The sequence below is a fragment of the Coloeus monedula genome (genome assembly GCF_965178545.1).
Source record: "Coloeus monedula genome assembly, chromosome: 9".
Classification (NCBI taxonomy): domain Eukaryota; kingdom Metazoa; phylum Chordata; class Aves; order Passeriformes; family Corvidae; genus Coloeus; species Coloeus monedula.
In genome coordinates, this window is record NC_138789.1 from 4,444,517 (window position 1) to 4,556,769 (window position 112,253).

Sequence of the window (112,253 nt, forward strand, 5' to 3'; positions counted from 1 at the left end):
AAGCATTCAGCAGTTTTTCTTATACTTCTGAACTTTTTTTCTCTCTGCTGTAGTTACTGGCAGGTTCCAACTACTTGTGGATTCAAGTTCAAAAGCTGATGTAATTCCGACAACAATAGACCACACCTTTCAAAGGTTTCTAAGAAAGGTGTGGTCTAGAAAGTTTCTAAGGTGTGGTAACTATTAGTGTGTCTTGTGCTCGGAGGGATGGGTAAAGGGGTGAAAGGCAGCTATTATATAATCCACCCAGCTTGAGCATCAATTATACAGTAATGCAGTTATTTTTTTGTTTTCTTAAAGCTCCTCTGAGTAAGCTTTTTTTTCTGCTGTTAAATCAACATGGGCTCTAAATGTTAGAATTTTCCTTTAACACTGTTCAGCAACTGGTTTCCATTTCCTGGTAATTAGTAAGTGCTGGCCTAGATATGCCAGAGCTACAGCAGAACAAAGGAGAGAGAATCCTTGGATGAAGCCAGAGGGGAGCGGGGACTGGGTCTTGTAGTCTAACTCGACAGCTTGTTCATGGTGCTCCCCTCTTTGCAGTTTCTAAGTGGGATTTAGGGCTCATATTTTTGGTTTTAACGACTTGATTTTCCCTAAATGCAGACGATCAGGCAATGATATCCCGTTCACAGGCAGCTGCTGCTGAGCTCTCCATGCTCACTGCAGGTGTAAGACTGCACAGAAAGCCCGGGTGACCCAGACATCTGAAGTAGAGGGAAATCCAGGGAGAGGTGGGGTGGGCGGGGTCAGATCTGATACAGTGACATTTGCATCCTCCTTTATTACTCACGCACTGACTGCCTAGAACTCCTTTGTAACTGGGATAATTATACTGCTCTTCAGCTCCGGTGTTTTCATTTTGATGCTCCTATGTCTTGCTCACCTCCATTTACTGAGATTACACTGTTTTTTTAGGAAGGGAAGTTAAAAAGCTGTCACAGAAACTGAAGCTGAGGCACCCAGGAAAGTCTGGGATATTCCCTCCCCGAAAAACACGAAGCAGAATAAAAATGAACAGATCTTGCAGCACAGTTTGTATTTCCCATTATTATTATTATTTGCACTCTCTGCATGTTGGATATTGCAAGGGAAAATAAAGAGCTCTGAAACCTCTCTTCATTGCTCCTGAACAGTCTAGTTGGTCCATGTATCCAAATCTCTCATTAGTCAGCCAGACACTCTGACTATTTTCACCTCCTTGCTTTGTTTACCCATGATATCATGATTGAATACATTTCTCCCTTACCACGCAAGTAGGTGTTATGATTTATGCTTTGTTTTCTTAAATAACCTCCTACAACGGACTCCTTCCTCTTCAAAACACCATCTCAAAACACTGCACTTCTATTTTTTCACAGGCACCAGCTGAGGTACCATTCACATTGTCATTGCTGTAACCCCTGAAGTCTAATCCCAACACAAGAAGGATGTGGACCCATTGGAATGAGTCCAAAGGAGGCCACAAAGTTGATCCCAGAGTTGGAGCCCCTCTGCTCTGGAGCCAGGCTGGGAGAGCTGGGGGTGTTCACCTGGAGAAGAGAAGGCTCTGGGGAAAACTTAAAGCCTGTTCCAGTGCCTAAAGGGGCTCCAGGAGAGCTGGAGAGGGACTTGGGACAAGGCATGGAGGGACAGGACACGGGGAAATGGCTTCCCACTGCCAGAGGGCAGGGTTAGATGGGATATTGGGAAGGAATTGTTCCCTGAGGGAGTGGGGAAGCCCTGGCACAGGGTGCCCAGAGAAGCTGTGGCTGCCTCACCTGAGGAAGAATCCAAAGCCAGTTTGGACAGGGCTTGGAGCAAGCTGGGCTAGTGGAAGGTGTCCCTGCCCATGGCAGGGGATGGGACTCGATGGGCTTTGAAGTCCCTTCCACCCAAACCATCTTGTGATTCTGTGATTCTACAAGTGAGGCGGCCTGGCTAGAACTGGGCAGGACTTTCTCAGGACTCACCGAGAGCTGCCTGTCAGCCACAACCTGGATGTAAGAAGCAGACTGACGGGCTGTGGGGAGAGAGGAAGAGTTCAGTCTTCAAACCTCTTCAATCCTTGTCCTTTTTATTGAAACTTTTGGGAGAAGAAATCCTTGTATGTCTGGAATAGAACAGAAATCACATTTCTATCTGCCAGCCCAAATTGTACAATTTTTAGCCCATTGCAAAACTGAGTGTGCACTGACAAGTTTATAGATGACAGTAATAAAATGTCATCCTTCAAACCAGTGATTCTTTACCACTGAATGTTACATAGGATTAAATCATTGTGTTCTGTATGTGTCTGCCCACAGCAACTTCAGGTTGTAGCGCTAGTGCTGATCTGTGATTCTACTGTTTTACAAGTCAAAATTACAAAAATCTTCATGATGCAGTACAAGAATTTCCAAACCAGCTAAAAATTATGGACCTTTGTAGAAGAAAAAATGTTACTTCAGAAAAAAATTTACTTACTTGACAATTACTGCTGAATAAAGCAAATAGAGGAGGACTAGTACACTGTACTCACTATTGGATACACGCTTCTGAATCAGATCTGCTCTTCCCCAAATACATGGATAGTATTTACATTACAGATTAACTATCCTTGGAGTGAAAACATTATGAAACCTTGTCACTAGGTAAGTATCTTTAAGCTAAATGTTCAAGTTAAATTTCGAACTCCTTTGTCCAGTTCATTACATCCTACTGGGCAATGTTTTTCTGTTAAATATCGTTCTGAATTGGTTTTGCTCCAGTTCACGATTCCTAAACAATCTCTTGAAGAAGTCCACAGGGTAAAGGCTTATCATGTCTTTCTAGATACAAATGCTTCTCTTAAACTGTGCTGTCATAACAGTCATGAGGTCTCCCAGCCCTGTTAGTGTGCATGTGGTGAGAAACAAGAAAAATATTGTACTTACAAGTTTTGGAAACTGATCACAGCTGATCAGAGGCTCTCTTAATTCATTACCCCACACAGCCTGCCTAGAAAAGAGCTGCTCTGCTACAGGGAAGTGCAGAGACCTATGTCAGAAGCAGGCATAAAGTACCTTTAGTTCCCTTCATCTTCAGGTGGAGTCACCTGACCTCCTAAAGAGGCCACTTAATACTCCTTGTGTATAAAATATGCTCAGGTTTACCCAGAGTTTGCTGTCTTGTAACGTAACCTCCTCAAAGCATTCAAAGAATGATAAGAAAACATTGCAGTAATAAGGCAGAATCCTTTTTCTCTGATAGGAAGACCCAGCAAGTTTCTATTTCTTCATCAATATAAGATAGCTTGGACTCAACTGAAACTTTTGTAACCCAATCTACTTTCATGGGGTTTGTTTGTCCTGCAACTGACCACTTCAGCCTGTCACAGATCTGTTTTATCAACACAAAATGCCATTAATAATTAGATACCTTGGTCCTCTGACCATGGGAACTAAATTACGTGTACCACACAACATCCTTCTTGCTTTTCATCTCTGTGTTAGTTATCTTTTCATCACTGTCATTATAAAAATGGATATGGACTTGAAAATGGGTCATGCAAAAATAAAATATTCCAGAAATGAAACCCCCAAGACATAATCAAAACCCTTAAATCTTTATATTTCACTGGGTTCAGTGGAGCTATAGTGGCTTAAGTAATTCTTTTTATGGTAGTCAGTGATCAGAAAATACTTCTGCACACTCAGTAATGCTTCATCAATCATTCTTTACACACTATAGTAGTTTATTTTTCAATTTATATTTACAAGTTTGGTCTCAGGAGGTTAGTGGCACTTTCACATATTCATGTAAGCTCTCAGTTTCATAAATGTAGTGTCATGAATAATTGTCATCAGCCAAGAGGGATGTAAAACCTACCAAGTTGGTTTTTTTTAAATTTGAATAACCCTTATCTCACACCAGGGATTTCTTGGTTTTAAGTGTCTCAAATTAATTACTGCTGCCTCGTAGATTCATAAGCTATCCGATATTTCCTGGAGAGATGTAGAGGCACATCCAGAAAATATGACTTGCTCACTAAAGAGAATGCTCCCACTGACTGTGCTAACAGCTAAGGTTTCTTACATCTTCAACAGCTACAGTCTTGAAAATACTTACAACTTTTTTATCTTCCCTTTTTTCCCCCCTTTCCCATGGTGTCATATGAGATCTGACTGTGTATCATTAACTTTTTGAAATGTCCTGGATATCATTTGGAGCTGGGCTGTTCTCATGTGAAATCATTTTAATGGAATTTAAGTAAGAAGCTCTTACTCCGTCTACTAAATCTGGTTTGGTTTAGCTTCACCTTTCAAACTGCCCAAATGCATGACCTCTCTGAAAATTTACAATGTATATACTATGAGGTGATACCCAACTTAGTTTGTGCTATGAAAGTCTGATCAGTTCCCATAGAAATAAATTTAAAACATTGTGTTGACTTAATGAAAACTGAATTTGACCCTAGAAGAGTGAGACTCTGCTTATATGAACAGAGAGAATATGGTATTTCTTTCACTGTTTAAAGAGAGAATGAAAATTCAGGAATCTCTTATTAGAGAGGAGAGAGATAAAGACGTAATTCCAGTGAATTCAGCAGAGATAAACTGATAAAACTGCTTTCAGATTAATTCTGACGAATTATGCAAAGCCAGAGTAGCTGTTACAGCCTCTGGTTAAAACCAAGACACAAAATATAGATGTTTCACAAGATAGAGACACTGCTGTGTTTATGAACATAAGGGCATATATTCAGCTCAGCATTTTCATCTTTTTCCTTTCATATTTGCATTTATGATCTCATCTGTGTTTTCTGCCCTTGATTTCTTAGCAGTCATAACCTGCAGTATTCTGAGCTTAGGGACTCTGTGAGCTGCTCTGGATTCTGCTTGGAGAGAACATATTTCAGCACCTGTGGGGCACTGCAGCAGCACAGTCACCTGGACTTTTTAAACTCTCATGCTACAACTTTTGTATTTTGCAAACCATACTTCATGTATGGCTAAAGAATTCCCTGAAAAACAGGCTTGCCCACCTCAAGGTCTTCCTGTGCTCTGCATAATCTTCCTGAAGTTTCTGGCATGCTTTGGCTCCCTTGGATCTTCCAGAGGGAAGGACAGCAGATAAAAAAGATGAATTAGTCTGTGTGTGACTGGGCATTTTGGGGTTCCTTCAATCAGCTCTGAAACCCTTTCTGGAGGCTTCCACACAGCAGGGACCAGGCTGAAGCTGTTACACCTGTTGGTTGTGAAGTGAAGGGGCACCCACTGGTTCCCACCTTGTCTAAAACTTGGCAGCCTTCATCTCTAGTAGGATAATTCATGTGTATCTACACCAACCCTAGAACAGAGCTTGGCCTTCGGATGGGAACAATCATCGCTGATGAAATGCTGAAGCAGCATTTCTAAAGCTTTAAATTCTTTTATACTTAAAAAAAGAGCTGTAAACTCACGCAGAATCTGGATTTTTGGAAAATTGTAGAGTCACAGAGTGGTTTGTGTTGGAAGGTCATGTCATTCCACCCCCTGCCGTGGGCAGGGACATCTTCCACTAGCCCAGGTCGCTCCAAGCCCCATCCAACCAGGCCTTGGACACTTCCAGGGATCCAGGGGCAGCCACAGCTTCTCTGGGCACCCTGTAATTGTGCTTAAAGGTGAGTAACCTCCACTACAGAAAATAAAGTTGCTGGGCCTCCAGCCAGGTTAAATGCTTTGTCTGTTTAATTGTATTGGGTTGACCCTGAGTTGATGGACATTGGTCTTTGAGACCAATGACGCTTCTCACAATTTACATATTTAAACCGCACAGAAAGGCTGGACTTGCCCTTTTGTTGGAGCCTGCCTGCTGGAAAGTGGGGGGGCTCCGAGCCTCCCGGCCCCGCCGGGCCGGGGCCACTGCCCCTTTCCCCCTTTCCCAACACTGTGGCACGGACCCTGGGTCGCTGGGGGGGACTGTCCCAGAGCCGCAGGCAGCTAAAACCAGCCATGGACTGCCACAGCTAAACCCATCCAGCGCGGCTTCTGGGGACCGGCGGGTCCCTCTCCTCTCCATGCGGAGCCGGCGGAGTCAGCGGGAGCCGGCAGAGCCTCCTGTCTGCAGCCAGCACACTTCGTGCTGAACTGAAGAAGACACCACGCAGCCAGCAGCACAAAGGGAGCGAGGCTTTCCCCACCGTAAAGGCTGAACAAGAACACCCTTCAACATGGCGGCGTCAGAGTCAGAGAGAAAGAGAAGTGAGTCCCGTGGGACGGAGCTGGAAATGGCGACGGGAGAAAAGAGGGCGGTGCCGCGATTCTGGCGGGCAGCTTAAAAGAAACCTTCTTGCATGCCGTGGTAAGAAACTGTAATACCACAAACTGTTTGTCTCTTTAATCCATTTGAAGAACATGGGGGGATGGAGAATCCTCGTGTGGCCTGTGAAGATTGTGAAGAATGCCTATGCCAGGCTATACAGAAGTAGTAAGAGGCTGTTCGAGACTTGTGGCGAAGAAAAGCCTTTGTGTGCAGGCCCAAATAACTTATCCTTAAAAAGATGAATAACCCCATGTGATGGCCCATGTTTTGCAGTGTGAAGGAACTGTGAGATTTTTCATGGGAGAGATGTTCTACACACAGCAGACTGATTGTTTCCGGGCAGGTCTGCTGTTAGTGGCAGTTTGGGAACCACTGCAACTGAAGGAAAACCCTTTTTTCCTTAAGCATAAGAGAGAGACTATTTCAAGAACTGGAACACTGACTAACATCCCATGTTCTGTCAGTCTTGTGTGAGCTGGGTAAAAGGAGAGAAGTACTGGAGGGGGGGGGGATTTGCTTTAATTTTGTTTTGTTATTTTCTCTTTACTTTTAATTCTATTAGTAATAAAGCTCTTTCATTGTACTGCAACTGTTTAAGGTTTGTGCCTGCTTTGCTCTTCTCCTAATTCTTATCTCACAGAAGGAAAATAAGTAAGTAATGAATATTTTGAACCAAAACCACTACTTTAATTGGTGTTTCTGCCCGGTTTCGAACTCAACCCGCTACATTAATTGATCTGGTTTTGCAGGTGAAAAAGTGTTGTTAAAGCCCAGCTGCTTTGGTGGGACAGTTCCCGTAACTGGGAACTACAAAGAGAGAAAAAAAATCCCACGTTCATTTCAACACTGAGGTTCTTAATTAAAACAAAAAATACATTAAACATGGAATATAAATATGAATTTTAGAAGAAAGAGCAAATAAGGCAGTGTTGGTAAAGGCAGTGAGTAAGGAAACATAACAGATGAATTTGATTAATACATTAGGAATGACAAAATAACCCAAGTAATGTTCAGTTTCCCAGCATTAAGTAACCTTAATTACATTCTACTTCTCTGATAAGTGTTCGCCACAGGGCATCTATCCACCATGTTGAACAGTAAATTTTTGTATTTCTTTTTGTAACTCTGAGTATCAGTAGCCTCTTTTAAAAAGCAAAGTTAAGGTCATGGAATGTTCTATATTTACAGTCTACAGCCCACTGGAGCCAGATTCAGTCTCCCACTGAATCCCCAGCACCAGCCTGAGCCTGGTGAATGTGAGATTTTTTTACCCTGGGGAGAGTAATTGCTGTCTGATCTGTCTGCCACCCACTAAAATAGTGCATTTACCACTTGCTCTAGGTGAGAAAGTGAGTACCAAAATTATGACTCAAGGTCTCTACCAGGTTTTACAGATGTATGCATTTTTATATATGAACATCTATCTGCATTTTCCAGGGGCAGGTAGTGATAGAATGAGGGATAATGACTTTAAACTGAACGAGGTAGGTTTAGATTGGATATTAGGAAGGAATTCTTCCCTGTGAGTTTGGTGAGGCCCTGGCACAGGGTGCCCAGAGAAGCTGTGGCTGCCCCTGGATCCCTGGAAGTGTCCCAGGCCAGCTCAGATGGGGCTTGGAGCAACCTGGGCTAGTGGAAGGTGTCCCTCCCCATGGCAGGGGTGGGACTCGATGGGCTCCTCCAACCCAAACCATTCTGGGATTCTATGACATTGCCGGGAGGCTGTGGAGAGCAGCAGTGACGAGGGAAGATGTGCTGCTGCCCAACCCTGATCAGCCCAATCTCAGCCAAACCTGAAGCAAGGGCAAAGTGCTCTGAATTCTCCCCCTTACCTATGGCTGGCAATGATTCTTGTGCCCGTGGATGTCATGTGTGGAGGAGCCAAGGGCTGCACTGGTGCTCCCCAGCTGTGCTGTGTCTTTTCCCCCTTCCCAGGAGAAGCCAAACACTGCTGTCAGAGCTTCTGCTGTGGCTCTTTAGACACAGCCTGCTGCCAGGTGACCAAAGACCCCAAATGAACTGTGAAAGGATAAAGAGGGACAAAGAAAGAGTTAACATGAAACATCTGAAACCACATTCCCCTATTTGCAAATTCTCCATATATTTTTCTCAGTGGAAATGATCTGTGGAGGGAAAGAGAGAATGGCTGTTTATAGAACTGCCACTATTTGTTATCACTGTGAAATAAGAGTAAATCCTGAAAAAAGTAAAATTATCTAAATTATGAGAGAGGTAGTTAAAACCTCACAGTGGTGACATTTCAAACTGTAAATATTGGAATGAAGCAAGCAAGTGAATAATCCCTTTCTATAAAGCATTGCTCATAATAGCTGACATTTTCAGGCCCTGTTTTAGCACCTTGCTGTATGTCAAAATACTACTGCCACATTAAAATATAAACTTCAACTTTGAAATGTTACAGAAATAACTCCTCACTAACCTGGGAAAGAGGTGACTGTCAAATTAAACCAAACTAATTCACCAGCATAAACCAGCTTGTCTTCTGGTATGGATGGATGGCAAAGAAGTAAGATGGTAGTTGTACCGAGACAAACAGAATTGAAGTAGGGGACCAGAGTACCTTTCTGGAGGAAGCTGATGGATTATTATTCTACATTACATTTTGTCTGTGTTTTATTGAGTCCATCAGCTGTTGTGCATCCAGTTTTGGGCAGGGAACATTTGAGTTTTATTCATCAGAAGCACTTTTAATATTTACTCTGCTACAACCAAAAGCAGTTTTGCATTTCAAAGGGATTCCTTGTATTTATTCCCTCATTAAACAACCTATTTTTCAGCTGGAGACAGGTTTCATATACTGAAGTGTTAATATTTAAAACTAGCATCTTCTCATGTTGAGGATGTTATCTACTGATTAAACCAGGGATTCAGCTCAGCTGGGCAAGTTACTTCACATCTCTCTGAGGTGTCAGCACTCATGGGATCAGATTGATACCTGTCTCCTCTGCAAAGATGGGACAAGGTTTATTAGCTGTTTGTAAAGTTTAAATGATGGATATTGATCCTGAGATGTGAGGAAGATCTTGCTCTTCCTCCCAACCCAGCATAAAATTCAGGTTTCACAGTCTGAGTCTGGGGTGGCTGGGCTGTGGTCTATTGACCCACTGATAAGCAGCATGTAGGTGAGCAATTAAACATCAAAGTCCTGGCTGGGAAGGGGGAGCTGATCCAGGTTAAGCAGCTTCCATGAAGTTTAGCTTTTGGGCTGCATAATGCCCCTCACACATGAGGCAGAGCAGCTCAGCTGGAGTTTGGTGATCAAGGATGGCTCCTCTTGGTCTGTCACCACACTGAAGGTCAAGGTGCTGCTACTCTGATGCTTTCGGGGTTAGGAGAATATTTTGTCTTTACATTTGTTCTCATTAAGTATTTGCACAAGAGTTTTTGAGCACTGAAGTGTACAAGAAATGACTGAATGTGGCACTCAGTGCTCTGGGCTGGGTGACTTGGTGGGGATCTGTCACAGATGAGACTCAATTATTTTGGAGGCCTTTTCCAACCTGAATGATTCTGAGATTCTGTGTTGTTTTCCACAGAGGAAGCGTGTGAGTTTATTCTCACATTGCTTTTGAACCTAGGAGACCTTTTCCTTCTTGCCAGTTATACCTGAGCTACATTCCCACTCCAAAGCTCAAGCAGAACAAGCTAATTGCTAAGAGACTTGCTGTACATAGAGCTACTAATTGCAATTAGAATATAACACACAAGAAGGCTGACATTAAATTTTGCTATTTGGCCTTCATCAGCTCACATGGACTGGGGTTGTACACTTCATTTCCCACCACATGACTTCCCAGTGTTCCATGGCAGTCAGCATTGAAAGACAGCTATATAATCTACAAGCCCCATTAAATTTTCATAAATATTCAACTTTGGTGGTGATTTTTCTGAACACTCTGTACTTGATGATGTCTTTCACCAGGGAATAATTTCCCTTGATAAACATTGATGAAAATGCAGCCAAAGTTAATTGATACAATTTCTATTTTTCACTCTGAGCATAGTTACTCTTGGGTTTGCTCTGTTTGCACATGCCAAGGATCAGTTGTCTTAGAGAAGGACTTACTGTGCCTGACTGCTTACAGCATCTTCCCACAGGCACTTGTTTGACAGTCACCTCCAGTCAGCCAGAAGTCTTTTGCCAGCCATTTTCAGACTCAAGTAAGACATCAATCTCGTGGTGGGAAACCTTATGGAACTGAAAGCTGCTGTCACTGTCAGCAATCCAGACACCCTCCCTCCCTTTCACACAACAGTGTGATTTCTCCCCGAAGAGATGTTTCCCAGAAAACAGATGTTTCTGTTTGAACCAGAATTATTTTTAAAAGGTACTTTTTAGAAGTTTAGTTAATCTTTTAAGGGCAGTGGTATCAGGAGCATCATGGTGAAGTCTGGCAGTGTTCCATGTCTCCTAAAATGAACTGATAGCACTGAACTGCCTCTAATCAAAGCCCACTTGATATTTAGTGACAAAACCATCCTAACTTGTGTTGTGATCCGGTTTAAACTCAGAAGAGCAAAGAAAACTAAGTCTCTATGTACAAAATGGAAAGAACTTTGAAGATTCAAAACACCCAAAAATGAGATTAAAGCCAAACGAGGTTAGATGTTGGTGCCAAAAATTTGATATGATTTATTTAATAGTAAAAGAGACAAAGAGGAAAAAAAGAGAAAAGAAAGAAAGACAGAAATAGAAAAGAAGTGTTCATGGGGGGTGGGGGGATAGGGAGAGAGTGACAGGGGTTAGGTGTGTGAAAAACGAGGTTCACTCTCCTGTTAGAATTTAAAGAGTTTAATATAACGACAATAAGAGACACATAAAATAAAGCAAAGGGATAATGGCCGGGTGCCTTGGCGCTCTGCCAAGAGCACACCTGATGCTCGAGGTGAGTCCTTTTTATACCATTTTTACTGTCTGTTCTTTATTCATATTAAAACTTTTCCAAGAATTGATCTGCATGGCCACTCCTTGGGTCCGCCTTTTTAGAGCATGCGTAGTCTTCTGCCTTGTGGTTTTATTTCTTTTGATTCTTGGGGTTGGGCTCGCTAGGTAAGAGTAGATGGTAGGGTGGATCTCTTAATTCTCCAGACAGTCAGGGCTGGTTGCAGCTTTGGGCCTCTTTGCCCCCCGGGCAGAGCGGTGATAGCAGCTCTCGGACCCTCCTGGCTGCCCATTCCCCGGGCGGAGTAGCCTTTGGGCCCTTTTGTTCTCTGGACAAAGTGTTGATTAGCAGCTCCTTGGGCCTCATCCTCTGCTCGCTTGGAGGTTATCTTACTTGCTCACACTTGCTAACATTCTTGCTAAAACGAGAGAAAACTACATCCACACAGCAAAAAGCATTTCTAACATTATATAATATCTACTTTAATACTTTGCAAGAAGCCAATACTATAATATATGTTTATAACAGGTGGAAGCATATCACCCTTCCAGGGGTCCCAAAGACATCTCGTTGCTCCCCTCCATCTGGGTCTGTTGGTGGTGAGGGTCCCCCGCTGCCATGCCACGCCACGCCACGCCGAAGAGTGTAGAATCCAGTGGATTAATACATGCTTTGGGCAGGTGGGAATGCCCACGTGCCTCCCTTGCAGGGGGCCAGTTTGACATTGTCCCTTGCAACATTGAGGATTTGTTGCATCATTTCTGGTGCAGGGTCTGGGGACCCCTTTGGGGGGGGCCTTTGATGGGCCATGTCACCCCCTCTGTCCTTCACGTGGATGCAGCTTCTCCCCAGATGGAGGGGCCCCTGGCTGGGCTCCTTTGCACAGTGGAGCAGGAGCCTCTCTCACCAGAGGCTTTGCCAACACACACCCAAAGCCTCTCTCCCTCCACCATTTGGTGTGAGGGTCTGTTCGAGCCTGGCAACTTATAGCCCTGGGGCTGTGGCCTCCACCCTGAAGGTGCTAAGTTCGTCCCCTCTGAATGGATTCTTCTTCCCCAGCCCAGACCTGAGTCACTTTATCTTATCTTCATCAGCGAGCGGTGTGTAGGGCCTCACTCCGAAGGCCTATGCAGGGTGAGGTAGTCTTCTCTGCAGCTTTTGTAATACAGTTTTGCTAGAAGTTCTTCATGAAAATGTTTAAGCCATAAACTGTAATATTTCAGTCTCTGACAACTTGCTTAAAAGTAACAGCACAAATTCATCAAGGCTTTTTCAACATTTGATAGTATGAGTTCAAAACAGGAAGATAAACAGCAAATAAAGATGTGTTTTTGTATTGCTTATTGCTTCTGATGGCATCATGGCCACAGACTGCTTTCTGCAGCCTCCATCTTACAGATCATTTCCTTGCTCAAAGCCCTCCAAAGATTAGTGACTATGTCAACATGGGTTTGTACAAGAGCAGCCCTCAGGGCCAGAGCAGGACAGTTGCAAGGTTGGAAATTCTACAGCTTGGAGCAACCTGGGATAGTGGAAGGTGTCCCTGCACACAGCAGGGGAGTTGGGTGAGGTGATCTTCAAGATCCCCTCCAACCCAAACCAGTCTGGGATTCTGTGATTCTCTTGATGGGGTTTTCAAAGAAAAGCCAGAATTTTGGCATCCAAAGTTGATTTATTTACAATTAAATCCTTAATACCAGGTGTTTGGAAGTATTTAAGCCTTGAACAAAAGGAAAAGCTTCAGGTGCTTATGAAAGGGCTCTATTTTTCACAAGTTATCCATCAGTCTTTTTTGTTGGAAAAGGCATGGAGTTCAGTCTCTTTGCCCTACAATTTCCAGATCAGGATATGCAAATAGTGAGACTTGGCTGTCTTGTTCATCATTAGGGGAGAATCTATGCTACTTTACATGGATACTGGGCCATGATGACGTGTATTGCGCTCAAAAAATATAGAAAGGTGCATAGAGAGAGATCAGTTCCTAGGGAATTACTCTACAGACAGACTGCGATGTCAGTTAGATGCCTAATGGGATTTTTAGACGTACTTTCATACATTAAGCACCCAGTTGCCCTGAGATTTAGGCACCTCTTTTTCTTTTCATTAGATTTTCTTTTGAAAATGTGATGTCTGAGTGCCAACTGCATTTCTAGGGATATAACGATCTCTGGAAATGGGGCTTTAAGCAATTTGCCAGCAGCACAGGGTATGTCAGTGAGCAAGTGCAAGAGCTCTCCAGGCTGCTGGCTGTGGCTCTGTTTGAAGCTCATCCTTAGGCATTAATGACATTTCAGTACATGAGAACATCTGACTGACATGAACAAAAATACCTGTAAATAAAGATACTGAATATACCTTTATAGAGATGTATTATGAAATAAATGTATCTATATAATAGAGATATATTGAAAAAGATATCCTTGGCCTCTCCATTCCACATTAAGTTTTATGGAAGAAAGAACACATATTTGTAATTTCATCCATGGAGGAAAAAAAGGAAAATTTTAAATCAAATTTAATTGTGGCTCTAAAAGACTGAATTAAATTATTTTTATCTCCTCTGCAGGTCTTTTTTATTTCCCATAGTGGCTGAAGTCTTCCTGTGCATCATATTATTTCCTATTAATTTCTTTTTAAATCCCTCCTTTAGGGCTCTGCATCCTACACTCCCTCTTATTTTTCATGGAAATTTTTATCATGAAAAAAGAGGAGCAGACAGAGTTAGGGTAAAGAATACTTAACTTGGCCTCTGCCTGGACCTACATATTTAAGATTTGCAAGGTTTCTGCTTTCATCCAGGCAGAAAATAGCTGCTAAGCAGCAGCATTGTTTTATAAAAGGCAGAGCCACAGCTTGAACCTGCCCTGACTTGTGCTTGTGGCTACTCCCAGGGTTATCCCCAAGGGAGGGAATTTGGATATACCTCCCACCTATGCACTAATCTATGTCTCTGTACAGCTCACGGTGTCCTGGCTTGGGCTTGGATAGAATTTTGACACATGGGTATCTATGTGTAAAAAAAAAAAAAAATTATATATATATACACACACACATATATACATATACATATATATACAGAGATAAAAAGAAATTATATTTGTGTTCTTGCATGTATTTCTGGGTGCACTGGTACAAATCGACTTAAAACTTGGTGTCTGCCTTCTTAAATGCATAAATTTACCTAAACTGTGATGGTGGTATGAAGCTGGTCCACTGATTTTTCCCTCAGAAAAATCCATCTTAAAAACCTTGCACCAGATTTTTGAGTTTCTTGCCAGGTTTCAAACACAAAAGTGAAAAGCTTTCAAACAAAGCAGAGAGGTTTGTAATATATACAAAAACTGTCAAGTCATGTCTCAGCCTTTCTTGCATTGTCATGCCTCTGCCATTATTTTTACTAAAACCAACTCTTTTGTTGAAATTTATGCAATTGTGTGAGGGGCATAAAACTCTAGAAATGTTTGGAGGTTCCGTTCATTAACCCTCACTATATTTTTATATTTGATCTTGGACACAGCAGCCACCAGGATGCTTGTTGCTTCTGAGCTCATAAAGCAGACCAAAAGCCTTAGAGGAGATGAGTGCAAATATATAGAGTTCATAAATTTACCATACAAATGTAATAGGATATGAAATGTGTATATCATCTAATCAGTGATGTGACTTCAGCAAATCCAATCTAAACTACTGTAAGGCCACCACCCTACACAGACCCAGAACTTAGACTCTCAGAATCCTTCAGGCTGGAAAATCCCTCTAAGATCGTCAAGTCCAACCATTCCCCCAGCACAAGGCCACCACTAACCCGTGTCCCCAAGTGCCACATTCACACATTTTGAACTCTCCCAGGGACAGTGACTCCACCACTTCCCTGGGCAGCCTGTTCCAATGCTTGACCAGCCTTTCCCTGAAGGAATTTTTCCTAAACTGGGGTGTTCTTACTTTTCAGAGTGCTTTATATACATTACCTGACTCCCAGTATGGCTCCTGAGACAAGTCCAGTACCTGGGTGCCAGAACCACATGTGGAAAGCCACTCAAAGCTCTGCAGTGGCTTCTTTAAATCAGTAAGAGCGAGTTGGACTGAGGAGAGGTGCCATAAATTCCTCACTTGATAAGCCTGACGGTAAATAGGGCGGACTTCAACCCCTAAAACTAACTCCTGAAATTCCCCAGGCATGGCACGGATTGCCAGGTGACTTGGGGCAATTGGCAGGGGTTCTCCACACTCCGTGCGTAATGCAGAGGTATGGCTCGGCTGGGAGATGCTGTGATCACGAATGGCACAACACACACATGCCCAACCGCTCCTTCTTGGGGTCATGGCAGAGACCAGGAGAGGAACAAGAGGACATTACCTCAGGAGAGCAGAGAGTTCCCTTTGGAGGCACAGCCAGCCCAGAGTAGATCCCTGGCACAGAAGTCAGAGCAAAACAAAACAAGGTTCAAAAGCAAGTACACGGAGACCAGGTTGTTACAGTTCTGAAACACCACAGAGAGGCTGAGGAAAAGCTGGGTTTTGTCATCAGTGTTGTTTTGCTGGTCCAGCTGGAATTACACAAGGTACTTCAATGAGAATTTCAGTTGCACCCTGTACCCATGTTTATTATTTTTTCGGCTTACCCACTTTCACAGGCCTTAATATTTAATTGACTGTAAGTGAACACAATTCCAAAGAAGTGAAAGTGTAGTCTGTGTTTCTCAATTTTCCCACTGCTGCTAACATTAATTTGTTTCACTACTGCTTAAATAGGACAATTCTAGTACTGTCAATGTGAATTTTAGATGTATATAATCAGATATACATCTCCCATATTCAATAACATCACGTCAATACCAGAGTTTAGCACAACTTCTCAGCACAACCTTCTTAGCATATGAAGACTTAATGTTTTGCCCAAATCTCCAGTTCTCAGGAAAACTTACTGCTTTTTCTCTTTGGTGTTGAAAAGCAAAACTGATTGGAAGTGTATTTTTAAAAAGCCAGTGGGAAGTTAAAAAGAGAAGTCACACACATGACTCATGGTCCTGGAAACAGCTGTGCTGCTTTTGGTGACAAAGGGCTGGGCTTAGGCCTTATATAACTCCAGGAAAATCAATATGCAGCAAACATACTAAGCCAGAAAGGAATCTGAACCCAAATTTTAAAAATCATACAGGCTGTCTCCTGTCATATGGGGGTTTACATGGGGGTTCTTTGTCCCCCAAGTACTTTATTTGTTGTCATGATTGATGTGTTGGCAGTAGATTGGGTCACTTGTAGGTGACAGGTACAACAATAATCACTGCTGTATCTTGAGTGCTTCACAAAATGAGGAGTGCGTTGATCCATAAAAAATTGCCCAAATCCAAGCTGTGCCCAGCCTAACTGCAGGCATCCTCAGAATAGATGAAAAGGGTTGCATGGAACAGCTGTACCATTCCCCTGGAAAGTCAGTCTCCAGAGATCTCCACAAGTCCTCACAAAACTGCTCCTTTCCACACCTTGAAAATACCCAGGAAACCAGAGCAGGAATTCTGGGTGTCTCTTTAAGGCACAAATTCTATTTGATACCAAAAAGGCTGAACCTTGAAAGAGTAAACTCCTCCTCAATATGTACTTGAAATGGATATTGTTGTGCCTGGCTGTTTGTTTCCTAATATTCCTGACAATGTTTTATCTGGTGTTTATGCTCACAGTAGTTCACAGATTATTAGGTACTTACTACTCAAAAGTAAATCCAGTATCTGGGATACATATTTAGCAACCCCAGGCCTATTTATATAGTGCCCTTAGGGCACTGGTCCGTCTCACAGACAAATGAGAACAGAAAATGCTGTCTCAGGCAAGCCCATGAGACACTTCCTGTGGTCTCTCCTAATGCCCCGAGTGAGAGGATACATCTCTGACTTCCCTGTATAGTTCTTCATGTACCTGGCATCCATGAAATTGTGTAATCCCATTTCAAATCAGCCTCCATTGCCTCCTCTGGAAATAAATTCCAGAGGAATTACATTTGCGTTATTTAAAGAAGTGCTTTCTTCAATTAAAAGTTTTAAATCTACCTCTTAATTGTTTCCACATCTGTGCCTTATTACTGAGGGATTTAGTGAACAACAAGTTTGCCATGCACTCAACCCCCTTCATCCAAGGCCAGGTGGCACAGGGCTTGGAGCAGCCTTGTCTGATGGAAGGTGTCTCTACCCGTAGCAGGGGGTGGAATGAGAGGAGCTTAAGGTTCCTCCCAACCCAAACCATTCTGTGATTCTATGATTCATTACTTTGTACTTATTTTGCCCTACTGATAATGAAATAACTACAAGTAGCCACTCTATGATACTCTCCTGGTCTTGAACACCAAGCCAGCCTCATCCAGGGACACACTGCACATAGCACTGCAATCCCCACCCCATAGCCCATTCTGTGGGCTGTAGTAGAAAAAGTAGGTGCAAGGATCACCAGCCCCTGCCCATTCCCATGCAAAATCAACCTGCTGAGTGATTCGGGTTGATTTTGCAAGAAAAACTCCTCAGAAAGTTGATTCCTAGGTTGAGGTGATTTCATTGTGCATTACAGCGTCCCAGCACATAAGTGCAGCGGTGTGCGGGGTGATAAAAAGCATGGTGGGGCTCTAGGGGTTGCTCTTCCCAACCCTTTGTTTCTTCAGCTGGATTTGCAGAACTACAGAAACATATTGTAGCAATGTCTGTCACATTTCTATTTTCATAGAAACAGATCTAGATCCTTCTGAAAAAACTCTCTCTTTGTTATAACCAGAATTACAAGCAACTGTAGAATACATCCCCTTTTCTCCCTTTTAACTCTAATTTGCAGAACCCTGTAAATCTGTGTCTAACTGAGGTGTGTGTTGAAGTGCTTGTCCCATCAACCTTGCAAAGTTACTGCAGGTTTTGGGGTTTTTTTCTCTGGTTTGGCTTGGCTTTTTAATTCTGAAGTTCAAAATCCTGGAAAGCTTGAGAATGTTTCCTTCTTTCATTTGCTTCACCAAACTTTTCACTATGACCATGTCATTACCCATTCTTTCCCCAAATATACAGTTTCCCAGTCCCAACATTTAATCTTTCAAAGATTAAAGAGGTAGCTAGGAAATACAGGAAGGTACCTGCACAGCAATACCTGCAGCCAGCCACTTATTTTTGCCATCAGCCTCTACTGAGGCTTTAAAAAAAGCTCAAGTTTTTAATCTTATCTAAATGATAATAATCCCTCTGGATTTTTCCTCCCTAAGATTATACAGTAGATCATATGGTTATCCATATTCATAAGGTGGTCCTCTTCTAAATGGTCATACAGAAAAGACATGTTACATGCATGAGTCATATTGTTCTTCACAACAACAACAGCTTTAGGGTGAAAGTGTTAATACAGGACTTGGGTGATCTAACTTTAACTCACAGTTTTGCTCCACTCTTCCTTTGTAACTTGAACCAATAATGTGGCCTTTTTGAGCCTCAGCTTCTTAAGATGTAAAATGAGGCCTATAAATCTCTCCAAGTTGCTGCAAGACTACAATCATTCATCTTGGTGATGGAATCAGAGATTACAGTGGGGAAAACTTAAAGTAAAATAACCATAGTAGAATTGCAAATAACAACAGGGCATAATCCTGATTCACTCATAAAAAGGAAGTGACCACAAAACCAAGAGGGATTCAGGTTTCACTTACAGATTTTAAACTGGAGTTCATAAATGGTGCTGCTATTTCCCCTTTCCCATCAAACACATTCAGATCCCCTTCATGTATATGCAAAAGGAAAGATAAGGCATCCCACAAAAGCACCACAAGGTAAAGTCACTGGAGATTGTTCTCTCTACTGAAGAGTTGGTAATTTATCACCTTGGGTTTTGCCAAAGTGGCATAAAAGCAGGCAATGGAAATTACTGAAGAAAGGACATTAAGAAGACAAGACATAAATGAACAAGAGGCAAAATTTCAAGAGATTAATTTTTCATGTGTTGAATTTTCTCTCTTCATCTGCAAGAGATGAAGAGAGATTATCAGTTTTGGGGAAAAGCAAGACAACATTCTCAGTTTCTTTTCAGAACTTTGGGCCTCAGCAATACAAAGCAGACTGATATAAAATGAACATCTGCTTTGTTTGGTCTGGTACCTACGGGAACTGACAAAAGCTGAATACATACTCTATTTTTTTGAGTGGCTGTGTGACTTTTTGGGTCTGTGTGCATTATCTGAACATAGCTGGCAGAAAACCACTAATGCCTTTTTCTCTTTCCCCTAAATACGTATCATTCCTAGTACTGGAGACCTGCATGGTACTTAAGATTGTAAAACTGTAAGTAAAATGTGCTGCAATTAACATGAGTAATTTGGTTCAAATCAACTCAGAGATGAGTGAAGTAAATGCTCCTACGGTCAATTATTTCCCTCAGCCCCACACAGGGCCAGTTCTTGTTCCAACCAAGTTCAAAGGTAAACATGCTTTTAACTCTGACAGGAGTAGGAATTTGCTGTTGACTGGTAGGGATGGATGGTTGCAGAGTTTTGAAGCTGGAACAAAACACCCATGGCTATCACACACCAGCAATTGTCTTGGCACCACAAACATTTACATATCAGCATGTTACACACTCTTCATTTTATGTGTGACAATAGAATAACCGAGACCCATGTGAGCATCAACATAGAGTATTTCATCTTAGTAAAAACAGAGTTTATTGTTTAACTTCCTGACTATCCTGGTATGTACAACATATAAGAACGGCACTGTGAAATGCACAGATGCAATATATATGTAAAGAAATAAACTGGGCATTTCCCCACAGTGTTTGGGCAGCTAACAGTGCTATTAATACTCCAGTGTAACACAAGGCAGCCTGTCGTGGTTCTCCCTCTCTGTGCTAAAAGGATAGAGCCAGAAAGTGAGATGCATGACCTTATGGTGGAATTTGCAGTCCTCAGGAGAGCAGATTACACTGCATGTGCGCCAAATACTCTTGTTGCCAATCTAGTCCATCCTGATTGGCAGCCATCATGCTGGAATTTTAAATGTCTCCAGCCTTTTAGTCCTCTCTCAAGGCTGGGCAGTAATTCAGATTCCGGAAGGGACATTGGTGCTGTAGGAAAAATACATCCCACTCCAAATGTGTTCCTTTGCACTTTCCCCCTGTGCTGCTCTACCTTCCGTAACCCTTCCAGTGCTTGTCCTGTTTGCACTCATGTGCATGTTTTCGAAGTGCACTGCATTTTCGTTATGCAGATGTTCTGTGACTGCGTTACAAAGTGTTGCAGCTTGAGGTTGCTTCTGTGCAATTACTGATTCCTGATTATTACTGCTATCCTAGGGTATTTTACCGTGTCCCACAGCCATAGGGAGGAGGAGAGAAGATCCAGCAGGCAGGAATTGTGCAGCAAAATTGATTTATTTAATTATTTTACAAACTCTTTATAGACTTTTTTCATCATAGTCTATTTGGACAAAGGATCAGCCACCCCTTGGGGTGATTGGCTAAAATCCTAAAACATCCATTGTCAAAATATTTTCTACTGTACCATAAATAAGACTTTTCAAGGCTGCAGGTGTTTGGTTGTTTACATAACTCTGCTGCCTCTTGTGAGAGAAAAGTCTCTCACGGACTTAGAAAATAGCAAGAAAATCCTTGCTAGCAGCATTTTTGTATCTATACCTGATGATACAAAAATATGCACTGACTAGCTCAAAAATAAGACCACTTTGTTCCTGTTTACTTGTATTTAAATTGAATATTCTTGTTAAGGAGAAACTTGCAGTTACTCATGTGCTTTTATTTTAATGATGATGATTTCCTTAGTATAAACAGGTAATACTATAGATATTATACATGAACCTCTCCCACTTAAATTGTCAGAGATTTGCTCAAATTAGCATTGCAACCAGAAGCTCCCAGCAGAATATGAAACAGGAGCTGGAAGCAGTGACGTGCTCTGGTTTCAAAGGCAGCATGCACACACAGCGGCCTCAGCTGCCCTGGCTCTCCTTTTACCCACCATTAAAGCGAATCCCACTGCAATAGGGAGTAAAATAAAGTCCTTCTCGCATTCCTTACACAGCCCCTGTCCCCCATATCCCTTCTGGCAAGACCCAGCCTCTTCCAGGCTCCAAGGAGAGCAGGCACAGGCAGTTAACTCCCTGCACTGCAGGGGAGAGATAGGCACTGAAGATCCAGCCCCCACACAGATCCCGTGAGGGAGCACTTGGGTTGAAGCAGTTCAGCTAAAAATCACAGGTATTTCTCAAACGTGCCCTTAAATAGCATTCCCATTATCTGTTTTCTGCTGCAGCTCCCTCTCATTACTCCCTCACAGGTATCGTGGATTATCCCACGCATCAGACACACACCATATGCTGCACTTGCAGAAGTCCCCCAAAAATTCTGATGAGTGCAGACTGCCCTGATCTTCCTTTCACCGTATTGTCTGTAGATTCAAGAGCTGGGAAACTTCATTTCTGTCAGCAATGCCAGTCCTTGCACTTCAGTGATGTCGGTCAGGTCAGACAGCTCTCTCCATGCAGTCCACTGAGCTGTGGAAACAAACACCACTGAAAAGTGAAACATAAATATGAAATAGTTATCTTCTCCTATGCATTTCTATGCTGCAGAATTAATTTACATATAGCTCTGAAGTCTTCAAACAGAAAGTGCTACATAAATGCAATGTATTGTGAGTTACGTGAAAGAAACGATTTCAACACAAACTCTACCTTCAGTTCAAAGATCTCATTTCCATGGAAGCTTTCCTCAGCCCTCTCAAAACCTACAACCCACAACAGGCTGGGTGTGGCAGTCACCAATGCTTTTGGAAACAAATCACATCAATAAAAGACACGTGTCCCAAATGTTAAACCCCCCCCAGTGCTGAATGTCCTCCTGACATTTGTGAAATCAAAGAGGATCCACGTATCAGGTTATTTTCTCAAGCACTGTCAAGCTGCAGCATAATACAAAGTGAGAACACAGTTACAATAAATTTCTATGTTCTTTGGAATAAATTATGAGGTTGAAGATTAATTCATTGCTCTTGATCAAGAAACAGCACAGTTCATCTTTGGCTTGTTCCTGTGCTCATTGTAAAACCAACCCTCAAGGCGGGGTTCTCATTAACCTTCTGCCTTTGTGCTGGCAGGGATATACAGTGGGAACAGCTTTCCTTTCATGGGACATAAAGGTTCTTCTACATTTTTCTTCTCTTTTTAAAGTTAAATTACTCATAGCATTACTATGGCTGGAACATATAAGCAGAGTTAAAGTGACATCAGAAATCTATTCTTCTGCTTGTGCAGACATTACAAATGCACAGTCCAACTCTTAAATAATTTTGTCCTCATACCTTATGATGTTAGTATTAATTAAAAAACCAAAACTGAAGGATGCTGGGTTCTTCAGTAAAAGCTGAAATAAGAGTTTTGCTTGGAAAAAAAAAGCCCCGCCACAGGAGCTATGGACCTCTCAGTATAAATTTTCAGTCATTTTCTGGAACACTTTCTGAGCTGATGATAGAACAGGATGCTTCATTCTCTTTTAAATTCCCAGCAGAGCAGCTAAATCCCTACCTGGTCACCCACCCTTTATGTTATTTTAAAAGCTCACCTGTCTGGCAGCAGGAAGGACAGGCAGCATATCCCTCACAGCCACGGGATGTGTGGGAGCAGACCAGACCCCCCAGGCTGTTGGTGCCCTGGCCCTGCTGCCGACGCTGTGTTCTGGTGTTCCTAATTACAGCCATCCCTTAATAATCACAGCAGGGATGCAGGAGGCTGAAGAACACACCACTGGCAAGGAGCGGCCTCTTACAACTGTGGTGGCCTAACAGCAGTCCCTGATGCTTCATCACGAGAGGCTGGGATTTACACATCTCCCTTTCCTTCTCTGGCATGACCCAACACAGCTCTTCTTTGGGATAGAGGCAATCAGGTCTCTGTTCATTTGTTTTCCAGAGATTCCCCACTGTTACCATTCTTAATTAACATTCTGATTTTTCACCAGGACCATGAGTGAAACTAATGATGCAACTCCAGAGGGAGAAAACTAAAAAGAAGGAAAAGCAAACTGGGAGCTACCAGGCTCCAGTACAGCCAGCAAACACTTAGTGAATGCAGCCCCAAGAACAAATAGTACAAAGCTTTTACTTGCGTGCACAGTCAGAAGCTGGCAGAAAGCTGAGGGGTCAGGAAGGCAAACAATTCAAGTGCAAAGTGTTTTATTGTAACCCTCTGAACAGGATGTTTCAGCCAAAGAAACTATTGTCCTTACGGAAGCAAGATGTACAGGTGTATGGAATGAGGCAGCGTTTTTGTAATGTACAACCAGAATATATTTGCAAATATCACTGCCCAGCAACCATAAGTTAATGTAGTTGAAAAGCCTTTAATTTTAACTAGGCTTCCAGTCCTAAGGAACCAATAACAAAATTTCAAGTTCTATAGGAAAGCCACAAACTAGGGATTTTTTTTTAAAGGCTTATTTCTGATCAGAACCTCTTGAGCACGTGTGCAAAGTCAAAAGGATCAGACTTTAGACCAGCCTCCTTAAAATCAGAGAATCTCAGAATGGCTTGGGTTGGAAGGGACCTTAAACCTCATCTTGTTCCACCCACCGCCATGGGCAGGGACACCTTCCACTATCCCAGGTTGCTCCAAGCCCCATCCAACCTGACCTTGGACACTTCCAGGGATGAAGCATTCACAAATGTGCCACCACAAATGTTTGGAATCAAGTCTGAATATCAACTTTGGATTTTTTTGCTCCAAGAATGATGATGGGACAGGTACTGTTTTGTGAACACATCCCTACTTCCGAACTGATGTTACATCTGGGTTAAATACTGTCCCAGGCCAAGGAAAAATAACTTGTAATATAAATAAAGGTAGTATCTCCATGCCCAGAATGGATCTGCTGACAGTTGCCTGGGGAGAATTGTCTTGAAAGAGTTATAAAAGCCATAATTTTTTCTAAAATTGTAGCTATTTTCTCTGTGCAAGATGTATCTGCAGCTGGGAGCTCACATGAGGCTTCATCCCAAAGGCTGTGTCTTTGAGATGGAAGAATTGATCCTTCAAGGACGAAAGAAGTGTTTTTTTTAAAGACATTAACTAGTGGCTCTATCAGAATCCTCTGAATGTCTCCTATTGAGTTCATCCAATGGAATTAATTAAGGAGACTTCTGTTTGCTTAATGGAAATGAGACAAGACATAATTTATAGCCTTGGTGTGGCAGTCTCTAGCTTTCTGTCCAACACAAATCAAGGAAGGTGACTGTGGTGGAAGAATGGTGTCTCCTGAAATGAAGGAGGGAAGTTGTTTATATTGTTCAAGAAAGATGAACAGAGATTTGATGAATAGAGAACCTGCCATTAAAATGTGAGGCCATGGCTATTAAACCTGTGTCTTTGGATACTCCTTCATAGTGCTTATAAATTTCCTACATTCTTTGCTCCTATGTAGAGAATTTATCCAAGACTATCACTGCTTTGCTATGGGGAAGGAAAGGAGATGAACTGCCCTGCTCAGAGTAGCTCTTATCAGCCAGCCAGATGGCAAACGACGTGCCAGAATTTACAGGGAAGAGTTCAGTGTGGACCATTAACCCCAACCCAGCCCAAAGAGCATTAAAATGTCACTGCTAAGGACTCTGAGAGCCAAGGCACTGGCAAAATGTGTTCCACACAAGTACTTTTGCAACCAGAATGAATTATCGAAAACCCTTCCAAAGTGCAGCAAGGAAAAGTTATGGAATGAGTAGATTGGTGTGACAATTACACAGAACCCAAGTAAATTTCAATTGCAATACATATCTCTCTATATATATTTCAAAAATATACATGATAAAGGGTATTTAACTAAATTGTATTCATTTTCACAAAGCATTTTGCTCATTCATAAAAACAATTTTCTATTTAAAACAAGAGCAGGGACTGGATTCCCTGGCTGGTGGTGCTGCACTGCACTGAGCTGTGCTAGTCTGTGTCCACAGAGAAACACTACGTGACTCTGGATTTAAAGACATTTTGTAGAGCAGCTCATGAGGAAAAAAAAAGCCCTTATTCCCACTTCTAGGAGTAATATATTTTTTCTACACTTCCTCCAATTTTACAGCAGCAATCCAAGCCACATATTTTGCTCTAACCAAATACAATATTTTCCCCTCTTGGGTGGTTTTCATGACAAAGTTCAATAAGAAGCAGAGTCCGATGTTGTAACATCAAGCCTTGCAATACCCAGAGACATCAGATCTTTGGATGAGATGTGGTGGAGACCAACAGAAGAGCCATCAGGGACACCTACAGACACCTGACTTACGGGAAACGTGCCATTTGGATGACAAGCAAGAGGACTTTCCATGCATTAGACTGTATTTTCCATGGCAGGAGACAACAGGTATGCAGAACATCCAGAGCCTCCACAAGCATAACAATCAGTTCTTCTGGTTCAGCTCCCGGTAACTCCATCTCTTGGTATCAACTCAGTCCACCGGTCCCTTTCCATAATGTGTTCTTCTTTAGAAACAATTAATATTTAGCACAAGTTTCATTGGGAAGGGTTGCAAAGCTTCTAGCCATTTGAAACAAAGATATTTGCGTGTTATAGAAGTACCTTCCATCATCATAGTATCTCATCCAGAGTAAGGGTGCTTTAATGATTTAAAATAATTTCATGTTGATTGCAAAGCAAAGACCGGAGGAAAAAACCCCTTTTTTTTTTCAGTGGGAGTGAATTTGGGTGATCAGAATGCAATTGGCCCAAAGGAGAGCTGAGCTCCTGGCCTAGCCCTGCTCTGCAAAACCCCAAAAGTGTTCCCCTGTCACGGGGGTCTATATGAAAATAACTGGGAACACTCATCTGCTAACTGTGCTGTGGGGAAGCTGCTGCTCCTGCTCTCTGACGTCACAAGTGGTGGCTGACAATGAAAATTGATGGTGATTCATAAAGGCATCTCCATCCCTAAGAAAACCGGAACAGCAGCTTGTGTAATCCAGAGATTTACTTAATTAAGGAACATCCCAGCACCGTTCTATTTGATCATCATTCCTTTACCTCCCTCTCCCTCCCAGCTTTGCCTTTGATTAGCAGAGCCCTGATAAGAGACTTCATTCAAAAGAAAGCAGAGAGTGGGAAGGTGATTTAAAGGTGAAGTGTGGCTGGTGATTTAAAAACTGAAAAGAGGCAGTGGGAATGTCTCAGAGAGGCTGGAAGCTGGGATTATCCTGTTTGCTACGGGCAAGGTGAGAAGCTGGAGAGGGCTCATCTGCAGCTGAGATATATGTGCAGGTGAGGAATATACCTACAGCTTAATGCCTCTGCCTGCTTCTGATGAGACAAGATCATTATTTGCAGTATTTTAAAGCCCCTTCTGTGTGAAACCTCAGAATGGCCCAACTTCAGCGTTTTACATGCTTCTCCACTGAGATTCTTGAAGAGTGTTAGAGAAATGGATAAATATTATAATATATGACAATATCATGTACATTGCACAGCAGAGACACTGAAGCTGTAGCTAATGTAATCTACAGGCTTCCTATTTCTTGATCAAGGCGGCCTCTGAATCTGGAGGAAGCACTCAGGGAAATTGCACGGGAAAGTGTATGCTGCCTTCCAAGTGACCTTGGCACTTTAAATCAGGAAGCAAATATGGATCCTCAGACTTCACCCAGCCGATAGTTTATTTATGATGCTCTTGCAGCAGCTCTCAGGCCCAGCCATGAATCAGGAGCTTGCAAACACATAACAAACAGACAGGGCTTCAAATACCCCTCATTTATCAGCAGGGATGTTTAAAAATTAATTTCCCTGGAAAGATAGAATTTATCCTGAAGAGTGTGTGGGTATATTTCTCATCCAGCTGGGAAAATGCCGTTCCCAGAGGGATTCCAGGGAGATGGAGTAAGGTGGGATGAAGCTGGCATGGCCTCACACAGGGGGCAAGCTGCCACGGAGAGTTCCAAACATTAAACACGGTATTTTTTTGGTCAAATAGGTATGATGCCTTGAACTACAGCCCAGACTGATGAAGAGTCATGGTTGAGGGAGTGCTATAGCTGAGGGGGTAACATGGCTGAGGGGGTGTTACAGTTGGAGTGTTGTGGCTGACGGGGAATCATGGCTGAGGGGGTTCATAACTGAGAGGGATCCACGGCCGAGGGGGAGCAATGACAGAGGGGGAGTAATAGCTGAGGAGGTGAAACGGATGAGGGAAAGTCGTGGCTGAGGGGGTGTTATGGCTGAAAGGGAGCGATGGCTGAAGGGTGAAACGACTGAGGGAGTGTTACGGCAGAGGAGGAGTAGTAACCGAAGTAGAGCTGTAGCTGAGGAACTGACATGGCTGAAGGAGAGTCACGACTGAGGGAGTGTCACGGCAGCGCGGGTCTCACGGCTGAGGGGGTGTCGTGCCTGAGAACAGGCAGCGCCAGGTTTGAAAAATAAAGGTTACTGAACCAGTTGTCCTCGTGGCTGAGCACTGCAGGCAACGCTGCAGGCGGCAGCCAGTACCGGCAGAAAGGAGCACGGCGGTTCAGCCCCAAACACCTCCTCCGCCTCACCCTCCACGGGGCACGGCGCCTCTTCCCGCCGGCCCTCAGCCGGGGGGGGGGGGAAGGAGGCCGCGGCTAGAGCGCCCTCGGGCGCGGAGGGCGGGAGGCCGGATCGTTTCGTAGCCGAGCGGGGCCGCCCCAGCACCGCCTCCTCCCCTCCCCGCTCTCCTCCCGCCCCGCGGAGGCGGAGGGTCCGGGGCGCAGTGTCGTGCGTGTGCCCGTAGCTCTCGTGGCCGCGCTTCTTCGCTCCGCTCTCCTCCCGCAGCCTTCCCTCGGTAGCGCCGCGCCCTCCGCTCTCTTCGCTCCCTCCGCTCTCTCCTCTCCTCTCCTCTTCCTCCGTTCCTCCGCTGCCCCTTCCTGGCCGGCCCGGGCTGCGCCTGCGAGTCTTCTTCCCCCGCAGTCCGGAGGCCCCCAATATGTTCAGCGCCGTCCGCGCTCAGAGGCACCAGGTACGGCGGGCGGGGGCTGGCCAGGGACCGTGCTGGCCGCGCTTTGTTCGGCGCTGGGGAGCGGGTGGAGGCGGCGGCCCGGGCGACCGCCTCGCACTCGGGGAACCGGTGCCCCTGCGGACCCGCCGCGCTTTGTTGCTTGTTCGGGGCCCGTTTTCTTGGGCCTCGGAGTTGTCCGCATGGCCTGAAGGGCGTGAGGCCGCTCCCTCCGTGCCGGGGGAACGGGCGGGCCCCGGCGGCCGCCGGGTGCGGTGTTTCCCCCGGCCGGGAACTCCCGGGTTCCCCGTGCGTTCGGGTGCGGTGCCAAGGTCAGGCGCTGCCTCTCCAAGCGCCACGCTGCAGCCGCGGAGTAGCACCTTCCTAAACCCTTAGCGGGGGGGGATGGGGGGGTAAGAGAATCGCGGGAATCCTGGACTTTGAAGGAAGTAGCCGCTCCGGGATGAGCAACGTGTGCTGACAGCTGGTTGCCAATGTCATGACGCTCCTTGTCATCTATACCAGTTCTAGGAAGTGGGGGATAATGAAGCAAAAACAGTGGCTGTCAGCCCACGTTAGTGCTTCTGGGAAAAGCTGGTGAGGGTGAATGACCAGAGCCGTTTGGTTTTGGTTTTTGGGGGTGTCTGGGGAGTGTACAGTATTTTCTGCCTGCATGCACCAGTTCCCAGAGCTTTTTAGATTTTTTTAGAGGCACTTCAAGGTAGAAAATGCATTTGCATTGGCACTTTTGCTTTTCCTTTACCCAGCATTCCCACAGACAATAAAACCTGAATTGGTTATAATTTCATACAGGGTAGAAAAATGCTGACAGTGAGAGGCAAAGCGTCCGAGTTATTTCCTAAGGAGATGAGTGGTGATAGACTAATGGAAATACAGTCTCATGTCTCTCCTTATTTGTGTGCTTTGTGAAGGGAGGACTTTTTTTGTTGTTTGCAGTGATGAGTGTGTAGACACCACATTTATTCTCTTCTGTCAGCAAGCTTAAATAAAAGAAAGCAAGCAGGATGTGGTGCTTTGATGGTGAGATTGGTGTAATTTTAGAAAGCGGATTTTGTAGCCACAAGCCTGACTCCTGGAGCACAGGATACGACAGTCAGGGAATACTTTCCAGTTAGGAAGCTGTGTGTTAGCTGCTGTAATTAGGTCTAATTTTGTCTTCCTCAGCTTGAGTTCTTAAGGAGTAGGAGATGGTAAGAAAGTCAAAAACTGCCCAGAATGGGGGTGGAACACAAGGAGGGCATACAAACAAGAATCACTGGTTACGTGACATGTTTGGAGAACTGTGGGAAGTGTGCATTAGTAGAAAAAATAAACCCAGGGGGTGGGGAAAGGGGAGGAAAGAACTCAGATTTTAGTAGAGTGCATGTGAGGCAGAAGGTTGAAAAAGAGATGTAGATAAAGACTGTGACAACAACAGCAAAAGTACAAGGTGGGAAAGGAGAGGAAAGGCAGAACCAGTGTGAAAAGGGAACTAATGACCAGAGCTAGGGCTCTGAAGTCTGGGAGGCCAGTCCTGGAAACCAGTGCTGAATGGGCAGCCAGGGTGTTACAGCTGAGGGTTGTCGCTGGAACAGCAATAACATTCAAGCATGAAGCCTGCTGCTTATAAATTTTTAAAGTCTGCATGCATAAATGTGTTTGGAAGCACTCTTTATAGAGGACAGTCCAAGCATTACATCTTCCAGGGCTGCATGTAAGAGATTTTGAAAAATGTCCACAGTACTCTGTCCTTCCCCTTTCAGTTCCTAACCAGTGATAGCAAATATTCCCTCTTCTCTCCCTCTCTCCTCATTGTTGGCATGGGAGCACGACTGAGGTTGATGTGCAGGTGAAATAGAACAGTTTTGTCTACAAGTCATAGTTATCAGTGAGACTAAATCTTTAGTGGAAAGCAGCTGAAAAGTGAATAAGCAAAGCAAAATTGTTGTAAATTCCGAGTCTTACTTCAGATTACTGGTATAAAGAGATTGAGCCTATTTAGTGGTGTAAAGTATGTTGGTAAGTGTCTTGGTCTGTGGTGTTTTGCCCAAATGCAGGCTCAGACATGAATAGATGGTGCGTTTTTACCATAAATAAATGCTAATGTATGAAAAAAATATTTTGAGGATGTTTGGTTTTATCTTCTGATATAGGTAATGGACTGTGAGCAGTCGTAGGTGTGACCTACATTTCTTCTGAGCTGGGCTGTCAGAAGCCAGAAAGCACTGACTGGGTGTTAAGTTCCATTTTTGTTTCACAAGTGTCAATCAAGTGTCTGTCATTATATCAGCAAGTATTGACTTTAGGTCAAAAGATTAACAAGTATCTCTCCCAAAGTAGTGCTTTACCTGTGAATTGAAGAAGTAATACCTTAATTTGACTAAAAGGTTTGTGCAGAATTGGCACAGAGCAAATACTGCACATGGAAAACGGGCTGTATTAAAGATGAGAGGTAAAATAGATGGTCCCTGTGTTGTTAGGTCATGGGCAAGGTGACTTCTGCCTCTGGGGCTTGTTGTCTCGGTGGTCACCTGAGAGCACAGCTCCTGCAAGAAACTCTGCGGGAGAGAGGCCTAGGGCAGCACTGAGGATCGCTGTGTCTGAGTATCATTGCTATTTAGGTGAGTCTTCTTGAATGTACCTTTAAATGGGCATACAGTGAAATAGAGGAGTTTAAAAGGAGGGAATCTCCCTTCTGGAAGTTCAGGTGTGCAGCCAGTTTATCTCTGAGTGCGTTATGAGCTGTCACTTGCTCATGGTCCAGTGGTACACATACATGGCAAAGGAAAATCTCAGTCTGTGCACAACATGAGGTGGTCAAGAAACACAGTTACTACAACAAGGTTGTGTTTAAAATTGAGCAGCTGGGCAGACATTTGAGTCCTGGCATTGCTGTGCTTGGGAACAGCCAGGGTGCTGGAACACACCAAGGGGATGTCCCATGGCTTCAGGCCTGCCTGAGCCCAGCGTGATTGGCCCTTGATCCAAGGGGGTCTCCAGCCCCAACACCAGTACCAGTCCTTACTGTTCAAACTACAACAAAAATCCAGAGTTTATGGATTACTCTTATTTTTTTTGCATCATTTTAAAAGTAAGTGCGAGGAATAGCTGCTCTCAAGTAGGAGTTTTCTCCAATGGAATGTGTTGGTCCCATCTGGGATGATAATTCTGTAGTTTTAATGTGTTTAGAGAAGTGCATTTGGATGGAGCTTGAACAGTCATCGTGTCAGAAGCACCAGGCTTTACCTGGCTGACAGTCATCTGGGAACATCTCACTTGGCTTAAAAAAATTCAAAATCCTGGATAATTATAAAAAATGCCACATAGTTCTTGATGTGCTGAGCTAAAAGGGAATATAGGCAAGGGAGGGAAGGTAACAGCAAAGTGATTTTGAGTTTTAAAAATAATTTAAGGGAATGAGTTTGTTTGCAGTACCTGTTTATAACCTTTAATGCAGAATAGGCAGCGTTCTTGACTTTGCAGTGAATTTTGGCTGATAGTTTGGGTTGTGTTCTAGCAGAAGTACTCCAAACCAAAATATGGAAAGTTGTGAATCTGCTTGTGCAGATTTAATGCTGTTTTGAGTAATAATGTTAGCCATGACACACACAACAGCATTGAAACTCTGTGGCAGCAATTAAGATGTTCAAGTTCCTAGATATTCAGATTGGACAATACCATTAGGGGCATAAGTGCATCTGCATGGGATTGGTGTCTTGCACAAAGGAGGACTTTAAAAGAAAAATCTCCTGTTTCAATCCAGAACTATTTTGGATGACCTTCTTAGGTCTTCAAGGTCCCAAGCAAGTACATGTGGAAGAGTTAGAACACTGGAAATAAAACAGATGTGTTACAGCAGAATGTGACAAAACATGCCCAGAGATGTAAACAGAGCGAGGCTGATTGTGGGATTTAGTTGGAATTGTTTGACTAGCTGTCCTGTGACTCGGAATGTTTTGTTGCGTTGAGTCTTTGGGGAAGGTGTGGACATCAGGCTGTTGGGTTCTGTGTTTGAGAAGTTTGCTTGCTTTAAAAGTTGCAGTGATTATGCCAATTGTACCAACGGGGGAAGCGATGACTGCCAAATGCCTAATTAAATAATATTTGTTAAGTAGAGCTTGGTGTCAGCTTCATAACTTGCCTGTAGGATTACAAAAATAATATACCTTTATTGCTTTAGATTTCTTTTCCCAGCAAAGCTCACTGGCATCGCAGTGTGTTTCAGGAAGTTGTGTCCCGGGGTGCTGCTCCTGCAGTGCCCCAGCATTCCGGAGTGCTGCGTTCCCGGCGGACGCTGCTGTGCTCGGGAGCAGGTGTTCCCTTCTCCCGGCTGTGTGGCTGTGCCTGCTCCAGCAGCCAAGCTCAGCGAGTGTTGGTTCTGCCTGCGCAGCTCTCTGCCGGCTGGAATATTCTGCGTGCCCAGCTGTGGGGATGGGGGCAGTGTCCTGTGGAGCTGGTCCGTGGTGGGATAATGCCCCCTGCCGCTGCCGGGAATCAGCCTCCTGCTGGAGCTGCCAGGCTGCCTGGGCACCAGGCAGGTACTGCTCCTGCCACAGTCACCCCTGGCCTGAGCCCTGGCCATGCACCAGGGTCACAAGGTTCTCTTCTCTGCAATGGAGGGCACTTTCAGTTTTTGACAAGGAGAAATGAGCTGCACCTATTTTTAGGAAACCCAGTTCCCAATGTGGCATTTATTCTGTAGGTACAAATATAGTGTTGGAACTGAAGTGATTGATGTTTTCCTGAGGTGGTACCAGGGTCATGGAAAGTTCCAGAATGAGTGTTGCCTGTTCCCTCCCTGTTGCTGCTGCTCCTCCTCCTCTTCTTCCCTCCCCAAAAAATCCCTGCATAAAGAGCCCACCAGCATGTGGATTCCCAGCGAAGCCACCCTGATCTGCACTGCTGGTGCAGAGCTCAACCAGAACCCAACAGATTCTGTTCCCAGCGTGGCAGAGAGACTTTTTACCAAGGAAGGCTGTCATACAGATAGTGATTCCTGACTTTATAAATCTTTCTGGAAGTAGCAGAGACTGGAGACATGCCCAGTCATTTCAGACATGTCCTTAATCCATCTTCAGACAATTTTAGGCATTCGGTAGAAGAAGGCTATAAGTAGATGAGCACAAGAAGAGCCAAAGGTAGGAGGCTTGTGGATTGTGTGCTTTTAGAAAATGGAGTCATTTTTGTTGGCTTTACGTGTGAGTTACCTACTTGTGCAGGCAGTAATGATAATAGGACGTGCTGAAGGGCAGAGTAGGTAAGGGATTGGCTAAAAATGGGATTCAGCTCTTCCAGCTTTTTCTGTAAGTACTAGTTTAGCCCTTTTCTTGTCTCCGGGGGTATAATGGTGATGTGGTTGATCTCTTATTAGGCATGAGGACATATTGGTGTCAATATGGAATTTTTCAGGCTGTTTGCTTTTTGTGGAATAAAACCCACCTTTTTTTGTGAAGAAAAACTTGTTTATTTGGGTCAGGAACATACATCAAGTTTTATATGAAATATGTGGCGGCACTAACTGTTTTCCTTACTTGATACCTTCTCCTTTATTGCAGGTTATGATGCATGATTATCACAGAAGAAATTCATGTCTATAGCTCATAAGGACTTCATTACATCATCTTCAAGCCTGATAGTTTTGGAATCCATATTGCAGCTGCAAACACACGTCTGCTTTTGCATTTCCACAAACATCTTCCTTGTCAGGACATCCTGAAACTCAAGTGCTCTGTTCTAACACAGTGATACCATTGGGCTATTTTAAATTTACAGTCATATATTTGCTGGTAAGTTGTACCATTAATTGTGTATACAGTAGTCAGTACTTCTGCTGAAATGATGCAAATTTAAAATCTTGGTGTCCTTTCTTTAATAAAACATGACAAATGGATATTTGTAAGAAAGATTATTGTTGCCAGTTTAGAGTTGAATACTCACAGTAGTAAGTGAATTTAAAATAGGTAGATTAACACTAGAAGTATTTTATGGGAGCCTTGCTATTTTCATTACTGATTTTTGCAATCCACTTTTTCTGGTTTGGAGTTTTCTTATTTAGTGTGATCTTCAAAATTTTCTTAAACTTGAGATGGAAATACAAATTGTTGTTGGTAACATTAATAGAATTCCACATATGCTTTCCTCTAAGATCTTTAAGGTAACTGTACTTCTGTGTATGTTAGCAGCTCAAACTTACAAATCTGATTTTTTTTTTTTTTTTTTAATAATTACTATTTCAAATTCATTAGGTCACCTCAGGGTAATAGTTTAGTATTCTTAATTAGCTTCCTATTTGGAAAGTGGTTAACTAAAAAAGAATCAATTAAAGGAGCTATAAAATAGCTTCCAGATAAAAAAGTTAAGTTTCCTGGTGTTATTTTTCCGGTCTTGGACTGGTTTCCCTGAGGTGGTATGTTTGTATATGGCCGAGGTCTTCCGAGGAAGATGTTCTAGCTTTGAAATGGCTTAAAATGCATTATTGTTTTTCAGAATTTATTAAATTCTGTCTGTTTTGTTGGTCATAATGTTCTTTCATGACTCCCAGCTGCTCTAAAGTACTGAGTCATTACTCATAAAATCAAACAGAAAATGTTTATCTATTCTACTTCACTAGCTACTTTAAATTCTCAGTTCTTATTTTTCAGTGTAGCTGGGTTTTGCATCTGGAAAAAATGCAGCTGGACCAGGGTGATAGGGAGCAGAAAGTGGTGATGAATAATGATAGCTGGGGATGGATCTACCAAAAAAGATCTTTAGAGAGGGGAATCCGTGTAATCCAGTGGCTCCCAGCTTGCTCCCACAGAGCTGGCACAGGTTCTGCCTGTGGTTTGAACCCACTACCTGCTGAAGTGATGTGGATGCATTAAAAGTTGTAGCCTCAATCCCTGAAAATCACAAATCCATTAATTCCCCTGCATGTTTGTTTGCAAACAGTGTGTTGCCAGTACTGCTGTACTGAAGCAAGATGCTGTGTGTGTAACCTTTACCCATTGTGTGTGTGCAGCCTGACCAACACCAAAATGATTCCCAACGGATATTTGATGTTTGAGGATGAGAACTTCATCGAGTCGTCTGTTGCCAAACTCAACGCCTTACGGAAGAGCGGTCAGTTCTGCGACGTCCGCCTCCAGGTAGCTGTGCCCTGCCCCAGTGGGGTGCCTGGGGGGGTGTGGGGGTTGCACCACATGAAGCTGTTGCTTCAGTGACTGGGAGATGTGAGATTTTAGAAGCCTGTTTTTCTGAAAAATGCATACTAAAAACCACCAAAATGGGGTGCACTTTGAGAGAAGTGATGCTTACTTTTAGCTGGAGACTGTTGATTGGAAAAATGGGTTTGAACTATGGCACTCACTTGAGTAGGCCTTCATACTGTGAAAATACAAAGGTAGTTACAAAAAATCCTCACCAGCACATGGGCTTCTTGTTTGTGTTTGACATAAAGGTGTGTGGACACGAGATGCTGGCGCACCGAGCTGTGCTGGCGTGCTGCAGTCCCTACCTGTTTGAAATCTTCAACACTGACAGTGACTGTCATGGGGTTTCCCATGTGAAATTCGATGATCTCAACCCAGAAGCTGTTGAAGTTCTGTTGAATTATGCCTATACTGCTCAGTAAGTAGTTCTCAGAGTAACTAGAGAGGGGGTAGACTTCTGTTTGAAAAATCAGAATAATAGAGGCAAATTCTATCTTTAATAGGTTAAAAGCTGATAAAGAACTGGTGAAAGATGTATACTCTGCAGCAAAGAAGTTGAAGATGGAGAGGGTTAAGCAGGTACGGTTCTCAGCTCTTCTGGAAGTCCATTCTGCCTTCTCAGGCTGACAGCATCGCACCTTTTGGTGTTAGTGAGCCAAAACCTGATGATTCTGTGGAAGAAGAGTTCAGCACAAAGCTCCTGTAGATGTTCCTTAGCATGGTATTGATTTGGCGCCAGCTGGATGTGTTGTTTCAACTTGAGCTGTCTTGGTGCCAGAGTGTTCTCTGAAGTTACATTTTGTATTTGTGCACCTGTGTAAAAAATCCAGCTTTGAATCTTGGCTCATTCCTTACCTTCAGGTCTGTGGCAGCAGTGCTGTGCGTGGTTGTGTTGGGAGCATGAACAAACCTGTAAATCTGTCAGAAAAAGAATAATCCACACACTCCTGAACATAAATTTGGTAGTGCTTGACTTTGGAAATACCCTTGGCTGCAGATAGGGGTACTCTTTACAAGGGAATTGGGATTATTAGCTCACCTGAGAAATAGTTTTGGATAGGTGTTCAGTAGAAAAGCGTGGGGTCAATGTAGATGTCCGTAGCTTCCAAATGTGTCTTTTTCATTTAAGATGTGCATATTCCTGTGGAAGGCAACATTCCCTCTACAGCACTGGCATGGGGATGACAGCAGACAGTCACTGTGCTGCAGTTAGAAAACAGCTGCTGCTGTATGTTGGGGTAGATAATTTAAATGTATAAAAACTTCTCTGCTTGTACACTAAGCCGCAGCTCTTTCCTTGCCAGGTTTGTGGTGACTATTTGCTCTCCAAGATGGACGTGCAGAGCTGCATCTCATACCGGAACTTTGCCAGCTGCATGGGAGACTCTCGGTTGTTGAACAAGATCGATGGCTACATTCAGGAACACCTTGTAGAGATTTCAGAACAGGAGGAATTTCTCAAGCTCCCACGGTTAAAGGTTAGCTTAAGTTTGTAGAATTCCTTCTGGTACAGGATTTCCAAAACGCAACCTGAGAAGCAACTAGGATTTCCTTTCCCTTTTGGGGGAAGGAAAGCTTGGTCTACTGACTGCTGCCAACAGTGTGACAGTTCTGGATCTGTGTCCTGTTCTTACTGCTGTGAACCTTAACTGTAGAGAACACGTGCTGTCATCCTTTCCAGGTGTAAAAGGTGATTGTGTTTAAATGTGCTTCCTAGTTCCATAGGCTGAAAGCATCTTGTGGTGTTTTCTGGCTCTGTGGTAAAGTGAGAGTTGTGCTCACTGTGTAAAGTACAGCATGCTACAGGGTAATTCCTAGAGAGTAAATCATCTTTTCTCTTCTCCCTCAAGCTTGAAATAATGCTGGAAGACAATGTTGGCCTACCCAGCAATGGCAAATTGTACACAAAGGTAATCAACTGGGTACAGCGCAGCATCTGGGAAAATGGAGGCAGCCTGGAAGATCTAATGGAAGAGGTTAGTCTTTAAGAAAATGGGATTATGGGATTAAACATTAAAAAAAAACCAAAAAAAACAAGGAAAAAACCAATATGAAGGATGATCCCATTTTACTTTTTTTTTTTTTTTTTTCACTTTTTTAACTATGACCCTAAAGAATTTAAATTTTGCTGTAGGTACCCCTAAGCTGAGAAACTGGGGGGGTGTTCAGGTGAGCTGAATGCACTGTTCAGTCTGGTCTTCACTTTCCTTTTTGCTCCCTGTTGCTGTATAGTAGCCTCAGAGTGGCCTTTATCTTCTTTAGTTTGGGGAGGTGGTACTGAGACTTGCCATAGATTGGTGATGTTTTCCTTTGCAGGTTTTGCTTGTAAATGCACAGTAGGTAAAAGCTTCTAATGGTTGTTCCTCCCCGTTGGTTTATCTCCCCATAGGTTTATTAACAAAACTAGGATACCAAGGCTGAAGAACCAAGAAGAGCCTCAAGTGTATTGACACGTACAGAAGCAGCAGTCCTGCCCCAGTGCTCCTAAGAAAATCCGCTGTGGGCAGAGAACGATCATGATGATTTAATGGTGTTTACTTACTCCTTTACAGGATGCATTATTATGAAACTTGTGTGTTGTTAAATGGCTTTATTCATGAATACTAATGGTAGATGTCGCCTGGGCAGTGTTTAATGGCAAAATTAGCGGGGAGACAAAATTCTCAATTGGCTCCAGCAAATGGACTTTACCAAATCTCATGAAACATCGGGATTTTCCAAGTCTGTTATTACAAGCACGAAAGATCCCCAGAAACACTTGTCTAGGCAAAAGTATATGTTGATGCTATCATATAATCTGAAGTGTGTATTTCCTCTTGGAGAAACTCATTTAAAAGCTTGATCATGTTGAAATTAAGATGCATTTCATTGAAACAGCTGCATCTGATTTCAGTGGTGGACAACAGTTTCTTCCAGAACTTAAATCTGTGTTGTCTTCACTCATTCCCATACCTTTCTTTTAGAGCCCACTGTTGGCTTCTCTTGGCCTTTTTTGATGGAGATAAATATGTGTATTTTTCAGAGCAGAAAACTTGTGTGCAGGGATAAGGAAAATGCTTGCATGAGACTGTGAATTTGTGTAACTTTGCAAATTAATGTGCCTTTTGCTTGTCTAATGTTTCTGTGCTGGGAAAACAGTAGAAGCCCATGGAAAATGAAGATTTCTCTCAAGCTGAGAAAGGAAGGAACCTTTACCCCCTGTTTGAAGATTGCCACCATGACATCTGCTTCCTTTTAGTTTTGCCACTGTGCAAGCTTGAGATGAGCTGACGAGCAGTGTGGTGTCTGGGGTAATGTGCCTGTAGCTGAGGAGCACGGAGACAGCAGCCACATGGGTGTTCTGTTGTTGTTTTTGCAGGTGCAAACGCTGTACTACTCAGCTGATCACAAGCTGCTTGATGGAAATCTGCTAGATGGACAGGCTGAGGTGTATGGCAGTGATGATGACCACATTCAGTTTGTGCAGGTACAAATTGCAGACAGTCTCAGGTAACCCCAGGTAGACTGGAGCAGTTTACAGCACACCTGAAGTCCTGTGTTCTGCTGGCAGAGAAGGCAGCAGGTGCTGTAGTGGAGAAGTGCACCATGAGAAGGTGTCTGGCAGGAAGCTGCTGCAGGCCATGATGTGCTCTCAGCTTCTGTCTCTTTGGCAGGCTGGGCTGACTCTTGGCCCTTGCTAAACAGAGTGCTCTGACTTCAAAATCAATCCTGGCTGTTAGAAGAAAGAAGAGGCAGACAAGAACTCAGCGGTAGGAAGTCAGCTGAGACCTTGTAGAGATCCCAGAGACTGTAGAGAAACACAGACTGCTTGGCTTGCAGTGGGGAATGTATCTGTTAAATTTGGCCCAGAAAAAGGTTCCAGATCCAAGTTCTAATCCTTGAGCTGCCAGCGTCCGCTTCTTTTGTTCAGCTGCACTGGCGGTGTAGCTGCCAGATCTCTCTGATGCTTTGACAGTGCAAATCACTCCTGTGCTTTTTGAGAGGTCTTTCTAAATGGCTTTTATTTTTATTTCTAACCAGGTGTAATCCTTGAACTCCAGAAAAACCACATGGCTCAGTACAACGCAGGCTAAGATAGAAACAGTAAAAAAGGACTAGCAGTTGTAAATTATCAGTTGCTTTATACAAATGAACTTGGTTTAAATTTATGATTTTGAAGCAAATACACTGTAATATTTATAACAGTGAAACAGGTTCACACAAAAAGTTTCCTTCTTGAAATTTTTAGCTATTGTGTACGTAAAACACTGTCCATCCCAGAATGTGGATTTTAGAAATGAAATGAGAGGAAAAGGAAAAGCCAGCTAATTTTCCAGTTTCTTAATTGTTTTTAGGAAGCCTTCACAGAGTTCTCCACTTCTGCATACCACTTGTAATGCTTACAAGCAGAGAGGTGAATGTTCAGAAAGTTCATTTTCAGAAATAAGACCAGGACTTCTCAACAGTTTTCTACAAATCCTTTCTGATAAGAAAAACCAACTTCAGACATCCTAAACAATTGAGAGATTGTTTATTGATATTGATTTTTGTATCGATTATTAGTGGTATGATTTATTATTATTATTATATATTACTAGTATCAATTGATTATTGATACTAAGAAAACCGTGGATGCCAGTTCTGGAAAAAGTGTAACTTCTACATTTTTAAATTACAAAACTTTGTATTTTCTGTTGCTGTCGAGGCAATTTTAAGATAAGATCATAAGTGGTTAATTGGATGAAGGTTCAGAAATAACAAAAATGTTCTCCACAAGTGCACTGGTTGGCACGGTGAGCTGAGCTTAGCAATCCAGCTCCTCAGTGTGAGATTATCTGAGTTAGGTGATGTGTTTCAGAAGTCTTGTGACAGTTTCCATGGAGATCAGGCTCCAGGGAACTGTGCAAGCATCGCAGACTTGGGACTGTGGTCATAAACTCTGCTGCTTGAACAGAATAGACAGCGTGGTAACTTCCTGTGCTTCAGGAAGAGCCTCAACAACCCAGCCAACTGTGCTGAAACTGGAAATTTTGCGGTTTCTCTTAATTGAGCAAAATCATGTAAGCTACAGTATAAATTTAATTGGAAATGAAATGAAAGCAGAAATCTGTTAGTGGAAAGTATCAAGGGAGTAAAATCCAAGAAACAGCTTATCTGAGCACAGAGGGGAACTGAGGCGAAATTAATTTGTCTTCAGGGAATGAAGAGAATAGTTAATTCACTTCCAAATAGCATTATATAATTAACTCAAGTTCCAGAAGCAGAGCTTGGGAATGAGGCTCCTAGGTGGTAGCTCAGTTCTCTGCAGCTGCATGTAGCTCTTTCATTACATTTGTAAATCCTGCTAGGAATGCACGCTCACTTCCAGGGATTTGCAGTCCAGCACCAGCAGTAGAAAGTTGCAGTCGCAGGATGAAGTGAGTCCCAGGAGAAAAGTGTAGGGTGGTTTTTGGCCACTGTTGCTGGGCAGGCAAGATGTTCTGCTGAAAATACAGGTGTGCTATAAATGCTGCTCTGCGGAGGTGGTAGACAAGTCTGCTCTGGAGTGGCTACGTAGTATCTCAGAGAAGCACAGGTAGAAGAAGCTGTAGTCTCTGGCTAGGTTTCTGTAGCTGCCTTTTGATTTTGCAGAAGAGGCCACCACGTGAGAATGATCACAAGCAGATCAGTAGCAGCTCCTCTGGAAGTCTTTCTCCAAATGCTACTGTTCAGAGTCCTAAACACGAGTGGAAAATCATTGCTTCAGAGAAGACTTCGAGTGAGTAACAGGGGCAGGGGTTGTCTAACAGATGTGTCTGGTCTTGGGTACCTGCCACCTCCTGCTCCCTGGGGATTTCCTTCACATCTCTGAGGAATGCTGAGGTGTCTTTTCTTACTGATGATACAAGTCAAGTAATTTGTAGGGTGCTTCTGATGTACCTGGGCCAAACTGGGATTACATACATCTCAGTTCCTTATCAACCAAATCTATGGTGTGTATCATTTTCCCAGAAAATCCTAAGGAGATAGGCAGTCCACAGTTAATTAACAGAGCTGTTTGGTCTGTGTGTGCGAGGAGACTCCCAGCAAATCTTTAAGTTGCTGTCATATGTCCTTCGAGCACTCTTTTAGTATCTAAAGCATAGTTGTTGATAATTAACACTTTTTCTAACGCTTGGAACCAGTAACCTGAAAAAATGAAGTTTCCATGCTGTCAAGGGGAGTGGCACAGCCAGCAGAGCCCACTTGGCACCCAGCTCAGTCCCCCTTCACATGGCGCCCTGCTGACGGTGGCGGTGTGCTGTCCCTGCAGGTAACACGTACCTGTGCCTGGCTGTGCTGGACGGGGTGCTGTGCGTCATCTTCCTGCACGGCCGCAACAGCCCCCAGAGCTCCCCCTCGAGCACCCCGCGGCTGCTGAAGAGCCTGAGCTTTGAGCTGCAGCCCAGCGACCTCATCGAGAGGCCCATGTGCCCCATGCAGTACGCGCGCTCGGGGCTGGGCACGGCCGAGCTGCACGGCAAGCTCATCGCTGCGGGTGAGCCAGGGTGGGGGCACTGGGCTGGGGGGTGGGCTGGTGCCTCTGAACGTGGGGCCAGTAACCTCTCGCTTGCAGGGGGCTACAACAGGGAGGAGTGCCTGCGCACCGTGGAGTGCTACGACCCCGAGAAGGACACGTGGACATTCATCGCACCCATGAGGACACCGAGGGCCCGGTTCCAGATGGCGGTGCTGATGGTGTGTGGGGTGGGGAGCAGGCCTGTGGGACACTGTCCTGCCTGGGCTGAGCTGAACGGGACACACTGAATAGGATGGCTCTAGAAGTTGTTTCTCTGTAGTCCACGGTTACCCGAGTGCTCAGGAGCTGAGTGTGGTGTGCTGAGAGGTGACGGGTGTTGGTTTGTTCCTCTCAGGGGCAGCTGTACGTCGTGGGTGGATCAAATGGCCACTCGGATGACTTGAGCTGTGGAGAGATGTACGAGCCCGAGATTGATGACTGGATGCCTGTCCCAGAGCTGCGGACCAACCGCTGCAATGCAGGTGAGGCCTGTGCAGCACCCGGACTGCAGGGTGGAAACTCAGCCAGTTATGACTCATGTCCCATGCTTTCCTGTATCAACAGGAGTGTGTGCCCTGAACGGAAAGCTGTACATTGTGGGTGGTTCTGATCCCTATGGCCAGAAGGGACTGAAGAACTGCGATGTGTTTGATCCTGTAACAAAGGCTTGGACGAGCTGTGCTCCCCTTAACATCCGTAAGTTTGTTGGGGAGCTGGGGAAGGAAGACGAGAAAAGGGCAATTGCAGAACTGCACCAAACGAAAATCTACACCAAAGCAAAGCCCCTTGGAGTTGCTGCTGCTGCGGGCTGTTGCTGGTGGCTGACTGTGCTGGCTTTGGTTGCAGGGAGGCACCAGTCGGCCGTGTGTGAGCTGGGGGGGTACCTGTACATAATCGGCGGGGCCGAGTCGTGGAACTGCCTCAACAGTGTGGAGCGCTACAACCCCGAGAACAACACCTGGACCCTGATGGCGCCCATGAATGTGGCACGGCGCGGCGCTGGCGTGGCTGTCCGTGATGGTAGGACTGGGACTGCTTTTGCTGCTGCTGCCTCAGGGCTTTTCATCTTTGCTCTGATGCGAGTAGAATACAAAGCTGTGCTCCTTTTTGGGCAGGAATCCAGTAGGAGCCTGGCTAAACTGCCAGTTTTAATTAAAAAACAAAAACCACTTGGTTGTGGGGCATTCACCCCACCTCTTCTCAGATTTGTCACTGTGCAGCTTCTAGAGCTGCACCTGCTTGAATCTGGACTTTGCCCCTACTCTGACTCAAGTTCCTGTCAGCTGTCATGGGCAGGAGACCCAAAGCAGGTCACTCCTGTAATTGCAGACCTTCACCAGGTTGAGGTCTGTGACAACAGCTGGGGTCCCTTTGGGCTTTGTCCAGCCTTCTGGTGGGAACACAGGGCCAGCTGGTGCTGAGCAGTGAGCGTGGCTCCTTTTCTTCACACAGGAAAGCTTTTTGTGGCTGGAGGCTTTGATGGCACGCACGCAGTGAACTGCGTGGAGATGTACGACCCTGCCAGGAACGAGTGGAAGATGATGGGCAGCATGACCACGCCCAGGAGCAACGCTGGCATCACCACCGTGGCCAACACCATTTATGCAGTGGGGGGCTTTGATGGCAATGAGTTCTTGAACACACTCGAGGTCTACAATCCAGAGTCAAATGAGTGGAGCCCCTACACCAAAATTTACAAGTTTTAAGTGAATTAAATTCCCTTTTCAAACTAACAGGCTTAGTGATGTAATTGTGTTTCAGTAGAGGTACACCTGTGAATAGGGGTGGGGAGGGCATAGACGTTGCCAACAGCAACACAGAGCTTTTGCATATTGCATATTAATGTGCTGTATATATTTGTTTTGGAAAGAATATTGAGATGAAGGGTTTTTTGTGTATTTTAGAACTTCAAGGTTTTGGGTTTAAGATTTTGATGATAATGCAAGAGAAACTAGACTGGGCATACCACTTCAGGAGCTTCCCCCAGTGTTCATCACTTTGCACATTGGATGACTTCCTGGAGGAGTGTTCTTGGGGCAGGAAGGGTAATGTTTGTGGGGGATAATGTTTTTTCTTTCATCAGGCCTTGGTTTCCTTCAGTAACTGGAACAATCTGTAACAAGAAGCCTTATTTAAACAGATATAATGGCTATTTTTTTTATTAAAAAAAGCTGACATGCCTCTGCTAATACCTTATCTTTTACAATTGCCTTTTTATAACAGTTTTTATATACTCAGCAGAGTATTTTGTCTGTTGAAATGCAAATGGCAGATAAATGGCTATTGAAACAAAGAGACAGCCTTGGAGTTCCTAGAGCCCGAGTGGGACAGTGGATTGCCCCTGCAGGTGAGCTGCTGCCTCTGCTGCAATGGTGCGAGTTAATGTGTGCCACCTTCCTTAGAGCTGCACAGGGTTTCTGGACATGACACAGCCAAGACTCTCTAGGGTGGGGAAAGGATTCTGGCTCCAGGTACTTGGAGGAGAATGCAGAGTGCGCTTTCTGTACAGCAGTTTTGTTATTCCGGGTGAGCTGATCTTTGTACAACAACAACTTGGGGAGGGGGGTTCTCATGGGTTTTAAACTCTTGCCAGCTGGCAAAGAAAATGTGTTGTAGTACCTGTCTTAAGTTTATTTTTCTAATATTACCAGCTGGAAGTGTGATAGAACATGAATAACTTGATTTTGTATGTGCTCATAGTGCTGTTTTAGTTCACTTTCTCTATTCCTCTAGATCAAATGTTGGGGTGGGATGACTTGGTGTCTAATGTGTAGTGCTGCACATCTAACTCTGGGTGCCAAAACTAGCACTGACTGCTTGCTGCTGCTGCAAACACATTAAAGGTACCGTTTGGGAAACCCTCGCACCACAGGCGTGCCCTGACCTGGCTCCGTGTCCTTTTCTTCAAGGAGGCGGTCTCCAAAGAGGAGTCTGTGATACTAAAGTGGCTGTAGGCACAGGACAGGGGTAGGGGCTGGAGTGTCCCATGTCCCTTGTGCCTGCAGGAGAGAGTCAGGCTTGCTGCTGGAGGGACCAGGGCTTGGAGCACCACAACCCCTGGGGTGTGTCTGCTCAGGGGCTGTGTAACAGAAACCTCTCTGCAGAGTTGGGTAGTGCCCTGCAGGGCAGGGGGTGCAAAGCTGCACCTGGAGCTACTGCTTCCCCTGGGCAGCTTTAGGGATCAGCTACACCAGTGATGGCACTAGGCCAGGTCCTGTGCAGTGGGGCAGGCAGGAGCTGGCTGCTCCAGCTTCCCACAGGAGTGGGAAAACACACCAGGCCCAGGAACTTCACTGGCCCCTGCAGGCTGTGAAGCTGGTCCAGCTAAGCAGGGAGAGCCAGGAGAGTGGGGAACAAAGCACTTCTCCTCCACAACAGCCCCTCCCAGCCAGTTGCCCACAGAGCACAGCCAGCATGTGCTACAGCTGGGCCAGGGTTGGGACACAAGCTGTCCCCATCAGCACCTTGGAGCCAAGGTCCCCACCCCGTTTCCAGGGCTGGAGAACCCCCATGGAAACAGCCCCGCACAGCAACTGTGCTTCAACAGACTCCTCCAAACCCCCTGGCCCAGGGGCCTGGGCAGGACTGTGCTACACTTGCATTCACAGGGACTGGACAGAGCCACTCAGAATCAAACACTGTTTAATGTAACAATAAATTACATTTTTACAATCAAGAGTTTACAAATACATCCAAAAGTTAATATCAAAATAGACACTCTGGAACTTTGCCAGTCAGCTCATCTCTGTACAAATACATACACAGAAGAGGTAGTGTTAAAGGCCTTAGAAAATGGCTTTTGCAAAGTTTCACGACTTAAAGCAGTTCTGGAAAGCAACCAATAGTGCAGCCAGAGTGGGATGTCACCTGGAGAGCAGGGAGGACCAGGCCCACCTTGCAGGAGGATGTGGCAAGAGCAGGATGAGGAGCTCCCCCAAGAGCACTGCTAGCAGGTTTCCACTGTACGAAGATAAAGTGCCTGCTTAAACAAAGGAGAAAACACCTTTTTCCTCTGAAAAGGGGTCTGGGACAAACACCTGCATCAGGGTCGGGGGGGTCTGTTTTGTCTTTAAGGAAAAATGAGCATCAGTCTGTTCCTTTGCTCATTCTACGTCCTCTCTTAAGCCCTCACAGACACGTTGTGTCTGTGGGTCAGTCCTTCATTTCCACCCTTGCACTGCACTACTTCCTGCCCTCCCGAGCTTCCGGCTGACACAACAGATTCCTTTCTCTCACTTGTCACTTGTAAAGTACCAGCAACACAAACACAGGGGTTTTCCTCTACAACCATTACCAGCTCAGCTCCTCACAGCAACGCTGGATGCTCAGAGCAGCCCAGCACAGCTGCTGCATCCCGAACCAGCACTGCTTCTCCTGGTTATCCATGGCTATCCAGCAGCACCCTCACTGAAGACAGAACATTCTAGAAGTGAACAGAATTCTCAGCAGAAATCCCGACATTTAATGTCCACGTGGAACTGTGTTTTTCCCTTCAACTCCAACCCAAACCAGCACCGCTGAGGAAGAAAACGCAGCAGTTTTGGCTCCTCCAGCACCTCCCTCTCCTCCCCCTGAGGAGGTGGAGCTCACACAGCTGAGCCCGGGTCAGAGCCAGCCCCTGCTCTTGGCCTCCCTGTGCACAGAGGCCTGGCACTGCTCCAGCATCTGCTCCAGCTGTGCCAGCTGGCAGCAGCCCACTTCCAGCCTCTCCCTGGGAGACAGGAGAGAAAGGTTAGCAGGACACAGCAGAATAGAAATCTTTACAAATACTCCCTACATTTTCAAGGACGTTTCCATCAAACTCAAGCAGCAGCAGTGACTTTTGCACTACAGCTGCTAAACCTGAGGATTTCACATGAGTTCCTTGCAACACCCAACCCACAGCTGCCACAGGCAGAGCTCCTGTTCCCTTCTGGGGCAGGTGAAGTGGAACAATCGGCAGGAGAGGTCACTGACATCCACTTTCTGGAGAGATTTGGGATTCTGGAAGGTTCAGTTCAAACTATCCTTCATACACTGACATACCCTGTACTCACACTCAAAATAAGGATCTGGATACACCCCCTTATGACTTTCAAAAGAGGAATCTCAACCTGATCACATATAAACATGCCCTAACTTTGGTTTCCAAAAGATTCTTTCACAAAAGACCATTTAAAAGCTGCTCCTCAAAAAAGGAAGAAAACCCCCATCACTGAGTTCCCCGACCACAGGCTGAGGGCTGCCACAGCAGTCTGCAAAATACTTGTTTTACTCTGCTGAGCACAAATTTCCACACACAAGTTTTCTTTCTGCCTGTATCAATACAGGTCTAGAGCCATCAACTCATGTGGAGTGAAGCTTTTAAACTGTTTTTTATTGCTGATTAAAATACTGAATGTCTCCCTCTGCATAACTTTGTGCCCTGATCTTGCAATCTGCACTCTGAACTTCACGGAGGATTCAGGGACCCAGAATCAGTCCAGGCAAAGGGAAGCTTTTTAGAGTAATTCGCCACCCAGCCTTTCACTCAGCTGATCCTGGCCAGTGACAGCTCATTCATATTCACACAACAGCAAAAACCAGTTACCTGTCCTTTATTAGGCAGCTCAGAATTATTAAAAACCCACGATAACATTTTAGAAACCTCCCAGAGCCTGGATTCACAAACCCTCAGTGACACAAATTCATAAAGAAATGAGCCAGAAACCACTGGCATAGGAAAGAGGGCCCAACACCTCACCTCCAACAGCTGAAAATCACCATGTAGGCACTGATGCCTCATCTGCAATATAATTTCTGTCCTCTCCTGCTCTGTGTTAATTGGGCATTAAAATTAAAAAGGGAATTTAAAAAATCCCCCATTCATTTTTCCTACACTGTTCCTACAAAGGGGGATTTTTTATTGACCCGGATGATTCCTCTCATGGTACCTTGGTTAATACATGTGAAAAAGCTGCCTCAACCCCCCCAATGGGGTCAGTAACTGGCTCACCTGTACAGCTCCTGTGAAACACACTCATACAGCTCCTCAGCAGTGAATTTCAGACTGTTATTGATCTAACACAAAGAAGAAAGAATTCATATAGTCATTTATCAAGTATCACGTCTGCTACAATTATACAGTAGGAATAGCAGATACAGCTCATGTATTCCCTAACAGGCTCTCAAGTTGAGACAGTACATTAAAAAAGACATCCTGTATCTTATAATAAAATCTAATATTACAAATTCCAGCTCCATTTTCTAACCACTTCTGCACAAATCTAAAAGACCTTCAATAATTCTTCCTCCCCTCTCAAGTTAACCAATAGTTTTATTTATATATACACATATATAAGTACATATAGATGTGTGTATCTACCTCAAATGAAATAGGCTCTGACTTGCATCAATTCCAAAAATGCATGTGAAGGCCCAAACCCCAAATATATTTCCCTGCACAGCAGAGCACTGCAAGCCTGAAATATGTAATGTATTAAATAGAGAAATATTCTACTAAAACCATTCATTTCAAGGCTTTTTACTCTCAACAGCAAATCATTCACACCAAGTGAGCACTCAGCAAATCACACAGGCAACTCAAATACCTGCTGAAATCCAACCAAAATCTATCTTTATGTTCAACAGCTAATAAATAAGAGTGAAGAATCTAAATTCTTAGTGGAAATACAGTGATGAGACATGACCTCAGAGCTACTTGAAATAAAAGCTGTAAGTGAAGTGACCAAACACCAAAGAAAATATCATACCTCATGCCTTCTGAGGAAGTTATAGAGGGTCCAAATATCTTGGAAACTGCTGGATGGGGTCAAAATTCTGAAAAAGAAAAGTTTGGGGATGCTTTTAAGCAAGTAGAAAAGGAGTCTATGAAAGAGTTTAAAAAATAAGCCAGAAATCCTCAAGGGAAAAAAAAATTACTTGAACAAAAAGGAAATTATGAAGTTTGAAGAATTTTCCCTTCCACTCCTCTAACAGAATTAAAGAGCTTATTATTTCTGTGAGGACTTTTCTGGAGGCTTTTCCTAATTAAAAATTCCCTCCATGTTTTTGTGACCCACTTCTGTATGAGGAGGGAGGAAGCCCAGCAGTAATTGAAAGCCCTTTGGTGCCCACCAGCAAGGCCCATGGGCTCACGTGGAACCACAGCAAAGCTTCCCAGGATATACAACATTCCCACCCCAGCTTTAACTCGCTCCCTCCAGATTCCCATGTGCAGCCCAAATGCTGCAATTCACTTCCCATTTTTGCTACTTCTAATAACCACCACCTAAAACTGCCAAGGGCCAGCGGGATGTGGCAGCTGAAGAGAGGTGGCTTTAATGAAGCACCTCGATGGACACCCTTTTCCACAAGGCTCCAAACCTCATCCCGTAAGGAAGTTGGTTTTTAACAAAATTAAATATCCTTATCTATTTAGGCAGATACAATTTAGTTCCACCTCAGTGCAACTTTATTTGCATTCACCAGGAAAAGAAGAACCCTCCTAAATGCTGTATAATGTACCTTAAAATCAACATTAAAACACAAGTAACACCTTATAAATATTAAGAAATATTGATAAAATTCTGGTTTTTAAGTCTTACATAGTTAAATAATGATTAAGATAATGACTGGACTTGGAAAAAGAAAAAATCTTTTGGGGAAAGCTCTATTTACTTTCCCATGGGAAAGTGCCCAAATTCTCCTCTCCCTCCTCTTGCAAACTCTAAGCTTCATTTATAAATGAATTAATTAGGAGTTGAAAAAATCAGGAAAGTAACAGAATAAGCTAAAAAATCCCAGTTAAAGGACCCTGTATTTGAAGCAGGCTGGAAGACCATGACACAGCACAGGATTTACTGTGACTGGAGTGTCCACTTCTTTCTCTCATCATTTTTGGTAGGAATTATCACCAAAAATTAGTCACGCATTCTTCCCCCCCTTCCTAAGAAGGGGTACCCAAAATGTTTGCGTTAAACCTGCCAACTATGAGTCAGGAAGGGAACCAACTGGCTGCTCTGCCTAAAAACACCTCGGAGCCTTCCGCGGCCACCTCAGCGACAGTCAGCTTTGACAGCGGAAAACCCCGGCAGGGAGAAGCTGCCAGCAACCCTCCTTGGAAATGCTGGGAATCCCGGCAGCTGGAACTGCACAGCAGCTCCCACTCCCCTGGCAGCTCTCATTGCCCCCCAGCAGCTCCCATGCCCCCCAGCAGCTCCCATGCCCACCTGGCGGCTCCCATGCCCCCAGCAGCTCCCATGCCCACCTGGCGGCTCCCCTTCCCCCATAGCAGCTCCCATGCCCACCTGGCGGCTCCCATTCCCGCAGCAGCTCCCATTCCCACCTGGCAGCTCCCATTCCCACCTGGCAGCTCCCCTTCCCCCATAGCAGCTCCCATGCCCACCTGGCAGCTCCCATTCCCGCAGCAGCTCCCATTCCCACCTGGCAGCTCCCATGCCCCCTCGGCAGCTTCAGGCAGTGCCAGCTCTGCCTATCACACCCAGCACCTGCAGCAGTGGCAGCAGAGCATCCCGAGCCTGGGAGAGGCTGATTCCTCATGGAATCATTCCCTCCAGTCCAGTCAGAAACTGCCCGACTGCTGGCATCAGCCTGGATGCACAAGTGGCCACAACACAAAAGGTGTTATGAACAACCTCACCCCAAGGCCATCACAAAATGCTGAGGCAAGGTCTGTCCATCAGTATTTTTCCTGCTGTGCCAAGGACACACATGGATAAATGATGGAGCTGCCATGGAACCTCTCCAAAGGAAGGATGGAGGGAACATATCAGGTGTATCCCTGCAAGGCGTGTATCCCTGCAAGACCTCAGGTAGATGGACAAACCCACTGTGCCTCCAGTTCTTTGGGAAAAAAAACCAAATTGTGTAAATAATCATCCAAGTAACTTAATGTTAAATCCTGTACCTCATTTTATGGCCTTTGCTTGGATGATGCCAGTGGTTTCTGGGTTTGTACCACGGAATGAGAAGTCTGACATTTGGCTCCAACTTTTACAGCAGCTCCAAATAAAAGAGATTTGTTGATTTGAGGGGAGAGCCCTTGCTCCACACAGAGCTCTGGGAAGCTGCTGAGGAAGATCCTGCACCGTAACTTCCCCCACAGATTCCCAACAGGTCAGCATTCATGAAACAGCCTGGTGGTGTCTGCAGCTAAATAGGGGCTGCAATACCAGCTCCAGTCTGGGAATATATTCTTCTGTACAAAACTGACACATTCCTGTCTGCAGAGCAATGATTTCACAGCACCACTGCTCTCTGCTGCTTTCAACCACTTCATGCTCCTTTCATCTCCTGTAGCCACCACCTTGTGCTATGGAAAATGGACATTTTAAGGGAAGGTGCACACTGGGAAATCTGGACCTGTATGAGCACTGACTCTGCCTCTATTACTTCATTAAATCAAGTTGCCCTCGTTTCCATGGAAGTTTCTCAGTGATAAAAAGTCTGCCTCAACTACAGAAATGTCTAGAGAACATCCTCTAAATCTGTAATCCATGAAGCAAAGGGCTTTTACATCAAACTGTTCTAAGGAGCCATGTGAACCTCAGTATTGTGACCATTACAACATTAACCACTGCTGCTTCTTTCTCCACACTGGTTCAAAAGCAGAGGGTGGAAATCCATGGCATCACTTGGCCTTGCAGAACCACACTACAACACTCCCCATTCTGTACTTGAGCTTCAGCCTAAGAACTCCAGTGTGATTCTACAGAGTTTTCTGGAAATACTGAGCATGTGAGGTAGAGAAGATAATGTCATGGAAAGACCCGAGAAATGACTGTGGATACCTGCCACCAGTCGCAGGTTAAATGCTGTCCTGTGGGCAGGAGAGAGAAAGGAGACAGTCAGACTTGGTGATTTTATCTCAAGAGCTTCCCAAACCACTCCCAACATTTCTTTATCTCCCATTCTGTCACTCATCTGATGCCAAACACAAGGTGTAAGATACAATAATAAACAGAAATGGATAGGAAATAGCTCAGGATGTGGTTCCTCACTTGCGCACAGAGAAGATCTGGGAGAAAGCAAAGCCTATTTGGAAAGAACCAGAAAATGAACTTATCAAACAGAAGTGAAAAAGTCCAACCCACAACCCAAATGGCAGTGAAAGCAGCTCAGCCTTCCAGCTGCTCCAAGACCCCACGAGGGCAGGGACAAGGGAGGTCTGGTGGGATGGTGTGGAATCCCGTGTCACACCCAGGGGAAGTTCTGCCCCCAAGGCCTGTCCCACTCAGCTGTCCCTCTGTCACTGCTCAGGCTGGCAGGGCTGGCACAGAGCACTAATCAGTTAACAAATCCAGGGCTCCATCTAAAAGGCTGGGATCTGATGGGAGAAAACGCAGCCTCATGCATTAACAGCCCCTTTTAACCTCACAGCCCGAATATCAAGGAAGCAAAGGAGATGGGAAATGGAAACACCGAAGTTCAAGGAAGCAAAAGAGATGGGAAATGGAAACACCAAAGTTCAAGGAAGCAAAGGAGATGGGAAATGGAAACACCGAAGTTCAAGGAAGCAAAGGAGATGGGAAATGGAAACACCGAAGTTCCCTGTGGCTCATTACCAATTCCTCACTGCACTGCACCGCACCGAGGGGCTCCAGTGGAGTTACAGCCACCAACATAGGCCAGGGTTGCTTCCACAGCAGCCAGCTGGGAAATTCAGGGGACTTCTCCCTGCACCAAAGCCAAGCTCGTGATTTCCATCGCTGTGGAAGTGTCTCAGCTGTTACCCCCTGCTGGCACCTCTGGCTTTACAGGCTCAAGGCACCGTGTCTTTTACAACCCCGTGTTTGAAACCCTTCTGCTTTTCAGAGCACTCTAAAGGCACCACGGTGTGAGCAGCTGCACAGCACCACCTCTGCCCTGCCCCTTGGGGAGCACTGCCCAGTTCCAGCTCTAGAAGAGCTTTATTTCGTAGAGTTGTCAATAAAATGGACACAACAGAACATTTCAGTGGGTAAAGGACAAATTTGGGCCTGGCAGCAGAGAAGGCTGCAGATAAGTTCAGTTTCAGGTTTCACCTAAATGCATAAAACCATAAAGATCCAACAAGTAGTGATTGGAATGTCTGATATTTTGAACTGAAAGCTAATCTCCATTTTACTTCCAGAAGGAGACTGTGTGCAGAGCAAGATCAAAGGCAGAGCTCTTCATCTAGAGACTTTATTGGAACTTTGTGGCAGAAAATATTAACTGCCACAGGAGCCTGAGGGAATGAAGAAAATTCTCTAATGAGACACCAAGGAAAAGAAATCTCAATTCCTCCAGTGACCAGCTGAAAAAATAAAAAGGGCACAATTTCTCTACATCTGTGGAATTCTGTACTAAAATTAGTAAAACTGCAGAATTGTTTTTAAATTATTTCGATTCAGCGATCAGTTCTGATATGGTAATGCTCTCCTGCACTACTAAAATCTTAAGAAATTACACTTTTAATTTACAAATGTTTATGAAGCCCTTGACTAACCCGCATTTTTCCAAACCACTGGGAGTGTGAGAGAAATTCCATTTAGATAAAAGATTAGAAAATCAGAATTCAGGCTCCTTATGCAGTCAGTAACAGACAAATATTTTTACAGGTGACAGCATATTAGTACAAATATTTAGGAGGCCTGTATCTAAGTGTATATGCTATAAACTGTTAGTGATTTTAAAGGTGGCATATGAACAAAAAAATTCTTTCTTAGCCAACAGATGAAAAGAAAAAAATCCAACAAGAAATAACTGTATCAATTCACCAAAGACTAAATTTTCTTTCTTTTCTATGAACAAGGATTTCTTATCTAAAAGAAACTTGGCAGGAAACATGAAGACAATGTCCAGTTCTTTAGGAGTGCATATAAAAGCTTGGAATCACAAGTTCTATTCAGCTGAGGGTAAACGTCAGCTCATCTAAACCCCTATTTTATTTTAAAGAGTTCATTTAAGAGACCTTACATGAGGTGCCCCAATTAACTGGTTCCAAATAATACCCAACCCAAATACAAATATAAACCACCAGCGAGAACACTCAGAAAACTTCAATCCAAAATTATTTAAAATCATGTCATGGGTTCACAATTTTACTGGATGCTTGAATTTCAGAGGCTTAACAACTCTCGCTCATTACCAGTAGTAATATAGTTAGAATATGCTAACCATAATGATTATTCTTAATTCCAGAGCTGAAGGCTGTAACCCATCTCTAGCACACAAAATTGTGCAATATAAACACCACTCTGCTACCAATGCTGCTAGAGGAAAAAGCCAAGATAAAATGAAAAACCTGCATGGTGTGACAAAAGCTACCAGGACAGGGTAAGGTGCCAAAAGCTGGTACTGAGACATCTTCAATGAAACAGCTTTTTTTTTTTTCTTTTCCACATCTGTATTTGTCATTAACATGTTCTGGCCATCAAGCCTGTATAGCTGGGGTAGTGCCACCGGTGCAGTATTTTTTTTATGATTAAGGGTATCACTACATTTATCTCAAAAAGTATCATCATGTTTTCTGATTGCTTTTAACAATCTGAAAATCCAAACTTTTAATGCAGTTGAACTTTCAATACGATTTATTGGTAAAGCTTCCAAACTTTCACAAGATGTTTTCTCTCTTCTTTGTTCTGAACAGCAGGGACCAGAAGGTACCACAGAACCAGTTGTGTTTGATCACTAAAGCTGTGTTACCCCCAAATATTCAAGACAGAACTTCCTCACTATTTTTTCTCCAGTGCCTCCTTTTCTGCACTCATGCCATTAGATTAAGTCACTGAAAGATATTTTTTCAAAAATCATGAGAAATAAATACACTGCAAGGTCAGTTTTAGAGCAAAATGAAAGTGAAGTGTCCCTGCCCATGGCAGGGGGTGGAACAACATGAGCTTTAAGGTCCCTTCCAACCCCAGCCATTCTGATTCTATGAAAACTTCTGAATTTTTGCTTTGATACTCTGAAATATTCATAAAACTGCAATGAGACATCAACCTGGCTCCTGACTCTTGGGAAAAGTTCCTCAGAAGTCTCAAACTCCCTTAAATCCCTCCATTCAAGGCCAAAGCAGCGAAAGCGTGGTGCAAATTCTCCCCATCTCCTGCTCCACAACGCCACCTACTGCAAACCTGCACATCAGAGCAGGCATTTCCAAAGTGTCCAGGAAAACTACTCCATTCCAACAGTCAGCCTGTGTATTTCAGGATTTCTTATTTTTACAGAGCTCTCCCATAAGAAGAACACCAGCAGTTTTTAATGAAACACCTCTGCAACACAAAAATAACCATCCTGAATATTCCATATTCCCATTAAATGTCACCCACCACATCTATAAACTGATACCACAGGATCTGTTGCAAAAACGTTAGGACTGGAATGAAGAGAGCAAAGTTTAGCAGTAACCTGCTTTATTGAAACAATTTCCTTAGAGGGAAAAAACCCACCAGCAATAAATTGAATCCATCAGCACTCAGCTGCTCAAGCTCACATTTCTACCCATATTTTTCTGCTTCTAATTTTATAATATTTTGATCATTAATCTTTGAAAGAAAGACTGCAATTCTTTGAATGGATCTGTATTTCACTGCCATGAAAAAAAGACTAAGCCAAGTCTACACAGGAGATTCCTTATTCTTCCTGAAACTTCCAATTTTTTGTGCTGTATGAAAAAGGGCGGAGGGATGGGGCTCCCCCTGCCAGAGGGCACGGTTAGATGGGATACTGGGAAAGAATTGTTCCCTGGGAGGGTGGGGAGGCCCTGGTACAGGTTGCCCAGAGAAGCTGTGGCTGCCCCTGGATCCCTGGAAGTGTCCAAGGCCAGGCTGGACAGGGCTTGGAGCAACCTGGGCTAATGGAAGGTGTCCCTGCCCATGGCAGGGGGTGGAACTGGGTGGGCTTTAAGGTCCTCTCCAACCCAAACCATTCTGGGATTCTGTGATTCTATGAAGACAGAGGGAACATTATCCTGCCTAAAGAGAGAATCCAGCTGATTGTCGTCGTCATGGCTGTCATGAAGAACACTCTAGAACTGGGAACAGCAAAGCCCCAAAACTTTATATCCTTCACTCTACTGGAACTTTGCCCCCATCCGAGCGGGCCTCACAGTTGAAACACAAATTCCCTGAATTATTCAAAGTTCCTGCCATCAGAACTGATGTATTAATCATAACCATCAATCATTAATAGCTCCAGTTACACCTGAGTAGAGGCAACTCACTGGTCAAACACTGGCAAACAAATCCCAGACATAAAAAAAAATTCCCTACAAGAGATCTCCATGTCTGCAACATTTTCATGATCTTTTGCTACCAAGAAATAGTTCAAGGTAGCCTTGACAGCAGGATTTTTACTGCAAGTCATGTCACTAAGCACACAGAATAAAGAGTGGTTTGGTGCTGAAATATTTCAAACTTTTGTGACTTCAGGTGCCTGTTGCACATTTTGTGCCCAGCTGCAGTGCTCACCTGCCAATGCCCTCACGGATGTCCTTCACAGCTGCCAACAGCTTCTGCAGGCCCAAAAAAGCCTCCTCAAACGAGGCCTTGGCAGCCATGGTCACTGCACTGGGGTCCAGCTTCTGGAATAGCTCAATACTGAAATTCAAAAGAAATAAAGAAGAGACAGAAAAGCAGTTAATAAAAAAGCTCAGAATTCAGAGAAACTCAGTGTGTGTTGTGTGTTTGTATTTCGTCTATTAAAACAAAAAGGTAAAATATAAATCACACTATCTAAAACAGTCTCAGAATACATGGCAGTGCAGAAATGGAGTTATCACTGCTGATTAGCTGAGTCCTCAGAGACCACCAGAAATGGAGTTCCTTTGTGCTTGGCTGGCTCAGAGCCCCTCCTTGGAAGAGATTCCAGACTAAGAAAACAAATTAAAAACACAGTACCTATTCTGATTTTATCAAAAGATATGGCATCCCAGTGAGTTTCCAGCAGATTTTTCAAAAATAACCAAAATAAAAGCAATGGTAAAACATCTAGATGGAAGAGGAGTTAATTTCCTGCAATTCTTGAGTTTACATGAGAAAGGAAATACACTAGATTCTGCATTTTGTAAAGTGTAGGATTTTGCTTAACAACAAAATGTTTTCTATTTCCAATTGATTTTCAAGTTTTAAAATAGGGTATAGAATTTTGCATAAGCTGGATGACCTCCACTGGGTCTGGAAAAAAAATAACCACAGGAAAATTAAGATCTCAGATGCTATTTTATGGATAAATATAAGATTTTCATGGATGTCCCAGACTTGTGGAGTTTTCAACTCTATTTTTCAGGGCAACTTATTTCAGCTGCTGCGCAGAAAAAGAGCAGCAGACTGACATAACAATGTGCATACTCCCAACTTTCGTGTGATATTCTTTTTTGGGGTCAATTTAGATTAATAACAGGGTAAAAAGCACTGTTTCTAAAGTGTGCTTGTTTGAAAGTTATCTAAGGTTATGTGTTAGTTATGAACCCCTTTAGCAAGTTGTACCTGTACAAGTTCATGGTGTTCCAAACACCTTCCAGGACAGACCAGATTTCCTGGTGCCTGTTTTCCTGAGCTGCATGAAAGCTGGGATGTAGCTCTTTTTCCTCAGTGCTTTGCAGATTGGGTGTCGTGGCTTCCATTTTTTCACATGCAGCATTTTCTGAAAGAACCATGATGTCTTCTGATAAATCCTGCTCACTGTCTGCCCTCACCTTATAAAACAGTTCAGCAAACAAATAATCAATGTATTTGGTTCCTAGCTTCAGAAAACCAGAATCTACACACTTCTACAGATTTTTTTTAAGCAATGCTCAAGAAATAAAGACTGAATTCTCTGAGTTACCTTGGTTACAGTCTCTGCATCCAAAGCCTCTCTCGATGGTTGGGGTTGGAAGGGACCTTAAAGCCCATCCTGTGCCACCCCCTGCTGTGGGCAGGGACACCTTCCCCTAGCCCAGCTTGCTCCAAGCCCCATCCAGCCTGGCCTTGGACACTTCCAGGGATCCAGGGGCAGCCACAGCTTCTCTGGGCAACCTGTGCCAAGGCCTCAGCACCCTCACAGGGAGGAATTCCTTCCTGACAAGTTTTCAGACAGAGCCTGATTCTTTTGGCAGCAGAATGTCAGGTTCAGGGCTGACTGCATGGCACAGAGGTCCCAGCACAGGTCAACTCCTGACCTTCCTCCTTTCCCCTTCAGCCTTTTCCAAAGACACTAGGAACTCTTTACAGCTGTTCTGACCTAGCTTCTTTCCCATAAATCCAAGTATTTCATCCATGCTCATGACTCCAGTTTTTATGCCATTACATACAGAATTGACAGTAACCATAACGAAGACAGATGAAATTTCCTCCACAGCAACTCAGAGATGAGCTGTGAGTGAAGATCAACTTCTGAGAACACAAAAGGTGTCAGGACAATCCCCAGTAACCATCACAAACCACGTGATACAAGGGAGTCCCGTCTTCAGCTACCAAGACAATGAAAGCTGAAATAACACACCTAAGAACAGCAGTATGGGACCCATGTCAGAAGGTGAAACAGCAAGTTTCATCTCTAAGGCCCATCAGCTACAAATGCAATAGAAAACTAAGACAAAATAATGGTTTTCAGTCACTTTTCCAATACTAACACATTTACATTAGGGAAAAAATGTATCAGCAGATATTCACTGCATGAAAATAAAAGTTAAATCAGGGTCTCTTCATCTAAAAAACACCCCAGCAACATTACCTGGAGTAATCAGTGGAAATGATGGGAATAATTAAGAAATCTAAGCCAGGTTTGGAATGTGGAACAACTCGAGGATGGGGTGAGGTGGACAAACACCAAAGCTGCCCTTACCTCCCCTAGAGTCTCACACAGCTTTGTCACTTCAGCATAAGCTTGGGGCAGGACACCGTTGTAGTCTGACCTGGTGCTGAAAGCATGGAGCAATTTTTTGGATTCCTGGAGCAGGATACGCACTGTTGAAGAGTCAAATGGTTTATCTGATGTTTAGACATTAATGTGAGAGAGAGAAAAAAGAAATGTTAGGAGCTATCAGTCTTGGCATGCAAATTTAATACTCAAATACCTGGATTAACAGAAGCACATGAAAAGCCTAGGAAAATGGTTCAGAAGCATCAGGTACAACAATCTCAGAGAAACATGCATGAGACTGCTCACTCCTTAACCAAGCCTTCCAAATTTATCCTGGGATCTTGCATGAGGATCAACTGGCATATCTAAAATAATTCTGCAGAACAGCAATATCCCAGAGAGGTAAAACCATGAAATCACAGGATATCCTGAGTGGGAAAAGACCCACCAGGATCATGGATCCAGCCCCTGGCCCTGCACAGACACCCCAACAATCCCACCCTGTGCATCCCTGGGAGCGGTGTCCCAATGCTCCTGGAGCTCTGGCAGCCTTGGGGCCAGGACCATTCCCTGAGGAGCCTGGGACCCCTCTGGGGGAGTTCACCAGTCTGTCTGTCAAAATCAAGTGCTCAAAGACATCTTTAAACAAATGGATGGTTTGTGGGTCTTTTTTTGTTGGCTTCTTTTTAAAACAAACCTCCCTGCCCTCACGTACCACATTCAATATCCTTTGCTCCTCCCTAATTTATTTGGCAAATGCAGATCATTTGGTCACACGTAACATGGGGGCAAAGGAGGGAAAAGGATTATCTGCTTTTTAAAAATAATTCAGAGACTTTGGTGACCATTAATACACACAGTCAGTACTGTAACTCAAACCAGAACAGGGAGGCTTTTTACAAGTTTACAATTAATGTTCTCAGGGACAGTTACCTGCACAAAGGTGTTTAGAAAGACATTCAATGGTTGAAAGTAAACTCCTTGGCACCACATAACCAAAAACAGCCATCCAGTGTTTTTTATAACACTTCAGCAGGTTTGCTAAGGTCCATGGTGGCTTCAGATACAGGATCTGAAAGAGAGTATGTAATAAATTCAAAGGCTGGTTTTCATTTAGACATATTTCTATACATTCCACAACTGCTCTATTCTTCAAGAATGTGATGATTTGTGACTGCTGAAGGAGAATTTCAGTGATTCCTCAGAAATAAGACTACATCCAGATTTAACAAGTTTAATCTATTAATAAAGATTTGATCCAGCAGCATCATGGGTTAAACAGTGATGCTCATTCAGAAGGAATGCACAGTCAATCAGTCTCATAATTTTTGGTTCCCCATTCCTCAAAAATAATACTTTCGATTTATCTCAAAACTGATCTGATGAGTTACTTGTGCACAAAAGCCAACAGTAACAAGAACAAAAAGACCAACAATAAATATGCCTTTGATTTTCTAGTACAGTTACAAAGTAAAAATAAACACTGTGACTATTTATACATGAAGTAAATTATGTCTATTGCAAAAAACCTGAAATTAACTACTATCAAGCGAAACCAGTATTTCAAGAGATGTTAAAAGAAATTAACTAAGTGAATCAAGAAGTGATTAAAAGCTTAGCAGCTAATCAGGGCAGTTTGGGAAACAACAGTCACCCCACGATTTGGGGGATTTGTCAAGCCACAGAGGCTTATCTGCAATAAATTTAAACTTCTAACAGCCTCCCAGCTGGTAGAAGCTATGAAATGGAATCTAAAGTAAAGCATGAACAATTTGAAAGTGCCTTGTACATGGGTATTTATCTTCTGCAAACAATACTTTTGCAAGAATGTTCAGAGGTTCTCATTAGTACCCTTGTCATTCTGTATCTGCACTGGAATCAATTTAGCTGTGAACAGTTTTATCCACATCTGTTCTGGTGGGGAAAAAATGCCTGCAACAAATGCCTCAATATTATACAGAACATGATGGAATGACTTCTTGAAGGATGTGTTTACAGGGTGGGGATTTACTTGACTAGAGAAGCTAAAATAGAATTTTAATGCCGTTAATAAAAAGAATCCTGAAACTTCACACTGAGAAATCAGCACCCCCGTTACCGTGTCATTAAAATTCTATTAAAATACTGCACATGTTGCACACTACTGGTCAAACAGGATAATCTTGCTATAAAATGAAATATTAGAAGTGAACATTGAGCTGCTCCCTGTCAGTGAACTGTTATATCAGGGACCTGGATGACTTGGGTTTGGCTTGGCACAGGTATTAATAGCAATAAAATACTAAGGACATTCAAACCTCTCAATAATCAAAATATCAGGCAAGTTGATGTAAGAAACCACCTCCATCCACAGGTTTCCAAATGCAAGTTTCATTTCAGTCTCCAAAATAGAAGACAAAGCTTCTCCTAAGTTCCTTTCGAGGTCTGGAAGTACATTTGGGAATTGTGCAGTAAAACCAGCATCGCCTCTTTTTTTCCCAAATTCTGTATCTGTCAAACCAATGACACAAAAGGTATTCATTGAAACTGGGTTTATATCTAAGTCATGTTGATGGTGCATGAAGAACTTGTGTCTATAAAGACAGACTGCACTTCAGTTTATAAAGCAGATGGGCTATACCTAATTAGGTTTCAAGTATTTCTAGTTATACCCACTTGTACTGTGTGTATTTTTAATTAAGAGCTACTAACCAAGAAGGTTAATTTCTCCAGAGTATTATTCATTAGTGATCTTACTAGACATTTCTTTTTCCTTAAATAATTTAGATCATATACAGCCAGCAGGGTTACCAGCAAGCACAAGATGATCACTTCTGAGTTCTGTAAGCTATACCTTTGGATAAATGAAAAAACCTCCTTCCGTCCCAAAAAGTTCAGGACACCTTTTAAATTACTCTAAACACAGAAAATTCACGCAGCGTTTTTTCTATAAAATAGAACGACATCATATTTGAATTTCCTAGAACTCTGAGACAGATGGTTTAACTAAAGTCTCAAACTTTCAGGAACCCTTGAAAAAACCTTCCCCAAACAAAAAACATTCCTAAGGATTCAAAGCATAGGAAAACTGAAGGTATAGTAGGAACTGTTCTCCGTTTGCCCCACTGATTCTTACACACTCACAAACCAGCATATTCCACAGACTCACCCTGCTTTGGCTGCTGCAGCTCCTCACAGTTCAGGGGCCTGTTTGCATTCACATTCTGCAGAGCAGTGACCAGATCAGCTTTGCAGAATGCCTTCACCTCACTCACAATGGCTTTACTACACAAATTTTTATCATCCCTAGAAGAGAATTAATTGTTGTCAAAAAAGGAATAAAAGCAGCACACTGAAAAAACTTGTATTTGGAAAACTTACTTTGTGAACTTCATTATATAGACAAAGTTTTCTTTCTCAAGCAATTAGAAGCAGTTCAAAAAATCAAACCGGAGAATTAAGTAAAAATGAGAAACATCCTGAAAAGTGTTTCACAGTCTAGGTTTGCTCTCAGAAAACAATAGCTATAATTACTACAGGAGTGATGCTTAGTTGCTATGATCTCAGAAAGCAAACCAGGCAATAATTCTGAGACAGTAATATCTTATTTGATGGCTACAGTTAATTCTCCCCGTTGAGACCCTTTAGTACTATTCTACTGGCCAAATCATTATCCCAGATGCCATTCTGAGGTCCTGCTCCAGCAGAACTACTTTAAAAATCCAGGACAAAATTGCATCCCAGTACTTTCTCAAAAATTCCCATTGCTTATATTGGTAGAGGATAAAGGGATTCTTTTGGACGAAAAGCAGTTCTGAAGTCACCTTCTGTTCTTTGATTAGTGAAATGTAAAACCACCATTACTACCCTATGAATACTGTGACTGAAGTGGCATTTTCAGCAGCCACCTGTGTCAACTTGAAAAAACAAAATGGTGCCCAGACTTTTAACCCCACTCATTGAACTATGCAGGAACTGGTTCTAGCCAAGATCAGAGCAAGTAGAGCCAAGGAGTATTAGTCCTTCAAACTGGCTCCACCTGCTCGTATCAAACTCAGAATCAATACTCAGAGGTCAGCTGTTATCTTCACAAACAGGAAGAGCAGCAAATCCATCTCCAGGTTCCCTCTTTCTAAGATTAACCCCGTTTGCTTCTGCTTGCCTGGCTGGAAATAGGGATGAAGTCTCTAACTGGATCTCAATCACTAATTCACGTATTTCTTCCTATTTTGTAACTTCAGTAGTATTTTTTATGAGAAACCAGAATAAAATCTGAGAAACCTATGCTTTAACAAGTTTTAAAATTGAATATTGAGTAAGCTGAATTTTATTTCAGGCCTCAAGTTCATGAAGGTGATTCCATCTCCAATTTTAGTGGTTTATTATATCCTTCTACTCTAGCTTTCAAGAGGGTGATTGCCCTTCCAAGAGCTTACTTCAGAAACTGCTCTTTAAGGCCTGATTTGAAAGCAGTGTGGCAGGAGAGCTAAAGGCACCCAGGAACTCACGTGCAGAGGACGACAAGAGCTTGTGGGAAGAGGTTCTGGTACTGCAGGCAGCACTGCAGGACGCGGTCGTCGTTGTTCTCGTCGCTCAGCCCATCTGCAAAGGCAGTGCAGACACAGCTGAAGGATGTGGGCACAACTCAGCCTCACAAACACCTCCCTGCACTCATGGTGCTCTTTGTACGTTTAATACTCCCCACGAAAGGAGACAAGTTCAAGGTGAAAGTAAGAAACAACTGATAAAACAACAGTGAACACAGCACTAGCACAAATAAGGCATTTGCACACCACAGCCTGGATACACTCTGAAAGCTGCTGTAAGACATTAGCTCATTTTAATTAGCAAACTGCAGAGTGAAGTCTCTGTTAAACTCAGAATTCTAAGGTTGCCAGTAGGTGAAGTGCAAGGATGAAGTACCCAGCACAAATGGATTGCACATGTATTACACATTTTTTGAGAAGCCAGCTGCATGGATTGCCCCCACAGTTTGGAATCCTGGTTCTTGAGACACTTGTAGATAAACTGCACTGCAGGGATGGCTTTGTCCCGAACATGCTGCAACATTTTCCCCTTCTTCAAGTTGTCCAGCTCTTGTAGGACGACCCAGGGAATTATTAATGCAAGTCTATCAACTCCTGGAAGGAAAAAAACCACCACCAATAAACAAAGGTATTTGCAGAAGTAACACAAACTGCTACAGAGAACTTCCAATACAAGCATCATATTTATGCAAGTTCACAACTTATTGCCAATAGTTCTCATATTCCTTGCTCGAGAGAATCTAGCATTCGAAAAAGAACCAAAAAAGGCTGAGTTCCCTCTTTCTAATCTAACCTCAATCTGGCACTACACTGATTACATGGAAAAGAGACATGAGGCAAACAAGAGGGAGACACATTTTAATCAGCAGAATGCACTGACAACATTGTAACACATATTTGCAGCAATTATCTTGGCACAGACTCGCTGTAAGATGTTGCAGCAAGGTGACACAGCAGCTGGAATACCAGGCTGCACACACCTGAGTGACCAGAGCAGTCACTGTGCCAAAACAAGCAGCAAAAAAAGCTCGTGTTCATTGCCAGCCAGCACTCCTGAACCAGGAACAGGAAGTGTGGATACTGGACCATGGTTTTATTTGTAGGTAAGTATGGGCTGAACTTTAAAGCTTTTATATGAAATACAGGATAAATCAGAAGTTTAATGACTGTTCTGTTGGTCCACCCATGACAAATACTTGAACCATTTTCTTTCTCATTCACATTACGAGAACAGAATTTTGAAAAAATTTATTAATAACCATCTGTTTTGTAATGAATAGGCTAGCAATCACCAGCATGGTGGGTCTGGTGCAGGACCATAAACTGGGAGTTGCAGTATTCTAAAAAAGGCATCTCAGTGTACATAAGACAACAGCATTCCTAACCTGGGAGGAGAAATACAGTCTGACACACTCCTGAAAATCACTCAGGCCCTTAGGACAGGTATTTTCCAGGTGGCTGGAATAAGTGTATTCCTTAGCTGAAAGCATCAAAGCACCCTAAGCATTCTGATAGATTCCAGATATGCTTACCAAGAACTGACATGCATGATCCTAACCCAGCAAACATCAAATAACCAACAGCTTCCCAGCATATTAGAGCCAGATATTAAATCCAGGGTCTCATTCTGAATTTCTGAGAAATTGCTCAGTTCTGTCACCTTTACCACGACAGAAACAAAGCACCGATTGACTCCTCAACACATTTTAAATTCTCTTTCTAGAAAAATAAATGATAAAAGGAGACTAGAAAATAAGAGTTATCACTAGTAATGGGTTAAATGCTCAAATTATGTTCTTAGAAAGGGTTAAAACTTATTTACGTCTAGGAATTCAAGCATTTTCCTGGGAATATCTGCCATGATTCTCTGCAGGTACATGGTCTTATTATAAGCACAGTAGGTTTTGCTTCCACAGCTGAGGTTTTCCTAGGATGCAGCTTGTTTGGGTTCACAGAACCAGGCCCTCAAGTGTGAGCCTTCTGCCTCTGCATGAAACCTGCTGCCCTTTTTAAGGAATGCAGGCTTGGTTTCCTTCAGGCAGCCTGAAGCTCTTACAGCATCTGTTCTTCTTACAGTGTCTTACTCATCAGAACATATTCACATACCTGGTATATCCTCAGATTTCAGGGATCTCACAAACTCAAGGTGACTAATCATTATATTTGTGTCAATCACCACTAGGATGCTCAAACCAGAACTAAAAGCCCCTAGGGGAAAAGAAGAGAAAAGAAGAGAAAAAAAGAGAAAACAGCAACAATAATCAGTTGTGTGCTCCCTACTCAGACCATCAGTAACTGTAATTACTGGTTGCATCTAGAGAGCAAAGCAGATCCAATCATGGCATACCAGCAGAAATATTTAAATCCTGTTCTGGAAGATCTATCTCCATGCTTGTAAGTTCTCCACAGGTCTGTACTACAGACAAGGCCATCCTCTTCTCCACACGAGCAACGTGCAAGTCTTCAACTATCTGCATCTACAGCAAGAAAATGTGCATGTGTGCAATCCATTGGAAGGAATCACTTAATGATTCTTCCCCAAAAAGATACCTTTGCATTAATGCTGTTAAAACTGCCTCAAAATGATGTCCGAAAAATTTTAAGTCTGCACAGGAAATGTAAAGCCATGAGAACTTCTGCATATGCTCCACTAAAGACATCCAAAATATGGCCTAGAAAGATTTATGACCTTTCTACCTGGTATTCCAAAACTTTGTTGCATTTTTTGTTACACAAACTGCAAGCTTCCTAACAAGCACTTCTTAAAAAAACATGTTTCTCTTCCAACAAAAAAGTTATGAGGATGGAAAATTAGACAGCTGGAGCATGTGAGCAACTATGAAGGCCCCTTTGTTGTACATGGTAACAGAAAGACACTCTTTATCTCAGACAGTTCCTGATTAGCAGCACTTTAGCAAGTTTGCTTAGTTTTTTAAATAAATGCTCTACATTTCTGGAGTGTAGATCATGAGTCAACAATGCCAAATACTAGGAAAGGTCATGAAATTCTCCAGTTACACAGCCTTGGTGCCCTTGGTCTTTTAAGACAACTCAGAAGTGTTAAATGAAAGCATTACCAACCTCTTGGTCTGTTTCTGCGTTCTGACTGTCTTGAAGGGGTGGAAAGTCTTCAGAGCTCTGTAGGAACAATTAAAAAAACCCTACCAACACCACAAAATACCAAGGAATACTGAGGAACAAGGGATCCCCACATCAGGCGTTTTGAAATACAGCCCTACAGTGTTAAACAAGCTCCTCACTCACCTTTGGGACAGGCACAAGCTTTCTGACCTCACCTCCCTGGTAGGAGTCAGACGTGCACGGGACCTCAACATTCTAGAAACAAGCAGGAACAGAAGTACAACATATATCTTAGAAGGCTTTTTAGAGAACACTGGGTATTCCCAAGTGAATAGGGAACATAAACCACAGTTATTAGCATCTACAGTACAATTTCAATGGGGCTTAGATGCATGGCTTTCTTTTAAATAAATAACTGTGAATTACACAGCAAATTCCATCTGAACATTAACCTCTCACTTTTGCACATTGAAGGCGCTTGACCAGGCTGCCCGAGAAAGGAGTCTCCATCCTTTGTTCTGGGCAACCAGGTCTGGCTGACCCTGCTTGAGCAAGGGGGCTGGACTGGATGATCTCCAGAGGTGCCTTCCAACCTCAACGACCCCCTGGCTTTGCACATAATAACTCTCTTTGCATACACACAAATGCTCACACCACCGTAACACAAACTGGAATCTCCAAAGATGCTGGGGATTTACACAAGAACAGCAAAAAAGCGCCGTGCTCAAGATCCGGCTTGTGTTTGGCTCTGCACCTCAACCTAAGCTTAGAAACAAACCCGTCACACATAAAAGGGAAGTTCTGCAGCACACATACCAATTTAGTCCCAGATCCACCCCAAGGTCTCCTGGCATCACTCTGCCAGCAATGCTCTGTCTGGCAGCAAGTTTTCATTGGTTCAGTTTATTCATTCAAAGAATGAAATAACCGTATCAGCTCAAAACAAAAAATCAGCTGATTTATACCTAAACTGAAGTATTCCACACCCCCAGCAGCAAAGCAAAGCTGTGGAAGCATCTGTGACACAGTCCCAACATACAAGACCTTTACTCTTCTGATCTGTTTAACATTTAGCTGAGGAAGATGGTAACAAGGTTTACATTGGGATCAGAAAAATCCACCTAGTTAGCTATGAAACCTGGCTGGATTCTGTAAGACAGTCTGCTCGTATAAATCTGTCTGCCATTGAGAAACCAGCCTGAAACACCTACATAAAGAATTGGGTTCTCATTACCTGCTTAAAGCACAGTGCTGTGGCTTCCAAGTCCCCTTCTTTAGTCCCTGAGTGCCCAGGAGCTTCAGGAGAACCAGCATCATGTTTTCTGCGCTTCCAAGAGTCCCATCGTGGCGGAGTTTCTGATGAGGAGTGTAATGATCTGTGTTTACTTATGTGCCTCTTCTTCACAGCAAAGTCCTTATATTCTTCTTCCTCCTCTTCCTCCCAGAAGCTAGATAATGCTCTTGGCTCCTTTGTGGCAGGTTTATCACCATGCCCAGTCCCTGCATAGCTGTCAGGTGGCTTTTTGGGAATTCTGACATCTTCACTCCGCTTTTTTGAGCCCTCTGCCCTTTTATGTGGTACCTCATACACAGAGGACTTAAACTTTTCTAACATAGTTTGTTCTACTTTTAGCTTGAGTTTGCAGAGTTCAGCTTTCTCTCTCTTTTTCTTCAGTGCCTTGTCCCTCTGAAGTTCAAAGCTGTGCCAGAGCCTTTTCCCTTCTGTTCCATCAGAGCGACTTCTTTCCTTGCTGGCAGTCAGCACATCAGGAGTGCGGGTGGTTTTGCCATGTTTGATTTCTTTGGCTTTAAACTGGATCACTATTTTCTTTTGCTTTTCAGTTTGAATTGAAGAACCATCCAGGGTTTTGCTTCTGTTTGGAGATTTTTCCTGGGATCTTCCATCAGCACTGTGGGAAACACTAGAACTTCGGTGTCGCTTCTTCTCTTGGCCATCTTTCTCTGGTTTGGACCTACAGAAACACGAAGGAAGTAATGTAATTTAGCTCAGTTAATGGAAAAGAGCAACAAAAAAGGCACCTGCATTTGATTTAGACAGTTAGAGCTAAGCATTTTTGAGCATCATGCTCTTAAACATGACTTGGAGCAACATCTGTCCTTCAAAATAGTTTGATACAGCATTTATTTGATTTACCTTTCTCCACTGTACAGCCACTTTAGCTTTAAGAAAATGGAGAAAAAGCTTTTTCTGCACTTACTGTTGGTTTGAGAGACACCCTACACAGTCGAGCTTCTTCTTATCACACAGATAAGTTTTAACAGCAGTTCAGTGATAAAGGAGGTGCGTCATCCTAAAAGGTCAGCTTGGTCACACAGTGCCAAAACACACACAGCTTTCAAACTGTTTATCCTGCACTGACTGGAGAACTTGGAAAGGGAACAATGGATGGGAATATAGTAGCATTCTACAGAAATTGTGAATTATGTGAAAAATTTTTAGGAAACTTTCTTATAAGAGCAGAGAAAATATTCAGTAATTATATTGACTGTACACTAGGTTTAAAATATCCAAAGAACCAGTAAAAACACTGTATTTTATTTGGTAAACAGGTTGAAAACAGTCTTCAGTTCAGCATTAAAGGGTCTATAATCGTTATACTTTTAAGTAGTTCTATTAAATGACAGATTGAGAATTTACCTCTGAAGTTCTGTTTCTCCTTTCACAGTGTGCTTGTAAGATCTTGTGTCTTCAGAGTTCTGAAAGAAAAAAAAAAATTCAGAGGCTTACAGAGGAAACTGCAGTTTAAAAAAAGACCTTTGTAAGACAGTGTCACAACTGAGTGGTTTGGCTCCTTAGAGAAACACTGTCAAAGGGTGCCAAGGATGTGCATGCAAAGATAAGGGTGCAAAGGGTTTAGCAGCACTTTATGATTTTATCATGGAGCACTTTAATGCTTACAAAATAATTCAACATGGCCCACTACAACACTGACAACTACAGATCCAAGATAGTAATATTCCTACCATGATCAATTCACAGGCACTCAGGTAAAACCATGTGTCCCACAAGGCAGGTACTTTTTATACACCTCACATTAGACGACTCAGTTTTCCCAAAACCACAGCAGGGTTTAGGAAGTTACAACAGAGAACAGTAACATATGGATTATTTTGGATAAGGAAGCTTCAGACAGTTCATCCTTTCACAAATAATTCACTCCTTCAATAACGGGGGTATGCTGACTCCGTGAGGCCATTAGGTCACTGCAGCAGAGATTCTTCCTACCTAGAGAGGCCTTAGCTGGTTTACTTCCACACTAGAGAGCACTTAATGCAAAAATCAGAGGCTTGCAGAAACCAGGGGAGTCCTAAATTACGGCAGTTTTGAGAACTTCTGCCTGTGGTTGGTTCTGGAGCTGCAATGCAACAGAAAAAGCAGAAGGACAGACAATTCCAAAGGCTCCCCCCAGGGTCACATCCACCTCCCTGCTGTCCCCACCAGCTGGAAGGCAGTGAAGGAGCTCCCTTGGGGTAGGTGGAGCTCATGATGCTGCTGGGACAACTTCTGGTGGTAACAAACCCATTTCCAGCTGCTCAGTTATTCATTTCTCTCTTCAAGGTCTATTCCCCAACAACCATGAGTTTCCATGACATTTTTAATATTTCTTTTCAACCTATCTTCTCCTTTTCTTGAAAATTTTCACTTAATTTAGTCATCACAAGCAAACTTTCTTACTGTTCCTCTTCTCCCAACACTCAGTTTGGGGTATAAGACACCTCCCACCCATACTGGGATCACACTGGAGGGCACTTGCTACTATTAGAGGTTTCCTTATCTTTTTGCTGTTAAAGCTGTATTCTTCAAACTGGTAGAAGCATTAGCAATGGAAATAAGCTACAGTATGAGGTTTTAAGCCAAGTGTTTACCCTTACTTACAGAAGTAAAATAAAAACAAACAATAAAGCACCTTAGGATAAGTCAATTTAAAAAGACAAATTGAATGATAGTAAGGATTTCAGAGGAAGAAAAAATAGTTATAAATATTTGACTTTGAACAACATTTTCTCTATGATCAAAAAGCATCTAACACGAATAATTCAGTTTATAAGGCCATAATATCATGCTAATTTATTAACACTTGCAAAAAAATTTTGAGAACACAGGTAAAAGCTCTCTTACTTTACATATATATTCTCTGCAAAATCCAGTGGAAAAAAAATCTAGCAAATTTAAGTGTGGATTTATTAAACTACTGCTTTATCAACTATGTATTGCACTTCTGAGAGAAAACACCTTGTCAGAAGTGGACATAAACAATAAAAAATAGGAAGCTACCCACATGTGTGACCAGAAAGATGACAACTCCTGTAGTACCTGCATTTTACAAGTGATTCAGTGAAGACTGACTCACTAGACACAACGATGTACTAGAATATGCTGAGAATTTTGGTCATTAATTTATGTCTCAGTGGCTAGAAGGAAATATTTGAGAGTCGGTCACCAAAATGCTGTGAAGGACAACTTGTGGTTAATCAGAAAATTAAGATATATGATTCAAGATACAGAACAGTCCAAGAAAACAGCACTGGTTTCAGTACCAGTATTAAACCCAACTTTCCTCAAACAGAAAGATATGCTAAAATAAAAAAAGTCTATCTTCTGATTCCCACACTACTCACAGCCTCTGGAGAAAAACACCATTAATTATCTGACCAACTCAACCCTCCTGCGGCTCTTTATGATCCTGTCTTTAAATTGGATTCATCCTTCTACCACAAGGCCACTAAACAATTCATGTTTTCTTGAATTTAGGAGACTGAATCAAGATAATAAAAGTAGTAATATTTCTGCTCCTACTTTGTCATCCTGGCCATCCAAACAGTCTTCCTTTCCAGCTAGTTTCTTCAGCTTCTTTTTAGACATCTTCAAATCCTACGACAAAAAGTGTGCTGTCTTTATTACTTGTGTCAAGTTTTTAGGTCCAGATGAGATAAATTTTAACTGCATAGAGAAAAATACTTTAATAATCTTCTTTTGTTTTCTCATTACAGAGCCACAGCAGATCTCAACAGGGTTAATTACTCACATCTAAGGGAACGCCTGAGTAGAAAGCACAGCGATTACACCTCCCTAGAGACACTTATTTTGTACCAACCAGCAAACAAACAGAAACAAGCATCCTTTAACACTGAGTCGTATAACCAAGTTTTAAGACCATCGAACATTGGAAGGGGCTGCCCAGGGAGGAGTTGGAGTCCCCATCCGTGACGGTGTCCAAGGAAGGCCTGGACGCGGCACTCAGTGCTCTGAGCTGGCGACAGGGTGGGGATCGGGCATAGCTTGGACTCGATGGGATTGGAGGGCTTTTCCAACCCAACTGAAGCTGTGTCTCTCGAAGGCAGTCCGGACTATGTGACTGTCGCATTCGTTCCCTCCCGAGGATGGAGGAATTACAGTGACATCCCGCAGCAGCCCCGCCACCCTCCACACAAACCAGCACACACCAACAGGAAGTTCAGGAGAGCTGTGGAAGGCTTCACCCGGAGCTCCCGAGGCGATTCCCCAGATGCCAAGCAGGGGAGCCCGGGAGTGGCTCCGCCCTGAGGCGCGGGCAGCACCGGGCTCTGAGGGAGCCTCTCCACGGAGGGCTGAGGGGCGGCAGCCTCTTCCCTCACTCCTTCCAAGGGGAGAGCCCGGGGCGCTGCCAGCATAGCTTCCCTTCCCTTCCCTTCCTCCCTCCCCACAGGGCTCCGTGCGGCGCCGCCTCACCCCGCTCGGCTGCTGCCCCGCGAACCCCGCGGCGGCTGTTGGGGCCGGTCGGGCGGCTCGGGCCGTGCCCGGTGCGACTGCCCCGGGCCCGGCGCAGCTCCTCCTCCGCCGCAGTGCGCGCCGGGCCGGCCCGGGCGCGGCTGGGAAGTGTAGGCGGAGCGGGCGGAGCGGGCCGGTCAGCGTGCGGGCTTCGCGGCAGCTCCGCGGCGGGAACATGGCAGCGGCAGAGGCGGCGGAGGCTGTGCTGGGGCTGCAGCAGGAGCAGCGGGAGGAAGAGGAGGAGAACCATGGCCATGAAGGCAGCGGCGAGCCGGCGGCGCTCAGTGAGAGCGGGCGGGGATCGGGCGGGCGGGGGAGCCGGGCCCGCCGTGCCAGGGCTGAGGGCGGGCGGGCGCCATGAGGAGCCCGGGCGGGTTTGAATTTACACCCCGGGCAGGTTTGAATTCACACCCCGGGGCCGCTTCCCACCCGGGTCGCGGAGCTCTGGGAGGCGCAGGCTCCCGGTTCTCCCGTTTTCCCGGCGCGGTGCGGGACCACACGTGTTCCCGCGGGGCCTCGCGCCGCTCGAACCCGCGCTCCTGGCGCTTCTTTCTCCCCCAAAGCTAACGATACTCCGTCTTTGGTTATTTGTTATTCCGTAGGGTCCTGTGAGGAGCCCGGGGTGCGGCGTGGGCGCAGTATTTTAAACCAAAACGTGTTTGCGCCATGTGCTCAAGGATAACCCTGCTGAAGCAGGGAGGTTGGACCACCGTGGTCCTTCCGACCTGACCCCCTCTTGGGATTCTGTAAACTGGTTTTGCGGAATTTCCAGCCCCCCAAGTGAGCCCTTGCTGCCACAGCCTTACAGTTCGAGTGAACTGACTCTTCTAATTAATTTTTTTTCCCGTTTAAGTATACTTTAGGCTCTCTGAAGCGTTATTTTGTTTGTGTGTAATCAGTGATTCCTGGTGGGCATTTAAAATATCCTGAGGTCTCGGTTCGGTAGGAACCTACTTTTCTTCATAATTCAGTGTGAAAGTTTACCTCTCTCCATGTGCATTTACATATTAACTGGTTTTTTACATATATGCGAATTATAATTTTCAACCATTTTTATCTCTTCACGTGCTCTGAAGATGCAGTCTGTCCAGCTCTGCTGGTTTTTTGTCACTGCTGTGCTCTAACTGCATTTTTATAACTGTTTCCACTTTTCTCGCAGCTAACCAATAGCTATTAGGGATTTCTTACCAAACGTCTTTTTACTTACTCGTTTTCTTTCTATATTAATAAAGCATGTAGAAACTATCACTAGGAATCTTACAACATTTTAATGGAGCACTAGGCTCCATGCAAGTCTTTCTTAGGTGAGTTGTCAGCTTGAAACAGGTCTGTGAGAAACACAGCAACAATCTCTGCATAGCAATGCACCTCCTGATACGTTGTAAGGTAGGTAGAAGTTTTACTCTGTGCTTCTGTTCCTTCAGTTTCTTGAGACCCTGTCTTGAGGTATTCCTTCCATTTCCTCTTTCTGTTTTATTTTCATAATAACAGATATTTGTACCCAACAGCGATGTTTAAAAGAAAACAAAAAAAGTAGCCCAGGAGAATCTGAAGAACTGCTGTAAGATCTTTCCAGCCTGTCTTAAGTTCTGGTCAGGAGTAGGTGGGCAGGGAAGACCAGCAAAATCAGAGAATCATTGAATGGCTTTGGTTGGAAGGGACCTTAAAGTCCATCCCATTCCAGCCCCTGCCCTGGGCAGGAGCACCTTCCACTATCCCAGGCGGCTCCATGCCCCATCCAGAGAGCAGCCATACATTCCTGGATCCTCTAAAAATAACTTCCGACACAAACCAGTTTGTAGCTCCTTATTTTCTCCATGTGGTGCATCCCAGTTTCTGTGTTAGGATAGACAGCACGTGGTTGCCTTTTGTGCTCTCTCTGCACTTCTTGTCTGTCCCATCCTTGGCCTGCTCTGTTGCTTCTCAGTAGTTGCAAATCGATGTCAGGGCTTTGTTATTTCTTGTTACCCGTGGTTGAAACTTCCCTAGTCCCACCTGTCCCTTGGAATCTTGCTGGGAGCAGGGCAGTATTGATAGATACACGTGGCTTCCTGAATCCTTTCCTAGTGCTTCCTAATGTCCCTTGGAAAGGGGTTGGACCACATCTTCTGGGGATTTCTTCCTCTTTAGTTATTTTCCCCGGGTTTGACTTGGGCACTTGACTATTCTCATCATTTTATTGCCCCATCTCTCAACCTCTTTAAGTGCTTGAAATTCTTCACCAGGCTCATCTGGAACTGCCCCAGGAAGTCATTCATTTGCAAATGCTGATGGCGCCAGCACTTAACCTCATCACTGCCTCTGCTGATAGCAAATTCCTGCCTTAGTCCCTTCTTCTTTCATATTGTTTGAATCATGAACTGTTCTAAATTTTCCTAGCCAATAGAAAATTGTCAGGAGAATTTGGAGCTCTTCCTTGCCTGCTTTGCCTTGCTTCACTGCATCCTGCCAGAAAATAACATGTAAATGTTATTTTATTAAAATAAATATTAAAATAACGTGTAATCTGATACTGATATGTGAATATTCATTTCAGCTGTCCAGGATGGCATTATTCCGTAGTGGTTTCCAAGGATGATTGGAGTGATAATTCATCTCATACTATTCTCCTACATAATTTGTTTTTCCTCCTTCACGCTTGTAGTCAGCACTGGATTATTGGAAACAAATGAACATGTTTGTACAGTTCAATTTCATCAACAGCACTTTCACTGGGTTTTTGTTTGGTTTTAAGATGGTGTGGTGGTCTCTGAAAAACTGAAAAGCAACAACCTGGATGTGAAAATTACTGAGTCAGAATTGGAAGTTGAAGAAAAAGGAGCGGAGGAAGAACGTCCAAGGGAATCTGATAGCAACATTTTGGATGTATCATCTGATTATCCAAGAGGTTTGCTAATAAACGCTTAATATTTGTGTCATGTTCTTGAGGAAAGGTAGAAGTAGGGAGGAAAGGTAAAGGGAATGTGTGAAATCTCATTTTAAAACTCACCTCTGTATCCTGAGCACGTGGATCAGTTGCTTTGTCTTGCATAAGAAAACCTGAAGATTAATCCTGTAAAAACATTGTAAAGGTTAAAGGTGCTACAGAGTCTGTGTTACAGTGAAGTGGGATGTACTGTGTGCTGGAATCAGTAATGCAGATTTGAACCTAAATTTTTTGGTCTTGGCAAATTCTGACTGATAAGTTGAAAAATCAGGTGGTAGATTTGAAGGTTAAACTGTTTACTAGGGGAAAGAAAAAAAAATGGTAGAACTTAATGTATCCTGGCTCCATAGTGAATAATTGTTCTTAAATTTGCTCCACTTTTAGTTGATACTTAGTTTTGCCAGTCAGTTCATAGGATGTTTTTGTACTGCTTTCTTGTATGATTTGCATTCACTAACAATGCTGAGCAGTAAAACCAGGTGTAAAGGGAATGTGACTTGATCTTTTCAGCTGGTTTTTTTGGAATGAGGGCCTTTCCAATCTGAGAAAGTTTGTGTGTCAGTATTAAAAAGAAGTAGGAATCTATGAAAATATATGGATCTTATTAAACAGCTGTTCTGGGGATAATTTTTGCAGTCATTCCTGCTGCCATGGAAGTAAAAGGACAAAAACAAGTATTCCAATTGTTACTACAGTAATTCCCTAACAGTCCTAGATTTGAAATGATGCATAGAAAAGTAGCAGTAAACTAAAAGCAGCTTTTAAACTAAGAATGTCCAACTTCTAAATATTTCTGGGATTTTTTTTAGACAAACATATTTCAATTCAGAGACACCTTGCTGATCTAGAGAAACTGGCTGACCTGAGAGAAGGTGAGTTTTCCGCACCAGTGTTGCAGAACGCAGATCTTCATGTTACATTTTCCTTTAGATTTTATCTTTAACACACTACATATATTTAGGATATTTAAAGACTAGAGGTTTTGTAAAAAAAGGGCTTTATGATTTATTCTCTTATTCTGCTAAATTCTGCCTGAGAGGTTGTTTGAGATTCAGCTAGTTTTTATTTAAGTACTTCAAGGGCTTCAAGACCTTTGTTACACAACCTTGCCTTTGCTTTTTGTGTCTCACATGCAGGATTTTCAAGAATTATTTTTTATTTTATATTTTTCAAAATTATTTGATACAGGGTATATTGTCTTTTTTTGCAGCTTAAAGAGATATCAGCTGTTTGTTTTATCCAGAAGATCCAGGAGTTGGAACAACAAAGTCTTTTTCTAACCTCCTAATTTGTGCGGGTTTTAGTTTGCTGGTTTTTTTTTTTTTAACATTTCAAGTCTCTGCATGTCATCGGTAAAGTTCTGTTGTTCCTCAGTACTTTTCAGAAGTTTCATTAGCCACATGTTTGCTGGAGTAAAAAATACTAGAAACCAAAACCCAAAGGTAGTAGAAGTTAATGATTTTTAAAGTTGTGGTGATTTTGGTCTACATTCTATGGAGCAGAAAGAGGCAACCCATAAATTTTAAGTTTGTACATGAAACAAATGCATGTTCCCTGAGGATTTAATCGCTAACTCATGTCGATTTTACCTTCAGCCTTTTTTATCTTGGCCTGCATCTCAGCTAACACGAGTGGTAACTGCATTTCATGTTTCTCATAGGTTTTAATTGTATTTTCAGATGAAAAGAAGCCTTGTCCGTTGTGTCCTGAGGAGAAATTCAAAGCTTGCTATAGCCACAAACTCCATCGTCACCTGCAGAATTTGCACTGGAAAGTTTCTGTTGAATTTGAAGGTAATAGCAATTGCGTTTGAATAGTAAATACTAGAAGAAATTGTAGGCATGTTCTGTGTTTCATCTTTCGAAATTCCTCTTGATTTAAGCATTTGGTTACCAGCTCTGAATTAGAACCGTATTTTGACAGAACGAATTTTGAGGTGAGATGTAAAATGTAAATGTGAAATAACTGTATTCTTCTCCAGCCAAAATGGTTACAATTGTGCATTCTCTCTTTAGAAAAACACCAACAATTCCGTGGCATGTCATGAAAATTACCATAAAATTAAATACGTGTGTAATGACAACTGCTTCAATAAAAGTTTTAGTTATATATTAATAATAATCAGACACACACGTGGTCAATTTTGGTGCATCATAAAGATTCCATGGGTTCCGATAAACATTTGAAGTATTTATGTAGTATCAGTATTTAGTAGCTTTAATTGTGTTTTAATAAACTCTGTGATATGCTTATAAGATGCATTAAAATCCCTGCAAGAAGTTTAGGAAGGAAAAGAAACCAGTGTGTTTTTTTAAAAATCCAAGTGTATGGGTTTTTGGGAAATAAAGTGACTGTTTAGAGGATGGGGAAGATAAAGTTAAACTATAAATGTTCCAACTGGTGTATCAGGTATCTCATTTTGGTTTCCTTTAACTGGAACGTATGTTTTATAGGAGTCCCCACACAAATCTTTTAGCCAGGTAACAATATTTTTGTGAAAGACTCACAAGTACTCTTGAACTGGAGACTTGGTGTAGCTTTGTAGGATGCTGAGAGACTTATTTTAGGAAATTGTAGATTCTGTGCATTTTAAAATTTAAAATGTATAATTGGCTGATAAATTACCCTGTGAAGAGAGAATGTACCAGATAATTGGTGATGTTTTCTTATTGCTGTCTTGTGAAATCTGAAGTGAGAGCACGTGGTGCAGGCCGCAGCCAGGCCATTCATTTACTGTTCTGGAATGGGATTTGTTTTCCAGGGTACAGAATGTGCATCTGTCACTTATCCTGTCGGCCAGTAAAACCCAACCTTGTTGGAGACCAGGTAAAAATGCTGAACCACAGAAATTCTTGTTACTGTACAAAGTGGGGGAACTGGGTGACTGAGGGGAACTTTTGAGATCTGCTTAGTCACCAAATACATCTTGCTCCTCTGCATGTGATGCCAAAAGCTTGTTAGTCCGGGGTGTGTGATAGAACCCTTGGGTAGCTGAATGTGGTTGTACCTCTCTTGTTGTGGGGGGGCAGCTGCCTAGATCAGCTCTGGCTGTAGATTCCAGATATTTTGAGTGCTCTAGATGTAACTGTCAGATGACTTCTCATCTCCCTGTGTTCGGTTCTACTTTAACCATGTTTTATGTATTCTGAAACTACGTAAAAGACTCTATTTTACAGACATTGGCAAAGATGGGAGCTCATTACCACTGTATCATCTGCTCGGCGACTATCATACGAAGAACTGACATGATAGGTCACATCAATCGCCACGTGAATAAAGGAGAGACTGAGTCAAGGTTTATCACAGGTGGGCTCTGACTGACAGGAAACATCCAGTCTTTTTCTGTCATGTACCACGTGCAGTAACTGTGATAAGGGGTGGGAGACATGGGAAAAATTCAGAAACAGAGTTAGCTTTTTTAATGACAAATCTGCCCTTAGTATTTCAGGACTTTTGTTTCATCAGAGGTGTAGCAGAGTTGTGATTTAGGTTTGCATTGACCAGTTCCTGTGTTCTTATTGATAACTAGTACTCCCCTCACCCTTAATGTTGTTAAGTACCAGCTTGTGTGTGTCCAAAAGATTGAGGGATGTGGCATCCACAGAACAAAAAGTCTGAAGTACATCTTTCTGCAATGTAAAAATCCTTTGCTTTTTATCCAGAATTACAACCCTACCTGACTTTCTCCAGAATGAGACTTTGATTTCTAAACTTGCTTAAACTAGGTTAAAAACATTTTAAATAATGGGAATGCCAGTAGTTTGATGCCTGGGCATCAAACATGCAGTTTGCATGTCTGAAAAGTGATAGTAGTACCATATTCCACATCTCTGTAGAGTTTGTGTTGAGAAATACATTGATCTCTGTGTGCTTCCCTTCAGAGCTGTGAGTAAAGAATGGCCCCTTTAGCATTTTTTAACAAAATGCATGAGGCAGTTTTTCCTCATGAGAAGAGAGAGGAGAAATCCGGAGGTTTTGTGCTCTGTAGGCACTTGGCAGCTCTTGGGGGCCCTGAAGGTGGAGCAGATACACCGATGTGTGCGTTTGAAAGCCCTGAGAGAGAGGCAGGGTGAGCAGTAGAAGATACCCAGTTGATACAAATTTTTCCTGGTTGTTCCTAGGTACATTTTAGACTGGGGATGAATTGCTCAGAGGAATGGCAGCCTGTGTTTACAGCTGTCAGATTTGAAAGCTTGTTTTTCCACAGAAATTCAGGTTTACACAGAAACTTCATTTACACAGAACTCAGGTGCTGGAATTGTCCATGTACTTGTGCTGTTTATATACATCTCATGGGGCTGTTTGATAACTTAGATTAGATCAATTATTTTTGCAGTTCATGGATACACATTCAGGACTATGTTAACAGGGTTTTAATTAACTAGCAATGTATTATGTTTAAACATGCAAAACAAATGTGCTAAGCCTCGGGCATGGGGGCTGGCTTTCTTAAACTGGAGGGGATACATAAGAGCCCAGCTGAGAAACAAATTTGATGTTTTATTAGAAGAAAATTGTGGTAGAGCGTGATCCTTATCTGCCACTTTTGAGATTAGAAGATAAATTGTTGCCTGCTTCCCCCCTCATCCTTGTTAACTGGTCCATGTGCTGGCTGGATTGCAGCATAACCCAGACTTTTTGCTTTATGGGAGCAGTTTTTCAGTGTAATTTACCAAATGTGTTAATATTAATTTCAGTTCTCACTGATTCTTTCCTTCCACCTCAATGACTTGTTTCAGTTCGTGCTCCCAAGTCGTCTTACGAAGTGGTGAAAGAGTCAGCCACAGATGTGCAGGTTCTTCCCAACCACTCCACGCCCCAGAAAACAGATTCCTATTTTAATCCTAAAATGAAACTCAACAGGTGAGAGAGCAGGGAGTGGGAGGATGCACCAGAGGGGTGGGGAGTTTGTAGTGAAAAATATGTGTTCTGAAAAACAACCCTGCGAAACTTCTGTTCAGAGGGCAGGAGAAAGGAGTTTCTCATCAGAAAACTCTTCTTGACAAATAATATTTATACCAAAGAATGCTATATGTGAAATACTGTCATTTCTGAAGCAATTAAGTGTTTTTCTGTAAGTAGTAGATTTTACCTTAAGAATATGCTGCTGCAGAATTCAACTTTTCAGCATAGCTGAGGTTTTTGATTTACAGTTCTTCCCTGTAAAAGGTGGAATTTACTGAAAATATTCGTGTTGTGTTCAAGGGAAATAAATAAGGAAAATGAAGTAAAAATGTTCTCTCGACTTACAGACTGTGGCCATTCTTTTTTATCTTCCAGGCAGTTGATATTCTGTGCACTGGCTGTGCTTGCTGGGGAGCGCAAACCCATTGAATGTTTGGATGCTTTTGGTGCCACTGGTAAAGTCCATTTCTTTAATATTTTACTTAATATCCTATAGGAGGAAGCTGCAGAAATTTACAACTGACATCATATACTCAAAAATAACATGAGGCACACAATACTTTTCTTCCTTAGGTAGGGAGTCGTGAGCTTCTGTACAAAAAACCAGCTGTCCAAAGCTGTACTAAGGCTTTTAATAAGGCTGTAAATAATATTAAAGTTCGGGGGTCTTCTTAAAATCAGTTGTCTTAATGTTCATGAATTCTGTTTTTCCTCAGGTATCATGGGATTGCAGTGGGCAAAGCACCTCAGAAGTTCTGTGAAAGTTACAATTAATGATTGTAATGAAAATTCTGTGACAATGATTAAGGAGAATTGTCATTTAAACAAAATGAAGGTGAAACTGAACATTAAGGAAGAAGACAATGATGAAACTGTAGGAGATGGAGAAGAAAATAGTGACACCATTGAGGTGACAAAAATGGATGCCAATGTTATCATGCATTTGAGATCATTTGATTTTATGTAAGTGTTTATGTTTCTGTCAAAATTTTCTGGTGTGGTAATGACACACCCCACCCCACTTCCCCAGGATATGATTATACGGAGAAATTGGAATGATAAAAGAATCAACTGGCAGTCACTTGAAATGTAATTTTGTTGTCACAGAAATGGTGTGGGGACAGAACTTTAGTCTTAAATGTTTTAGAAAGTGCTGGAAAAATACTGGTCTTTCTGATATCCAGAATGGATTATAAATATACGTAAAAAATTTAAGACAGGCTGGCGTTTTTTATAACTTCATTGTCTGTTTGCTGAAGGGAAATATCAAATAAGTTTTGGGTTATTTTAAAACTTCTTTTAGTTTAAAATTCATACCTTTGCCTGCTGTTTATTGCATCTCTTGTTTTTATCCACTCTGCAGCATATTAACTTTGAATTAAAGCAGGCTGATTCTTCCAGATTGGGTATATAGATGCATACATTCAAACCCTATACAGACATCAGAATAAGGGATGGGATTTTTTTGTATTGTAAATGATTAACATCCAGATCTAAGCAGTGCTGGAAGTTTTAGTCCTGTTCCTTCTTTCTGTTTTAAGTGTGATCATAGGTGAAGGTTATAAAACAGTGTTTTCCTCAGTGTAAAGCTAGACTCTGGAGCATTTATGGACACTCAGTGGTACTTCCTTTCTTTTCAGCCATTTGGACCCCTTTGGAACTTCTGTGAATTACCTGGACTCTGCCTTTAGAAATGTGAGGAACCTTGGGATTGTGTCGTTGACATCCACAGACATCAGCTCCCTGTATGCCAAGGCTCAACATGTGGCCCTGCGTCACTATGGCTGCAATATTGTCAGAACAGAGTACTACAAGGAGCTGGCAGCCAGGATTGTAATTGCTGCTGTGACAAGGTACTGCTAAACCAGCTCCAATTAGGGTAAAAAATTATTAGGTAATTATTAGAAATAATTAGTGACTGGGTGAGGTAAAAATGCATCAGTGGGGGGACGGGGGGAATGGTGACATGAAAAAAAAGAATACCCAGACTTGCGAACTCTTCTATTTCTCTATCAATTTTACCATTTTAGAGCTCCATGGGACTTTATAAATACAAATTAAACTGCTTGAATGGCTTCTAGCTAAGCATTTCAGTTAGACTTGCTTCAATGGAATTTGATGTTCACCGCAGATCCTCATACTTGAGGTTCAAAAGATGGATGTGATTACTGACTTGTGAAATTAATTATTTGCATGTGGATACTCTCAGTAAACTCAGTCTGTGAAATAAATGAACACAGAAAACCTAGTGGGAGAAAAAAGGTGCAGGCAAGAGGATGGGACCACTGCTTGGAAAAGATGAGGAGGAAATGAAATCACCAAGTTTTGAGAATGCCAGAGCACAAATGCTGACCTGAACATGTGTAGATTTCCCTTGTCCTCTCCCTGCACGTGTGATGCTGCAGGTGGCAGACCAGTATTTCTAGCTGTGATAAAAGGAAGTAAAATTAGATTTGCTTGGCCTATCAGGAAGGACACAAAATGAAGCACTTCAGGAAGAACACTTCCTCCTGATCTCTCAAATCTTCAGTACCTCTCTGTAGGAAGTGGATGAACTCAAGAACCGTGCTGCAGGTTCAGGTGTCCATGGCAGTGTTTTCCTGCTGAATTCTGTACAATTTGGGTTTTGTGTGTGTTTCTCCCCCCAGAGCTGCAGCTCGCTGTAACAAAGGCATTGAAGTGCTGCTGGCAGTAGCTCTGGAGCACTTTGTTCTGGTGGTGGTCAGAGTTTTACGGGGCCCGACCCCTGCGGATGACTCGGCAAAGAAGGTCCGATACCTCATCCACTGCCAGTGGTGTGAAGAGAGGGTTTTCCAGAAAGAGGGCAATATGGTGGAAGGTAAACGGCTTTTCTTTTGCACTTTGTCTCTCTGTTCTGTGCCTTGTTTATATTTACATCCCATTTGTAACAATTCCCTTGTATGTAACAATGAGTAGTTTGTGTGAGGTAGAGAGGGCACTGTGCTTCATGGCCTTGGGCTAGATCAGTTGTCTGCATGGATTTTCCTGTAAATGGACTGGATTTGTGGCACAGATTGCTCAGGTTGTGGCTGCCCCTGGATTCCTGGAGGTGTCCAAGGCCACGTTGGATGGGGCTTGGAGCAACCTGGGCTAGTGGAAGATGTCCCTGCCCATGGCAGGGGGTGGTGCTGGATGAGCTTTAAGGTCCCTTCCAACCCAAACCATTCTGAGATTTGTTTCTACACAGGATATCCTCCCAGCCAGCTGGAGCTGCTGGAGCTGCCAGGATGCCTGGTATGTCCATGGATCTGCCACTTCAGGAAAAGCCCTAGGAGTGGGGTAGCCTTTGATACCATTGGATTCCTCCAGATAGCAGCAGCTTGATAGCTTTTGGTGTCAGATTGCTTTTCTGCTGTTCAGTTCAGTTCCTTAAAATGCAGTGGACTGAGCAGTCTGGCTTTCCTTTGCTGTTGTTACTGGGCTGTCTCCACACGCAGGTTAGCAGAGGCAGGAGACAAAAATTGCACTCCTGAAGATGGTGGTTTGAATGAATATAAGCCCTAAAACCTTGTTTCCAAGTTAGAGGCTCTTGGATAGCTCACTGCCAGCTCATGGTGTCTTTGCCCTGCTCAGAGTCAGGTGCACGAGCACACAATGAGCCTGGTATTAAAAGTTGTTAAAAATCAAATAAAAGTTTTAAGGATGGGAATGAGTAGCTGAGTACAGTGTTATGGTAGAGATCTTAATTAGTAAATGAATTTTGCTTAATGCCTTAATTGCACAGGGCTTACAAGACTCGTAGGTGGACTGTGTTTTGCAGATGTAACTGGCTGATGTTTCAGATTTTTTTGTTGGTACTTACTGTTAACCTGGACAGCTGCTTATGTAAGGGTAGGAAGGCAAATATTTTCCTTGTTACTTGAAAGAAACATCGAGAAGTTCTGTTGCTTTTTTTTTCTTCTCTGTTTTTATACTGATTAAAGATCAAGTCATCAATCACTAAATCTCGCCATGAACTGCTTGGCAGAAGTGCAAATGGTGTCACACTTCTGCTGTTGCCCTTCCAAATACCTCACTGAAGTGAGCTCCCACTGCATCTCTTGTCTCTGCAGTAACACAGGCATGGCTGGCTATTTTCAATCAATTTAAATGCTGTTTTTCTGCTGCAGAAAACCCTTACCAGCAGCTGCCCTGTGACTGCCACGGCAGCATGCCTGGGAAGACAGCAGTGCTTCTTGGTCCGCTCTGGTAAGTCCACATCACAGGACACATTGGGAGGGTCACTCTGGGTCCAGGAGCTCTGAAGCTCATCTGTTCATACCATAACAACTTCTATTTTAGCACTACAGAAGGAGGTACAGTAATCAGGAGCAGTTCAGGAAACTGAGTGTGGATTTGAATTTAGTGGGGTATTCAGTTTTTCCTTTCGTTCAAACCAGTTAATAAGTAGTAACACATTTTAAATTTCACATTCAGTGCACTTACGGAATATGTCCTGCACAGGAGAACCTGCCTCTGTGTTCCTCTGTTCCTCAAATATTAACTCTTGTTACTCCATACTTGTGGAGAATTTATTAAATAAATCATTACATGTGCTGATGGTAATAAATACTATACTGCTTGTTAATTAATATTTGTAGAAACAAGAATAAATATTTTTAAAGTCTTTTAGCCATTTCAGATCAGTATTAAAAATGGTTGGCAATCAACAGTACCTTTCTTGTGGGGGTTGAATGACTTTCTCAACATCTTAGGGCAGAAATAAAATGACTGTTCTTGAGATCTTGACTTTTGTTTTTTTTAAACATTACCAGTGTTGCTGTCATTGAAAAAAAATAATTTCAGTGTAACATAATTGCTAATCAATTTGTACAAGAGAATTCTTGAGCAGCTTTCACTCAGAAGCCTTAACTTTTGACTTCTCTTGCATTTCATAGGTCAGGAGCGCTCTTCAACACTGGATTCCTCAGGAGGATGCTGCTGGAGGCTGTGCAGTACGGCTTGGATGAAGCTCAGCCACTTCTGAAGACATTAGTTTGTGAAGCAGAGTGCACAACTCTCAAACATTTTTCTACCCACAGTCCTGGTGATGAGAACAAACAAGGTAAGAAAACAGGCAGCCTGTTCACACAGACTGGCTTTGTGGTGATTTTTAGAGATGCTGATCTGTGATAACTTAATTAACAGCAGTGTATCCCTAGAGGTGAATGCATTATTGAATAATTGAATTATTTCCTTCTGTGTAATTAAAGCATTTTGCCACTTTATGGTAGAAATAATTTTGCCTTTTAATTGTATTCTAGAAGAGTGTGGCGTATATATTAAAACACCAAATACTTCTGCAGAATCCTACTTGGTACATGGTAAGTGGAGCATTTAGGTGTAGCTTGTTTTATATTTAACAATATTGCACTCAGGAGTGTTTTCCCACCCAATACTGGTTTTATTTCATCTTTATCCAGAATCATATTTATTGGTAAAAGCAGAATGCCAAATACTCCATGAAGGCCACTTTAATTTACTTCTTACTACTGAAAATGGCCTGTTGATTAAATTCAGGCCAGATTTTACCTCTGCAAACACCAGCTTACAAAAGCAGGCACACAGCTGAAGTTGCTCTGTGGCTTTGTTTTCGTGCATGCTGTCTGAGGCTTTGCTGGCATTTTTGGGGTGCCCCTGAGTACTGAGTGGTTTCTGTGGCCTCGTTGTGATGCAGGGAAGAGGAAAAGCGAGGAGGTGCTGCGCGGCGCGGCGAAGCGGCAGCGAGCCGAGCACAGTGCCGAGCACCCCCCGTTCTATTACAACATCCACCGGCACAGCATCAAGGGCATGAACATGCCAAAGTAAGTGTGGGTTCACCCTCCAGCCTGGTCTGACGCTGACTCTCAGATTGTACTGAGTCAGCCCTGTCAGCACCAAGTCTGTTCTAAACGCAGGGGTTTGGTTTTGCTGCATTTCTTCCCAGGTTAAATAAGTTCCTGAACTATCTGTCAGAGGCTGGATACCGTGTGAGCCGAACCCACTTCGACCCCATGGGAGTCCGCACCAATGCGCCCCTGGTGCAGTTCAAGACTGTTCTCATGAAGTACAGCACTCCCACCTACGTGGGGGCACAGGCAGAAGGCCCTGTGCACCTCCCTGGAGAGATCCAGGTGGGAGAAGAGGTTCCAGCTGCTGCAGAGATCAAGGTGGAGGAGGCTGAGTTAGCGGAAGATGGTAAATCCGGAGTCACCGCCGCCATGTTCACACAGTCATACCCCACTCACTGCGCTGCTGATTAATGCCGATGGGTTTGTTCATCAGGATGTTACAGACTTTCAGCATGCCCTGTTCCAGTAAGCCACTCCTTCCTCCCAAGCTGGCATTTGACCATTTGAGCTGCCTGTTGTACTTTGAAGGGATGGTTTAGACTTAGGTAGCAGAACTTAGCCCTGATCCTGGCATGGCTGTGGTCACAGAACTGGCACTGTGGGAAGGCTGTGGAGTTAACTGCTTTTTATGCTCACCTCCCTTTCACACTGAGGCATGGAGGCTGCTTCCTAGTCTGTCCAAGCCTTACTGCCAGCACAGCATCCAGGAGGGGGGACAGGGCCAAAAGTGCTTAGTGTTTTGAAATATGAGATTATTGTGAAACATCATATTCCTAAAATGCATCATTCCTAAAACCTGGCCAGCTATGATCCAGGGAGAGGGCATGTTAAGGTAAGAAAATAGTACAGGATAAAATGCCTTGAGTTGAAGCCAGGCAGTCCTGCCTGGGTGCAGCTGTAGCTCCAGGTTGCACGTGTAACTCTGCATTCAGGTCTGTTTCCAGGGTTCTCCCTCCAGGCAGGAGCTGATCCTGGGAGAACAGGAAGGAGCAGTGACACGGCTGCTACCGAACTTCAGTTTGTAACCGAACCTTAGTGAGTTGTGTAGTCACTCTAGGTAGTTGTTTGCTCAGAGCTTACAGTGGTTGTGTGCTGCAGAAAGGTACAGGGACAAGGGACCACAATGGACGTTCAGGTGAAGTTAGGTGGCAAGTTGTCAATAGTAACTCTGAGCTAAGACCTCTTCTGTGAACGAGCAAAGCTGCCAGGTGTTGGCAGTTCTGGTTTCCTTAAATACATGGCAGCATTCCAGCCAAACAAGCTTGCCTTTGTCATTTTTTTCCCCCACACTTAGTTCTGGTATCTCTGTGTATTCCACTTGAAGAGCTGTCACAGTGGTGGCTGTTTCTCACAGGTTTGGTGTTCAGCCTGGCCCCCAGTGTTAGGTTTATCTAAGAGCAGAATATGAGGGGTTATTATCCTTACCCATCTCTGAAACTTTACAATAAAAGTAATGTGATTGATACACTCCTGATGATGCAAAACGTCCTATGCTCCTGTCAGGCCAAAAGTTGCTGCCTCTTCCACCCTCTTCAACTCCAGATTGCTTTGGTGGTCAGTTATTCTCTAATTTAAAAAAAACCGAACCTACTGAAGGGATCTTGGATCAGTGATACAGCAACAAAGTGTCCTTCAAAAATGTAGTGCTTACAGTTCTTTTCCAAAGATCACCTTGGGATCACATTGGAAAGCTAAATGGAAGGAGAGAATTTCCCATTCCCTAGTGGCATTTTTGGGTTTTGAAGTGGATAGAGTGTTGGCAGACGTTGCTTGCAGGCAACACACTTCAGTGTTAATAGGATAAAATCAGTCCTAAGGTCAGTTACCTGGAGCAAAGAATTACTCTGTTTACAGTAAAGTAGGTTAAAAAGAAAGTTTAACTGAAGCCCCTTGTGGGCAGTGCTTTTGATTACTCTGAGCTCCTTTTAAGGAGCTGAAGGTATTGAATACCTTTCCTAAGCCAGGGCAACTATTCCCAGGTGTCTGGAGGGGCAGAAAAAGTGAAGTTCAGGCTTGTCTGTACAATCTGGGCTCTTTACCAGACAGGCAGAAGCTGCTGTGATCTGAGGTGGGGTGTGGCACTCCAAGGGGCTGCAACCCCCCTGACCCCTGAGGACAACACTGATAACAAACCGTGGTTGTCAGGCCCCAAAGTTAAATGCCTCCCTCTTAGTTAGGGTGAGAGCCCACAATCCCCCAGTTCTACTATTTACATGTTTCCCTACGCTTGGTTCATGTTTTCCCCTCCCAGTTTTGTGTTTAAGTTTATGTATATTCATTTCCCTTAGTTAATACGTATAAGCTCTAGAACGTTCTGTAGTACTCCACACCCCCATTGGTTCCTTCCCCAAATCCCTCCTATGTTGTTCCCATTGGTTCCTTCACTGGTAACCTCGCCTACTTGCCCTTATCTCATTGGCTGTAATGCCTTCCCCCCACCCCCCGCCTATCCCCACTATAAAATCCCTGAACCCTGTCAAAAATTCGGCTCTTCGTGGTTGTCCCTTCACGACAGTAAACCTCAGTGTGGAATCCATACGGAGAGTCCCCTCTCCTCTTCTTCTTCGCCTGCGTGCCCTCACACTTGCCTCAGAGGAGATTGCTCCCTCGGGTGAGGAGCTCTTCCCCTCCTTTTTGTGTGCCACCTTCCAGAGGGGCTGCAGCCTAGACCTCCGGGCTCCTCTTTGTTGGCACGCTGGCTGCAAACCCCCTCTGGGGTTTTGCCTCTTGTAAGGAACCAGTGGAAGGGATGTTTGTAACTCAGGCCTCTGGGAATTCTCTTCCTCTTCAGCAGTTGTCTCTGTTGACTAGGTAACAGTCCTGCCATAATCAGCTGACAGAACATTAGTGTTGGTTTGGGGCTGGAGCTTGGGGCCTCATGTTCCTCCTTGCACTGATCCACTGGCCATGTTGGCTGTTCCAGTGGGAGACTGGAGTGGGAAATAGGTGAGGATAATGCAGGAGGTGGTGGCAAGGTCACAGCTCAGTCCCTGTCACTTCCTGGAGCAGCCAGTACCCAGTGCTGTGCCAGGCACCATTGACAGACATTCAACAATCTTTGTGGGACCAAGGTGTTGCTGCAAGTGGCTCGTCCTGAACAGGAAATCACAACTGATCAACTCCTGGAAGCCTGAGGGCTGGAAATCAGTGCAAGGCCATCAGCTGAAGAATAAATGCCAGAAGACAAAGGAAAATTATGCTGTAGGGTATGATCTAGTTACCAGTATGGGCAGTACAGTGTCACCTCTACTGCTCTGTACCTGAGGGACGTGTCCTCCTACCTACAGGCTGTTTCCTGTTTAGGTGTGATTAAAGGAAGCTTTCAGGGAGTTGAAGCTGTTCATAAGCAACTCAGGTAATGAGTGGCGGCCCAGACAGCAGCAGGATCTCAGTCATAGAGTGCTCATGTTCAGTGCATCTCAAGAAACTCCTCTCTAGGAATACACAAGCATTGGCCCTTAATTCAAGGTGCATCCTCTGGTTAAAAGTTGTAAATGTAGAAAGAAAACAAGGAAAGGAACAAAACTTCTCTAAATAATGCACCTCAGCTGAAGGGGTTCAGTACAGCTGCTCTCTGCTGCTTTTAACTGAAGCTGCTCAATAGTTAAATGAACCCAAAGTTGCTGGGTTTAACCTGAGTGCTGTGAAAATCCTTCATCCCCTTCCTCAGGTTGCAGGATCTGGTTGGAACAGCAGCACCTGTGACAGGTCAGTGGAAGAGCTGATACCTTCTGTGTGCCCCTATTTCTCACTCAAGGCTAAGGAGTTGAGCTGCTCTCAGGGGACTGTAGCAGCCACCACTGGTGGAGCTGAACAGCACCTGCACAGCCCCAAGCATGGCAGCATGAACCCAAACACTGCCCAAAGGGGGTCCTTTATCAGCCACAAGAGGAAGCAGCACTGCAATTCCCAACATATTGTTGATAACATTTTTGCTTTTATTGTCAACTTGAGCATTTCAGTGGGACTTTAGTTGGATAGGAAATACTTTAGTTGGATATTAGGCTTACCCGTACGTAACACACATTATGTACTTACAAAAGAACATGGCTTTAGAAGGGGAAAGAGTAATGGCATTTTAAAAATAAAATAGTTTATAGCACTAAAGAGTCACAGTGCAATCAATGGTTTAATCAAACAACTACATTATATATATAATATTTAAAGAACATAAATATTCAGGAAATTCACTACAACATGAAAATAAAGGCTTCACATTCTCCCACGCTTTTTAAAAGAACTGGGGACAAAGTGACAGCTCCTAGACAGACTGCTCAGCTTCACAACACCTCTCTTGCTTAAGGGACTGTCCCTCCCCCTCAGCTCCCCCCAAGAGGGATGCTGGCACTAATCTAGAAGTTTCCCCAATAACTTTAAAGCATTTAGCACAGCCACTCCCCCACCCCCCATTATATTCCGTGGACATGCACTACAGTCTATACAGCAACGCTTCACAAAGTCAGCAAAAACAGGTCCCTAACAGCTGCCCCTCTGTGCTCTGGGGCCTGAACACTTCCATTTCATGTCACAAAAGCTCAAGGCTCTCCAGTCAGAGGAAATAATTAAGTTACTCAAAGAAGCCTGTGCAGTTTTCACAGCGGGATAAAGCTGATCTGAACAGCAGCCAGAAGGGACACTATTTACAAGTGCTAGGAAAGCCCAGAGCCAGGGAAGTGCAAATCCTTCCCTGGAGAATCCCCGAGCAGCAGAATACTTTTGTACCACGTGTCAAAGCCAGTGGGACTCCAGGCAGGACGCAGGAGGAGTGTAAACCACACCATGTGGGGTAAAGCCTGGTGCTTCCCACCTACCACCAACTTTTTGCTTTGTGCCTCAGGGGCAAATGGGAGGGTTCATCAGCAAGTCTGAGAGCAAAGGAAACCTCATGGTGACAGCTTCCCTTTAGACAGGACATGGGACAGGTCAAGCGGCCCCCTCAGAGCCACAGCAAGCTCCAGAGCCGGGGCACAGGGGCTGAATGCAAATGACCAGCAGCTACCGGGCCTTACAGCACAGCCCATTGCCACGTTGGGAAACTCGAGCCTAAATGTAAGACACTAAATGGTAAACTTTGTCAAGTACTAAAGTTGTCTTCCAAAGTGCTAAGCCATGTTTGTTAAAGCTATGGCAAAGTAACAAAAGTAGAATCTTGGAGCAGCTTACTGTCGAAGTCTTCCCTACTCACACTGACACTGGGAAAAGGTTCCTGCTGGGGTGGGACAGTTCCCCAAAGCAAAGCATTTTGATGGCTGTGTGCTGAAGTTGGGGGATTTGCTTTAACAAAGAAGTTTTCTGGACAGTTCTCTACAGCACATTCACAACAGAGATCCTACTCTAGGGAACAGGGCAGGGCTGTGAAACATCCAGATTTCCTTCAGTTAAGCTGGAGGACAGGACAACATTGCAGGAGGGGCCAGGCAGGAATCACCAAGATTGGCATGTCCTGCACGGGGAAGAGTTACAGTTTGGCGTGTTTGAGTGTTTTTTCACTGAAATATTCATTAAAAACCAAACCAATCTGATGAACCACCTTGCACTGAAGTATTAAATTAAGCCCAGTAAACAGCAAGGTTTTAAAGTGTCAGTTTTCTCACTGCAGCTCTCTTTGGAATCCCAGAATCCCAGGATGGCTGGACTTTGAAGGGACCTTAAACACCATCTCAGTCCAAGCCCCTGCCATGGGCAGCAATACCTCTCACAAGATGCAAAATTCACTTTTGTTCACAAGAAGATGTCTTAATGAACCCTTCCTAGGGAATCAGATTACCTCTAGCTGCAAGACTATCCCAAATCCATTCTCTCCCGATCAATCCATCAGATGTGTAACAGTCACCAAATTCCAACATCTAACACATTCCTTGGCATATGCTACTATTGAACAGACTTCCGTGGCCACCCAACACTCCACACTTCACAGAGGCTCCTATAACTGTGTCCAATGGAGCAGAAATCCAGATTTACCTGGACAAAACAAAGCCATTCCAAACTGGAACACTGGATCAGGTATCATGCATTAGGAACAAAAAAGCATCTCAAACACTGGAATGCACTGGAGAAGGTCATTTAGTCTCCTAGGGAAAAACCAAAAAACCCAACCCAAAGACTAAATTAAATACAGCCCAGAATACTGTCTAGTCATATTACTGAGTATACTGAGAGTGCCTGAAGGCACCACGTGTGTTGTCCATGAAGATACTGGTGGTGCCTTATTTTAATATTAAAGAAGTCATAGCTATAAAAAGAATTAGTCCCATCCCAGTTTCCCAGCACTTATTTGTGCTCCTTGGTGGGGGCATAATACAGTTCCATGGGTTTGTTCACTTTCCAGTACTTCTCACTGACCAGCTCCAGGGAAAAGGACCCATTTAGCACCTAGAAGAGAACAGCAGAATGGGAACAAATGAGGTAAATCTGATGTGGTGCTGTAAAACAGGCTACTTTAATCAGTACTTACATGTGTTGACTTGAAGGAGTCACCAATAATGTGGCACAAGTTATAAGCTAAAAAACCCAAACATTCTCAAGTGAAGTAATATTTTTCCCTCTTCAATTTTAATTGGAATAGAATGGCATAAGCCAGGTCATGGTTGGTGCCATCACTGCGTCTTCCCCAAGTCATTTCTATGCCTCCTTTTCTACCAACCAAGCTTTTGTCAAAAAGCAACTGATCTGCTTCCAAATAACCTGGTGCCATGAATTTTACTCTGAGCCAGCTTGGGAAGAGCCCAGCTGAGTGCATTTTGAGCAGATGTGCATGCAGGGCCGTGGCTGGCCGGCTGACTGGGGCGGGGCAGGGTGGTGCTTACGGTGAACTGGCCGGCGGCGGTGGCGATGTAGATGGTGTACTGCTTCTCACTGGCCGTGTCCAGGTTCATCTGGTTGGACTCGCCTTTGCTCCGCAGCTCCTCCAGGGCCAATCTCACTGCCAGGTACTTGGACAAGTGATCAACCGTGGCATTGCCCGAGGTCTTGATGTACCTGTGACAGCAGCCACACAAATCATCAATAATGATTGAACAGCAGCTGTGGGGAAAGCTGGAAAGCCCCAAATATTAAATGTCAGCTGTGAAAAGGCCTTTAGAGACAGTTCCCAGCTGAAGCTTTGCAAGATTTGCACTCATCACAGAGAGGTGCCTCATCAGCAGAGAAAGCCAAAGAAAGACCTGAGGAAACACCACAAAACTACTCTCTGCTGTGAGCCTGTGGATACAAATATTGCTGCTAGCAAGAATTTTTATTGCTTCTTTCTAAGCCCGTGAGATACTTTTCTCTCTCATGAAGACAGTAGCAGAGTTCTGTAAACTATGAAGACCTGCAACCTTGTAGAAGTATGTTTATGGTACAGTAGAAAAGTATTTTGACAATGGATGTTTTAGGATTTTAGCCAATCACCCCCAAGGCGTGGCTGATCCTTGTCCAATTAGACTATGAAGAAAAAAGTCTATAAAAGAGTTTGTAAAATAATTAAATAGATCAATCTTGCTGCACAATTCCTGCCTGCTGGATCTCTCTCCTCTCCTCCCTATGGCTGCGGGATACAGTAATATGAGCCAAAACTTGCAATCTGTGCTTGGACTGGATTATGAACAAAAAAATGGGAGGAAAAGCTTCCAGCATGCAAATCCTGCTGACAGAAAGCTGCTCTGAAAACTGCTGACACTTATACAAGGTTTGTTTATTCCCAAAGAATCCTAGAGTTAAGTACAAAGGGGCTGATATAACACCATCATCCCACTAGTGAACTGCAATGCTAGGAAACCTTAAAAACATCTTTATTTGTGACCAAAGGCTTAAAACAGCTTATGACTATATTTTTTACAATAGTTTAGCAGTACCATCTACCTGACTTGGAACAGAAAGAAGGAAGAGTGCTTATTTGCATCTGGCTTTGGCACAGGTTGCCCAGAGAAGCTGTGGCTGCCCCTGGATCCCTGGAAGTGTCAGGGATGGCCAGGCTGGACAGGGCTTGGAGCAACCTGGGACAGTGGAAGGTGTCCCTGCCCATGGCAGGGGCTGCAACTGGATGGGTTTTAAGATCCCTTCCAACTCAAACCATCCTGTGATACAGTTAAACAGGATGCGGTATGTCTGAAGTAAATTGGTGTCTAGAAGCCCCAAGAAGTGATGGAAAACCAAAGCACCAGGAAATAGCAGCAGAATACCCGGAGATGGCCAGGGGCCACTGACCTTGTCTGCGCGCTGTCGTCATTCTCCATGAGGGTGGGGTGAGGCCTGAACACCAGCTCGATCTCACTGGCCCCATCCATCACAGGGTCTATGGCCACAGTGGTGTTGTTGTTGTCCAGCTCCAGCCCAGAGTCATCCGAGGTTTTGGTCCTCTTGTTGCTGGGCCCCGCTTCCTGGTTGCTGTGTGTGGAGGCATTGCTGCAGTGGGAGCTGTCGCCGTTGTCCTCGGCCCCGCTGCCGTTCTCAATCTGCTGTTTCTTGCCCCGCTGCAACCTGGCCACAAACAGGCAGAGATACACCCTGGCCCATCCAGAATCCACCCAGATCACAACACACCTCCTCCCCAAGTGAGGCATGTGCACACACAAGCACTGAATGTTTCAGAGAGACTTTGAGTTAAAAAAATTGCTAATATTAATTCTTTTTTAGAGAAAGATACTCATAGACAGAACTATTCATTTTTTCCTGTCGCTCAAACACCTTTTAGTTATGTTTTAAGACTATTTTAACTTCCCACAGTTCTTTTTCAGGCAATTGCAGACCATTATTTTCATTCAAACATGGGTCTACATGTGATTAGGATTATTAAATCACACCATGCTTTATCATGCAAAGTTTGGGGCCTCCCTCCCAGCTGGCTCTCTTAGGTTTAAATGCACACCTGGAATTGCACCACAGTGTAAACACCATATATTCCAGCCTGTGAATTAAGTCACAACTAAGCCCCAAGTCCTGGTATTTTGTGCGTTTATTGGCATGTAAGGGTAGCATTTTGGTACAGGATTGCTGGTGTTATGGTTTCTTATCCAAGACATGACAGCCATAATTTGGTAAAGCTACGCTGAAGTCTCTATCAGGCTGCCACAGAAGTCGCAGGCAGTGACACAGAGGTTTCTGGTAGTAGACAAAAGGTTAAAAATTGTCTTGGCAGATATGAGAGGAGAGGATTCTCAAGCTCCACAGGGCGTGGGGACAGGCAGTGTATTTTTAGCCCAAAGGCAAACGAGGTGATTATGTACCTGTTCATAGCCTGAATCTTTAATCCCTCCTCGATGCTGTGGCTCAGGGCTTGCTGGTTGTTGTGCTTGCTGATCCTCGCCAGCACCCTCTCCTGATGAGCTTCGTACTCATCCCGGCTCGGGTAAATCTTACTGATGAGAGCGTCAAAATTGGGGTCTGGCCGCAGGGATCTTTTTGAAACGAGCTTTTTGCGACACGTGGGACATTCTTTGTTGCTGGACGTGGACAAGAAGGAAGCAAACAACACGTAACTCTCCAGCAGTAACAAAACTCTGCCCTGTTGTTTCCATTCTTGGTCAAGTGCTCATTAAGACTCAGTATGTATAGTAAATCTGGAAAGGGGCTTCTCTCTCTCGACAGATCAGGTAGTTGCAGATATTTAAACAAAAATCCCAAACATATCTCTCCCTGCTGCTCTTTTATTTTAAAGCATGTTTGAGCAGACTATTTAGACTGAAGGGATCAGAAGTCCCACATTCCCTTCTTCCCTTCATTTTCTGGCTGGATTTTTACCTAGAAAAAATGGATGTCTAGTGGAAATTATACTGAGGCACAGTCTTAGGAGGAAATACCTCCTGTGAGGGTGGTGAGGGCCTAGCACAGGTCACCCAGAGAAGCTGTGACTGCCGCTGGATCCCTGAAGTGCCCAAGGCCAGGTTGGATGGGGCTTCGAGCCACCTGGGATAGTGGAAGGTGTCCCTGCCCATGGCAGGGGGTGGAATGGGATGGGCTTTAAGGTTCCTTCCAAGACAAACAATTCTGGGATTCAATGATTCCATGATTTCTAACACTCATAGTACACATAATTTGAAATGGCTGAAGGCCACATAATTTGAAATGTATTATTAGGAAAAGGAAGAATAAGTGAAATTAAACCCATTTTTGTCAGTAATGTGTATTTTTGTTTTACTGTTACTGGATCTATGAGAAGAAAAGAATACAAAAGAGAACTTCAACTCCTTGCAAGAAAGAGAATTATGAGATGATTTTTCATGAGGGAGGAATTTGATCTGTCTTCCAGAGATGGCTAAAGATGGAAAAATAATACTGGAAAGGTGTGCTGCACATTCAGAAACTCCCAGTGCACAGTGACTGCCCCACATCAACCCCCAATGACACTTCCACCTCAAGTGCAATTCCTCTTCCTTCTGGAGTGTCCAAGCCCTCTTTCCTCCACGGTGTTCATCCCTGTGTCCCCTGGCAGCATCCCTTTCTTGTCCTCTGGTAGTGTCCCATCCCTGTTCCCTGGCAGTGTCCTATCCTTGGCAGTGTCCCCTCCCTGTTCCCTGGCAGTGTCCGTCCCCCCCATCCCTTGGCAGTGTCCCCCTCGACCCCCTGGCAGCGTCCCCTGGCAGCGCTCAGGTACCCGCTCCTGAGGGCGGTGATGATGCAGTCGGCGCAGAAGCGATGCAGACACTCCTTGGTGGTCATGGTGTTCTTGAGCATGTCCAGGCAGATGGGACACATGAGCTCGCTGTGCAGGCTCCGGGGGGACACCACGATCTCCAGGCCATCTGTGATGGCTTCCTGGCAGCAAAGAAAGGAAAGGTTCTTTCATGGGATTGAGTCCCTTCCTCATGGAGACAGCATGTTTTACCCACGGAAAACACAGCAAAGAGACACGACACACACAAACACATCGAGCACACAAAACCCTAGTGCTGCCAGCCTTGCAGCACACAATTAAAACAAGGAGCTGCTGGAGAGGGTCCAGTGGAGGCCACGAAGCTGATGAGGGGTCTGGAGCATCTCTCTGACGAGGAGAGACTGCAGGAGTTGGGCCAGGTCAGTCTGGAGAAGAGAGGACTGAGAGGGGAATCTCATTAATATATATAAATCTCCAGGGGGTGTCAGAGGATGGTCCCAGACTCTGCTCAGTGGTGCCAGTGACAGGATGAGGAGCAATGGCCATAAACTAAAACACAAGTTCCACCTCAACACGAGGAAGAACTTGTGTTCCTTGGAGGGTACAGAGCCCTGGAACAGCTGCCCAGGGAGGGCCTGGAGCCTCCCTCTCTGGAGCTATCCCAAACCCCCTGAACGTGTCCCTGTGTCACCTGTTCTGGGTGACCCTGCCTGGGCAGGGAGTTGGACTGGGTGATCTCCAGAGGTCCCTCCCAAGCCCAGCAGTCCCTGGTTCTGTGATTACCTGGGGTGTTCTCTGCAGCTCGTACAGACTGAGCTCCCAGGTCTTGCTCAGAGGCTGCGTCCCGTTGGTCTGCACGGCCTGAGACATGGCTGGGGAAGGAAGGGACACGGGCTGAACACTCAGGTGTGTCTGGCTCGGGATCCTCTCCCCTCCTGAGCCGCAGCAGTGTCTGTCCAGCCAAGCAGAGGCTCCAGGGAACACCCGTCCCCCCACGTACCAGGCTCTGCTGTGTCACACACAGATAATCCCCTGCTTGTACCACTCCAGGAGAACTGGGGGAGCCGCTCAGCCATGAACACTTGGCAAAAATCAATTCAGTTGTTAAACAAAAGTGACACAGAACTGAAGGCCAGAGAACCTGGGCCACAAATGCCACCTGATGAAGAAAATATTCCTAAAACATTCACTTGCAAATGTGCACACAGGTCAAGCAGGGTCTGCTTCCTAACCAAGGGGAAGGGCAAAATAAGACAGGACACAGCAACCAAACGTGCTCACTGGAGCACACCACGAGGGCTTTTTCTTCCTGCTGAAAACACATCCTGTAAGGTTTCCATCAGAAGTTTGAATGCTACTGAAAGATAAGTGAAATCCAGTCACTGTATAATTTTAATAATAATAATAATAATAAAAACTCACACAGAGGAACTGCATTGCTGTCCCATCAAAATTTTAGTATTATTGTATGAGATGAGGCAAAATTACCACACAGAGTCACTGCAGATGTGAAAAAGTCTGGTCAAAGTGACAGAAGAAAATGGTGTTTCTGAACAGAAAATACTTTTATGCTGGGAGACAGGAGGCACTGCTTCCCATGTCTCCAAAAAGGCCTGTCTTGAGCAGGCAAACTAATCCCAGACAGTGGTATGTTTAAAAAAATAATTGTAACTATGTAAGTGGCAATACAGCAGTTGCAGACCTTTTTTCTACATGGAAGAAGTAGAAGTGCTTTTTTTTATTCCTTTTTTAAATCTGGGTTTCCGGACCCTTCAGTTCAGCAGCCAAATGCATTTTCTGTTGGCATCTACCACATACATTATAATCCATTTTCCAACTCATTAAGATCTATATGAAAAGGCCCAAACTCTCTGGAGAACAAGGTTACTCTATAAGCTTTAATTAATTGTGAAGGGAAAAGCAAGAGAAGCAGTTCAGAGTTTTAGATCTACTTTCATCCAGGCACAGAAATCAGAGTTTTCTCATTTGGTATTTTTCTTCTTTTTGAGGAAGGAGGGAAAAAATCCTGATATAAAGTAGCCACATCCACTATTATGTCTATTAAGTGGAATCACAGAATCTTGGAACAGTTTGGGTTTGAAGGGAGCTTTAAGGTCAGCTAGTTCCAACCCCCTGCCATAGGCAGGGACACTTTCCACTATCCCAGGCTGCTCCAAGCCCTGTCCAGCCTGGCCTTGGACAATCCCAGGGATGCAGGGGCAGCCACAGCTTCTCTGGGCAACCTGTGCCAGGGCCTCACCACCTTCACAGGGAACAAACTTCTTCCCAATATCCAATGCAAACCTACCCTCTGTCAGTCACTCCAGTTCCCCTCAAAGAGTGCATCTCCAACTCCAATTTTACTGTGTAAATATCGTGCCCTAAAACCACAGTTTACTCGTCATAAGAGACACGTTCCTCTGAGTGGATCAGAGAAGTCCCATGTCCAGTTAAGACCTCACCAGCCCAGTAGAGGTGAGAAGCCACCACATTGTAGCTGCAGACTGAAACACTGTGCTGTCAGGACTCCGAGTGTTTTATTTCAGTTAATCAGTGGTATGAATTTAATGATGGCATTAAGTGACACATCTCAGCAAAGAAAGGAAACACTGTTTCTCTGTGTTCTAATTTCCACTAATATTTAAGGCAATTGCAGGTGTACAGGAAGCCAAGTCCTCCAGGGTAAGGATTTTTGTATGTGTTGTTCTAACAGAAGCCAAACATCATTCTGTGTCTGCACTGGATACCACTCTTGTGTGCTTTTAAAGCTTACACATTCAGTTAACCATCATTTCAACTGCTGCAAGAAATTCATGAAGCTGCTAATCACAACCCTTCCCAAAACCTGCTGGAGCATATTTACCAAGACAGCAGAGTCCCAGAGGATCCAGGCTGTCCTAGCCAAGAGCCTCCTGCTCTCTACGCCTGAGTGAAGAGCTCACCCTGGCAGCCCCTGCATGCACAGGTAATTCCTCACCTGAACTCGTGTGCTGGCACCTGCTAACACAGAACAGCAGCTCTGGGGGCCAGGTCATCACCAAACCCATCCATCTGCGCAACAACCACATTAACACCAACATTTCTTCCTGGAAAGGGTGGTCAGGCCTTGGTGGGGCTGCTCAGGGAGGTCTGGAGTCCCCATCCCTGGAGGTGTCCAAGGAAGGCCTGGATGTGGCACTCAGTGCTCTGGGCTGGGGACATGGTGGGCATCGGGCACAGCTTGGACTTGATGATCTCAGAGGTCTCTTCCAGCCTCAGTGAGTCTGGAATTTATCCTGCAGCCACGCCTACAAGCCCGAGGCTACACTGCACAGGATACTGTACAGCTGTCATGATAAACAACTGAGCAGCTTTACTCAAAAGCCTTCTCATCTGAGATGCCAAGTGCTTCACTCTCACCCTAAGGGCTGCAGTGATAGTACTTTCAAATTTTAACAGGAAAAACGGTGGCCTTAAAGCCAGTTGAAAGCTGGAGAGATCCACACAGCCCATTCTGTCACTACCAAACACCTCTCTGCCTCTGGCAAGGGAAAGCAGGAGCAGTGGAATCGTGGTCAATTCAAAGCATGCTGGATCGACAACAAAAACAATCAAATTATGCTCCATGGAGTCTCTAATCTTCTTGATCAATAAATAAGCCTGCTTAGCTTTTCCCCATATCCCCTACAACTTCAAGATCTATATTGGTCCTGAAAAATGCATGTGAACAAGGCCTGATTTCTCTTCCCTCTGGCACTGTGGCTCTCAGATTGGGTTGTGTCTCCTCACACTGCTGAAATCTAACCCAGCAACATCCACAGCTGGCACCAGGATCAAACATCCAACTCCACAGTCAGGAGAGGCATTTTGACCCAGAATTGCACCGACCATGTAACAGCCACCAGGTACCGACCAGCAGTCACAAAACCATAACCAGTGAAACATCTTCAGATGTTCCATCAATAAATGACGTTCTCCATTTGTCTGGGGAAGTGAGGTGGGAAACACCTCTACATTGAGCTGACTCTTCAGTTTCCTTTTAGGACAGTCCACTGCTACTAGATTTGAAGCAGGCATCTGCTGAAAGAAATCCTGCATGGCTCAGATCACACTGGCTGGTTCTTTCTAGAGCTACAGAAGTAGGAAGTTTTTCACGAGCCGAAGGAAGATTATCTTCCTGTTCTTGACACTGTGTTCAGAGAGAAAAATATGAAGTGCAAAGTTTCTAGACTGAAGGTACAACAGACTTTTTACTAACTACTACTGGCAAAGGGACAGAAGATACAGAAAAAAAATGCTGAACCTCACATTTGTTCTTCAGTCTGGAAACTTATTCCAGTAAAATCTCACATTCCTAAAATCACTGGCATACTTCACTGTTCCTCTGCATCCCTTTTGGCATTGTTTTTCAAAAAAGTCTTACATGACCAGTTTCTCACGCTCATTTTCCCAGCTCACAGTACGACACAGATTTCACCTCAACAATACCCACTTTTCACCTGTTCAACATTTCACATCTTTCCCACTTTATAGCGAAGGTGGGATCTCTTCTTCACAGGTCACACGTGAGAGCACCAGGAACAATATGCAGTCAGACACCCCTGTGAGCCTCTGCTGAAAAAGATTCTAAAACACCACCTCATACTTTTACTTACACCACCGTATAACTTTATCCTTTTTATCCTATTTTTTTACCTTTATGACTTGTCGGTTCCCTCTGGATGTAAGAGGAAAGCAACCAGTCACACAAAAACAGGCTGATATCAAGGGGAGAAACCACATTCATAGAATCACAAAATAATTTGGATTGGAAGGGACCTTAAAAGCCCATCCAGTCCCACCCCTGCCATGGGCAGGGACACCTTCCACTAGCCCAGGTTGCTCCAAGCCCTGTCCAACCTGGCCTTGGACACTGCCAGGGATCCAGGGGCAGCCACAGCTTCTCTGGGCACCCTCACAGGGAACAATTTCTTCCCAATATCCCATCTGACCCTGTCTTCTGGCAGATCAAATCTCTTTCTCTCAGAGCCACCAACAAGTAGTCGTGGTTGGGATTAATCCTGTGGGCAGAGAGCCATTCTTGTCAATCATTAAAAAAACCACCTTAACCAAAATTGTATGGACCCCTGCACCCCTTCAGACTAACTCAGTCTTCAGGCACAGCAAAACCCTGAAGCACAAACTCCGTAATTACAGGGTACACACATCTGTCACTATCAAAGCCAGAGCCAATTGATAAACCAACATATTACACCTCAACAAATGTGATGAAAACCTGTTGTTATTTAAAAACTTAAGAAAGTAAGTTTTGTTTCTGAAGCACTGGAAAACAGGCAGTTATAGGAAAAAATACCAGTAGGGAACACCCTTTCTGAAAGGCCCTCAGATCTCCTGCCTGCTCACTGACTGGGGAATTTATGCTGGGATGTCCTTCTTCCAAATGTGCTTGGACAAAAAATTCCAGCAGATTAATATTGTCACACACCACATCCACTTTACAACCTCTTGCACTGAAATACACTTAATTATTTACTCCAATGTAGTCATGACTGAAGTAGGGTGGGCATTTGGATATCCCACTCCTGAAATTGCCAGTAAAAATAAAATCCAGCTGGAAGCACTTAGAGCAGGCCAGTCAGAGCTGTGGGCAGCCAATGGAGGAGCTCTGTACCAGCATTTCTCTCCTCCTGCCCTTCCCAGCTTACCTTTCACAGCTTTCTACTCTCAGATCCACCAACGAGTAACAGCTCCTTAGTATTATTGCTGAAAATTCATCAGTTCTGAAAATGTAACATTTCCTGAGCTCTAGCTCAGCACTGACCTTGACGGTGGTCACGCTTAAACCAGGGAGCAGGGGATGCCGTCAGGGATCCCTCACACCTGGATTATGCTCCAAAATGCTTTGCAGGGCCTATTTTAGCCCAGGCAAAGGCTAAAGAGCATCTGCAGCATGGTTGTATGGGCACACCTTGAGATCAGAGAAAGGCTGGAAGGGTACCAAGCAGCTGGAGAGAGAACCCACAAACCCAGCTCAGGTGTGACCATAACCAAACCAGCTCCTATTTAACTTTCTGTGATAGTTTCATGAAAAAAACACTTTTGAGGAAAAAAAATTTATTAGGTTCTTTAAAAAAAAATATTACACACATTTTTTGAGAGTATTAAAATCTTAGAAATAATTGATTTCTGTTCTAAGTTGTAAAAGGTAAATATTTAGACTTAAAACAGTAAGAGAGTTAGACCTCTATTCGATGTGCCAAGTTCAACAGCACCTTCAACCACTCCAGGTTTTTCTTCCTAAGGATTAATTCCTTTAAAAACAGGTATCACAGTGCAGCTACTTGGAAGTTTAACAGGATTAGAGCTTTAAGTTTTACTCTCTCTCACACTATAACTACTATTGGGAACAGACTGCATGTTTTCAGAATACTCAATTCAATCATTCATTTCAATTTATTCAATTAAAGCATTCTGAATTTTAAGTTTTTTTCTGTTTTTACTTACTGGCTTAGAGCTTGATTTGAAAAAAAAAAAAAAATCCACACAATCTGGAAGACACTATTTGAAGGAATTAACCTTCCCTGCAGTTCCCTGGCAGCTCAGATAGCTTTACATCCAGCTGAATCTAGGACAACTGGTACTAGACTATAATCTAGTATGTTTAGTATTCACTCTGAAGGTTTTTTCCTCTCTGGATCAAAAAACCCCCAGGAAACAGCCAAATCAGGTTCTGGCCTGGAGTTCTTTTGTTCCCTGCTCTGGAATTCCCTTCTCACTGATCCTGAAAAAGGATGTCACCACACCTGGCTGTGCCTGCACTCCCTCATTGCTGTCACCACTCCTCGAACTGTCTCTTGCTGAGTTTATACTGCACTTACTCTAATTATACCCTGATCTCCCAAAGGGAGAGGGAGGGAGGTCCTACTGAACTGGGTTTAGTTCACTCAGCCATCAGGCCTTGGCCTCCCAATCAACTTCAGTGTCACGACATCCCTTACTGGGAAGGTTTTCACTTCTATTTGCAAATTGAATTCAACATTCTATGAGCCATGCAGAAAGTCATCTTCTCTTGACACAATCACACCTGATCTAAGCTGACAATAAATCCAGCCTCAGGGACTGATGTTCAGAGTTGCAATCAAAGCACAGTGGCTCTGTAGGGCAGCTCCACATGCAAGGTTCAAGTTGTCAGCCTTGCAGACATCCAAGAGATAAGGTATGACTTGGTATCCATCAGATCATCTGTTACAGGCACGAAAACCCCATTTAAAATCTCGAGGTGCTGTGGGCTCCCACAACAAGCCAGATATAAAGCAACCATTACTTAAGGTACTAAATCCAAAATGAGAAAGTATTTCCCACAACAAAAGGTATGGACAGACAGAATAAACTGCTAAGAAGTGCTGAGCAGCAGAATCCACAGGGGAAACTAATCCTACCTGAAAGCAGAAAGCCACAGCCAAGGGGCCACCAGTAACAGGTCACTTGAGAGGGGCTGTGGGATGCCCACTCTGGGACAAAGCCACACTCGACTGGATGTGGTGGTGACCAACCTGACCAACTGGTTCTGCTTTTGCCAGGGGGTTGTATTGGATGGTCACTGGAAGTATCTTCCTATCCTACGGAGTTATCCTATGGGGTTATCTCACTATCAGAGATCTTTATCCTTAGTTTTGCTGTGTAGACAGTTACAGCCAAAAAAAGTCAACAGCAAGTGACACTAACCAGCCAATAAACCACTGCCACAACAGAGGTGAAGAAAGGTGAACATAGCCTTCTCTTGTCCACACACCTCTTACAATCCAGGTGGCCAAATATCCTGTGAGCATCCTCCTTACCCACAAAAGAAACATCAGAAGGTTTTTTGGGGACAACAGTGACCACCAGATTGTTTGAACTGTACAGAAACAGCAATGAGCTGGGCCCTCAGACACCTGGTATGTTATATATAATACCCAGCAAGTCTGCTTAAAAGTGGGAGTTTCCTCCATAAACTCATGATATAGCCACATACTTAAGAAAAAGAGCACTGAGAATAGAGCTGTAAATGCTGCAGATTAGCTGTTAGCCTGCAAAAATTCATGAGGATCAGATAGAGATTAAACATGAGTGTTATCAAGTGAACAGTTCCAGCTATTCACAGAACACCTGAAAGCACACTGGTGGGCTAATTTCAAAATTATTACCAAACACTTTATCAGTTAATACTGATGGGAATGTGAGCTCCTTTGTAAATGCCTGCTATGGTTAAAACTGAGTAGTCTGCAGCACTTCCACAGAGCCAGCGTCGCAAATATTTTGTACACATTAACTAGAAGTCTATCATGTGCAAAGCAGAATCACAGCCAATTAAAAGACTATTAAAGATGGCAAATTAATACAAAATATGAAGCTGAAACTTCACATACCAATTACATGCTTCAGAAACCGAATCTGGTAACAATTAACCAGTATTTCCACAGTGCTTTCTACCCATATGATATATCAGCTTAGAAGCAAACACACCCTCAGACTCTGTATGTGGGACAGAAACTCTGAATTAGATAAAAAATGAGGGAGAAGAGACACAGTTCATATCATCATAGAATCATGGAATCATTTGGGTTAGAAAAAACCTTAAAGCTCATCCAGTGGCAACCCCCTGCCATGGGCAGGGACATTTCCACTAGCCCAGGCTGCTCCAAGCCCCATCCAACCTGGCCTTGGACACTTCTAGGGATCCAAGGGCAGCCACAGCTTCTCTGGGCAACCAGTGACAGGGCCTCAGCACCCTCACAGGGAGCAATGCCTTCCCAGTAGCCCATCTAAACCTACTCTGCCAGCTTTAAAACCATGTGGCCCTTGCCTCTTATGGAGCATGGATCATTATCTTGTTGATCTGTGCTCTATGAGAGAAAGAAACCATCCCACCAGCCACTTCTGGGCAACAATGTGGCTGTGAAGTAAGACAAGAATCAGATTCATGTCAGGGCATGATCATGTCAGGGAACCCTGGATGCTAAGCTGGGCTTTGGTAAGCAGTGTTTAAAAGCACCTGCATCATTACAACCCTGTCCGCCAGCAATGACTTTGTATCATTCCAACTCCAGTTACAACTGAAGTGACGCCCACTGAAAATTAAACACATGATAACCACTCTGACAATTTAACAGTGTTTGCACGCGGCTCCCTGCCATGCTAGTTTCCTACTTTATTTACCGAAAGAGATGAAGAGATTAACATTCAAATGTTTTCATCAATTATATTAATATGGTCCCACTATGGCCAAGAAAACAATTTAACTACAATAAAACCAGAAAATTAATATTAAGACACAAATTTTACACTCGAGTAGGTAAACTCTCACTGAGTGTCAAGATACTGGGTGACTGGCACAATGGAGAAGTTACTGATGCAATAAAACTAGGTGTAAACACATGAGTGACAAATGTTCCCCACACTCAAGACTGTGCCAAATTCTACATTTAAAATATTGAGAAATCCAAGGTTTGTCATTCTATAAAGAGCAGTTAGCAAAGAGACACAACCTCACTGCTGCCCTAGAGCACTCCGAGCCAGGAGGAAAAGATGTATAATTAATTCAAGACCACGGACTCAAAAATGTCCCAAAGCAGCCAATAAAACTGAGGAATGTAGAGAAATCCAAGGCACTGGTGCAGTTTAACAGCTCCAACAGTTGGTGACACTAAAGATTTTTCCCAGCATGACTGTCCCTCTCAGTCACACCACAGCAGAGGTTTTCATTTGCCTGATAACTAGTCCCAAACTCCCATTTTCCCATAAACTTAACAGCATTTCTCTTCAACATTAAAAACAATCCTCCCTTGCAAACCAAGTAACACCACCTAATGCTGTGATTATGGAATGTCTGGAAGGCTGCTGGACAGATGACATCTGCCTGAGGGAGAAAATACTACTGGCATTTCTGAAACCCACGGGCTTGGAAGCACATGGTTTTTTACAGCTTCTTGGCTGTATCTATTCTCCTAAGAAAGTCTTTTGCCTTGAGATATGGAATCTTCCAGCTAACAGGCATTTACAATTCCCTGGCCCTGAGATGGATCAATCCATGGAGCTGGGCAGCATTTCCAATCTGGCTGTCAAACTGCTCCTCCTGGCCAGGAGACACTGGAGTGTGACCTCACACAAACCATCTGCTGTGCATCTGGACACCTCTGGAAGGGCTCTGTGAATCAAACGCTGACAGGAGTGTCCAAAGGGAGACAATCCTCCTGGTTTAGATGTCAAGGGCATCAGGGAAAAATAAAGTACCAAATTAAACTGTTGATCAAACTCCAGGGTGTTTTATCACAGTGTTGGAAAGAGCCATGTACTTCTGGACATGACACAAAGATGTGATTTTAGGTTGGTGCTTCTCTGTGTATTTACAGCAGGAAAGTATAGCAGCACTTAAGCACCATGAGTCCAGGTACATCCCTCCTATGGAGCTGAGGCTCAAATTTCAGTTTCTTCTAACAACGTTTGTACTCTGTGCATCAGTGGCCTTTTCACACCACCTCCCAGCTCACTCCATTCCTGTCAATAATCTTCAGTCCTCAGTGTCAGCTCCTCATTCCCAGTTCTGTATCCCACCCTCCCAGACATCTCCTCAGCTACAAAAACTGGAATACATAAAAACACCATGACATTTCCAGAGAACTATCTATATCATCAGTTGTCTCCAAGGAGTCCAGAATTCACCTGCTCAAATTCATCACACATCAAACCCAGGCTATTCCTAAATTACAAAGCTAAGGGTTTTTTTAATCTTGAAGGATTAATTAGAAAATGTTCCAGGTTTTGGTATGTACACACACAAAAGCAAACACTACCCACTATTCTAATGCATCAGGCAGTAAGATTATTTTAATCATTAAAGCTCAAATCCTGGAACCTAGCCTTTCACACTATCTATATCTCATCCAAAGTAGTATTAAAATATGTTACAACAGTAATGCCTTCTGCCAGGAGTAGAAACAAAACCCAAAACTGTTACAGGAACAGCAACTTTTCACTGTTGACGTGGGTTAATACATCAGGCAAACACTTGACCTCAAGTGTGCCAACAATTCATATAAAAAACAGCCACTACCAAGCTATAATTTAGCCCTGTGAAGCAACAATATTAAGCAGAACTCTGGGAGAGTGAGCAGAATTGTGATTTTATCTGCCACTTGTTAAATTTTATGTCAAGTTTCTCATATTATGAAGCATGCTACTGTATACTATGTGTGTGACTACCCAGGTGAGTTTCAAAAATGAAGTTCTTAATCTCCTAAATTAACCTTGGACTTCGGAATTTATAACCAGCTGTGAAGGAGAAAAGCCAAAGTTCCTTTCTAAAATTCATTTCAGTGCTATATCTGATCAGAACAAGAGGGATAAAGGACTGAAAACTTTTGGGAGCAAATAAAAGTAAAGCTTCAAACTTCAGAAAAATGGAATCTGTCACAGCAACTAAATTATACAAACAATTCATTATATGTGTTGCCTTAGGATATTTTTAATGAGATTTAATTTTTAATTTTTCCTTGCCCTGCTCTGCTGGCACATTTTTTTGAGGCAAACCACTCTCTTGCTGTGTCCGTGAAGTAACAGCTGCTGAAAGCAAGACCTGAGCATTCCGATCAATTAGGTGAAGTTTAATCATTTAAAACAGTACCTCTGTTGTGGCCTTTAAATTTGCTGTACATTTAAACAAAAATTCTATGAACATCCGTGTACAATTCAAAATCTTTTACATCTTCACAAATGCTGTGACTGGTTCTGCCACAGGTCTGTGCAGGATCCCAGGTTCCTTCCAAGACAGTCTAAAACCAAAGGTGTGTTGAAATAACCACACCAGACCCTGAACTTCAGCGCCTGAGGAGCCCTCACAGATCTGCTTCCACTTCACTGGGAAATCAACATGGGTTTATTATTTTTCATCCCACCAGCAAAAAAAACATGAAAACCTGCTCATCACCTTTTTGGACTGCTGCTTTGGTACAGCGCTAAAAGACGCTTCTAAGCAAATTTTCAGAAACATTGTAAAAGTTCAAGCCAAATACACTGAAATTCAGGTGTACTGCTCTCCTCAGGCTACCAAGATGACATCAAGCAAGCCACTTTCCCTGCTCTTCAGCCCACAGCATACCTACTGTCCATCCCATTCAGTAACAGAAATGGCAATAAACAGCAGCATTCTATTGCATTTATATTCTAGGAGAAATTCTGAGATGTCAGGCCAGCAAATATGCCTGGGTGTCCAGCTTTTCCAGAGCTATGTTAGAGTGCCACAAGGATTTCTCCCCCTCTTGGCAGTGAAGCCACAACCAACAGCAATATAATTTTCTTGATGAGAACAAAAAGACAGCTTGGGTATTAATAAACAGAAAATAAACTCCCCCACAACACTTGAGAGACAAAAAGACTCAAGCCATTTTATGTCTGATTGACTTAATAGCTGCAATAAATATAAAAAAGCAAAACTGTGAATTTGGCAAGCAGGCAGCTCTCACCTAAAGCTGGGCAACAGCAAAGAACAACTTGTGTTTCAAGGACTCCCTCACAAGTAAGACTGTCCATTTTGTAAATAGTACTACAGGAGCAACACTTAACACAGTTTAACTCAAAAATTACACAAAACAGTTCAACGTTATTCCCAAGAGGTGAAGAGTAAAGAATGAATAGGTTTTAATTAGCTAGCAGAACACTACTGCTAACTCCCCACTGTCTGCAAGAGAGCTCCAGGATCCAGAAGTGGGGGGAAAGCAGACAGGGGCAATTCCTAAAATATTTCTCCACCACAACAAGTCTAAACAGCTCCACAATATCGAATGCTGCTCATTCCTCCAAACATTAAGAATTTAAGGTCAGCTTCGAAGGCCAGTTATTTGCATCAACAGAAAACCAAGCAGAAGCAAGCTGAGGCTCAACAGCACCTCTTCTCCAGTCTCTTTACTCTCTGCATCATTATTAAACTGCTGACCTATTCAGAAAAAAATAGGTAAAAAGTATTTAGGGAAAAAAAAAGTGGAAGGAATTCCTTTACTCCCATGTTTCTTTCATGCATGTTCCTAGAGCTGGTGATTCAGTAAGAGGAGATCCAATGCGCCTTCTAAGAAAAATACAACTGAGCAGTCACAGACTGAAGTCTCACTTTTAAAGCTCCTTTCCCTCCCCCCATTATATTCTTTTTGTAAGCAAGGGAAAGAGTTAAAAGAAAGATGAAGAAATTCCCTTAGCCCAGCATTTATTTCACATATAAAACTGATGGCTTTCCTGTAGCCTGTATTTCTATTCAGTGATAGCAGAGCATTGAAAATTACAGAATTCTGCTCCAATCACCCAAGATGCCCAACCAAGTCTTTATACTCAACCCATTACTATGCATCACTCTTAAAACACAAAGCATCACTGACCAAGGGAGACCCATTTTACTTTGCTGGCACCTGCGTATTATTTCACCTCTAAGACATGACAGGCAGTGCTTTTCTTGGCAGCTGCAGCAAGGCTGGTGCTTCAAAGCTTTGAAGCCAAAGGTCAACAATTTTAGCCACTGAAGATGTGAAAAAGTACCTTCAATGCAAAGTCTGTGCCCCTCTATTACCACAAAGTTGAATGCAGACAATAATAAGGCAGTTATTAAACACTGTGAGTGACAATTCACTGGGGCAGTGAGGTTTAAAGATGCTGTTGATTTGTCTGTCATTGCTGAAAGACACTGTAACAGAGTCACAACCAGCCACAAACTTGTACCTGACACTGCAGCTTGTGTTGTCCAGTGAAAATTCCTCCCATCTCCAGACAACTGATAAAGTTAATCCTTCCGACAAATACATTTTTATAAGCAAAATATACTGCTTATCCATATCCGCTGCTGTCACAGCCAGCGCCTCTGTCTTTGCTGACAGCTGAATGTCAGCTCTGAGCTTGACATGATATATAAGAAAGGCAAATTATCTCATTACACAAGTTTTTAATGGAAACACAGATGAATACAAATCAGAGCACCTCTGCAGGGAACTCCTATGACAAATTGAGTCTTTGTTACTAAATGAATGACACTCGATTAAAGAATTCTCCCTGAGCAAAAATAATTTCACCCGCACACCAGTCACATTTTTTCAAACGCAAGCAGTTCCCTTTAATCCTTATAAGCCCATGTGCAGTGCACAGTTATCACACAGAGCTACAACCACTTCCAAAGAGGGCTGGATTATGAATTATCATACTGGAAATCATCTTTCTCCACTAGCTGCCCTCTGGATTTCTGTGGAATTAGGCGCTTGATCCAATTATTTTCCACAGAAGACAGTCTGAAAATCAAACAGCTTACAAAAATCCTGAGAAGAATATTGCTCCGTGCTCGTTTCATATACAGACGGTGCCATAGGGTTGGTGCAAGGAAGGCAACTGATCCAGAAGAGCTACTGCAGAGTGTAAAACTTGGCAAGAAACAGGTGCTCAATTCGTACGGGAAGCAGAGGGAGCGATGCGGAGGGAGGAAGCACATCCTCAGCTCCCGGCACAGCGTCCTTCTGCACCTGCTGCCCTGTGGAAAGCGACATTTTCCCAGGAGCAGCCGGATGGCTCCCAGCCCCAGTTCGCGAGCATCACGCCCCGCCAGCACCGCTCGGCACGGGCTCCGGGATAGACAAAAGACCGGGAACGCCGAGCTATAAATCACACACAGGACCGTATTGTGCAGAGGGGCGATCCGCAGAGCCAGCGAGAGCAGCTCGGGGCCGTGTCCGTGAGCTGTCCCTTGCCGGGGATGGCAGTGGCGGTGCCGCGCTCGCCGGGCTGGTGCTGCGGTACTGCGACTGCGATAGAGCCATGCGTGCTACCTCTGCCTGCAGCTCCCAGGCGTGCAGCTGCACAAATGCACTGACATACAGATCCGTACGTGCATATATAGGGAGATAGCTGCGCAGATATAGGAATGTGTACACAGATGCATACGCCGGCTGCTCCGGGCTCGGCAGCCCCACGCCGGCCCTGGGGGCGGCTCTGTGCCCCGCGGCCCTGCAGCACGGCCGGGCTGGGGGCAGCCGGGGCTCCGGGCTGCCATGGGGCCGCTGGGCACAGCTCCTACCGGACACCCCGGCCCCCACCCCGCCGGAACAGCCCGGCAGCCGTCCCGCCACCTCCCCGCCCGGGGTCAGCCCCGCTCGAGCACCGCGCACAGGCACCCGCGGCTCGGCTCAGCTCAGCTCGGCACCCACCCCGGCCCCAGCCCCACAGGGAGGGAGAGCCCCGGCAGCACCGCCCGCCCCGGCCCCGCGCTCACCGCCCGCCGGTGCCGCCTCCGTCCGTGGCCGGCGGTGCCGCCGCAGCCCCCGCAGCACAATATGGCGAGCGGCGGCTCCGCAATGGAGCTCGGGAAATAGAGGGGAGTTACATATTCATGGCCGGGGCTGGGCAGGGGGAGCGCGGACGGGGTCGCCGCGCCCGGGCCGCCCCGCGCCCTCCTCCGCCTCCTGCACGGCCCGGGCGCGGCGGCCGCTGGGGCCGCTCGCTGCTTTCTCCGCCCTGCCCACACCTCCGGCCCCGCCGCCGCCAGCGCTCCACATCCCCTTTCCTTTGCCGTTCCCGGGATGCGGCACCGCGCCTTGCGGGGCTCGCTCCGCACCACGGCCCCTCTCCATTGACCGCCCTTCCCGGGCGGGGGCGGCTGAGCTGCGCCAGGCAAGGTTGAGGTCGCACATCAGGAGGAATTCCTTCCCGAAAAGGGTAATTAGGCATTGGAATGAGCTGCCGGAGCTATTTAAGGAAAGGCTGGCTGTGGTCCGATGGCCTGGTTGACAGGGTGGTGTTGGGCATAGGTTGGCCTCGATGATGCCAGAGGTGTTTTTCAGCCCCAGTGACTCTGTGGTTCCCGCAGCGAGCCCCGCAGCTCGGGGCCGGAGGGCGGGTGAGTGGCGGTGCCCTGGCCGGAGCGGGGCCGGCCCGAGCAGCCCCCGCTGCCCCTGGCCAGGTGAGCCTGCGGGCTGCAGGAACTGGGTTATTGCTGCTTCGTTCCCCCCTCTGCGGGCAGGAGCGGATCCGCCACCGCACAGCCCCGTAGGATGAATGCGTGGCATCGGGC

General features: G+C 44.0%; 4 protein-coding genes across 11 annotated transcripts; 2 read left to right on the top strand and 2 right to left on the bottom strand.

Annotated features, from left to right (window-relative positions):
• Window positions 1–27,832: 27,832 nt before the first annotated feature.
• IVNS1ABP (influenza virus NS1A binding protein) lies at window positions 27,833–44,685 on the top strand. Of its 3 annotated transcripts, none has more exons than XM_082287643.1 (15): window positions 27,833–28,119; window positions 33,651–33,881; window positions 35,096–35,222; window positions 35,534–35,703; window positions 35,789–35,864; window positions 36,590–36,763; window positions 37,136–37,261; window positions 38,644–38,751; window positions 40,896–41,022; window positions 41,557–41,781; window positions 41,860–41,981; window positions 42,158–42,284; window positions 42,367–42,498; window positions 42,649–42,822; window positions 43,255–44,685. In XM_082287643.1, the coding sequence occupies exons 3-15, from the start codon at window positions 35,112–35,114 to the stop codon at window positions 43,506–43,508; spliced, it is 1,926 nt and encodes a 641-aa protein (XP_082143769.1). In that variant the 5' UTR covers window positions 27,833–28,119; window positions 33,651–33,881; window positions 35,096–35,111; the 3' UTR covers window positions 43,509–44,685. The 3 variants fall into 3 exon arrangements, with proteins under 3 accessions (XP_082143769.1, XP_082143770.1, XP_082143771.1); XM_082287644.1 differs by lacking the exon at window positions 27,833–28,119 and adding an exon at window positions 32,976–33,233; XM_082287645.1 differs by lacking the exon at window positions 27,833–28,119 and adding an exon at window positions 33,292–33,398.
• Window positions 44,686–45,529: 844 nt separating this feature from the next.
• On the bottom strand, window positions 45,530–72,006 carry SWT1 (SWT1 RNA endoribonuclease homolog; the record flags this gene model as incomplete). Of its 5 annotated transcripts, none has more annotated exons than XM_082286762.1 (19): window positions 71,929–72,006; window positions 71,017–71,091; window positions 68,857–68,915; window positions 67,432–68,170; window positions 66,381–66,452; window positions 66,198–66,254; window positions 65,464–65,593; window positions 65,223–65,324; window positions 63,522–63,710; window positions 63,078–63,171; window positions 61,739–61,875; window positions 60,932–61,080; window positions 59,524–59,662; window positions 58,573–58,718; window positions 57,234–57,442; window positions 56,217–56,345; window positions 48,534–48,600; window positions 47,777–47,841; window positions 45,530–45,781 (listed from the first exon to the last, which is right to left on the bottom strand). In XM_082286762.1, the coding sequence occupies exons 2-19, from the start codon at window positions 71,080–71,082 to the stop codon at window positions 45,619–45,621; spliced, it is 2,712 nt and encodes a 903-aa protein (XP_082142888.1). In that variant the 5' UTR covers window positions 71,083–71,091; window positions 71,929–72,006. The 5 variants fall into 5 exon arrangements, with proteins under 5 accessions (XP_082142888.1, XP_082142889.1, XP_082142891.1 ...); XM_082286763.1 differs by lacking the exon at window positions 71,929–72,006 and adding an exon at window positions 71,664–71,688; XM_082286765.1 differs by having other exon boundaries at window positions 45,582–45,762.
• A 99-nt stretch (window positions 72,007–72,105) lies between these two features.
• On the top strand, window positions 72,106–86,819 carry TRMT1L (tRNA methyltransferase 1L). 2 transcript variants are annotated; one of them, XM_082286882.1, is made up of 16 exons: window positions 72,106–72,251; window positions 74,702–74,854; window positions 75,703–75,765; window positions 76,573–76,686; window positions 77,655–77,719; window positions 78,070–78,199; window positions 79,633–79,756; window positions 80,174–80,253; window positions 80,515–80,761; window positions 81,439–81,651; window positions 82,447–82,637; window positions 83,929–84,007; window positions 84,697–84,863; window positions 85,063–85,122; window positions 85,476–85,602; window positions 85,725–86,819. In XM_082286882.1, exons 1-16 carry the CDS (start codon window positions 72,143–72,145, stop codon window positions 86,038–86,040), a joined length of 2,238 nt encoding a protein of 745 aa, XP_082143008.1. In that variant the 5' UTR covers window positions 72,106–72,142; the 3' UTR covers window positions 86,041–86,819. The 2 variants fall into 2 exon arrangements, with proteins under 2 accessions (XP_082143008.1, XP_082143009.1); XM_082286883.1 differs by lacking the exons at window positions 72,106–72,251; window positions 74,702–74,854; window positions 75,703–75,765 and adding an exon at window positions 76,208–76,245.
• A 5,080-nt stretch (window positions 86,820–91,899) lies between these two features.
• On the bottom strand, window positions 91,900–111,526 carry RNF2 (ring finger protein 2; the record flags this gene model as incomplete). Its single annotated transcript, XM_082287178.1, has 7 exons — window positions 111,456–111,526; window positions 96,986–97,074; window positions 96,203–96,363; window positions 94,836–95,051; window positions 93,817–94,089; window positions 92,436–92,607; window positions 91,900–92,001 (listed from the first exon to the last, which is right to left on the bottom strand). Exons 2-7 carry the CDS (start codon window positions 97,070–97,072, stop codon window positions 91,900–91,902), a joined length of 1,011 nt encoding a protein of 336 aa, XP_082143304.1. The 5' UTR covers window positions 97,073–97,074; window positions 111,456–111,526.
• Between the last annotated feature and the right edge of the window lie 727 nt (window positions 111,527–112,253).

Bases quoted from the DNA above. Each gene is read 5' to 3' on its own strand.
- IVNS1ABP (XM_082287643.1), top strand. From the start codon at position 35,112: ATGATTCCCAACGGATATTTGATGTTTGAGGATGAGAACTTCATCGAG. The intron at 42,499-42,648 runs GTAAGTTTGTTG...CTTTGGTTGCAG, and splicing joins CTGTGCTCCCCTTAACATCC to GGAGGCACCAGTCGGCCGTG. The intron at 42,823-43,254 runs GTAGGACTGGGA...TTCTTCACACAG, and splicing joins TGGCGTGGCTGTCCGTGATG to GAAAGCTTTTTGTGGCTGGA.
- TRMT1L (XM_082286882.1), top strand. From the start codon at position 72,143: ATGGCAGCGGCAGAGGCGGCGGAGGCTGTGCTGGGGCTGCAGCAGGAG. The intron at 79,757-80,173 runs GTGAGAGAGCAG...TTTATCTTCCAG, and splicing joins CCTAAAATGAAACTCAACAG to GCAGTTGATATTCTGTGCAC. The intron at 85,603-85,724 runs GTAAGTGTGGGT...ATTTCTTCCCAG, and splicing joins AAGGGCATGAACATGCCAAA to GTTAAATAAGTTCCTGAACT.